The sequence below is a fragment of the Gorilla gorilla genome, chromosome 18, assembly GCF_029281585.2.
Source record: "Gorilla gorilla gorilla isolate KB3781 chromosome 18, NHGRI_mGorGor1-v2.1_pri, whole genome shotgun sequence".
Lineage (NCBI taxonomy): Eukaryota > Metazoa > Chordata > Mammalia > Primates > Hominidae > Gorilla > Gorilla gorilla.
In genome coordinates, this window is record NC_073242.2 from 29,476,309 (window position 1) to 29,619,051 (window position 142,743).

The 142,743-nt window shown below is 45.1% G+C and overlaps 4 protein-coding genes across 9 annotated transcripts; 1 reads left to right on the forward strand and 3 right to left on the reverse strand.

The window, feature by feature from the left end:
* Positions 1-8,275: 8,275 nt before the first annotated feature.
* Positions 8,276-60,859, forward strand: PDXDC1 (pyridoxal dependent decarboxylase domain containing 1). 3 transcript variants are annotated; one of them, XM_031003103.3, is made up of 23 exons: positions 8,276-8,785; positions 20,940-21,013; positions 21,527-21,592; positions 24,944-25,024; positions 27,355-27,501; positions 29,562-29,751; positions 31,942-32,010; positions 32,844-32,922; positions 39,273-39,357; positions 40,258-40,306; positions 40,459-40,560; positions 41,990-42,115; positions 45,875-45,925; positions 49,813-49,876; positions 52,040-52,128; positions 53,113-53,218; positions 54,878-55,049; positions 56,011-56,129; positions 56,443-56,564; positions 57,451-57,543; positions 57,622-57,718; positions 58,621-58,725; positions 59,188-60,859. In XM_031003103.3, the coding sequence occupies exons 1-23, from the start codon at positions 8,765-8,767 to the stop codon at positions 59,445-59,447; spliced, it is 2,367 nt and encodes a 788-aa protein (XP_030858963.1). In that variant the 5' UTR covers positions 8,276-8,764; the 3' UTR covers positions 59,448-60,859. The 3 variants fall into 3 exon arrangements, with proteins under 3 accessions (XP_030858963.1, XP_055221621.1, XP_055221622.1); XM_055365646.2 differs by having other exon boundaries at positions 8,278-8,370; XM_055365647.2 differs by lacking the exon at positions 8,276-8,785 and adding an exon at positions 8,863-9,197.
* LOC101126513 (uncharacterized protein KIAA2013-like) lies at positions 11,236-13,450 on the reverse strand. Its single transcript, XM_055365648.2, is given in 2 exon segments — positions 11,236-11,761; positions 11,764-13,450. Coding segments are annotated over 2 exon segments (1,902 nt in total). The 5' UTR covers positions 13,391-13,450; the 3' UTR covers positions 11,236-11,486.
* A 164-nt stretch (positions 60,860-61,023) lies between the features above and the next one.
* NTAN1 (N-terminal asparagine amidase) lies at positions 61,024-79,255 on the reverse strand. 4 transcript variants are annotated; one of them, XM_031003130.3, is made up of 10 exons: positions 79,071-79,255; positions 71,163-71,265; positions 71,021-71,086; positions 70,608-70,716; positions 67,514-67,587; positions 64,811-64,864; positions 64,256-64,309; positions 63,157-63,254; positions 61,756-61,869; positions 61,024-61,378 (listed from the first exon to the last, which is right to left on the reverse strand). In XM_031003130.3, exons 1-10 carry the CDS (start codon positions 79,149-79,151, stop codon positions 61,199-61,201), a joined length of 933 nt encoding a protein of 310 aa, XP_030858990.1. In that variant the 5' UTR covers positions 79,152-79,255; the 3' UTR covers positions 61,024-61,198. The 4 variants fall into 4 exon arrangements, with proteins under 4 accessions (XP_030858990.1, XP_063555650.1, XP_030858991.1 ...); XM_063699580.1 differs by lacking the exon at positions 79,071-79,255 and adding an exon at positions 78,901-78,974; XM_031003131.3 differs by lacking the exon at positions 71,163-71,265.
* A 3,956-nt stretch (positions 79,256-83,211) lies between these two features.
* On the reverse strand, positions 83,212-117,619 carry RRN3 (RRN3 homolog, RNA polymerase I transcription factor). Its single transcript, XM_031003122.3, has 18 exons — positions 117,337-117,619; positions 115,707-115,812; positions 114,517-114,573; positions 109,589-109,678; positions 109,353-109,482; positions 108,858-108,917; positions 107,861-107,924; positions 106,733-106,802; positions 103,215-103,313; positions 99,751-99,843; positions 97,916-98,054; positions 96,141-96,271; positions 94,325-94,455; positions 93,270-93,454; positions 91,361-91,469; positions 88,393-88,545; positions 86,371-86,458; positions 83,212-85,081 (listed from the first exon to the last, which is right to left on the reverse strand). Exons 1-18 carry the CDS (start codon positions 117,423-117,425, stop codon positions 84,920-84,922), a joined length of 1,956 nt encoding a protein of 651 aa, XP_030858982.1. The 5' UTR covers positions 117,426-117,619; the 3' UTR covers positions 83,212-84,919.
* Between the last annotated feature and the right edge of the window lie 25,124 nt (positions 117,620-142,743).

Genomic DNA, 142,743 nt, shown 5'->3' on the forward strand with positions numbered 1-142,743 from the left:
CAAATCATTGATGGTAGTGGCTGGTGTTGCTTTCTTCTATATCTAGCTAGTTATCACTGAACAAACATTTTCTAAAACATTTTCGATGTTTCAGAGCAGAGATTTCAAATTGACAGCCAAGGGACGGATTCATGCATAATTTACTCTCTTTTATTTTGCTTTATTTTTCTTATGGTATTTACAAGTAATTAACATACATTATATAGCTACTTATCTCTCTGTTACAATAGGATATAAGATCCACAAAAATAGCCAGACACAATGGCTCATGCCTGTAATCCCAGCACTTTGGGAGGCCAGGGCAGGAGGATCACTTGAACCCAGGTGCTCAAAGACCAGCCAGAGCAACATAGGGAGACCCCACCTCTTCAAAAATTAAAAAATTAGCTGGGCATGGTGGTGCATGCCTGTAGTCCCAGCAGTTTGGGAGGCTGAGGTAGAAGGATCACTTGAACCCAGGAGGTTGAGGCTGCAGTGAGCCAGGATCATGCCACTGCATTCCAGCCTGAGGGACAAAGTGAGACCTACCTACCTCAAGTTAAAAAAAAAAATCCGCAAAAGGCAAAGACTTAATCTCTTTTAATGATTATTGTATCTCCAATTTCTAAAATACTGTGTGGTATATAATGCACCTTCAGAAAATATTTGTTGAATTCATGCATTTAGTAATTATTTATTGAACTCCCACTGCATCCTAGGCACTGGATTAGCTAGACTTGGGAGGTAAATGCCTCTGCCTCCATGTAGTGTCTTTAAAATATGATTCTCAGCCGGGCATGGTGGCTCACACCTGTAATCCCAGAGCTTTCAGAGGCTGAGGCAGGCAGATCACCTGAGGTCACAAGATGGAGACCAGCCTGGCCAACATGGTCAAACCCAGTCTCTAATAAAACTCCAAAAATTAGCCAGGCATGGTGGTGGGCACCTCTAATCCCAGCTACTCAGGATGCTGAGGCAGGAGAATTGCTCAAACCCAGGAGGCAGAGGTTGCAGTGAGCTGAAATCAAGCCACTGCACTCCAGCCTGGGTGACAGAACAAGACTCTGTCTCAAAAAATAAATAAATAAAATAAAGTATGATGCTCATTAAAACCAGATTGAAAACAATAGAAATGTTTTGGAAATAAAATATACACACTGTGCCAGTATGTGGATTCATTGCTCATTAATTCTATGACTATTTTTTGAGAGCCTATTTGCAGTCACTTGGGGACACAATAATATTAAAGACAGATTCTGTCCCTGTGGATATGGCATTGATAATCTATCAAGGGAGGTAGACATTAAGCAACTAATTAATCGTGATTGTGCCAAGTACATAAAGGAGAAAGACAGGTGCCTATAAGCACTCATGAGATTTCCCTGAGAAAATGATACTTACACTTCTACCAAAGGGATTAGAAGTTACACAAGACAAAAGGGAAGGGAAAAAAAGAACAGTCTCATCGAAGAAAACAGCTTGTCAGGAAAGATCTTGCTGTACAGAAAGACCAAGGGGGTCACTGTGGCTCGCTCCTGTAATCCCAGCACTTTGGGAGGCCGAGGCAGGTGGATCATTTGCGCCCAGGAGTTGGAGACCAGCCTAGGCAACATGGTGAAACCCACAAAAATACAAAAAAATTAGCCAGGCATGATGGTGTACACCTGTGGTCCCAGCTACTCGGGAGGCTGAGGTGGGAGGATCACTTGAGCCTGGGAAGTGGAGGTTGAAGTGAGCTGTGTTCACACCACTGCACTCCAGACTGGGTAACCAAGTGAGACCCTGTCTCAAAACAAAAACAAAAAGAAACAACAACAACAACAAAAAGACCAAGAGAATAATAATCAAGGGAATAATGACAGCCAGAGACCAAAGAGGTAGGCAGGGGCCATATTATATACTCATGGGCCAAGTGAAGGATGCTCGCTTTATTCCATGGACAGCTGAAGGTTTGTAAGCAGATGATCTGATTTCTACATTAAACAGATGACTCTGGTTTCTGTATTGAGAATGGTTTGGCTACACAGACTGCTTAGATATGGCAGTAGTCAAGGCGGTAGCAACGGAAATAGAGATGCAGACAGCTTTGAGAGCTATTTAGGAGGTGGAAGTGGCAACACTGATTGGAAGGGGTTAGGGAAGGGAAAGTGTGAGAGAGAGGAAGACACCCTGGTTCCCGGCGTGAACAGTTGGGTGGATGATGGGGAGCTTTTATGGGATGTGGAGTGCGAGAATCCGTGGTTTAGAGTAGAAGAGGAGTTCAGTGCAATCAAGGCACAGCTATAAATGTGTACAACTGAGGCAGAAGTTTCAGAAGCAATGAGTACCCTTACTACCATAGAAAATGCTCTGATTTTTTTTCTTTTTTCTTTTTTTTTAAGAAATTTTTGGCTAGGCATGGTGGCTCACACCTGTAATCCCAGCACTCTGGGAGGCTGAGTTGGATCATTTGAGGTCAGGAGCTCGAGACCAGTTGGGCCAACAAGGTGAAACCCTGTCTCTACTAAAAACACAAAATTTAGTTGGGCATGGTGGCTCACACCTGTAGTCCCAGCTACTTGGGAGGCTGAGGCATAAGAATCGCTTGAACCTGGGAGGCAGACATTGCAGTGAGCTGAGATCACACCACTGCACTCCAGCCTGGGCAACAGAGTGAGACTCGGTCTCAAAAAAAAAAAGCAAAGAATTTTTTTACCCAATAGTAAAATAACCAACCAATGCGCTGATATTTTTTAATCAACTTTGTTGAAGTATGTTTTACGTAATAGATTTTCATATGTTTTACATAATATAATAAAATTCACCCGTATTACATGTACAGTTCAACAGGTTTTGACAAATGTATATACCTGTGTAACCACCATGATTAAAATACAGAGCTCTTCTGTCATTTCCAAAAATTCCCCAGCACCCCTTGGCAGTCAATTCCCCCTCCATCTCAGCCCCAGGCTTTCTGTCATTATAGTTTGCATTTTCTAGAATTCCATATAAATGAAACCATAGAGCATATATACAGTATACATATGAAATAGGTATTCACTTGTATCTGGCTTTTTTATTTCCTTGAAGACAGGGTCTTGCTGTGTCACCCAGGCTAGAGTGCAGTGGTGCAATCAGCTCACTGCAGCCTCAACCTCCCAGGCTTGAGAAATCCTCCATTCCCAGCTAATTTTTTTTTTTTTTTTGGTAGAGACTGGGTCTCTCTATGTTGCCTAGGCTGGCCTCAAATTCCTGGGCTCAAGCAAACCTCACACCTCGGCCTCCCAAAGTACTGGGATTACAGGCTCCAGGCCATGTATCTGGCTTCTTTCACTCAGCATAATGTTTTTAAGATTCATCTATGACAGGGACCAGCAAACTAGGGCCTGTGGGCCAAATCTGGCCCAGTACCTGATTATGCAAAGGCCTAAGAGCTCAGCATGACTTTATGTTTTTAAGTGACTGAAAAAAACTCGAAGAATATTTTGTGACACATGTAAATTAAATGAAATCCAAAATTCAATGTCTATAAATAAAGCTTTATTGGAACACAGCAACGCTCACTTGTTTACATACCGTCTGTGGCTGTTTCCATGCTACAGAATCAAATACTTGAGACCGAGATCGCAAGAACCTAAACTACAGCTTGCAAAGCCTGAAATATTTACAACCAGGCCCTTTACAGAAAAAGTCTGCCAACTCCTAATCTGTGGTGTCCCATGGATCAATAATGTACTCCCTTTACTTGCAGTACAGTACTCCATTCCATTGTAGGGATAGGCCACAAGTTGTTTATCTGTTTGTCTGTTGATGGACATTTGGGTTACTGCCCAATTATCCTTAATCCACGTGATATGCTCTGATGTTTTGCATCCTATTTCATTTTTTAAAAAATTGCTACTCATGACCCAATGGTTGATATCACAACCCACTGATGAAGTACTCTCAGTTTGATATAGATGTTAATTGAAATAATGGAGGATGAAATTATGTAGAAGAAGAAATCAAAAGGACTTTCCAGGCTGGGCACAGTGGCTCACGCCTGTAATCCCAGCACTTTGGGAGGCTGACGTGGGTAGATCACCTAAGGTCAGGAGTTTCAGACCAGCCTGACCAATATGATGAAACCCCGTCTCTACTAAAAATAAAAAATTAGCTGGGCATGGTGGCACATGTCTGTAATCCCAGCTACTCAGGAGTCTGAGGCAGGAAAATCGCTTGAACCTGGGAGGTGGAGGTTGCAGTGAGTCAAGATACGCCACTGCCCTCCAGCATGGGCAACAGAGCGAGACTCTGTCTCAAAAAAAAAAAAAAAAAAAAAAAAAAAGTCTTGCCAGCTGAGTGCTGAGGAAATCCAACAATTAAACATTGGGTGGAGGAGGAGGAAACTCCAAAAGACATTGAGAAGGAACAGGCAGAAAGGGAAGGTGACGATCCGGAGAATTTGATATTGTGGGAAGCATGGAAAGTCAGTTTCAAGAAGAAAGTGATCATCTGGTTCTAGGGCTGCTGAGAGGTCAGGTGTGATGGACTGAAATGGTTTTAGTGACACTGGTTTGGGTGGAGGGAATAAGGCCGAAGCTAGATTCAGATGAATTGGTGGTGCTTGTGTGATGAGAAAATTGAGACCATTAGGTGTAACCAGAAGGGGATGTGGATGAAGATAAGGAGTTTTTATTTGCTTGTTTTTTGAGCATAAGAATGTTTAACAAACACTAAAAGGCAAGCATAACCAGAATTTTACAGATGAGGAAACTAATATACCAAGAGGTTAAGTAACTTGCCCAAGTAGTTTTCACTTTTACAGCTTAAAAAAAAAAAAAAAAAAAAGAATCCAGTTCTACTTGTAGCCACAGTCTGAACTCTAACCAATGGGCTATACTATCCACAAGGGAAAAAACTGGCCCAGACATAATCCAATTTTTGTACCTTTGAGTTAAAAGTCTACAGTTGAGGCTGGGCCTGGTGTCCCACGCCTGTAATCCCAGCACTTTGGGAGGCCGAGGTGGGTGGACCACCTGAGGTCAGGAGTTGGAGACTAGCCTGTCCAACTAGTGAAACCCCGTCTCTACTAAAAATACAAAAATTAGCCAGGCTTGGTGGCACGCACCTGTAATCCCAGCTACTCAGGAGGCTGAGGCAGGAGAATTGCTTGAACCTGGGAGGCGGAGCTCGCAGTGAGCAGAGATGGTGCTACTGCACTCCAGCCTGGCGACAGAACGAGACTCCATCTCAAAAAAAAGAAAAAAAGAGAAGTGTTTGAGGCCAGGCACGGTGGCTCAGGCCTGTAATCCAAACACTTTGGGAGGCCGAGGCAGGAGGATCACTTGAGGTTGGGAGTTTGAGACCAGCCTGGCCAACACGGTAAGACCCTGTCTCTACTAAAAATACAGTGTGTGCGATGGCGCACGCCTCTAGTCGAAGCTACTCGGGGAGGCTGAGGCAGCAGAATCACTTGAACCGGGGAGGCAGAGGTTGCAGTGAGCCGAGACTGCGCTGTTACACTTCAGCCTGGACAACAGAGTGAGACTCGTCTGGAAAAAGAAAAAGAAAGAAAAAGACAGGTCTGTTAGCAGCACATAAAGCCATATGTCAGTAGAGATTAAACCTCCCCACAATTGATGGCTTCATGCTCCAAACTGTACAATATTCTGCTTATCTCTCTTCACTAGTCCATAGAATGTTGCATTATAATATATCAGTTTTCCTATCTGTGCATCCACAAGCCAAATGGTTTCAACTTTTTTTTTTTTTTTCGGGGATGGGGGAATCACAGACTTGAGTATATAATGAAGACAATGGATGTTTTCCCCAGAAAAATGCACTCACTCACACACAAAATGTTGAGTATAGTTTCAGAGACCTCCATCTGCATCCCAAAGTAAAAACTTCTACCCAAAATAGTTTTTCTTCAGGGCAGAGAGCTTGTCTTTGTTTTTTTTTTTTTTTTTTTTTTTTTGGGGGGGTGTGTGTGTGTGTGTGTGTGTGGAGACGGAGTCTTGCTCTTGTCGTCCAGGCTGGAATGCAGTGGTGCAATCTTGGCTCACTGCAACCTCCGCCTCCCAGGTTGAAGCGATTCTGCTGCCGCAGCTTCCCGAGTAGCTGGGATTACAGGCGCACACCACCACACCCACTAATTTTTCTATTTTTAGTACAGACGAGGGTTTCCCCATGTTGGCCACGCTGTTCTCCAACTCCTGACCTCAGGTGATCCGCCCACCTCGGCCTCTCAAAGTGCTGGGATTACAGGCATGAGCCACCGCGCCCAGCCTTTTTTAAATTTTTAAATTTTTTATTTTATTTTGTTTTTGAGACAGAGTCTCGCTTTGTCGCCCAGGCTGGAGTGCAGTGGTGCGATCTCTGCTCACTGCAAGCTCCGCCTCCCGGGTTCACGCCATTCTCCTGCCTCAGCCTCCAGAATAGCTGGGACTACAGGCGCCCACCACCATGCCCGGCTAATTTCTTTTTGTATTTTTGGTAGAGATGGGGTTTCACCGTGTTAGCCAGGATGGTCTCGATCTCCTGACCTCGTGATCCGCCCGCCTCAGCCTCCCAAAGTGCTGGGATTACAGGCGTGAGCCACCGCGCCCGGCCCAGCCTCTTATTTGTATTTTTATTGTTTTTTGAGATGGAGTCTCGTCTTATTGCCCAGGCTGGAGCGCAGTGGCACAATCTCGGCTCACTGCAACCTCTGCCCCCGGGGTTCAAGTGATTCCCCTGCCTCAGCCTCCCAGGTAGCTGGGATTACAGGTGTTTGCCACCACGCCCAGCTAATTTTTTGTATTTTTAGTAGAGACGGAGTTTCACTCTGTTGGCCAGGCTGGTCTTGAACCAGCCTCTTATTCTTTTACATACTATTTCCAGCACAACTGTCCAAGATGGCAGTCAATAAATGTTTGGCTAAATATAATAAATAATACGGTTGATTATTTCCACTTTTTCATGTTGGGTTTTCAAAGTCTAGTTTTAAAACAGTAAAGTTAACTTTTCTCTCTAGTATTTGTTTTGTAGAATCTATTATACTTTGTAATGTAATCCACAGAAACTTGGAGGTGACTTTAGTAAAATTTACTAGTTTTGAATGATACCCATGCTGAGGTGCTCAGAGGTGAAATGTACTAACATATATCGATGGATGGATATATGGATGCATACGTGATTAAAGCAAATATAGGGAAAATTAACTGTAGAATCTAGGTAGTGGGTATATGGTTGTTCACTGTACAACTGTTTAAACTTTTCTACGTTTGAAAAATTTCATAACACATTGGAAAAGTGACTTGTTTTGCTCAAGCAGGGGTACATTCAATCTTCAATTCTTGAAAGACATAAATCTATCTTTCCTTCTGTTTGGAAAGCTCTTTAGAGAGTCAGAATAATCCCCACAGTAGAGTCTAAACCAGCACACAAGGGTTTTTTGGTAGAAAATAATTTTATTAACATAACCAGGCAATTTACCAAATACAACGTAGATAGCTCAAAACATGGAGTTACTGCGCTGAAAATGTGACCCTGTTTACACAGATTTCGGGACGAAGAGTATAAAACAGGAGAGAAAAGGAGTAAGACTGTGGTTGTAGCGTCATCGCAGAGGTGAAGTGTTCCATTGATTGCCACTGTGGTAGTCTATATCAGTTTCCCACATTAAGGTGGGAGGAATCTACTAAGCAAATGTACGCCCTCCCCATTCGTTCGAAACACATTGCAGTAAAATTGCAAAAGTGGCCAGGCGTGGTAGCTCACGCCTGTAATCCCAGCACTTGGGGAAGCTGAGACGGGAAGATCGCCTGAGGCCAGGAGTTTGAAGCCAGCTTGGGTAACATAGTGAGACACCCCCACCTTCTCTATTAAAATGAGATTTTAATTTTTTTTCTCTTCAGTTCATCGGTTAACAAGATAAAAAAATTAATAAAAAATTAACTTTTTAAAACATTTAAAGTAGGAGTGGAAGCAGTATGTGGACTCATGGGGCTTGGGTCTGAATCCTACCTAGATCGGCACTGCGAAATGGGGATAATGATCTCCTAGAGCTGCTGAAATAGGAAAATGGAAGAACAGCAGCTGATGTATTAATATTATCATTATTACTACTACCCATTACCTGACAAGTCATAATTGTGACATGAAAGAGGCTGGACCGGTTGTTTCAACAATTTTTTCCGTCTAGAATTCGGCGGTAAGGTCTGAGACAACACCTCAGCTTAAATCAGTGCCTTCTCTGAACAGCGTTCACTAAGCAGCCCCCAACCCCAAAACCCCCAAGTCCCCGGGCGCCGAGGACGCTGCGAGTCCTGCGCATGCGCAAGGTTGCCCACTCGCTCACCGCCTCCTTGGCGAATGGCCTGTTCCATTCTCGAGGGATGCCGGCGGGAGGTGAGGCGGGAGACTTGGAAGCCTGGGCCCGGAAGTGAGGTGCGTCAGTAGTATTTCCAGCCTTTCACTCCATGAATAGTACTTTGTGATTTTATGCTTCTACCTTGATGATTGCAACAGGCTGCTGGAAAAAGTCTGGTGAACAATTCACCGGGCATCCTCCCCCCTTCACCTGCGCACGTTAGGGAGGGCCGGCGTGGCGCCCAGGTACGGAATCCCAGAGGGCTCCGCCAACCGCTACCAGGACCCGCCCCGCCGCCCCTCAACCGTCAGGTTCGCCAGCCGGCGGCGCCGCCTGGCAGCTCCTCCTCTTCTCCGCCCCGCCGGCCGCGGGCGCGGGGGACGTCAGCGCTGCCAGCGTGGAAAGAGCTGCCGTGCGCTGGAGGAGGAAGTAGAGCCCGGGACCGCCGGGCCACCACCGGCCGCCTCAGCCATGGACGCGTCCCTGGAAAAGGTCCGTGCCGGGAGGGGGCGATGGGGACGGTGCTGCCGCCCGGGGCTCCCGCTTCCGAGGCAACTGTTTCCCAGTCGCGAGCTGCCATTGTGACCCGGACAGGGGGACGCGGGCTGACAGGCCCCGCCTGAGGAGGCCTCGCCAGGAGGGCGGCTGGGGCCCGGGCGCGTCACGGGGCCGGGTGTCTCTTGGGTCCCCGTGGGCCGAAGAGGCTGGGCGGGGTTCCGTGGGGGCCGCGAGGGGCTCGGAGCCCAGGACTGGGACCGCGGGGCCGACCTTGGGCCCTGCCGAGGTTCCGCGAGTGGCCGGCCTGAGCTCGGCTGGCCCTTTCGGAGGACCGGGAGCTCTCCGTTTGCGGCCCCAGATGCTCCCGGAAAGAAGCCGCAGTTATTTCAGAGCCAGCTGCAAACCTGTAGGTTTTTCTTGGTCTCCGAGTTAGGAATGAAAATTGCTAAAGCAGTGGTTTTCCAACTTCAGCCTGAGTGGGAATCACCTGGGGCCTTTGGTAAAATGCGGAGGTTCAGTCCCGGGGTCAGAACCTCTGGGGGCGGGACCGGGAACTGCGTGTTTAACAGCCACCGCCCCCCTCCCACTCCGCCCCACGCAGGTGATTCTGATGCTGAGCCTGCGATCACTGGGCGAGAACCTCTGAGTTCCAGAAAGGGGTGGGTGTTGCGTAGATTGCGAATTGAGTTTCGGGGATCGCAGCTGCTCCACAACTTCCTGGCTCCCCCATTCCAGTGGCGAGGAGGGATCCCCGAGTCAACTCGAAATCCACTGGTAACAGAGCCTACCTCTGGTTTCCCCTTGGGGGAACAGCAGCGTGGTGTACCTGGCTGACTGCTCTACCATGTGAAACGGATTCTCATTGTCCCAGTGTTAGGGCTTGTAAATGGAAACCGGTTTGGGTTTCTTCACGGATTCCTGCTTTCGGTACCTGACATTCTGCCCTCCCTCAAAGCCCTTCTCTCTGTTCCAGCTTGGGAGTCTGCTTGTCCAATCCAGTGCATACCCGGTTTTTCATGCATGTGGCATTCAGGAGCAATGCTCGTGTTTTAAGACGGCTACATTTTAATTTTGAGCTGGTAGGAATAATATATTTTGTCTTTTTTCAAGGCAGCAGCTGCTGTAGATTTTGTTCACTTGTCACTGGAGAGTTGAAGGCAATAATTGTAAAGGTTGGGGAAGATGTCTTCATGCGCTCACAGTGGTATAGCCTACTCCTGGGTTGCTTAGCATAAATTGGGTGGAAGACAAGAAAAAGATAATATGGTTTTCTTGTGCCATCTCTGGGGTGAATGTTACGTGTTTTCCTGGCTGGGAATAAAGTCTTTCCAGTCGTCTGATTAGCAGGGTGTCTACCTTTTGGTACTTTGAGTTGGTCCATATGAGTGGTTCTTAAAGCAGGGGGCAATTTATTTCCCCAGGGGACATTTGGCTATCTCTGGACATAGTTTTGATTGTCACAATGGGGGCAGGGAGGTGCTGCCGGTACCTAGTGGGTAGAGGCCAGGGACGCCTCTAAACATCCTACGTTGCACAGGACAGCCCCCCACGCTGGAGAATTCTCTGGCCCAAAATGTCAGCAGTGTTGAGGCTGAGAAATCCTGGTCAAGATCATGTTTATAACACCAGCAGTTGAGTACAAAATGATGCAAAGTGGTGTTATCAATTTCCTAAGAAGGTGGGTGGGCTTCATGTGATTGTAATTGGAATCCTGAAGAACTGGGGTGATCTTTCCTCCAGGAATAATTAGCCTTTATAGGAAAATCTGCAGGGTGGGTCAGAATCCTGCTTTAAATATTACTTTTCTGGCATTTTATCAGTAGGTTACAGTAGTTGCTCCCTAAGTGTTAATTGATGATAAAAGATCTTAAACTCTCTCAATGAGGATCGCAAGAGGGACTGAAATTCCAGTGTGTTTAATATTGGAGCATTCACAAAAATTGTAGTGATCTTTTAGGAATTCAGAACATGTGGGCTGGAGGTTTCTGCCTTAGGTCAATGTGAAAATTCTGAGTGTAAGTTTTTCAGAGCTATGGGACTTACTTTTTTTTTTTTTTTTTTTTTGAGAGGGAGTCTCGGTCTCTTGCCCAGGCTGGAGTGGAGTGCAGTGAGGCGATCTCGGATCACTGCAGCCTCCGCCTCCCAGGTTCAAGCAGTTCTCCTGCCTCAGTCTCCCGAATAGCTGGGATTACAGGCACCCCCCACCACGCCTGGCTAATTTCTGTATTTTTAGTAGAGACGGGGTTTTGCTGTGTTGGCCAGGCTGGTCTCAAGCACCTGGCCTCAGGTGATCCACCAACCTTGGCCTCCCAAAGTGCTGGGATTACAGGTGTGAGCCACTGTGCCTGGCCTGTTTTTTTTTTCTGCCAACATTATCAAACAGTTTCCTATGTACTAACTAATAGACATCTTTATACATCTTTATACAATTTAATTCTTTTTTTTTTGCCATACAGTTTTCATTTTATTGAGTGGAAAGCTTACAAAAGGTCCACTGGCCCCTTCCCTCCCCACATGACACTCATTCCTTCCAATGCAAACTCTGGTGTATCCACACTCACTTCTGCGTCACTGGTTTCCCCCAACAAGGCACAAAGGGCGGGTGCTTCCAAAGGATCCCTTGCTCCTGGCAGCGGGACTTTCAGTGCTGGGTGTCTTGTGCAAATGGTGGCTGAAAGCAGGACTGTTAGTTCACTCAGACACTGGGATCTTCCTTACTCCTGAAGAGGGGCTTGGCTCCAGGCCCACAGTACTCGTTGTAGATGAGCTTGAAGAGGAAGAGGTGGAAGAGGGTGATGAGGGAGGCCAAGCTGAACCAGAAGAGGAAGGGCAGCCTGGGGTCCTGCTGGGCCATGTTCTCATCATGGGCCAGGATGGCCTTGAGGTGCAGCGTGTGCCGCAGGTCCTGCAGGTGTGTGAGGTCGGTGGAGATGTAGAGCAGTGGCGTGATGGGCTGTGTCACCATGACGAGAAGGTGTGGCCCGTGGGCGCCGAGGTCAGCTCCACTGGCTCGTCCAGGCAGCCTGCCTTGCAGGCATAGATCTTGACAGGCTGGCCACGGGACTCCACGGACTCGTGTAGGTAGGGCTTGCCCTCGGCATCCGCCAGCACGGCCAGGTTGATATGGTCGTTCTTGTAGCGGATGCCATGCAATGCATAGCTGTTCTGCCGCACGTCGGGGTCGGCCTGGAACTGGAGGTGGTTCTCTGTGAACTGCAGCCCCCCGAAGCTGAGCACCATGCCCTGCAGGATGCCTGGGGCACCCACCTTCACCAGCCCCTTGCAGCCACGCTACTGGAGGGTCAGCCTCCACAGGTCAGAGAGCTGCAAGATCTGCTGGATGGAGGACAGCCGCCCCGGCCACAGGTTCTCGGCGTGCATGGTGGCGTGCCCGCTGAAGCAGTGATCTTCATAGCTGAGCGTCGACTCCATCTGGTCTCGCCCCCTGTGGCTCAGGGAGGGGCTGAGCAGCGGGGCTGGCGAGCAGGAGAGCATGTAATAGAGCGTCAGGTTCACGGTGAGGCCAGACGGCGTGTGGGTGTCAGTGAACTTCTTCATTTCCACTCCTGGGCTGAAGAGCTGAGCCCAGAGGAGCTGGTGGTCTTGAAGCAGCTCCGCCGCTGGCATCTCCAAGAGCTCCAGCATTTCCTTCCGTGCCAAGTCCTGCGGCGCCTTGAGCTCCTTGGCTGCTTTGCTTTTGAGCACCTGGGGGTTAATGGGGCCAGAGACGGGCACCACCCACAGCACCGTCTCATCCAGCTGCGTCTTGGGAGCCACTTGGAGGCGGTTCACCAGCTTCTTGGCGGCCACCACCACCAGGTGCACCAACCCAGTGGGCGTAGGCGGGGACCGGCCTGAGTAGAGGAGGAACTGATGGTCTCCGACCTTCTCCAGGGTACTGGTGAAGGCCTTGGGGGCTGGGCCGGCAGTGGGCCCCACAGTCTGCAGCGCGGCCACGCGCTCCGTGGGGTTGTTGAGCTGGATGCGCTGCAGGTAGACGTGGGGTCGGCCCCTGTGCGCCAGAAAGTCCTCTTGCAGCAGCACGCAGTCGCGGCCGGACCCCGCGGCAAGGCCAGAGACGGAGGCGGGCCCGGGGCCGGCGGCCACGGGGCCAGGACCTGGGGATCCCAGCTGCAGGCAACGCACGCGGCGCAGCAGCCCCTCCCGCAGCAGCAGCACCGCCTCTCCAGCTTCAGCCAGCGCGCTCAGCGGGCGCAGCTGCACGAAGGGCACAAAGTCCGGCGCCATGGCGGGCTCCTGCTCCCCGGGAGTCACCCACAGCCGATTGGCAGCCACGTCCAGGGCCAGGAAGCCGTTGGCCACCAGGGCCGGCACTCCAGGGCCCAGCGGTACCGCCTCGCCGCGCTCCCGCAGGCCGCGCCAGGCGCGGGTGGCCGCCTCCAGGCAGGCAGACGGCTCAGTGGCGCCCGGCTCACCGCGGGACCAGGGCAGCAGGTGCAGGCCGCCCGCCGCCCGCCGCGCGCCGGACCCCCCAAACCACAGAAGCAGCAGTAGGAGGCCAAGCAGGCAGAGGAGGCGGCGGGCCCAGCTGCTCGACAGCAGTCCCGGCAGCCCCTTGAGCCCCTGCTGCAGCCACATCGGGCCGCCAGGCGCGGGCAAGGGCGCGAGGGCGGCCGCCGGGCCCGCCGCCCAGCCTACCGGCCCGGCCGCCCGCGCCTCACTGCCCGGCCCAGACCGCGGCGCCCACCCCGGCCCCCGCCGCAATCGCCGCAGCAGCCGCCATCGCTGCTTCCTCCTTCTTCTCCTACAATTTAATTCTTCATTTAGGTTTGTGTCTGGCTGTTGCCCTGGTGTTGTTTATTAATGTTGATCATATAGCTATTTTGGCATTGCCCACAGCTATTGAGGATAAGAAATGTGATGAAGAAAGTGGTAGCTGCCCTCAGTAGAAGCTTATGAAGACGCTGTTTTTAGTTTTAAGGGATCAGTTAATCTACAACTTTTCATAGAGCATTCATTGGTTTAGATCTTAATATTATCCTGAAACTGGATAATAATTTATATTTTGAATTATCCAATTAATGCAACAAACACGTGAGGGTCTATGGCATTGGAGTCATTGTTCACATTTATTCACCCAAACTTAACTATCAGTGCTGCTTTTCCTACCCACCCACTCCCCCCTGGGCTTACTCCCTGAAGAGCAAGAACGATTTATTTATTTTTATTTAATTTTTTGAGACAGTCTTGCTCTGGCGCCAAGGCTGAAGTGCAGTGTCGCAATTTCAGCTCACTGCAGCCTCCACCTCCTGGGTTCAAGCGATTCTCCTGCCTCAGCCTTCCGAGTACCTGGGACTACAGGCATACGTGACCATGCCCAGCTAATTTTTATATTTTTAGTAGAGACGGGATTTTGCCATGTTGGCCAAGCTGGTCTCGAACTCCTGGGCCTCAGGTGATCCGTCCACCTCGGCCTCCCAACGTGCTGGGATTATAGGCGTGAGCCACTGCGCCCGGCCAGCAAGAACAATTTAAACATAAGCCAGTTTACGTTTACGTAAACTGCATGTGCACTCCAGAGTCAGAGATTCACCTGGGGATTGTGAATCTGCATTTCCCTCCTGCGTTTCAGTTTAAGCATCTTGTCATTACACGGGATTTTAGTGTTTATAAATGCATGTTCACACAATGTGGCTTCTAAACTATTTTGTGTGTATGTATATGTATTATATATGTATATAGATATGTGTGTGTGTGTGTGTATTTGTTGTTGTCGAGACAGGTTCTCACTCTGTTGACCAGGCTGGAGTGCAGTGGTGTGATCATGGCTCACCACCAGAGCCTCAACCTCCCAGGCTCAAGTGATCATCCCACCTAAACCTCCCAAGTAGTTGGGACTACAAGCATGCACCACCACGCCTGGCTGATTTTTGTATTTTTTGCAGATATGGGGTTTTTTCATATTGCCTAAGCTGTATTTTGTCTATTTATTTTTTTTTTTGTGACAGGTTGTTGCTCTGTCACCCAGGCAGTGGCACAATCTTGTCTCACTGTAGCCTTGACCTCCTGGGCTCAAGCAATCCTCTTGCCTCAGCCTCCTGAGTAGCTGAGACCACAGGCATGCACTACCATGCCCGGCTTACTTTTTTTGTATTTTTTGTAGAGACGAGGTTTTGCCATGTTGCCCAGGCTCATCTCAAACTCCCGGACTCAATTGATCCTCCTGCCTTGACCTCTCAAAGTGCTGGGATTACAGGCATGAGCCACCACACCTGGCATATTTTATCTGTTCTTAACAGAAATATTATAATTCTATTGAAAGAAATAACTGTGTTGCACTTAGAGAACAGTATGTTGATATCCACTCTGGCATGCCTTCCTAAGGGATTTTCAGGTTAATATGACAATTGAGAATTGAGCCAACTTTATAGACCCGTGGTCTAAAGAGAAGTCAAAATTAGTAGGAGTCTGAATCCTTGCCTTCAAGAAGCTTGTAATCTAATTGGAGAGCACATTTATACTGGAAAGCACATCTATAAAACAATTCACAGTAAAGGGTGTAAGGAATCATGAGGATAAATGGCAGCCGTAACAACTGCAAGCATTCTGTCCCATTGTCCCCATAAATACAACCAACATTGTCAAGCAACAAGTCTAGATTTTTGGTTTAGGAAAAAAGGCATCAGTATCATTAGAGGGGATGGGAAAGAGCAAAAGTGGCTTTATCTGTAAAGGCTTCCTGGAATTATTGACTTGTAATTGAATAGGTGATAGGCGAGAGATAGATAAAAGTCATGAGGATGTTTCAGACACGATGGTCGTTGGGAGCATGAAGGTGCGAATCAAGCCAAACTGTTTATCTTATCATTTGGCTAGATGGTAGGGGACACACGGGAGTGTCACAGCAGTGAGGATCGTCAGGAGCATCACCAGCTGACTCGGGGGTGAAGATAAATTCTCTTGACCATCATATTCCTCATTCTCCTCACTGTCAGCACTGAGGCCTTTTTCGAGTGCTTTCTGAGCCTTCTCATAGTTAAAGTGGTGAATTTTATTGAAAACACTTGTTTTAAAATTTGTCTATTTTATCTAAAAATTTGGTCGTGGCTAAATGATTACCTTGTAAGCCCTTGTGGGACCAGTGTGATATAATAGAGGTCAGAAACAGGAGTCAGGGACCCCAGGTTTTGGCACCTCATTGTCGTTTATTAGCTCCATGACCATAGGCAAGTTGCTTAACCTCTCTGCATCTTAGTTTCCTCACCTCCAAAATGTTAGACCAGAATCAGACGTTTTTATGCTATACTTTTTTTTTTTTTTTTGAGACAGGGTTTTACTCTGTTCCAGGCTGGAGCGCAGTGACACAATCATAGCTTACTGTAGCCTCAAACTCCCAGGCTCAAGCGATCCTCCTACCTCTGCCTCTCAAGTAGCTAGGACTACAGGTGTGCACCACCACACCCAGCTAATTTATTTCTCACTATGTTGCCCAAGCTGATCTGAAACTCCTGGCCTCAAGTGATTCTTCTGCCTTGGCCTCCCAAAGAATTTTTTTTTCTTTTCAATGACACTTTAAAAAAATTTTTTTTTTTAATTTTTTAAAATTATACTTTAATTTTTAGGGTACGTGTGCACAACATGCAAGTTTGTTACATATGTATACATGTGCCATGTTGGTGTGCTGCACCCATTAACTCTTCATTTAACATTAGGTATATCTCCTAATGCTATCCCTCCTCCCTCCCCCCACCCCACAACAAGCAACAGTGTATGATGTTCCCCTTCCTGTGTCCATGTATTCTCATTGTTCAATTCCCACCTATGAGTGAGAACACGCGGTGTTTGGTGTTTTGTCCTTGAGATAGTTTGCTGAGAATGATGGTTTCAAGCTTCATCCATGTCCCTACAAAGGACATGAACTCACCATTTTTTATGGCTGCATAGTATTCCATGGTGTATATGTGCCACATTTTCTTAATCCAGTCTATCATTGATGGACATTTGGGTTGGTTCCAAGTCTTTGCTATTGTGAATAGTGCCACAATAAACATACGTGTGCATGCGTCTTTATAGCGGCATGATTTATAATCCTTTGGGTATATACCCGGTAATGGGATGGCTGGATCAAATGGTATTTCTAGTTCTAGATCCCTGAGGAATCGCCACACTGACTTCCACAATGGTTGAACTAGTTTAGAGTCCCGCCAACAGTGTAAAAGTGTTGCTATTTCTCCACATCCTCTCCAGCACCTGTTGTTTCCTGACTTTTTAATGATTGCCATTCTAACTGGTGTGAGATGGTATCTCATTGTGGTTTTGATTTGCATTTCTATGATGGCCAGTGATGATGAGCATTTTTTCATGTGTCTTTTGGCTGCATAAATGTCTTCTTTTGAGAAGTGTCTGTTCATATCCTTCGCCCACTTTTTGATGGGGTTGTTTGTTTTTTTCTTGTAAATTTGTTTGAGTTCATTGTAGATTCTGGATATTAGCCCTTTGTCAGGTGAGTAGACTGCAAAAATTTTCTCCCATTCTGTAGGTTGCCTGTTCACTCTGATGGTAGTTTCTTTTGCTTTGCAGAAGCTCTTTAGTTTAATTAGATCCCATTTGTCAGTTTTGGCTTTTGTTGCCGTTGCTTTTGGTGGTTTAGACATGAAGTCCTTGCCCATGCCTGTGTCCTGAATGGTATTGCCTAGGTTTTCTTCTAGGTTTTTATGGTTTTAGGTCTAACATTTAAGTCTTTAATCCATCTTGAATTAATTTTTGTATAAGATGTAAGGAAGGGATCCAGTTTCAGCTTTCTACATATGGCTAGCCAGTTTTCCCAGCACCATTTATTAAATAGGGAATCCTTTCCCCATTTCTTGTTTTTGTCAGGTTTGCCAAAGATCAGATAGTTGTAGATATGTGGCATTATTTCTGAGGGCTCTATTCTGTTCCATTGGTCTGTATCTCTGTATTGGTACCAGTACCATGCTGTTTTGGTTACTGTAGCCTTGTAGTATAGTTTGAAGTCAGGTAGCGTGATGCCTCCAGCTTTGTTTTTCTGGCTTAGGAGTGACTTGGTGATGCGGGCTCTTTTTTGGTTCCATATGAACTTTAAAGTAGTTTTTTCCAATTCTGTGAAGAAAGTCATTGGTAGCTTGATGGGGATGGCATTGAATCTGTAAATTACCTTGGGCAGTGTGGCCGTTTTCACGATATTGATTCTTCCTACCCATGAGCATGGAATGTTCTTCCATTTGTTTGTATCCTCTTTTATTTCATTGAGCAGTGGTTTGTAGTTTTCCTTGAAGAGGTCCTTCACATCCCTTGTAAGTTGGATTCCTAGGTATTTTATTCTCTTTGAAGCAGTTGTGAATGGGAGTTCACTCATGATTTGGCTGTCTGTCTGTTATTGGTGTATAAGAATGCTTGTGATTTTTGCACATTGATTCTGTATCCTGAGACTTTGCTGAAGTTGCCTATCAGTTTAAGGAGATTTTGGGCTGAGACCATGGGGTTTTCTAGGCATACAATCATGTCATCTGCAAACAGGGAGAATTTGACTTCCTCTTTTCCTAATTGAATACCCTTTATTTCCTTCTCCTGCCTCATTGCCCTGGCCAGAACTTCCCACACTGTGTTGAATAGGAGTGGTGAGAGAGGGCATCCCTGTCTTGTGCCAGTTTTCAAAGGGAATGCTTCCAGTTTTTGCCCATTCAGTATGGTATTGGCTGTGGGTTTGTCATAGATAGCTCTTATTATTTTGAGATACGGTCCATCAATACCCAATTTATTGAGAGTTTTTAGCATGAAGGGTTGTTGAATTTTGTCAAAGGCCGTTCTGCATGTATTGAGATAATCGTATGGTTTTTGTTGGTTCTGTTTATATGCTGAATTACATTTATTGATTTGCGTATGTTGAACCAGCCTTGCATCCCAGGGATGAAGCCCACTTGATCATGCTGGATAAGCTTTTTCATGTGCTGCTGGATTCGGTTTGCCAGTGTTTTATTGAGGATTTTTGCATCGATGTTCATCAGGGATATTGGTCTAAAATTCTCTTTTTTTGTTGTGTCTCTGCCAGGCTTTGGTATCAGAATAATGCTGGCCTCATAAAATGAGTTAGGGAGGATTTCCTCTTTTTCTATTGATTGGAATAGTTTCAGAAGGAATGGTACCAGCTCCTCCTTTTACCTCTGGTAGAATTCGGCTGTGAATCCATCTGGTCCCGGACTTTTTTTGGTTGGTAAGCTCTTAATTATTGCCACAATTTCAGAGCCTGTTATTGGTCTATTCAAAGATTCAACTTCTTCCTGGTTTAGTCTTGGGAGGGTGTATGTGTCGAGGAATGTATCCATTTCTTCTAGATTTTCTAGTTTATTTGCGTAGAGGTGTTTATAGTATTCTGTGATGGTAGTTTGTATTTCTGTGGGATCGGTGGTGATATCCCGTTTATCATTCAATGAAACTTTTTACAAATAAAAACTTTACTACTTTACTCAAAACCCTGTTATACAAAACAGAGCTGATCTGCTAGGGAGTTAGAAGCCCCAACTGCTTACCTAACCCTTCCTTCTCAGAGTCCTCCCAGGGACCTTAAGGCTCAGGAGAACACAGCTGGAAAATCCCTGGACTAGATCCCTTAGGTCCCTTCTAGAATGTAACAATTTCTGAATCTTATATTGATAAATGGAGTGGAATTTCTTAAAAACAATTTTGAGGAGGCAATGCAGCTTTAAATACGTACGTATTGTATGCCATGCTGTAAGATATTGCTAGATACAGTGAGCAACAGGAAAAGGTAAACACAGCTCTTCCTTTAAGCAGCACACTTAGAAGAGTAAGAGGGGAACAAAAGAGCTATAACTTATATATGATATTATATGTATTATATGTAATATAATATATAATTTATTGTTATAACACAACTCATACTACATAGAGATTGAAGTCAACAAGAATTTTCTCCCTAAAAATAACTACAGAGATTAAGAATAGAGAAAGGAAAATGAATGTGTATGTTTTAATTCTGCAAAAAGTTCGGGCACAGTGGCTCAGCCTGTAATCCCAGCAGAAGGATAACTTGAGCTCAGGAGTTTGAGACCAGCCTGTGCAGCATAATGAGACCTTGTATCTACAAAAAAATTTTGAAAATTAGCCAGGCATGGTGGCGAGCACTTGTATTCCCAGGTACTCAGGAGGCTGAGGTGGGAGGATCACTTGATCCCTGGAGGTCAAGGCTGCAGTGAGCCACGATCAAACCACTGTACCCCAGCCTGTGTAACAGAGCGACTGCCTCAAAAATAATATTTGTCAAAATAGCTTGTCTTTGTATCACTGCCACATTGCTTGTCTGAAGTGAAGCTGACTCACTTTGTTATCATAAGTGATCTTACCAAAGACCAAGTTGTCCAGTTGCCTTGGAGTGTAGGTCATGCGTTGCCGGTACCCTGGGGCTGTGTACAATGGCCAGGCTGAGGGGACCTTGTGGTTACCCCCATGGGACTTGTAACTTGTCAAGTGGGAAGGTGGTACCAAGTGAAGAAGGGTAGGGTCCTTGGTTTTGGCCTCACGTGGTTCTTCCCAGAATGAATGGTGAAAAAATTATAATTCTGCAGAAAAATTTAAATTCTATTTTGTTTACTTTTTGGATGGGAGATAGGTGTACACATGGCACTAAAATTCAAAAGGAACTTAAGGAGGCCAGGCACGGTGGCTCACACCTGCAGTCCCAGCACTTTGGGAAGCCAAGGCGGGCAGATCACTTGAGGTCAAGAGTTCGAGACTAGCATGGCCAACATGGTGAAACCCCCCCCCCCATCTCTACTAAAAATACAAAAATTAGCTGGGCATGGTGGTGTGTGCCTGTAATCCCAGCTACTTGGGAGGCTGAGGCAAGAGAATCACTTGAGCCCAGGAGGCAGAGGTTGCAGTGAGCAAGGTCATGCCATTGCACTCTAGTCTGGGCAACAGAGTAAGACTCCATCTCAAAAAATAAAAATAAAAACAGCGGCTTCCTCTAGGAAGTGGGGCTGGAAGACTTTTACTTTTTCTGTTATACTTTTGTACTATTGCAAGTTTTAAAATCATGTATTTCACAGTAAATCCAGAAGAAATTATGCACTTAATTTTTCTGGGTGAATTGTGTTATAGAGGTAATAGAGGATTATTAAAATTTCTTTCTTTTTTTTTTGTTTCCCAGATAGCAGACCCCATGTTAGCTGAAATGGGAAAAAACTTGAAGGAGGCAGTGAAGATGCTGGAGGACAGTCAGAGGTGAGTAGGACAGAGGTGACCCTGTTCAACGAGTTTAGCCTGCTGTGAAGCCAGTGGCTCTGGGTCCTTTCTGTTAAAGGTGCCTCTTGGCTTCACAGTGTCACACACAGCTTTGGCTGACTTGAAAATTGGTATTTGTCTTGGGTAAAAGGTGCCTTGTAATTAAAGGATTTTGAAATTGAGAGGAAAGACTTATACTATTTAATTCTGTCTATTAAGAGTTTCATTTACTTAATATATTGATTTGACTCTATAAATACTTATTATATATTCAGGTCATATAGAGCACCAAGTAAACAAGAAGTGGGTGGAACTTTTTTGTTGCATATTCTTGTCTTTTCCAGAAATTCAAACGATACCTGAAACTGGAGGCAGGGAGATGTGATAAATGTGTTTGAAATCCTGCCTCAGTCACTGGGAGGTTATAGGCAACATGGTCATGTTTGCATGTTCAGGAGTTAGAAATTTGGTATGATGAAACAAATGAACAGCTTTTTCTTTTCTTTAAATTAGAAGAACAGAAGAGGAAAATGGAAAGAAGCTCATATCCGGAGATATTCCAGGCCCACTCCAGGGCAGGTAGGTGGCACTGAGGATCCATACCTTTAGTTAAGGTGTAAATTTTTGTTTGTTTCTGAGATGGAGTCGTGCTCTGTTGCCCAGGATGGAGTGCGGTGGCGCAATCTGGGCTCACTGCAACCTCCGCCTCCCGGGTTCAAGCAGTTCTTTCTTGTGCCTCAGCCTCCCGAGTAGCTGGGATTACAGGCGTGCACCACCATATCTGGCTAATTTTTGTATTTTCAGTAGAGATGGGATTTTGCCATGTTGACCAGGCTGGTTTCTAACTCCTGACCTTGACCTCAGGTGATCTGCCCACCTCGGCCTCCCAAAGTGCTGGGATTACAGGTGTGAGCCACTGTGCCCGGCCTACATTTTTCTTAAACCAGTGTCTTATCATCATTGATTTATGGTTTTAGTTTTAATGAACACATAGCAAATTTAAATAGACTTATGTGCAGTATAACATTAGAAAACTGAAGTGTCGTTGGCCCGTTGGTGGTATTGCTGCACCTGCTGGCTTCTCTCCCTCTCCCATTTGGAATTTAATAGATGCTGAGTACAGTGGGTCACACCTGTAATCCCAGCACTTTGGGAGGCCAAGGACAGAGGATCACTTGAGCCCAGGAGTTCAAGGTTACAGCGATCTGTGATTGTACCACTGCACTCCAGCCTGAGTGATAGAGAGACTCTCTAATTTTGAGACAGAGTCTCGCTCTGTCGCCAGGCTGAAGTGCAGTGGTGTGATCTCGGCTCACTGCAACCTCTGCCTCCCAGGTTCAAGTGATTCTGCTGCCTCAGCCTCCCGAGTGGCTGGGATTATAGGCACCCACCACCACGCCCAGCTAATTTTTGTATTTTTAGTAGAGATGGGGTTTCACCATGTTGGCCAGGACGGTCTCCATCTCCTGACCTCAGGTGATCCGCCTGCCTTAGCCTCTCAAAGTGCTGGGACTACAGGCATAAGCCACTGCACCTGGCCAAAAATTTTTTAGAAAACCAACAATTTAATACAACCTCATGACTCAAAAGTGATACATGGAGCTAGGCACCGTGGTGCACACCTGTAGTCCCAGCTGCTTGGGAGCCTGAGGCAGGAGGATGGCTTGAGTCAAGGAGTTCGAGGCCACCCTGAACAACATGGCGAGACCCTATCAAATAAAAGTGATATACAAATTCATCATTATAACTGGTGTGTCATACTTAGTTCACTCTTGAAACCTGTCATCTATTTGGTAGACTGAGTTTTATTCTAAGAGGTATTTTAATTTGATAAGATTTATTGTTTTCATAATGTAAATGAAAGGAAAATGTCAAATTACTTATTTTTTGGCAACTGAAGCAAATCTGTCATGTTTGAGTAGCAGGAAAAATAGCAAAAAAGTAAGTAGCTGACTAAAATTTTCACAAGACATTAGCAGTTAATCTGGGATTAGTATCCCAGCCCAGCTTCCCTGAGACAAACTTATTTTTTTTTCATGTTATAACCAGGAAACTGCACATAAGTAAACAGTACAACTCCCTTAAATATCCTTTGACCTGAATATAAATTGAACCAGGTTGCAAAAGAAAAGTATGGAGGAAGGATCACAGTGTGCCAATAACACGCTGAGATACTAATACTTTAAAAGTCACTCCTATTCGTAGCATGAATAATGCTGATGTGAAGCTAGGTGTGAAGTGCATTCTCAGCTCAGAACAGGAGGCAGGTCCTATAAAATCTCCTCATTCCAGGCCTACTGATGGAAACCAAAGGTTTTAAGGTTTAGTCTCCTAATTCCACGGAAGTTTTCCCAGGAGAGATACTCCCAGCAGCATCTGTAATTCTCAGCCTTAAGCCACTGACTAGGAGGATTCACACTTAGGAGTGCTACCACCCAGCATTCAAGACTAGTAACATGCCAGGCACAGCTAAGTGCCATACCTTCACTGTCTGAAGCCTCCCAAATCCATAACGTCCGGCTTGGCAAGTTGGAATAGCTTGCTCAAGGTCATGTGGCAGGCAGCCAGTGTGCCTCAAGGGCCCCTGCCTGCTCTGATCTCTACAGTGTCCAAGGCCCAGAGCCCCTCTCACTTGAAGGGCAGCACCTTGGGGACAATTGGTTTGGGGACACTGTTTTGATGGCGCTTCCTTTTTTGAAAGAGGAAACATCTTTTTAGTCTATTCTCATTAACAGAGGAATAGCTTTACGTTATTCCTGTTGCAAGTTGCCTTGCCATTGCTTGCTACTTCAACCATTCGAATTCTTTTCATAACTTTCCATCTCCTCATGTAATGAGCATTTCATAGCAACATATCTTGGATAGAAGTAAAATGTTTTTATACTCTAAGCAGATCTCAAGGTTCCCAGCTTGGGGAAGAGCTGGTAATAAATGAAGCTTGCATTGTTAGAGGCTGTTAGTCCAAACGGACAAGATCCCTATGGAGGAAAATTAGATATACCAGTGGCATTGGAGTGTTCTGTGACTGTCTAGCATTATACTATACTAAGGATGATTATATATTTTATATAATATATTTTATATAATGTATAGTATATAATACGCATATATTATAAGTACATATTATAAGGACTTTTGGCTCTTATTACATGCTTATTAAATATTCTCTGTCTTATACTCCAAGATTCAAATGAAATGTATAGAAATGTTGCTAGAGCAAGACTGGTGGCTGGGCAAGGTGGCTCAGGCCTGTAATCCCAGCACTATTGGAGGCTGAGGCAGGAGGATTGCTTGAGCTTGGTGGTTTGAGACCAGGCTGGGCAACATGGCAAAACCCTGTTTCTACCAAAAATAAAAAAACGGCTGGGCGTGGTGGCTCATGCCTGTAATCCCAGCACTTTGGGAGGCCAAGGAGGGTGGATCACTTGAAGCCAGGAGTTGAAGACCAGTCTGGCCAACATGGTGAAACCCCATCTCTACTAAAAATACAAAAATTAGCCGAGTGTGGTGGCGCACGCTTGTAATCTCAGCTACTCAGGAGGCTGAGGCAGGAGGATCGCTTAAACCCGGGAGGCAGAGGTTGCAGTGAGCCCAGATTATGCCACTTCCCTCCAGCTTGGGTGACAAAGTGAGACCCTGTCTCAAAATAAATAAATAAAAATAAAAAGACTGGTGACATTTATTAAAATGAAACTCATAATTAGGTAGAAGATTTATTTAACCACAAGTAAGTTTATATCAGAATTCAGTTTATAATTTGAGCTTTGTTTTTTAAAAAGCATAAACTATATACCACGTTCTTTCTCTTATAGTTGCTTAAGAAAGAAAAAAAAAACTTGAAGCAACGCTAGTTGAATGAGGGAAGTAGCGGGAGAGTGGCAGGGGATGTGTGCTGTTCCCATCAGCCCATCAACTCTTTTTATTCTGCAGTGGACAAGATATGGTGAGCATCCTCCAGTTAGTTCAGAATCTAATGCATGGAGATGAAGATGAGGAGCCCCAGAGCCCCAGGTAATGAACCCGGCAGCTTCTCTTTTCAAGTGTATGTGTTCTTGATTTCAGTAGTGATTGCACTCTGACAGGTTGCTCAAATAAGAAGCTATATTTCATTGAGTTACATATGATATTAAAATAATCCTTTTTATTTTCAGAAAGACATTTATATTAATATATATTTTGTGAAATGAAGGCATTTATTGAAATTAGATCCCATAGTTTTTATGGTATCATGCCTTAGAGAGGCGCTGGCAGAAGGACTGAAGAGTGAGCGTCGGATGTCTTTCTGCTGCTGTGCTTCTGCTTCCTAAGAATTGCTGTAGTTGTATTCATTAGGTATTTAGTTAGTTTTCTCTTTAATTATTTTAAATTTAATGTTTTGAAATAAGTAAATTTGTTCTCTTGGTTCAAAATTCAGACAATAAAAAACGATATACAAAGGGAATTTTCCTTCCTACCTCTAGCTCCCTGCCATGTTTTCTTCTCTAGAGACAGACATTACCAGTTTCTTGTGTATTCTTCCAGAGAGATTTTATATGTATTATACACCAGCAAAATGTCTATGCCCACCCTCTCTAATACATAATTACTATGCATATGCTGTGCATCTTGCATTTTTTCACTTATGTCTTGGAGTTCACTGCATATTAATGCACAGGAACTTTCTCCTTTGTCAGAGCTATGTGTTTTACTTTGAACAGATGAACCATATTTTATTTTGTTGGTCCCCTGTCATGTTGCACTGTTACAAACATTGCTGCAGCAAACAACTTTTGACATGTGTCACTTCTCATAGAAGCAGGTGTCTGGAGGACAAAGTCCTGAAAGTGGAGTTGCTGTCTCAGACAGTGTGTGCTTTTGTAATTTTGATAGATCCTGCCAAATTTCCCTCCATGGAGTTGCGGCATTTAGCAGTCCCACCAGCAATGTATGAGAGTACTTTATTTCCACACTTTTCACCTGCAAAGGCGTTATCAGACTGAAGGATCATTGATAAGTGATATTCTGATGAGAAATCTGATAAGTGAGAAATGGTGTTTCAGCATAATTCGAATTTGCAGGTTTTTTAAATTATGAACCAAGTGACGTGTCTTTTTGTATGTTTTAAGACCCATTTATATTTCTAGGAACTGTCTGTTGCCCATGATCCTATTAGGTTATTTGTCTTTTTCTTATTATTCACAGTTAACAATTGTAAACTTTTTCCTTCTTTTTTACAGTTATTCTTTATAAGGAAAATTAGTTTTAATTCTATATAAAACATTTTATATAATCAATTTTAATTATATATAAAATAATACCTAGTCCCCCATGAATTTGCTGTATTATTGCAATAAATAATTCTTATTTGATGCATAGACCTGAGATTTAATTCTTTTTGTTTTTTTTTTTTGAGATGGAGTCTTACTCTGTTGCCCAGGCTGGAGTGCAGTGGTGCCATTTCGGCTCACTTCAAGCTCCGCCTCCCGGGTTCACTCCATTCTCCTGCCTCAGCCTCCTGAGTAGCTGGGATTACAGGTGCCCACCACCAAGCCTGGCTAATTTTTTGTATTTTTAGTAGAGATGGGGTTTCACCATGTTAGCCAGGATGGTCTCAATCTCCTGACCTCGTGATACACCCGCCTTGGCCTCCCAAAGTGCTGGGATTACAGGCATGAGCCACTGCGCCTGGCCAGGATTTAGTTCTTTAAAAAATGCTTTCAGCTCATTTTACCTTAGCTCTACCCTCCACAATTCTTAAGGCTGGTATTTAATTTTTAAAATACTTTAATAGGAAATTATTTTAAAACAGTTTGTAGGTACTCAATTTGAAAAGGGCTATTTATCTCCTGGAACTCAAATTATAAAAATATTTTTCTGGCCAGGAGTGGTGGCTCATGCCTGTAATCCCAGCACTTTGGGAGGCTGAGGCAGGTGAATCACCTGAAGTCAGGAGTTCAAGAGCAGCCTGGCCAACATGGTGAAACCCCGTCTCTACTAAAAATACAAAAAATTAGCCGAGCTTGGTCGTGGGCGCCTGTAATTCCAGTTACTCGGGAGGCTGAGACAGGAGAATCACGTGAACCCAGGAGGTGGAGGTTGTAGTGAGCTGAGATCGCACCACTGCACCCCAGCCTGGGCATCAAGAGGGAGACTCCATCTCAGAAAAAAATATATATTTTTTTCTCCGTCTCAAAAAATAGAAAAAATTCTCACCAAACTATCACTACTGTTTATGCATTGATTTGCCTTCTGGGCCATTAAGTAGATTTCGAGTCTGACAGATATTTCTGTGGAATTCTGTGTCTCTAAGTTCTATGTCCTTTTTTATGGTTTGACTCTAATACTTTAATTTTGCTTAACAGAATCCAAAATATTGGAGAACAAGGTCATATGGCTTTGTTGGGACATAGTCTGGGAGCTTATATTTCAACTCTGGACAAAGAGAAGCTGAGAAAACTTACAACTAGGATACTTTCAGATACCACCTTATGGCTATGCAGAATTTTCAGGTAAAGACATGATGAGTTTCCAGTGAAGACTTTTATGAGTCGGGTGTAGACTGAAAGATCTTTTTTCTGGAGCTGTATGTACTACTTGGGTTCAGATTTCCTTCTCCTTGAAAGGGGTGTTTAACCTCTCAATGCCTGTTTCATCATCTGTTAGATGGGGATAGTATTAATACCTATTTCATAGAAGCGTTGTGAGGATTAAATGAGCTAATGGACTAATACATGTGAAGGGTGGAGAATAGAAGCACATATGTGTTTGATAGGGTCAGCAGTTATTTATTTGTGGGGTACCTAATTGGCACATGTCAGTAGAAGATAGAGCAATGATCTAGATTCAAATACAGTTGTCCCTTATCCTTGGGTGTCCTTGGGGGATTGGTTCTTGACCTCCCATCCTCACCCTATGGATAAAAAAATTCATGGATGCTCAAATCCCTTATATAAAATAGCACAGTATTTTCATGTAACTGAGGCATATCTTCCCATATACTTTAATCTCTTGATTACATATAATACATAATACGATGTAAATGCTGTGTAAATAGTTGTTACACTGTATTGTTTAGGGAATAATGACAAGAAAAAAAAGTCTGTAGATATTCAGTACAGAGGCACCCATCTTTTTAAATTTCTGAAGATTTTTTACTCATGCTTGGTTGAATCCACAGATGCAGAACCCACAGGTTCAGAGGGCCAGCTGTGCTTTGAAAATATTAGCTTGTGTTTTTATTAGAAAGAAAACTCTGAGGCCAGGCACGGTGGCTCACGCCTGTAATCCCAGCACTTTGGGAGGCTGAGGTGGGCGGATCACAAGGTGAGGAGATCGAGACCATTCTGGCTAACATGGTGAAACCCTGTCTCTACTAAAAATACAAAAAAATTAGCCGGGCGTGGTAGTGAGCACCTGTAGTCCCACCTCCTCTGGAGGCTGAAGCACTGCACTCCAGCCTGGGCGACAGAGTGAGACTCTGTCTCAAAAAAAAAAAAAAAAAAAAAAAAACAAAACTCTGTCATAAGGAAGATGAATATGTGCTATGAACCTGACATTTGTTTTATTCTGTGATAATCCTGGCAGTACTAAGGAATTACAACAGATGAAGGATTCAGTATTGGCATTGGATTTATGCTGTTACTTTTATGGAGAAGGAATGTTTGCCTAACTTGAGACATTTATCTTGAGAGACCCTGACTTTCAGTGTTGGGAAAGAACTTGGCCAAGCAGGAGTATAAGTTTGCCCAACTTTATTAAAGGAGCAGTGTTCTGTTGTTCTAGTAAAAATCTACTGCCTGTAATTGAAATTGTCCCTCCTCCTCTAGGAGATGGAGCCTCAGCAGATTATAGTAAAACCAAAAGCTAGCCTGACTAGCTTTTTTATTTTTTTGAGATGGAGTCTTACTCTGTCGCCCAGGCTGGAGTGCAGTGGCACAATCTCGGCTCACTGCAACCTCCACCTCCTGGGTTCAAGCGATTCTCCTGCCTCAGTCTCCCGAGTAGCTGGGACTACAGGCACTCACCACCACACCTGGCAATTAGTAGAGACAGTTGTTTCACCATGTTAGCTAGGCTAGTCTCAAAACTCCTGACGTCAGGTGATCCACCCGCCTTGGCCTCCCAAAGTGCTGAGATTACAGGCGTGAGCCACCACACCCAGCCTCTAACTAGCATTTTTGACAGTTTTATTTACTTCGGATGTTTTAGGGCTGAAACTCTGCTATGAACTATGCCTGTGTTATCCAGTGCTGGCCTTAGTTCATAATAAGCCAGAACCATGATCTTCAGGCTTTTTATATCTGAGAATTCCTGGTCTCTACTTGTTTTCATAGTTTCTGCTCTTTATGGAATTGGGTATGGATGGAGGGTTATTGTCTCGCTGCTTGGTAACCTCAGCTGTAATGAGGTGTCAGCCATCTATGATGAGGAAGTTTCACATTCCTGTCCTCTCTGCCTGATAAAAGTGACAATTCCTAGCTTGAGAAAAGAATTGTCTCCATGATTATAAGGTTGACTTATACAATCCTTAACTAGAAATAAGAGCATATTAATATGTATCTCTTAACAGATATGAAAATGGGTGTGCTTATTTCCACGAAGAAGAAAGAGAAGGACTTGCAAAGATATGTAGGCTTGCCATTCATTCTCGATATGAAGACTTTGTAGTGGACGGCTTCAATGTGTTATATAACAAGAAGCCTGTCATATATCTTAGTGCTGCTGCTAGACCTGGCCTGGGCCAATACCTTTGTAATCAGGTAATGTGGTATCAGGTGGCTATTTTAAAGAAATAATGTCTTATTTTGTTCTGAAAGTTTTAAAGTTGACCCGTTTGTCTAGTTGCTGTTCTTGTTGAGTGAAAAGAAAGATGGTCTTATATGCTTTTGTCATATTTGTAAAAATTACTGAATTTAGAAATAAGGAATATGGGATAGATTACCCAAGGGCATCCACAGTCAACATTTTCTCTTTTTTCCCAGACTTTAATCGAAGGGGGTGTGTTTGTGTTTATATGGTTGTATCTGGCTCTTTTCACTTATTGTTAAAACACGAATATATCATTTTAATCATAATTTTTCAAAGTATAGTTTATTTTTAATGTCTTCATGGTATTCCTTCAAGTGAATATATAGTAATTAACTGTTGCCTTTTTGGACAACTAAGAGTGTTTGCATTCTCTTGCTTTCTGTGACCATTTTCAGGTAATGTTCTTTGTGTAGTGCTGTTAAGGACTTCTCTGTGCATAAAGCTCTTCCCGTATTTTATTTAGGGTTATGGTCCTCAGATGGATTTTCAGAGTCAGTCTAGAATTGCTGGATCAAAGAGCATGACTTTTTTTTTTTTTTTTTTTTTTTTTGAGACAGAGTCTTGCTCTGTCGCCCAGGCTGGAGTGCAGTGGCGTGATCTCGGCTCACTGCAAGCTCCGCCTCCCGGATTCATGCCATTCTCCTGCCTCAGCCTCCCAAGTAGCTGGGACTACAGGTGCCCGCCACCACGCCCAGCTAATTTTTTTGTATTTTTTTTAGTAGAGATGGGGTTTCACCGTGTTAGCCAGGATGGTGTCGATCTCCTGACCTCGTGATCTGCCCACCTCAGCCTCCCAAAGTGCTGGGATTACAGGCGTGAGCCACCGCGCCCAGCTGAGCATGACTATTTTTAAAGTTCATGGTGCTTCTAGCCCAACTGGGAGGACTACATTGAGATAAGACACTGTTAACCGTCTTTGCCAAGAACGTTTGAAAGCAAAACCGTAGGGTTGGAGGGTTCCTCTTTTGTAAGCTGTAGGAGTCCCAGGGGGATGTATGGAAGACACTTAGTGACTTTTAAATTGATTCTGAGCTGTGATCACTGGTGTTAAGAAATTATGTCCTCTTCTTGAGGGGTGTACAAAATGGGGAGTTTAATAATAATCCTCTGAAACATGAAATGAATTACTTAGTGTCTACTGCAAGCCAGGCTCTTGCGGACACAAGGCTGTTTGGGGACAACAGTCTAACCTTCAAAAGATGTGTAAGAGTGTTCTGTTGGGAATGGCAGCTGGCAGAGCAGCATATATAAGATGGTTATGTTCACGTTTTTTAAAGTGTGTGTATCCTTTATGCCTATGTTTTTGTACCTAGAAAAATACGTACATTTATACCTAGAAAATATCTGAAAGGTTATGTATTAAACTGTTAACGGGGTGGATTGGTGGCTTATAGGGTAGGGGGCTAGGCATTTTCACTTTTAATACCTGTATTTTTTTTTTGAGGATTTGTTTTACTTGGGTGTCACATTCATAATTTTTAATCCTTTAAGGAGAAAAATGTGCTTATTAAATTTTTGGTCTCTGAATGCTACCAAGTCTTAGTCATACAGAACAATATGCTGCAACTGTTTACAATTCCTAAAACTGTAAACTCCTCAAGGACTTGGAGGCTAAACATGAAGAATATAAAATTAAGTTGACAATCACTGTCTCTGCATAACACTGACTTCACTTCTCTTGAGAAATGTGCATCTGCTAATCCATATTTATTACTTTTTAGGGGTGGGTGAACCCATAAATAAGATACTGTTCTTTGAATGCCTTTAGCTGGTGTTATTTACCAGTAATGCTTGGAGAAAGAATCCAAAATTACCCCCACTAAAATTCTCACGACCCAGTTGTTTCTGTGTTTGTCAAAGTGTTTCTGGTATATTCTAGAATATACCAAAGATAATTACTTGAATCATTTAGAAAATTTTACATTATATCCTCTTATAAGGCACTTGGAAATTCACCCTTTTTTTTTTTTCGGCTTGGTTTTCTAAATGTACTTTAACATCAATTTATAATATTAAGAGTTCCTAAGGAGAGAGATTTCTTAGAAGAATAATCGTGGCTTGTCTTAGAGCCACAGCCTTTCACAATCTGAAGTGAATGGTGCAGAGAGCTTTCTTGTCAAGTTGTATGTTTCTTCCTGCAGCTCGGCTTGCCCTTCCCCTGCTTGTGCCGTGTACCCTGTAACACTATGTTTGGATCCCAGCATCAGATGGTGAGTTCTACTTTTGGTTTGTAAAATCATGTGGGATTGTGTTTTGAAACTGCCTTTCAAATGAAGTTCTTTTTGCTGGCCTCCAGATAATTAGTAACTTACTCATGTATTGCTTGGATCCTTACATTGTGTAATATATGCTTCTGTTAATATGTGAATGTCCATGAAGGTTGGTTGGTATATAGGTCAGGAGCACCTGGCTTTTAAGGAGTCTTGTAATTACTGTATCACCTGCTTTAAGTAGAAACATGGCAGCTCAGTTAAGCACCAGAAATTTCTTCTGAAGCTTCTACTTTTAATGAGTTAGCACTGTTGCCTGGATTTATGAATGGGCAGATTTTGAAAATGAGGTTCTTCATTGTCATCGTGGAATTGAGTTCTGCTTATTTTCAGACATGCAGGTGATAAATCTCTCCTTAATGATTCCGGAAGGAAAAGGAAGGGATGGATTTTAGAGTTTGTTATTTCTTTTGTCAAGGTAGTTTTATTTTCTAGTTCAGGTACATCAGTGAGTAATAGTAGAGATACATTCTTGGCTGTTTTAGGAGAGTTAAGAGAACATTTCATTTAAATGTAAATGTTTAAAATCAAAGAAATGTTCCTGCATATGTACAGTTTTTACCTTTAATTTTGTTTAACTGATTTTTCTAGTCTTCAAGGAAAACTATTTGATTTTCACATCTATGATGAGAGAAAACAGAAAAATTGTCAAGAGTAAGAATTGATTTGACATTACTTTTGAGAGTTATCTGCTTCTTTTGCAAGTCATAATTTTTCATTTTATAGCTTTTATACTGGGCACCTCATTTTTTAATGATTTGTTTTGGTTCCAGGATGTTGCCTTCCTGGAGAAACTGATTAAAGATGATATAGAGCGAGGAAGACTGCCCCTGTTGCTTGTCGCAAATGCAGGTAGGTAGCATGATGCTGAATCTACCATTTTGAATATATAGGAGCGAGGCTACGTCCTCAGCCTATAAAAGATAAAGTCTTAAGAAATGTGTGTGTACCACATGTTTAAGATAGTCCATATCCACATTGTAGCAAAAACTGTAATAGTAAGGTTGGCTCGTTAGATTTTTCTTTAATTGTTGGTTTGTTTTGGAAGTTATTTTATGTGTGTGTATACTTTTTCATTTAGATTGTAAATGCTTCTCTATCTTCTCCTTCATGTACTTCTTTTCCCTGTTCTAAACTGAATTTTATTTTATTTTTTTGAGACAGAGTCTCACTCTGTTGCCCAGGCTGGAGTGCAGTAGCACAATCTCACCTCACTGCAATCTCTGCCTCCCGGGTTCAAGTGTTTCTCCTGCCTCAACCTCCTGAATTGCTGGGATTACAGGTGCATGCCACCACATCTGGCTAATTTCTTGTATTTTTAGTAGAGACAGGGTTTGACTATGTTGGCCAGGCTGGTCTCGAACTCCTGACCTGCATGAGCCACTGACAGGCATGAGCTCCTGACAGGCATGAGCCACTGTGCCTGGCCTGAATTTTTAAATGACACATTTAAGCCAGGTGTGGTGGCACATGCCTATAGTCCCCCTACTCAGGAGACAAGGAAGATGTTGGCTTAAGCTCAGAAGTTCAATACCAGTCTGGGTAACATAGCAAGACCCCATCTCAATAAATAAATAAAAATAATTGTACTGACATTGTAAGATTGTTGTAAAAATTAAACAAGAAAATTCATAAGATGTCACACTTAAATATCTACCTTATAGGCAGCAGAGCAACTACCACTTGCTGCTCCATTTATCTCATTCAGCATCATACTTGAAGTCTAAGACAGTGCAATAAGGCAAAAAAAATAACTGACAGATTAGAAAGGAAGAAATAAAACTTTGTTTGCAGGCATGATTGTATAGATAGAAAACTAAAGAAAAGCCACTGGAACTAATGATCAAATCTAAACCATTTTCTGGATTTTTACATACTAGCAAAGAAGAATTGGAAATTGAATTTTAAATGTCATTTATAATAGGATCAAAAAAGATGAAAAATTTATGGATAAATTTAACAAAATATATGCAAGATCTGTACATTGAGAACTAAGAATGTTACTGAGAGAAATTCAAGAAGACCCAAGAACGATATGCCATACACACGGGTTGGAAGACTAAGTATTAAGTCAGTTCTTCCCAAACTAATCTGTAGATTCAACTTGATCCATCTTAAAATCTCAACAGGCTACAATTTCTTATAGAACGTGATGAGCTAATTCTAAAGTTTATATAGAAATACAAGGGATCAGGAACAGCCCAAGGGATTTTGAAAAAGAACAAAATTGGAAGACTTACCTTGTCATACTTCAAGACTTCTGTAAAGCAGCAAGTAAGACTGTGTGAGATTAACCAAAGAAAATAGAGAATTCAGAAATAGACTCATGTGAAGTATATGGACACTTCAGGTTTTTACAGATGCCTGAGTAATTCGAGGGAGAAAGGACAATCTTTTTCCATCAGTGGTCTTAGAGCTTGGATATCCATATGGAAAAAAACTGAATCTTAACCCTTATCTTATTCTCTGTATATATAAATATTAACTATAAATGGTTCATCAACCTAAGCATAGATGTAAGACAATAAAATGTCTCGAAGAAAATGCAGGAGATCTTTGTGACCTTAGGTTACATTTCTTAGGATACAAAATATGTGAACCATAAATTGTACTTTATCAAAAATTAAAAGCATTAGCTGTTTGAAAGCCCCTATTAAGAAGATGAAAGGCAAGTTACAGACTGGGAGAAATATTTGCAAAACATTTTTTTCTTTTTTTTTTTTTTTTTGTCTTTTTCTATTTTTATTTTTTATGTTTTTGAGATGGAGTTTTGCTGTGCTGCCCAGGCTGGAGTGCAGTGGTGAGACCTTGGCTCACTGCAACCTCCACCTCCCAGGTTCAAGCGATTCGCCTGCCTCCGCCTCCCGAGTAGCTGGGATTACAGGCGCACGCCACCATGCCGGGCTAATTTTTGTATTTTTAGTAGAGACGAGATTTCGCCATGTTGGCCAGGCTGGTCTCAAACTCCTGACCTCAGGTGGTCCACCTGCCTTGGCCTCCCAAAGTGATGGGATTACAGGCGTGAGCCACCACACCCAGCCAGCCACTGTCCCAGGCCTGTCTTCTTTTAAAATTTCTTTTTCATTCTTTTCCCCAGAAGCTACAAAACATTTGTTTGACAAAGAACTTGTATCTAAAATATATAAAGAACTGTTACAACTCAATAAGGACACAAGCAATACAATTTTTTTTTTTTTTTTTGAGATGGAGTCTCATTCTGTTGCCCAGACTAGAGTGCAGTGGTGCGATCTTGGCTCACTGCAACCTCTGCCTCCCGGGTTCCAGTGATTCTTCTGCCTTAGCCTCCCGAGTACCTGGGATTACAGGCATGCACCACCACACCTAGCTAGTTTTTTTGTATTTTTAGTAGAGATGGGGTTTCACCGTGTTGGCCAGGCTGGTCTTGAACTCCTGACCTTAGGTGATCTGCCTGCCTTGGCCTCCCAAAGTGCCGGGATTACAGGTGTGAGCCACTGTGCCCGGCCCACAATACAATTTTTTAAATGAACAACAGATTTGAGCAGATAGTTCATCAAAGAAAATGAAAATGTATAGCACTTGAAAAGATGTTTAACATCATTAGTCATTAGTGAAATGCAAATTAAGATCACCATGAGACATTACTACATGTCTGTTAGAATGGAGAAATTACAGGTGGCTCACACTTGTAATCCCAACACTTGGGAAGGCTGAGACGGCGAGATCAGTTGCCCTCAGGTGTTCGAGACCAGCCTGGGCAACATGGCGAAACCCCTAGGAAATCTCTACAAAAAATACTAAACATTAGCCAGGTGTGGTGGTGTGTACCCGTAGTCCCAGCTACTCCAGAGGCTTTGGTGGGAGGTTGGCTTGAACCCAGGAGAGAGAGGTTGCAGTGAGCCAAGATTGTGCTACCATACCCCAGCCTGGGTGACAGAGCGAGATCCTTTCTTAGAAAAAAAAAAAAAAAAAAAAAAAATTCTTTAAAATATAATGTCAGGCCAGGCACAGTGACTCAAGCCTGTAATCCCAGCACTTTGGGAGGCCGAGGCAGGCAGATTACGAGGTCAGGAGATCAAGACATCCTGGCTAACATGGTGAAACCCTGTTTCCACTAAAAATACAAAAAAATAGCTGGGTGTGGTGGTGGGCACCTGTAGTCCCAGCTACTTGGGAGGCTGAGGCAGGAGAATGGCGTGAACTCGGGAGGCAGAGGTTGCAGTGAGGTGAGATCGCACCACTGCACTCCAGCCTTGGTGACAGAGTGAGACTCTGTCTCTGTAAAAAATAAATAAGTAAATAAATAAAATTTGCCTGGCGTGGTGGTGGGCACCTGTAGTCCCAGCTACTTGGGAGGCTGAGGCAGGAGAATGGCTTGAACCCGGGAGGCGGAGCTTGCAATGAGCCGAGATTGTGCCACTGCACTTCAGCCTGGGCGACAGAGTGAGACCCTATCTCAAAAAAAAAAAAAAAAGGCAAAAAACTACAGTGACAGAAGCAGATCAGGATTTTCCAGGGCCAGTGAGGAGTCAGGGAAAGGGTAATTATATTGGGGTTGATGGGATTTGGGGGTTGATGGAAGTATTCTGAATCTTGATTGTGTTGATGGTTACATGCTCTATATATTTGTCAAGACTCATTGGACCGTATACTTACATGAGTGAGTTTTGTTGCATGTAAATCATACTACAATAGGCCGAGCATGGCAGCTCATGCCTGTAGTCCCAGCTCTTTGGGAGGCTGAGGCAGGCAGATCACAAGGTCAGGAGTTCAAGACCAGCCTGACCAATGTGGTAAAACCCCATCTCTACTAAAAATGCCAAAATTAGCCAGGTGTGGTGGTGTGCACCTGTAGTCCCAGCTACTTGGGAGGCTGAGGCAGGAGAATCGCTTGAACCTGGGAGGTGGAGGTTGCAGTGAGCCAAGATCGCACCACCGCACTGTAGCCTGGGCGACAGAAAGGGACTCTGTCTCAAAAAAAAAAAAAAAATTATACTACAATAAAACTGCCTATTTAGGCCGGGTGCGGTGGCTCATGCCTGTAATTCCAGCACTTTGAGAGGCCAAGGTGGGAAGATCACCTGAGGTCAGGAGTTCAAGACCAGCCTGGCCAAAATGGCGAAACCCTGTCTCTACTAAAAATATAAAAATTAGCTGGTTGTGGTGGCAGGCACCTGTAATCCCAGCTACTTAGGAGGCCGAGGCAGGAGAATAGCTTGAACCCAGGAGGCTGAGATTGCAGTGAGCCGAGATTGCGCTGCTGCACTCCGGCCTGGGCAACAGGGTGAGACTCTGTCTCAAAAAAAAAAAAAAAAAGACAAAACAGAAAAACCACATAAATACTCACTTTATTGCCAACAGGAAAACCATCACTTCCTGCCTTATTGTTTAAAAACACAAATTCACCCATATTCAATCACATGATAAACTGGAGGGGCTGCAGTTTGCATGTGACTGAGTGACTTGCCAGTGTGATTATGTTGCAGATGTCAGCAGACACATGTCAAGGGTTAGTCACCAGACGTTGCCAAGAAATACGAAAAGAGAATCTGCATGCGGTCCAGGCACTAACACAGCAGTACGCTTTTATTTTGCTGGAAGAGCCTGTGGCACAGCCCATGCATTGACATTTGCTCTTGTTTCAGCTAAACTAAATGTGTCTGTTAAGATTTTTTTTTTTTTTAATTTGAGGTAGATTTAGGTATGAGGGGAAAAAGTTTTCAGCCCTTTTCCTGGCATAGACCTTACAAAAGAACTACTTTCTTTAGCTGTGTTTGTTGAGGCCGTTGGTGAGGGTTTGAAATCTTTTTAGTTGGCTTGCTGCTAACTGGAAATTTAGGACGGTTGGGGGAATGCCTGATTCAACGTTTTAACTAAGCTCTCTCTGAAAAGGGATCTCCCCAGCAAAATCTGTAGTGCAATCAATTACCAAGGGAGCGGCTGAAAGTGCTTAATATGCTTAAGCTGGCTTCAGAATGCATGTTCTGTATTACAAGGAACCTGGGTGGAAACAAAACAAATTCATCTATATGTTTTGTTTGTTTGTTTTTTGAGCTGGAGTCTCGCTTTGTTGCCCAGGCTGGAGTGCAATGGCACGATCTCGGCTCACTACAAGCTCTGCCTCCCGGGTTCACGCCATTCTCCCGCCTCAGCCCCGGGAGTACCTGGGACTATAGGCGCCCACCACTACACCCGGCTAATTTTGTTTTTGTATTTTTAGTAGAGACGGGATTTCACCGTGTTAGCCAGGATGGTCTCGATCTCCTGACCTGGTGATCCACCCGCCTGGGCCTCCCAGAGTGCTGGGATTACAGATGTGAGCCACTGTGCCCAGCCCACCTATATGATTTTTATAAAGGGCATATCTAAATCAAAATAATCCAGGAAGTGACAATAAAATAAAAAGGTGGAAAAGTTTATCTTGGACAAATGCTGACAAAATGAAAGTACCATAGCCATATTAGTGTGGGATAAAATAGACTTCATATTGATGAAAGATGTAATCTCCTAAAAGAAATAACAGTTATACCTGCTGGGCACGGTGGCTCATGCTTATAATCCCAGCACTTTGGAAGGCCGAGGCAGGTGGATCACGAGGTCAGGAGTTCGAGACCAGCCTGGCCAATGTAGTGAAACCCCGTCTCTACTAAAAATACAAAAAAATTAGCCGGGCGTGGTGGCCGGCGCCTGTAATCCCACCTACTTGGGAGGCTGAGGCAAGGAGAATTGCTTGAACCTGGGAGGTGGAGGTTGCAGAGTTGAGATCATGCCACTGCACTCTAGCCTGGGCGACAGTGTGAGACTCCGTCTCAAAAAAAAAAAAAACAGTTATGAATGCTTGTGAACATAACTTTAAAATACATAAAGGAAAGCTAAAGGAAAAGTCTGATGTAGCACAAGTATATATTGACAAACCACAATCTTGGTGGGAGATTTGAATATATTTCTCATGAGTCAGCAGATCAAGTAGATAGAAAATAAGTATATAAAAGAATTCAATGACACAATTAGATACATGTAATAGAGATTACATACTCTTCAAAGCTTGTAATAAGTCAGCTCACAAACACTGATTTTAAGTCCTTCCACAAAGAAAATCTCAATAAAATAGGGATATAATAAGTCACTTCCCTCCTAGGGCGATAATGTGTATAAAAGTGTTTAAGGTATAAAGCCTTAGAAAACATTTGTTCCTTTTAATGCCCTGATGTGTTTTATCCTAGGAACGGCAGCAGTAGGACACACAGACAAGATTGGGAGATTGAAAGAACTCTGTGAGCAGTATGGCATATGGCTTCATGTGGAGGGGTAAGCCGGCGGTGAGGCTGGTGGCTCCATTCGGGCCTGCACAGAGTCCTTATGAGGACTGGACATCCAGGCTCTCACTTTGGTGACATTTATCATGAAGGGCTCTTTGGGTCACAGATCACAAAATAACCCAAATTGGCTTAAGCCCAAAGAGATCTTACTGGCTCACATAACTACAAAGAGCAGTGTTATGACTGCCTCAGGCACGACATCAACCAGGATCCAGTGTGTTACTCCCACCTCTGCTCCCCCAGTCACAGGCACTGGGCTTGGTTTCCTCTATCTGTGGACAGATCTTCCTGTTACAGTGCAAAGTAGCTGCAGAAACTCCAGCCTTCTTTCCAGCTTGGTGGTCAGCTGGAAGTCCTAACAGAAGTCTCGTATTGAACCAGCCACTGTGGCCAGGGAGAAGTAATCCTCTGATAGTTCAGGTTCTTTGCTCTCCTCTGGAGCAGATAGTGGTGTCTCCTCCCCACAAAGCTCATGTTCTGCTGGAAGAAATGGAGATGGCGCCCTGGAAGGCTATTGTAGGGCCATTAAGAGAAGCAGGGGGAACGGACGTGGGCAGCCAGAGTAGCCCATATCCACCACATCATACAGGGAGGTTTCTTTTTGATCCCTAAGTAAAGAATGATAACTGGAAAATAAGATCCATGAAATAATACTCCCATTATATTAAATGAGTGGGGATAGTTCCTGAGACACATTTTTATTAAAGTGCATTTTCAGGATTTTCCTTCATATGTATAAAGCACATCTTCTGTTGCTGTTATGAAAGCTAATAACATTAAAAATATACTTAAGTGTCAACTTGCAACAGCACAGCCTTTATTTTTTTAAGTACATGGTGAGTAAGCAACATTAAATAATTAGTTGTTGGACTGGTGTTTTTTCTTCCAGTGTGAATCTGGCAACATTGGCTCTGGGTTATGTCTCCTCATCAGTGCTGGTATGTTGTTGATTTACTGAATATTGGTGTTTTTAAGAATGAATTTAAAATCACTCAATCCCTCATGGCTCTTCACAGTTTTTATGAATGGAGGAGGGTGTTAGGTTTGTGTATTCTGATAATCTAACAAAGAGTTGTTCTTGTTTTGGTAGGCTGCAGCCAAATGTGATAGCATGACGATGACTCCTGGCCCGTGGCTGGGTTTGCCAGCTGTTCCTGCGGTGACACTGTATAAACACGATGACCCTGCCTTGGTAAGTTTCCACTCACTGGGGAGGGAGTGGGTGTGGCTAATACACATTATTGGCTTTGGGGGCAAAATCCAGAAAAATACAGGAAAAAGTGAAAAATACCCATAATTTCACTTCTATTTCATTTTTTTAAAGAGAAACTTGTAAGGTGAGACTTTTTTTAATGACATTTTATGATTGTATGATATTCTGTCACAATTTAATTATTCTCCATTTATGAACTTACAGGATGTTTTCAGAGTTTTGTTACTGAAATAATGAAGCAGTGAACGTCTTTCTGTGTTTCTAATTATTTCCTTAGAATAGGTTCCCAGATGTGGAATGACTGAGTGGGGGAGTTTTAAGCCTCCTGATCCACATTGCCCAATAGGTTGTAACTTTTTTTTTTTTTTTTTTTTTTTGATATGGAGTCTCGCTCTGTCACCCAGGCTGGAGTGCAGTGGTGAGATGATCTTGGCTCACTGCAACCTCCACCTCCTGGGTTCAAGTGATTCTCTTGCCTCAGCCTCCCAAGTAGCTGGGATTACAGGCATGCGCCACCACGCCCGGCTTATTTTGTATTTTTAGTAGAGGCAGTGTTTCACCACGTTGGTCATGTTGAACTCGCGATCTCAGGTGATCTGCCTGCCTCGGCCTCCCAAAGTGCTGGGATTACAGGCATGAGCCATCGCACCTGGCCACATTTTTTTTTTTTTTTAATCGTAGTTGTGGGCCAGGCGTGGTGGCTCATGCCTGTAATCCCAGCACTTTGGAAGGTTGAGGCAGGCAGATCGCTTGAGCCTAGGAGTTTGAGACCAGCCTGGGCAACATGGTGAAACCTCATCTCTATAAAAAAACAACAACAACAAAGAATTAGCTGGGCATGGTGGTGTGAGCCTGCAGTCCCAGCTACTCATGAGGCTAATGTGGGAGGGCTGATTGAGCCCTGGAGATCAAGGCTGCAGTGAGCTATGATCACACCACTGCACTGCAGCCTGGGCGACAGAATGAAAACGAAACCTGTCACAAAAAATAATAATAATAATGTGGTACTTGATAATATAGGTCAGCGTGCAAAATAAGGTTTAAGTGATTTCTGCTAAAACACTGCTGTCTTGCTCAGCTAATAATGGCCAGGTGTTTGAGGATGCTCAGAGCTACCTTCGAAGTGGGGAGTCTCCTAGGTTCTGGGATGTGACCCATCTGGGTTTTCCACTGGCTTTTCCTGGCTTTGCCACTCCTGAGCTGTGAACCCTTGGACAAACCGAGGTCTCTGAGTGAAGTTACCTAGAATACTTAGCTCACAGAGTTGTTGGAAGATCACATGGATAATGCAAGCCTAGTGACTAGTATGGCATCTAGCCCACACTGAGTGGGTAGCAAATGGTAGCTGGTTAGTTCTATTGTGAGATTGCAATGGCTTTGATTAATAAACCTCTTTTGGCTTTTTTAGACTTTAGTTGCTGGTCTTACATCAAATAAGCCCACAGACAAACTCCGTGCCCTGCCTCTGTGGTTATCTTTACAATACTTGGGACTTGATGGGTTTGTGGAGAGGATCAAGCATGCCTGTCAACTGGTGAGTAGAAGCCTGACATTTAAATGAAAGACTCCTTGGCCACAGCAGAGACAGAAAAACATCTCATTTCTGTACCTTCCATCCAGAGTGGTGTTGTCTGGATTGACTGTCTCGTGAGCCAGAGACTAATCGCCCTGCATGTAAATATTTCTTGTTCAAAGTTCTGGGAGAAAGTGCTGGGTTGTCTGTCCCAGCATTTGTGTGCAGATGAAATCAGATGAAAAGGAACACCACTGTCAGCATGGGATCAGAAAAGAAGTCACAGATGACTTCCAAGGAGTGGAGAAGGGTGCAAAAGGTGGAGGGGTGGGGAGCGAGTGTTCCCGTTGATTGACTGACTATGGTGAGGGAATAGGAAGGTTACAGGGTGGTTATGGAGGGCATGGATATTTTAAAAACCAGCTGGCTTGGGTTTCCAAATTGCAGGGCTCTTGGGGACATTTCTAATTCTCTCTCCATTTTAGGTGTGTTCTAATTGTGAAAAATATATAATTATGCTATATTTCAGTGTTTTAGAGTATTCAGGCTTCTATAACAAAATACCTTAGAGTGGGTAATTTGTAAACAACAGACATTTATTGCTTACAGTTCTGGACGTGAGAAGTCTCAGATCAAGGTGCCAGGAGATTCCATGTCTGGTGAGGTCCCGTTCCTCATAGATAGTGCCTTGCATGTGGCCTCACATGGCAGAAGGGGTGAGCAGAGTCCCTTGAGCCTCTTTCAGAAGGTCACTAATCCTGTTTGTGAGGGTTCCATCCTCATGCCCTAATCACCTCCCAAAGGCCTCAACTCATTTGGGATTAGGTTTCCACATAGGAATTTTGTGGGGACATAAATATTCAGATCATAGCATTTAGAAAGCAAAAAAACAGGCTGGGCACGGTGGCTCACGCCTGTAATTCCAGCACTTTGGGAGGCTGAAGCAGGTGGAACACAAGGTCATGAGATCAAGACCATCCTGGCTAACACGGTGAAACCCCGTCTCTACCAAAAAGACAAAAAATTAGCTGGGCGTGGTGGCGGGCGCCTGTAGTCCCAGCTGCTCAGGAGGCTGAGGCCGGAGAATGGTGTGAACCCAGGAGGCAGAGCTTGCAGTGAGCCGAGATCGCGCCACTGCACTCCAGCCTGGGTGACAGAGCGAGGCTCCATCTCAAAAAAAAAAAAAAAAAAAAAAAAAAAAAAAGCCAAAAAACAGGGTCATGTTTACTCAGGGTTAGAGCTGAGCCCTCCCTGAGCTCAGAAGTGCGTCACCTCCATTTTCTTACCTGTGAAATATAAATTATATGACAAGGATTGCCAGGATGGCTCGAGGAACGAATACAGGTAGAGCTCTTGCAGTAGTGTCTGTTCATATAGTAAGTTATGCACGTGGGTTGAAATCTTTGTTTTAAATATATTCTTGGGGAGTTAGCACTTCCTCAAGTATCATTTCTATATTTAAGAAACATAGGTGGCCGGGTGCAGTGGCTCACGCCTGTAATCCCAGCACTTTGGGAGGCCGAGGTGGGCAGATCATGAGGTCAGGAGATCAAGACCATCCTGGCTAACACGGTGAAACCCTGTCTCTAATAAAAATACAAAAATTAGCCAGGCATGGTGGCGGGTGCCTGTAGTCCCAGCTACTTGGGAGGCTGAGGCAGGAGAATGGCGTGAACCCAGAAGGCGGAGCTTGCAGTGAGCCGAGATTGTGCCACTGCACTCCAGCCAGAGCGAAACTCAGTCTTTTAAAAAAAGAAAGAAAAATAGGCCGGGCGTGGTGGCTCATGCCTGTAATCCCAGCACTTTGGGAGGCCGAGGCGGGCGGATCACCTGCGGTCAGGAGTTTGAGACCGGCCTGGCCAACATGGTGAGACTCCGTCTCTACTAAATATACAAAAATTAGCCAGGTATGGTGGCAGGCGCCTGTAGTCCCAGCTACTCAGGAGGCTGAGGCAGGGAGAATTGCTTGAACTTGGGAGGCGGAGGTTGCAGTAAGCCAAGATCGTGCCACTGCACTCCAGCCTGGGTGACACCATCTAAAAACACACACACACTCACACACACACACACACACACACACACACACACACACGAAAAGTATTTGCGTAGTGCTCTAGCAGTAGTCCCTTCGTTCATCATATGTTAGGATAGTTCAACAGTTTTAAGTATTCTCTGGGCTGCGTGCAGTGGCTCATGCCTGTAATCCCAGCACTTTCGGAGGCCAAGGCAGGTGGATCACTTAAACCCCAGAGTTCAACACCAGCCTGGGCAATGTGGTGAAACCCTGTCTCTACAAAAAATACAAAAATTAGCCAGGTGTAGTGGCACACACCTGTGATCCCAGCTACTCAGGAGGCTGAGGTGGGAAGATCACTTGAGCCCAGGAGGTCAAGGTTGCCGTGAGCCCAAATAGCGCTACTGCACTACTCCACTCCAGCCTGGGCGACAGAGTAGGACCCTGTCTCAAAAAAAAAAAAAAAAAAAAGATTGATGCTCATTATGTTTACAAAAGCACTGCATTTTTTGAAAAGTGTCTTACTGTGCTATTAGCTCACTTCTTGAGATGCGGTTCTTAGGAAAGAGAAGCCTTAGTAACTTAGAGACGGCTTGGGCACTCGGGAGATTTTTTTCAATTTCCCGTGGCTATGGAGTGCGGGAGAATGATGCCATTATCTACCAGACCCTTGAGGTCAGCACAGCTCTGGCATCTTCCTGCAGGCAGAACCATATACTCCTGAGGATTTGAATGCTGTCCTGCTTGCTGACTCACAGGCTAATAAATGCATGTGTTAAATGCATGGACATTTAGCAGACATGGTGATCTGTATATAGCCATGCCTTATAGTCCACAGTGGAGCATACATTTCCTGAGAGCGTAAATCAGCATTCGCCTCCTCATCCTCCTCTTCCTTCTCTTCTCCCTCTTTTCTTTCTCGTCTTCAGTAGTTATTGAGCATTCACCTCAGTGTCAAGCACCATGAAGTACTTTCATGCATCATCTCATTTGATCCCTGCAGCTTCACTAGAATGTCAGTTCCACTGATGACAGTGTATTCAGAATTAATTTTCTTTAAGAAAACAAAAAGGAATTTCTTGAGGGGCTTTCTACTGTCCAGTACTCAGTGAATATCTGTTGAATTAACATACTCCAATCCCATGAGTTAGATATGATTAGTGATGAGGGACCTGGGATTGAGACATTAGTCTAATGACACTACATTCTAGACCCTGTTTCTAAGCACTTCCTGTATTGCATATCAACTCATTTAATCCTCACAGCAATGTGAGATACATACTATCCTCCCCATTTTATAATTGAGGGAACTGAAGCATAGACAGGTTACATAGCTGGTGACTGGCAGATGAAGTGACTTATCCGTGGTCCTGCAGGTGATGAGTGGCAGCACTGTGCTCTTATCACCAGCTCTTGAGCGTGCTGCATCCTCTCATTTGTCATTGGTTTCCCCTAGTGTTCAGTACTATGCCTTGCACGTGTTTATACTCAGTAGCTTTTGAATGACAGACTTACATTGCAAATACAACAGATTTCCATGTCTTATTAGAAACTGCTTTTCTTGAATTATTACATGTAACTTGAAAGATTGGTGAATATTTACAGATGTTGAAATACAAAAACAGGTGGCTGAACTTAGAAACCACCAAGTGGCAGGTGACTTTGCCTGACATCCGTGTTCACAGACCTCCACAGCCCCTGGTGAAAACCACTTCTTCATGTCCCATGTCCGTCTAATTACATGTGTTATTTTTTGTCATTTGCAGAGTCAACAGTTGCAGGAAAGTTTGAAGAAAGTGAATTACATCAAAATCTTGGTATAGTATATAATTTCATCTGTTTTCAAAATATAACTTTTTTTGAACCTCAGCAACTTAGAATGATTTTAGAACTTTAGAATGATTTTCTCCACATTTCAGTGGAATTGTGGCAGCTCCAGTAAAAAAACAAAACAAAAAAATGAAACAAAAAACAAAAACAAAAAAAACCTGCCTGTATTTATACAGTGAGTCTGAAGCGAAGAAATTTGAACCATACAATGTTTAATTCCTATGGTGCTTTTCATGTACTTCATTTATTGTGTTAAAGTTCAGAATTGCACAAAGATAAACACCATTGACTTCAGCTGCCCAAGGCCTTGGGCACACTCCTCTTCCCAAAATGAAAACTCACTTTGTGCCTCAGAATGCTTTGGGCTTCTCTTTCTGCAACCTTCTGCCATCAGTTTTCATTTGCATGAAGTGGGAGAAAGAGAAAAGCAAATGGCCCTGCTCTTGTCTTCTGATATCTTCCTGAAGTGAATCCAACAGATTGTTCCCTAGGCATAACTAGACAAGGAAATAAGGACTTAGGAGAGAATGAGGATCAGTTCAGGTTTGAAAGTTTTTGTGTTTTGCTTCATGGTATTTTAGAACTTCAGGAAATATATGTCAAATTCTGATTTAAATAGGTTCATTGAGTGTTTCTTTGACAATTCTGCAAGGTATGCTTAAGTTTAAAACTAACATTTGAGTGTATTTGGGGTTCAAGTCAGTAGGTTTATTTTTCTTTTAGAACATGGTTTGGTTTAAATACAAAAAGTAGCCGCGCATGGTGGCACACGCCTGTAGTCCCAGCTACTGGGGAGGCTGAAGTGAAAGAATTGCTTGAACCCGGGAGGCGGAGGTTGCAGTGAGCCGAGATTGCGCCTCTGCACTCCAGCCTGGGTGACAGAGACCCTGTCTCAAGGAAGAAAAAAAAATACATGGTTTGGTTGAAGGGGGTGTGGCTACTCTGCCTTCTGAGTGGGTGTCTGGAGCCAGTTGACCCGAGTTCTAGCTCAGTGGGGGTTCTATCCTTGGATGAGGAAGTGGACCACTGGAGAAGCAGAAGGGATGAATCTAAGTTCAGAGGTCTGGGCTCTGCTCTGAGCAGTGCCACAGGGTGGCCCTGTGACATTGAGTCATTTTCTTTCCAAGCCTGACTGTCAAATGAAAGTATGCTGGTTGGTCTCCTCTGATTGCAAACAGAGAAGCAAATTATGGCCTAGATTGAGCAGGCTGTTAAGAATCCAGGCGGTGCTGGGCCCATCTGCTTTCCTGCCCCTGCCATGTTGAGCGCACTTGGATTTTCCTCAGTCATTGCTGCTCCCTTATTCTCAAATTGGGGGACCCAGTGGTGCTAGTTAATCACCAGTTGTTTTGGAGCATCTCTGTAGGCCACACTGGCCCAGGCAGAAAGCCTGCTCTGTCCCTTCTTCCAATGGCTGTTTTTTCAGTAGAGGATACAATAATTGGCTAATACCATGAGGCATTATGGCCTGTGAGTCCTGATCATCACCATCACCACCATCCCAGCTGCTGCTTGTGAAATTCACGTGTGGTACTAAGTACCTTACATGAATTATTTCATTTAACCCTCCCAACAGTCTCCTTTGTACGTGCTGTTCTCTCTGCCTGGAAACACTGTTTCCCACCCCCCACCCCCAATTCTTCTGTTTATTTTTTTTGAGACAGAGTCTCACTATGTAGCCCAGACTGGAGTGCAGTGGTGCGATCTTGGCTCACTCTAACCTCCGCCTCCTGGGTCCCTGTTCAAGCAGTTCTCCTGCCTCAGCCTCCCAAGTAGCTGGGGTTACAGGCACATGCCACCATGTCCAGCTAATTTCTGTATTTTTAGTAGAGATGGGGTTTCACCATGTTGGCCAGGCTGGTCTTGAACTCTTGACCTCGTGATCCGCCCGCCTCAGCCTCCCAAAGTGCTGGGATTACAGGCATGAGCCAAAGCGCCCAGCCTCCCCAGTCCCAATTCTTCTCATGACTGGTTTCTTATCTTTCAGATCTTAATTCAAATCTCACCTCTTCAGAAAGGCCTTTCCTGGCCACCCTAAGATCATCTCCCACCGTCAGACATCACTCCATCCCCCTGGGTCGTCTTCATCACTCTTACTACTATCTGAAATCAAATCTGTTTGTTTTTTCCTATAGAAGGTTTGTAAAGGCCTTATACAGACTCACCACTGTGCCTCACCTGGGCATTAACACCCAAGACCCTAGCCCTGAAAGCCCAGTGCCAGGCCCCAGACATGCTCCCATCCCCTGCCACTCAGCTTACAGTCATCTTTCTGTTTCCTCTTCTTTGTGGATTCACCTTTTTTTTTGGGTGTGAGCCCAGCCATGGTTTAACCTTTTTTTGGTTCTTGGTTATATTTAATCCAGTATTTCAGATATTCAGAATTGACAACTTCAGTGTTCACTCAGTCTATCACGTTACTAGAACCAGAAGTGTCTCTAACCCTGTATACTATTTCTTACACACATTGACATTTGAGACCACTGAGTTCAAAGAAAGAAAAGATGATCATAATATTCATAGCAGTCTTGGCACTCACCTCATTCTGCCATCTCCTAGCTGAGGATGGGAGAATGGGCGGATTATTTTGTTGCCTTTTTGTTCCTCCTTGCTTTTTGGGCGTGCTCCCCTATTTAAATATTAAGCACCGCCCCCTGCCGCCCGCCGCCGTACCTTTAAAAGTATCACGTTTTATTTGTCTCTGTGAAAGTTAAAGATGATAGATGTGAAGGCACTTAGCACAGGACTGGCCCCCTAAATAATTGGCAGATTTGAATTCACATCCTGCTTGGTATGAATACTGTCCACACGGTCCTTTGAAAAGTTAGTAGAAAGATCTTGGGCCACTGCTTCTTGTCTTTCCAAGTTAGCATTTCCTGTTGCGGCCCTATCAGTGAGTCATCACACTCAGAGCCTTGGAACATAAGTTTTATTACTAGAGCTATAGTACTGGGATTATTGGATGCTTAGAGATCTTCCCCCCCAGGGCCACCCACATGCCCCTACAGTACCACAGAGCCTGCCAAGGACATGGATGCTTACGGTACCCTGACCCCATGGCTTGACCAAGTCAGGGTATACTGTTTGATGCAAAACAGGAACTCGCTGCTGGATTATCATAATACATAACGCAGTGGATGTTTTCAACTGTTAGGAAACCCACTAATGAAGTTAGTCGTCTTCGGCCTGTCTTTAATAATAATTAAATATATTAGAAAATACACAGATCCAGTTCTCAGCTGTGCTTGTCTACATCACCAGCAGGACTTGCATCTTGTTCCGAAAGTTTTGCAAAGGGGAGGAAAGTACTTGTTGCCCCCTCTTTTTTTCTATGAGTATGAAAAATTCTAGTTGGCCAGGCACGGTGTCTCACGTCTGTAATCCCAACACTTGGAAAGCCAAAGTAGGAGGATTAATTGAGGCCAAGAGTTCAAGGCCAGCCTGGACAACATAGCAAGACGCCATCTCTAAAAAAAACGTTTAAGTTTCAATAAATCCTGCATAATTTCTGGGATTCTTGAAAGCATGGGCTCTCTCCGCACTGAGTCTAGTTTCACTGCTTCTTACTGGTTTTAATCTTTAATATTAGACCTATGTTTATCCCTTATTAAAATTTCCCCCTGCTTTAATTTCAATGTACCAGTGTCAAACATCTTATAATTCACAGTGTACTCTCAAGGCTGGCTCATAGTTATTTTTTAAAATTTTACTAAACATTTGATTTTTCTCTAGCAACTGAAATTAACCTCTGAACTTTTTAGTGTGTTTGTTTACAAATAGAGCATCTCTAAGCGAGTTTTTGAACTCAGCATTTCATTTTGAAGGCGTCTGGAGTTTAATGTTACTTGGTGATATGAGACTTCCATTCTTCCAGGTGGAAGATGAGCTCAGCTCCCCAGTGGTGGTGTTCAGATTTTTCCAGGAATTACCAGGCTCAGGTCGGTGAATTTTAAAAGAGGGTTATTTTCATATCTGTGTTAAAGGCTTTGAATTTGATACCATTTCAAGTTAAATAGTTCAAAATATTTTTATTGCTGACAATCTTCAGTCAGCATTTCAGAAAAATGTAATAATTTTCATGAAAACTACAGTCGGAAACGCCTTAGCAATTTGCTGATAGTTTGCGGTGATTAAACCAGGGGTTCCCAAATGCCAGTCCCTGGACCAGTGCTGGAATGGCTAAGAAAGAGTTGCTTGAACATAAAGATTTGTGGGTCTTACTTCCCACGTATTTTGAGTCAATAGGTTGTGCCCAGGCATCTGTATCTTTAAAGAATGACCCAAGTGCCGCCAGTCTAGTCCAGGGCACCACTCTTTTTTTACCTGGATGGCCATTGTCCCCTCTCAACTGACCTCTGACTTTCATACATTCTACACAGCCCATTCCAGACCATTCTCCACCTGGCAGAGTGAGGGTTATAAGTGGAAGTCACATGGTGTTGAAACTGGAAAGGTTCCCTTGTCCCCCTCGCAGGGCATGTGATGGGGGTGTGGCTCGCTTCTTCAGTGCCCCGCTGCTGCTCAGACCTCTAGGAGAGCATACAGATGGGCAGGCTGTGGGGCTCCGACCCCATGGCAGCATCTAGGGGTGAATGTTTTACAGCTCCTAAGGCTCCAGTGGGCATGTGTTACAGTGTGCTCTTTTAATTTAGCCGTCTGTAGGCAGCTTGTTTTAGCTCACTTAGACCCCCTTCCTTATCACAAGGACAGAGGGATTAATGTATCCCAGGTTCTTGTCCTTGGTGTACCGGAAGAATGGGATCACATGTGGGCTTGGAGAATGAGTGCAAGGTTTTATTGAATGAAAGTAGCTCTCCGCTGATGGGGGAGCCAGAAGGGAGACAGATTTCCCTTGGAGTTGGGCCGCTCAGCGGCCCTGGCCAAACTCCGCCTCGTCCCCATGGTTGATGGCCTGCTGGCTTGCCAGTGCCTGTCGGGGTGCTCTTCTGCCGGCCTGCTCTCCATGACCAGCCGCTTGTGTCTTTTTCCACCAATGTGTTCCTCTTGCCATCCAGCCACTTCTGTCTGCCCACTAGGGTCTCAGGTTTTTATAGGCCCAGGATGCTGGTGTGGTGGGCCAGCGTGGTCTTGGGAAATGCAACATTTGGGGGAAGGCAGGAGTGCTTGTCCTCACCTAGGTCCGTGGGGGTAGGGACCCGCCTTTCTCTCCCCAGCACTTCCCTTCCCCGCTTCTGTGTCATTTAAAGGGACCACGCTCTTCCTTTCCCAGCACTCCCGTATCAGTGTCACTTCCCTGCCCAGAGCCCCTGGGTATCTTACCATTTCGGTCGAACAAAGGCCAGGCTCTCCCATGCCCCATGAGGCCTGCGCACTCTGCCCCGAATTCGCCTCTGCCTTCCCCTCTTCCACTCTCCCTCTTGTTCATTGTGCCTCAGTCAGACCGGTCTTCTCCGCGCTCCAGAACACTCTGCCCTTTCCTACCGCAAGGGCTTAACACTCAGTGTTCCCTCTGTCTTACACACATTTCTCTCTTCTGGTGCCAGCTCCTCCTCACCATTTCGGTCTCCACTAAGTATCCACATCCTCAGCCTTCCCTGCCTATCCTGCCTGAGGGGACTCCATCATTTTCTATCAGAGCCCCCAGCTTCACTTGTGACACTAACAACCACATGGAGTGATTTTCTTTCTTTATGGTCTGTTTCCTCAACTAAAATGTAAGCTCCAAGATGACAGAAACCTTACCTGCCTTCTGTCCCAAGTGTCGGGCTCTGTGCCTGGCACGGGTTGGCACCCACTGTGAGGCCTAGTTGGATGATCGTGGCACTCACAGACCTCGCACGGTGCTTGGTAAACTAGTTAGTAACTTAAAACAATTGCTGTTTCCCCTTGAAATCCCTTGAAAGCAAACCTTTTCAAAAATGAAATTAATAATTCTGTCTTATGTGAATGTATTCAAGTGTTACATAGATCACGAGGAAAAAGAAATGTAGCCCTTCTGTCAGATAATACCTGAGAATTCAGTAATATGAGTCAGTGCCCTGGGGCTAATATTGGGATGGGAATGATGTGGGGTTTGGAGGGTGTTTTTTTTGGTCAGCTGTGTTTCTGGGAGTGACTCCCTTTCTGTGTTTTGGTGTCAGATCCGGTGTTTAAAGCTGTCCCAGTGCCCAACATGACACCTTCAGCAGTCGGCTGGGAGAGGCACTCGTGTGACGCGCTGAATCGCTGGGTGAGAATGGCAGTCGCCCGCCTTTCCTTTCAGGTCCCCGTCCATCACCATCCGACCTGCTGGTGAGGGTGACGCGTGCTCATGTATGGGAACTGAGGCCCACAGGAGGAGCCGCCCTGCCAGTGCTGGGCCTGCTCTGGAGTTCTGTTCCCCATTGCGTTACCACCTCACGAGCTGGGTCACCTCTGGCAAGTCCTTCTGGCATTGCTCCCTCACTTTCCTTGCTGCTGTATAAGGCTGTGAGACAACAGGCAAAAGGTGGGCTGCAGGGCAGCTGCGGTGGGTTCTGGTGAGCCTGGGCAGCACAGCCGGGAGCCCCAGGCAGAGTCTGCCGAGCATCTGCAGCTGGCAGTGTGGAGCCAGGCCTGCACTTTGATAGCGTTTTGGGCACTGAATAGCAGCTCTAGGATTTGAGTCTGAAGGGTCTTGTGAACAGTGTGGGATGGCGGCAGCAGCAGTTCTAGCCAATGCTGGACACGCCCAGCCTAGCAGGGTTGGCGGGTAAGTCCTGGTACATCCGTGCTGGGGCTCAGCACAGCTGTGAGAGACCACAGAGCTGAGTGTCTCAAGCAGAAAGGAACTGGTCATAAACGAAATGAATCAATGCAGGTTACTAAGCAGTGTCAAGTAGCATGTTTTATGACAACAACTACAACTCCCTGCCCGCCACTAGGAGAAAAGACGCTGGGGGCAGACCACATGTCAGCAGTGGGTGTTGCTTAGTAATGTATTGTGGGTCATTGTTATTTTCTTCTTTTTGTTTACTTGTATTTCCTAAATTTTTCTACAATGAACTTGTATTAATAAGAAAAACCCATAAAATTTACTGTTTTTAAAAAGCTGCTCTAAGTAATCAGACAGTCAAAAGAGCAGGAACCAGCTCTCCAGGAGGCTCTTTGGTCTGGGGCCGAGGGGATGAGGGTGGGTCCTGAAGATGTCTGAGTCCCTTGTTACAGGAGGGTGTTCATTGTGTCCTCCTCACAGCTGGGAGAACAGCTGAAGCAGCTGGTGCCTGCAAGCGGCCTCACAGTCATGGATCTGGAAGCTGAGGGCACGTGTTTGCGGTTCAGCCCTTTGATGACCGCAGCAGGTAACCAGGCTTGGTGGACATCCCTTGCTTTTGTTCTGGGGCTGCTGGGTAGATTAGCTTGCCCTTATGATACTCCATTCTCCTAGAGTTATTAGCAGCTCTTTTTGGAGGGGCATTTTCTTTTCTTTTGGGCTAAATTTAGATAGATTAGCATTCCCATGTAACTTACCAGAATCAGAATGAGAATTCAGAAGTCACCTGAATTGGCCGGGCATGGTGGCTCACACCTGTAATCCCAGCACCTTGGGAGGCCAAGGCAGGCAGATCATCTGAGGTCAGGAGTTCGCGACCAGCCTGGCCAACATAGTGAAATCCCGCCCCTACTAAAAATACAAAAAATTAGCCGGGCATGGTGGTACACACCTGCAGTCCCAGCTACTTGGGAGGCTGAGGCAGGAGAATCACTTGAACCCGGGAGGCCGAGGTTGCAGTGAGCTGAGATTACACCACTGCACTCCAGCCTAGGGGACAGAGGAGACTCCATCTCAAAAAAAAAAAAAAAAAAAGTCATCACCTGAATTCCTTTTTTGTTGTTGTTGAGACAGGGTCTTGCTCTGTCACCCAGGCTGGAGTGCAGTGGTGCGATCATGGCTCACTGCAGCCTTGACCTCCTGGGCTCAAGTGATCTTCCCACCTCAGCCCCCGAGGAGTTGGGACCACAGGCATGAGCCACCACACTGGACTAATTTTTGCATTTTTTGTAGAAATGGGGTTTTGCCACGTTGGCCAGGCTGGAATTCCTATATTTTGATGTCTTGTGACTCTTGGTTTTCCACTACAAGGGTTCTCACTCCCCACTGCACATTAGAGTCATCCGGGAGCTTTACACACAACCAGTGGCCGCCAACCCCCAGAGATTCTAGAATGGAGCCTGGGGATCTGTGTTTTGATTTTTTTTTTAGAAACAGGGTCTCATTTGTCACCCAGGCTGGAATGCAGTGTCTTCACCATAGCTCATTGCAACCTCGACCTCCTGGGCTCAAGCAATCCCCTGCCTCAGCCTCCCAAGGAGCTGGGACTACAGGCAAGCACCACCACATCTTTTTTTTTTTTTTTTTTTTTTCATAGAGACGTGGTCTCACTCTGTCACCCAGGCTGCTCTTGAACTCCTGGCCTTAAGTGATCCTCCTGGCTCAGATTCCCAAAGCACTGGCCACTATAAGGATTGCCTGGCCACAGCTCTAGAGACTTAGTCTCTAAAACTGCAAAAGTAAGCCAGTGAGCCCTGAGGCCCGGCGCTGTCACCATCTCCCTGTCCTTCCTGTGTGGGGACAGCAGCCCACCACAGTACTTCCCTTTCTCTCAGTCATAGGAATGTACAGAATCTGTGGTTGCCTTTTTGTGCTGAACCTATGGTGTGATGTCTCCAGCCTGCCTGAAGTAGGCTTGCTGTGGGAAGAGTGATTTCTAACACTGGAGTATGTCATTGTGGGCCACATCTGTGAGAGAAACACTCCACACCTGCTACAGCCAGCTGTGTCCGTTTCTAACCCTAATTCTTCCATATCTGGGTTGAGGGCCTTTTTTTTTAAATCTCCATGGCTCCCGGTAACTGGAGTACCTCGAGCTTTTGACCTTCCCAGTAGTGGAAGAGGGAGCCCTGCCCTCTTGTCATTGGCCATCTCGTGAGCATTTCTCTGACATTGTGAACATCTTCAGTTTTAGGAACTCGGGGAGAGGATGTGGATCAGCTCGTAGCCTGCATAGAAAGCAAACTGCCAGTGCTGTGCTGTACGCTCCAGTTGCGTGAAGAGTTCAAGCAGGAAGTGGAAGCAACAGCAGGTCTCCTATATGTTGATGACCCTAACTGGCCTGGAATAGGGGTTGTCAGGTAAAGTCTTGGCCTGCCGCTTGATGTTGGAGACTTTTCTGTATAAAGAACACGGGTGGGTCATTTTCTGAACCACCTTAGAAATCCAAGATGAATGTGTAGTCACAATATGCTTAATGAAAATGCAACTCGGTATTCTGGGCATTTACAAAAGCACAGTGCAAGCAGGCAATTTGGCCAGCATGGCGCTCAGGGAGGGGAGTTGCTGAATGTTTTGTCTGTAGGTGCCGACTCTCAGTTACCTAGGAGAAGATGCCAACAGGTATATATCACTCACTGAGAATGGTTACTATCCAGGGCATATAGAGAATTGCAAATCAGTAAGAAAAAGAACCCAGCTCTCGGGGAGAGAACTGGGTGCAGTCGTATGGCTGCTTTCTCGCCTTCAGAGGTGAGGCAAACCTCTTTTTGTATTGCCCATGAGACTTCCAGACTTTGTATGGAACTAAAGACTTAGGCTTTCGGCTGGGCACGGTGGCTCATGCCTGTAATCCCAGCACTTTGGGAGGCCAACAGGAGCACAGATGACTTGAGGCCAGGAGCTTGAGTCCAGCCTGGACAACATGGCAAAACCCCATCTCTAGAAAAAATACAAAAATTAGCCAGAGGTGGTGGTGCACACCTGTAGTCCCAGCTACTCGGGAAGCTTAGATGGAAGGATCAACTGAGCCCAGGAGGTGGAGGTTGCAGTGAGCCAAGATCATGCCACTGCACTCCAGCCTGGGCCACCGAGTGAGACCCTGCTTTAAGAAAAAAAAAGGCTTTCCTGTGACTTTCTCTTTACTCCTGGCAAACTTCCAGAAAGTTTGTGGTCTGGAGACACTCGCAGTAGCTCTTTTGCCCATTGGTTCCCCTGCATTGTCTTACTAATATTCAGAGGTTTCTACTCCACCTCTAATCCTGTATCAGAAGAGACATTTGATCTTTTAAGCTGAAATGCTGTGGTTTGATGTTGTTTTAGGTATGAACATGCTAATGATGATAAGAGCAGTTTGAAATCAGATCCCGAAGGGGAAAAAATCCATGCTGGACTCCTGAAAAAGTTAAATGAACTGGAATCTGACCTAACCTTTAAAATAGGTAATTACTTACTTTTATAAGTCAACTGTGAGGTTTGGAAGGACACTTGCTAACTGGCTTTAAAGAAGATGGCTTATCTCTTAGAGGGTTAGCGTCTCTCTGGCTGAGTTCCAGGCGAAGGTGCGGTTCTGAGACCTCTGTTCTGAGACCTCCCTCCCCTTCTGCAGCCTTGCCAGGCCTTTCTCTCCGCCCTTAGAATCTCCATGGAGGAGACCCCTTTGTGTGTGGTCAGGACACTGAACAGGAGAGTAGGTCCACGTCTCACCCATGACAGAGGACTTAGAAACTCAAGTTTGTCTCGTTTCCTTTGCAGGCCCTGAGTATAAGAGCATGAAGAGCTGTCTTTATGTCGGCATGGCGAGCGACGACGTCGATGCTGCTGAGCTCGTGGAGACCATTGCGGCCACAGCCCGGGAGATAGAGGAGAACTCGAGGGTCGGTAGCACCCATCAGTGTTCATTCCTTTTCTGAGTTTTGTCCCACCAAACAGCAGGGGACACGAGGAAAGGAGCTGCCCTTGGGATGTCTGTTCGTTGTCTCTCAAAGTCTGTCAATGTTTCCTGTAAGCTGGGCCTTGTACCAGGTGTCAGGGATGCCAAGTAGGTTTGACACAGCCCATGCCCCAGTGATCTCACAAGCTCAGGGGGAAAGATCCACATAGCCACGCTGTGTAGTAACCCTGCCTTAGAGAAGAGGGCGGGTAGCTGGACACACAGGCAGACACATTCACCCCTGCCACCAAGGTCAGGGAGGACTTCTGCTCTGGAGCTGTGTCCTGAGGGTGAATGAAATGGGCTGTTTTATGTGTGGTTCCCGCTACACCCCTTCCCTATAGCACTTCCCACCAGGAATAGACCTACTGCTGTGGGTCCCTTAGCATGGAGGACCAGGATACAAGGCTGATAAGGTATCCTCCAAACAGATGATTACTTCCCTAAAAATCACTCAAAAGGAGAGAAGAGGGACCAAGGTAAGACTGCTCTAAAAGGAGAGAGACACGTGCCATTGGACATGCGGCCGAGAAGCCAGCTTCATTCCTTTCTGGGTGGACTCCTTAAGGATTCTTTCCAGCCTGACTTTATGACTTCTCTGTTTTCAAGAATACGTAACAAATGAGGCTGGTCACCAAGGTGTGTCTGCCTAGGCCTCTATGAGCATGTTATCCGCTTGTCTTTGAGTTTCTGTTCTTTTTATGCCGGCTTTTCAATGCAGGATTTCATTGACCTGCTTTTGAAAAATTCCCTCAGTGCTGTGTTACTAGCTCTTCTGGGCCCCAGGTGAGAAGCTTAAACAAGTAATGTCTTTCTTGGTCTTGCCACAGCTTCTGGAAAACATGACAGAAGTGGTTCGGAAAGGCATTCAGAAAGCTCAAGTGGAGCTGCAGAAGGCAAGTGAAGAACGGCTTCTGGAAGAGGTGAGGCCCCCGATGGGCAGCAGGCTGGGGTAGCCGCCGTGAGGCCAGGTGGCCCTGAACTCTGGTCCTGTCTTGCAGGGGGTGTTGCGGCAGATCCCTGTAGTGGGCTCCGTGCTGAATTGGTTTTCTCCAGTCCAGGCTTTACAGAAGGGAAGAACTTTTAACTTGACAGCAGGTGGGACGGCATAGCCTCTTCCCGGGTCTTGCTGACCTTGGGAGGTTTCACCAAATGCCCTTGGGTCCCAACACTCTTTCCACTGAGAAGCCCGCCCTGGTTCCCGTTCTTCGTCACTGGGTGTGGGCCAGACATCTGAGGAGACAAGTTCTGGTGTGCCCTGTCCTCCTCCCCACCGCACCCTGGCGGCTGAAACAGCAAGGAAGCAGCTACCCACTCTCCACAGCTGTCACCACCGCAAGGCCATGAGGACGCGCCCACTCAGCCGTGCAGACTCTCAGGGTGCTGTGTCTTGGGCATTTTGGTTCAGGGTTAATACTTCTTGTCTTCATGTGTGTTCTGCCCCAGCAGAGGACAGCTTTTGCAAGTGGCAATGCAGAGAAGCATGTGAAGCATGGAGTGCTGGCACGGTTTATTTTGAACCAGGCAGCCAGCAAGCGTTTCAGCCGCTGGAATGTGGGGAGGGTGTTAACAGTCCGTGACTCCTTTCCTGTTCTACCAAGGAAATAATTTCCTACACTCGAGCCTTTTCCTTCATTCTTTCCCAGGAAACGATGACTCCATTGTCATGAAAGCAAAAGATAATCTGATTTCTAATCTGCCAAGCCTTAGCCTTCAGCAAAAAGGCACCCACTTCTTGTGGCTACAGTACGTTTCCCTGTTGGGCCTGGCTCCCTGGGTGCGCTTATGCCATACTGCTGGCGGATGCTGGCGGTACTGGCCCTGTGAGGTGGCTTTCTCTAGCTCACGGCACATTCATAAGTGCCCTTCTCTCCACCAGTCTGTGGCAGGCTCAATGGCTGGAAGGAGGTTATTGGGGAGCAAGGCTGTGTGAGGGCAGGTGGTGTCTTCAAGGGCAGCCTGTGCCTGTAGCTTCTACCCAGCCCTCTCCTCTCCCGCAGGCTCTCTCGAGTCCACAGAACCCATATATGTCTACAAAGCACAAGGTGCAGGAGTCACGCTGCCTCTAACGCCCTCCGGCAGTCGCACCAAGCAGAGGCTTCCAGGTAAGTGACGCCTCCGCACCGAGTTCAGGTAACAGGTTTCCCCTGTTCGCTGTTACTTGCGTTTGTTTTCTGGGTTCTTGAACTCCAGAGGTCTATTTCTCTTAAGACCAACTACTACCATCTCTTTAACCATTTTGGTAGCCGTGGGATTCAGCCTTGAAGAAATCCCACGGTAGCGCACTAAGGGGAAGTTGGGGTCTTGAAAGATGACATGGTCACTGTGGTGTTTACCCTCCTGGGCGTTTCCTAATGAAGATGACCTTAGAGTTCCCCGGCCTGGGGAGCATGTTGGTGTCACGCTAGCAGCTCTCGGTTTTCTCATCTCCTAAAACACCTCAGAGCCAGTAAAGGTTTCTGCTGAAGCTGTGCTGTGAAATAAAGCAATTATCTGTTGCAGAGACAGCCTGTGTTGCAGAAGTATCCTCACTGAGTTTCAGCGCAGTCTGTCTGCCCTTTCTGTAGGCCAGAAGCCTTTTAAAAGGTCCCTGCGAGGTTCAGATGCTTTGAGTGAGACCAGCTCAGTCAGTCACATTGAAGACTTAGAAAAGGTGGAGCGCCTGTCCGGTGGGCTGGAGCAGATCACCCTCGAGGCCAGCAGCACTGAGGGACACCCAGGGGCTCCCAGCCCTCAGCACACCGACCAGACCGAGGCCTTCCAGAAAGGGGTCCCACACCCAGAAGATGACCACCCACAGGTAGAAGGACCGGAGAGCTTAAGATAAGACTCATTGTGTGGTTTGAGACTGTACTGAGTATTGTTTCAGGGAAGATGAAGTTCTATTGGAAATGTGAACTGTGCCACATACTAATATAAATTACTGTTGTTTGTGCTTCACTGGGATTTTGGCACAAATATGTGCCTGAAAGGTAGGCTTTCTAGGAGGGGAGTCAGCTTGTCTAACTTCATGTACATGTAGAACCACCAGGAACTGTTTGTTTGGTGTCCTACTACCACTTTTCCCTAAGTTACCATAAACACATTTTATTCACAAAAAACACTTTGAATTTCAAGTGTCTACCAGTAGCACCCTTGCTCTTTCTAAACATAAGCCTAAGTATATGAGGTTGCCCGTGGCAACTTTTTGGTAAAACAGCTTTTCATTAGCACTCTCCAGGTTCTCTGCAACACTTCACAGAGGCGAGACTGGCTGTATCCTTTGCTGTCGGTCTTTAGTACGATCAAGTTGCAATATACAATGGGACTGCTAGACTTGAAGGAGAGCAGTGATTGTGGGATTGTGAATAAGAGCATCAGAAGCCCTCCCCAGCTACTGCTCTTCGTGGAGAGTTAGTAAGGACTGTGTCTACTTGAGCTGTGGCAAGGCTGCTGTCTGGGACTGTCCTCTGCCACAAGGCCGTTTCTCCCATTATATACTGTTTGTAAAGTCTCCTCCTGACCATATATTTTTAAATACTGGTAAAGCTTTTAAAATTGGCACACAAGTACAGACTGTGCTCATTTCTGTTTAGTATCTGAAAACCCGACAGATGCTACCCTTAAGAGCTTGCTTCTTCCGTGTGCTACGTAGCACCCACCTGGTTAAAATCTGAAAACAAGTACCCCTTTGACCTGTCTCCCACTGAAGCTTCTACTGCCCTGGCAGCTCACCTGGTCCCAACTCAGAAACAGGAGCCAGCAGAGCACTCTCTCACGCTGATCCAGCCAGGCGCCCTGCTTAAGTCAGTAGAAGCTCGCTGGCACTGCCTGTTCCTACTTTTCCGAAGTACTGCGTCACTTTGTCGTAAGTAATGGCCCCTGTGCCTTCTTAGTCCAGCAGTCAAGCTTTTGGGAGACCTGAAAATGGGGAAATTCACACTGGGTTTCTGGACTGTAGTATTGGAAGCCTTAGTTATATCATATTAAGCCTATAATTATACTCTGATTTGATGGGATTTTTGACATTTACACTTGTCAAAATGCAGGGGGGTTTTTTTGGTGCAGATGATTAAACAGTCTTCCCTATTTGGTGCAATGAAGTATAGCAGATAAAATGGGGGAGGGGTAAATTATCACCTTTAACAAAATTACATGTTTTTATATATATTTGGAATTGTTAAATTGGTTTTGCTGAAACATTTCACCCTTGAGATATTATTTGAATGTTGGTTTCAATAAAGGTTCTTGAAATTGTTACCAGTGAATTCAGTTTATAAATCTTATTACAAAAGACTTACCCACGTACCTGAAATAGCTGCCGATAGACCAGTGAGAGGTAGGTTCTCCTCTGCCCCTTATTACTGACCAAAAAAAAACTGGACATCAATTTTTTAGTAAACCAAAAAATAAGTCTCAACAAATGCCTTTGCCAAAATAAGGTTTTATTTTGAAAGTATTTTGAAAGTCATTTGAAAGACACTGAGGAGGGAAGGAGGCCTAAGACCCAACGGACGTAGGATCCAGATCTGGATTCGTGCCAGCCCCACCAATGGTCTGTCAGGCCAAGAAGGTGCTTTCTTTGGTAATTCATGTTTTTTAACTTCCTGGAGAAGAGATCTTTTCCCACAAGCCATCTTCATTTTTTTTGTAGAGTAGGGCTTTATTTCCAGGAAACAGTGTGTTAGCTGGAGATGGGTGTTTTTTTAAAAACATCAAGGTAGATCTAATATGTTCAACAAAGTGGGGTGGCTCAGCCAGAGGCGAAGTGGAAAGATTCTGAAAACACAAGATGGTGGGCATTAGAGAAGCCAACCTTACTGTCCCCTGCTGTGATAACTGCTGTGATAAAGATGTCAAAGTATCTCTTTGTTCTTGGACACAAATATATATAATAAAATACGTTAAGAAATGAGGTGGCCTGAATTAGTAAGAAAAAAGTTGATTGCTTACTGCTTTACCCACACACATTTCCATCCAGGACTTGACATATCCCCATTTGATATACAAGTTAAATGGGGTCTGTCAATGGCATCCAAAAAGTTACTACCCGCCGAAGGGAAAGCAGCTATGACCTGGTCTAAACCCTTTTTTTCTTACAGATGGGGAAACCAGGGTGCAGAGATTTAAGACTTACCCAGCCTGTAAACTCTCACCTCTAGTATTTGCTTGTCATCTTGGTGCAACCAGAAATCCACATGTGGAAATGGTGTCCAGGAGTACGGTCCTATACGAAGTTGTTCTGTCTCTGCATCGTAAATGCTAATCATCTAAAAAAGAACGTGTCAAGGATAGAATTTCAGGAATGTCACCCACTTTTCAAACCCTCCCAGTAACGCAAGCTCCAGTGTAGTCCTTTCATGCATTTATCTGCCTAAGCTTCTTAAAACCTGTCTCAAATAACAAAAGCTGCTAGCTACTGAACACGTCCAGTGTGTCTGCTGCTGCACACTGTGGGGCACACACGACTGCTGAGCGCCAACAGCAGTCCCACAGGACGAGAGTGTTTTTTCCCATTTGGGGTGAAAACTTGAGGCTCAGAGAAACAGGGCCCATTTCCCAGGTCATGTGTCCAGTAAGCCTCAGAGCTGGGCCTCAAACCCAGGCGCTTCTGACTAAAGTCTGTGTTCCTCATTGCCTCATTATTTATACCCCAAACAACTGATCACCTTGCAATTTAAAAGCATACAGTGCCTGCTGCCCCATCAAAAGAAGAAGCTAATTTGCCAAACGATCCAGTCCCTGAATTCCCAAATTTGCCAATGGCAGCCTCAGCTTACCTAGCAATATTCACTTTGGTAACTGACACTGAAATATATTCTGAATATCAACTAAACTAGGCCTGTTACACTCCTTGAGAAGTCCTAAAAATGTTAAAAGGGTTGGCTCCGAATCCAAACACATTTTCCAGTGAAAACATCAGCATTTCATAAATGAGAAGATTTCTTTGGGGTGGCCTGAATGTGATTTCCGTTTTTTCACACTTTGAGCATTTTTAAAGAATTCTTTCACCCATTCCTCAAATGGCATATAAACCTTGGGTTTTCAGTTTTCTAACTTTTAAAATTACAGTGTAATTTAATTAAGCACCCTAAGGGAATCAGACTTTAAATTAATTTGATCATTATTTTGGGTTAATTAAATTGTTCCAGCAAATTGCTCTTCAGTGACCCGGTCCAAAAGAATGCATAGTCCTGAGTGCAGAGGGGAGAAACCTCTCTCCTGCGTCCCAGTTCTCCTCTCTTTGTAGAACTTTATAGGAAAAGCTCTTAAAAAGTAACAGAAGTTTGTTCTTTGAATTCGGATGCTGGGGTTCACACTTACCTCCCACACCTTTTAGGCAGAGAACTGGAGCTGATGACCTAAAGATGTTCATTACTATTTTGAGACAGCAAGTGTGGGGAGGGGTATATGTATGTGCTGGTCCCTGATAATGTACGGCTATAAAGCAGCTGACAGCATAAACTTTTCTAAGATCCCAAAAACTTAAGGCCTTGACATTTGATGCCTTTTTTTTTTTTTTTTTAACTCCTTAACAAAGATGATTTGAAACTCACTGGTCCTCCTGCTAAAGTTCGCGCAGCACGAAGCTGCTCCTCTGGACCCCGATCTTGAAAGGAGGCTCTGTAAATCTCGGCAGTCTTAATGTTGACAGCTGTGAGGGACAACAGGATGACTCTGAATTGACAAAAGACCAAAGCGGAAAGTCTGCACAGTCTTACATTTCTACCACCACTCCTAAGAGAAAGATAGGAAAGTGAACAGAATGGCTCCTAAGTATCTGGACTTCCCCCTCCCTGGAGGGGGAAAATGCAACCTTTACCCCAAGCATCTCGGTGAAAATCGCTGAGGCTCGAGCTGGACTCGGTGAGATTTTGTTCTAAACCAAGAGCTGCTTTCCACATGGGAGGCAGCCATTCCTTCAGTCGGACATGTAGCAAAACCTCTGGTCATCCCTACTGGTGTACGGCCAGGGGTGGGTGGGTGAACTGTGATCGTTCTGTTTGAATCTTCACAATTTAGTATTTTATACATACACGAAGTTACAGAGAATAGAACAGTGAACACTGTGTACCTACTACCCAGCTAAATCAATCAAGTATCACCGCTACAGCAGAAGCCCTCGGAAATAGAGCTGATTCCATGATGCCTTTTCTGCGGGAGGCCTGGGGCTGCCAAGCAGGGAGGATGGTTCTAGGTTTTCTCTAGCCTAAGAGTTTTACACTTTGGAGGATTTCTGTTCTCAAGCAAAACCTTCCTCAGTTCCTGATGTATAAAAGGATTCCAGTGCCTGCCTTCCTCCCCCAGAGCACTGGCAGGAGAAAAGCACGCCAGGCCTGGGGTGCTAGGGGGAGAGGGAAACAAAACCAGGCACTTTCCCAGCTCCTGGGAAGGGTGGGCATGGCCTGTGCTTTCTATTTGCTACCACGTTGCTTCTTCAAAGTCTTAAGAAGTGAATGTTATCTCAGTTTTATAGGTAAAGCTTAGAGAAGTTAAGCTACTTGCCCAAGGCCTCACAGCAGATGTTCGGAGTAGCTGGGATCTGAACCCAAGGCTGTCCCATCCTGACAGCAGTGGGGTCATTGGTTTGGTGAATTAGACTTTAACTGCACATGTGACCAAGACTCCAACCCACAAAAGATGCACACTACTTACCAATGCCATATATTACTGGAAAGTGGTTTTCGTTTTCTTCCCGGTCATTTAATTCTACAAAATAAAAATGTTTAAGATACACTTTTTAAAGAAATACCAAATGATTATTTTTACTTTGTATAATAAAGGCGAAGGAGGAGCTCCTCAATGCAGAAAGGGAGGAAAATTCCAGAAAATGAAAGGGATTGTGGCCCTGTTTCCCTACCCTGTCCCAAGGCAGGGGGGTTTATACTGAACAAACTGGCAGCTGCAGAATCGGTCCCCACTCCCACCCCACCTTCTCTGTGCACCCTGTCTGCCACACGGGTGGCAGCTCCTCTGAGATCCAGTGCCCTCCTTCCTGGGAGACGAGGGGGCTGCACTGGAACTGAGGCTGGGCAGATGGTGGACGAGGGCAAGGGGAAGGGGAAGGCCATCCCACCACAGGAAGAGCCGGAACAGATGGTGGCCAAGCAGTGACAGCAGTGTGTGCCGGTGCTTGGGCCCACTGCAAGACTGGGGACAAAACGGTCCTGAGACCCACATCTTTGCTTTGGGGCAAATGGCAGAACTTACCTGTCACACATAATGTCACTAAGTGAATGTCATCTTCTTGTCTGTCAAATTCACCTATGATGAGAATTTTAAGACCAGAAGTCAGAAAAGTTCCTCTAGTTACCAGAACAAACTGCTGAGCAAGCCAAGGACAGGGAGGGACGGCAGCCAACTGAGTGTGCTCCGCCCTACAGCCCGCGCCCACACTGCCACAGCCTGGCCTATGGGGCCAGACACTAGGGAGCTGACACCACAGAACCCTGACCACCAGGAGATGGCCACATTCTCAGCCTCAGGCCCGAAGGAGCCTGGGCTGAGCCTTCCCATTTTTCTCTTCATTCTGAGAGTTTTGTGGGGACCCATGGATTTATAAGATTTTTACTTTTCTCCTAACTAAACTGTTTTCCTGATTATCAGAATTACAAAAACAAAAATCTGGCCACTGTAACAGATCTGAAAAATACAAGAGAACATAACGAAGTCAGTTTTTAATGTCCATAATCCTAACACTGTTAATAATTAGTGTATTTTCTTCCATATTTTTCTAAGCTCAGCAGAGCTGACTATAAAGACAATTTTATATCTTTTTTTTTTTTTTTTGAGATGGAGTCTTGCTCTGTCACCCAGGCTGGAGTGCAGTGGAGCGATCTCTGCTCATCGCAGTCTCCACCTCCCAGGTTCAAGCGATTTTCCTGCCTCAGCCTCCCGAGTAGCTGGGATTACAGACTTGCGCCACCATGCCTGGCTAATTTTTGTATTTTCAGTAGAGACAGATGGGGTTTCACCATGTTGGCCAGGCTGGTCTCGAACTCCTGACCTCAAGTGATCCACCTGCCTCGGCTGCCCAAAGTTCTGGGATTACGGGAATGAGCCACTGCGCCCAGTCGACAATTTTATATCCTGATTTGCTTGTGCATAGGTATTTTCCCATGTAATTCTCACCCTTATATGTGTTATTTTTTAGCGACTACATAATTATTATTCCGATGACACCAGATTTCCTGTTATAAGTAATGTTCTACCGCTCATCTTCAGGTTCAAATCTCTATGCACATTTCAGATTATTTTCTTAGCATATATTTCCACAAGGGGAATTACTGGGTCAAAGGATATGAACTATTTATTTATTTATTTATTTATTGAGACGAAGTCTCACTCTGTCACCCAGGCTGGAGTGCAGTGGTGTGATCTCAGCTCACTGCAACCTCCACCTCCTAGGTTCAAGCGATTCTCCGGCCTCAGCCTCCTGAATAGCTGGGATTACAGGCGTGTGCCACCATGCCCAGCTAATTTTTTTTTTTTTTTTTTTGAGATGGAGTTCAGCTCTTGATGCCCATGCTGGAGTGCAATGGTGTGATCTCAGCTCACCACAACCTACACCTCCCGGGTTCAAGTGGTTCTCCTGCCTCAGCCTCCCAAGTAGCTGGGATTACAGGCATGCACCACCATGCCTGGCTAATTTTGCATTTTTAGTAGAGACGGGGTTTCTCCATGTTGGGCAGGCTGGTCTTGAACTTCTGACCTCAAGTGATCGGCCTGCCTTGAACTCCCAAAGTGCTGGGATTACAGGCATGAGCCACCGCACCCAGCCTAATTTTTGTAATTTTAGTAGAGACAGAGTTTCACCATGTTGCCCAGGCTGGTGTCGAACTCCTGACCTTAGGTGATCCACCTGCCTTGGCCTCCCAAAGTGCTGGGATTACAGGCATGAGCCACCGTGCCCGGCCAGATATGAACCTTTTTTAAGAGTTATGGCGAGACCCTGTCTCCACAAAAAATTTAAAAATCAGATGGGCATGGTGGCATGCACCTAGTCACAGCTACTTGGGAGGCTGAGTAGAGAGGATCACTTGAGCCCAGTAGGTTGAGGCTGCAGTGAGCCATGATGGCGCCACTGCACTACAGCCTGGGTGGCAGAGTGAGGCCTTCAGTCATGATGCCAAATTGCTTCCCAGACAGGCTGTACCATCATATGAGTAAGCTTACCTCATGGCCTGGTGGTTAGTCAACACACAACAATGTTTTCTTTCTTTTTTGAAAATATTTGCTAATTTAGGCCAGGTGTGGTGACTCACACCTGTAATCCCAGCACTTTGAGAGGCCGAGGCAGGTGCATCACCAGGTCGGGAGTTCACAACCAGCCTGGCCAACATGGTGAAACCCCATTTCTACCAAAAATACAAAAATTAGGTGGGTGTGGTGGTGCACGCCTGTGATCCCAGCTACTCAGGAGGGTGAGGCAAGAGAATTGCTTGAACCCAGGAGGCAGAGCTTGCAGTGAGCCGAGATCATGCTACTGCACTCCAACTTGGGCAACAGAGCAAGACTACATCTCAAAAAAAGAAAAAAAAAAGAAAAAATTTGCTAATAGGGAAAAAATGGTATCATCAGTGTTTTAATTTTCTGCAGATTAAAATGGACATTTTTGCCAGGAGGGAGGGTGGCTCTGCTTTCACACAATTCAGAGCACTTACTATTTTGGAATGTGTTCACTGCTGTTTTAGTAGAAAATCTTGTCCCCAGCCCTGCTACCCCTCCCTACACATGAGCTCCACGCATTCAGTCTTTCTGTGAAATTCCAAGCTGGGCAGTCTGTTTCTCTGTGCTGCTCCAAGTGGGTGTGCCCTTCTTGGGTTTTGTACCAGTTGGGATTTTTAACCCAAGCAAGTATGGGTACATATTTATGTCCAATTTGGGGGAAAGAAAAAAAAACAATGAACTTACTAAGAAGTTGATGAGTGAGTTTTTGTGACAACTGCCTGTCGTCACTGAAGCCTCCAACGAGGTGTACTTCCAGCCTGGCAAAGAGATGAGATGGGTCAGAGGCCAGAAGACACCGGTGCGTGCGCTGGTCTCACTTTGAACTTTCATTCTCAGTTTCCATGAACACTTGCTCTACAGCAGAGCTTCAGGTCATCTTCGTGCCACCACAAAAGAAAGTATCGGCAGCACACTGCCAAGGCCAGTGGCGAGCTTCTGGGGACCCTGCCCAGGGGCCCTGATGACTGAGGGGATCCGTATCTGAACACAAATGTGATGCCGCCTCCATGCACCAGTGGGGAACTTTGCTCTGGAAGAGCACAGGCACAGGACAGGCGCAGTGGCTCACATCTGTAATCCTAGCACTTTGGGAGGCTGAGGTGGGCGGATCACTTGAGGTTAGGAGTCTTGAGACCAGCCTGGCCAACATGGTAAAACCCCATCTCTACTAAAAATACAAAAATTAGGCTGGGCGCAGTGGCTCACGCCTGTAATCCCAGCACTTTGGGAGGCTGAGGCGGGCAGACTGCTTGAGCTCAGGAGTTTGCAACCAGCCTGGGCAACAAGGTAAAACTCCATCTCTACTAAAATACAAAAAAAAATTAGCTGGGCATTATGGCATGCGCCTGTAGTCCCAGCTACTTGGGAGGCTGAGGCAGGAGAACTGCTTGACCCTGGGAGGCAGAGGTTGCAGTGAGTCAAGATCGTGCCACTGCACTCCAGCTTGGGCTACAGAGTAAGACTCTATCTCAAAAAAAAAAAAAAAAAAAAAATTAGCCGGGCATGGTGGCACACCTGTAATCCCAGCTACTCAGGAGGCTGAGGCAGGAGAATTGCTTGAACCTGGGAGGCAGAGGTTGCAGTGAGCTGAGATTGCACCACTGCACTCCAGCTCTGGGCAATCAAGCAAGACTCCGTCTCAGGGGGAAAAAATAAATAAGTAAGTTGGGCGTGGTGGTGGGCATCTGTAATCCCAGCTACTCGGGAGGCTGAGGCAGGAGAATCACTTGAACCCAGGAGGCAGAGGTTGCAGTGAGCCAAGATTGCATCACTGCATGCCAGCCTGGGTGACAGAGCCAGACTCTGTCTCAAAAAAAAAAAAAAAAAAGGTTTGGGGCCAGGTGTGCTGGCATATACCTCTATTCCCAGCTACTCGGGAGGCAGAGGTGGAAGGAATGCTTCAGCCCAGAAGTTTGAGACTAGCCTGGGTGACAGGGTGAAACCCTGGCTCTAAAACAAACAAACAAAAAAAAGACTGGGCAACTGCCTGTTGGAGCCCTCCTTAGGAGTCACACTGCGCATTAGCACAGTGAAGCTCTTGAGAAGTCCTGCGATTGAAAAATCCAACTAACTTTCTTGAACCCAGTGTTTCCCACACTCATCTACTAACCCCCTTTTCCACAGCCCGTCAACTGGGCGAATTCACGCTCGGCAAAGTGTTGCCAGACTTTACGCTGCCTTCTCAGACACAAAATCTTCCTAAGGGATGAACCAGAACCTTGGATGTACCCAACATAGGGCACAGCCTCAGGGGGCCTCATAATAAACTCCAAGTAGTAGTAGTAAGGAGAGCTGTGACCACCATGGCTTTGCTTGCCACTGGGCCACCAGGTTTGCCTCTGACTCCCTGAGCGATCACAGTTCTACAACAGATCAGGAAGAGCTGACAAGCACGTTCTGAGAACCATGGAGCAGAGTGTGTGGCAACATAATGGCATTGATTACGTCCCCCTGCGGGGGCCAAGATGATAAGAAAATGAAAATACCATTTTGGGCCTGCATGGGTCACGTGTCCATGAAGCCAGCCCAGCCTTGGCACAGACCGCAGAGGGAGAATTTAGAATTGATCAGTATTGACTAGCAAATCTCTCCCAGAGAACTCTCTCTTTCTTTTTTTGACTCCTAGGATTGTTAAGCCTTCGTATATGATGGGAATAGTTCACTCAATGGCTGCCTTAGACTTCCAATAAAATGAGAGCAATGCCTGCCGGGTCTCCACAAAGAGCAAGGAGAGGGGACAGGTGTGTGAACAGTGGTCTTGACAGCAGGACTGTGTCATCGGCCTCCACCTAGCTCCTGTGTGCTCCAGCACATCGAGCCTCAGTGCCCGTCTCTGTCAAATGGAGGCAGCGGCTACTTCACTGCAGTGAGAGAGGATGAGGTGCTGTGGGGGCACCCAGGCTAGAGGCCGCTTCTTATCCAGCAATCCTTGGGGAAACTACCAATCTGCTGGAATTTAAAACTATACTCCTCAGCTGGGAGGATCACTTGAGCCCAAGAGTTTAAGACCAGCCTGGGCAACTTGGCAAAACCCTGTCTCTACCAAAAAAAAAAAAAAAAAGCTAGCTGGGTATGGTGGTGTACACCTGTGGTCCCAGCTACTCGGGAGGCTGAGGTCGGAGAATCGCCTGAGTCCGCAAAGTCAAGGCTGCAGTAAGCTGAGATCACACAACTGTGCTCCAGACAGGGCGACACAGCAAGACCCTATCTCAACAACAAAAAGAGAACAAGAAAAAAAACTACATGCCTCGCCCCCTAGTGGTCCCCACATCTTCCTGGCCTCGTTTTCTCCACAGCCCCGCCTCACCACCCAACACCCCATCTTGTGTACAGTCTCTCGGCTTCGGAATACAAACACCTTGGGCCAGGCTTTCTGTCTACTCTTCACTGCTGTGTCCCTAGAAACTACAAGGTGTAGGTGAGAGGAAGCATTTAACAAGCAACTGCGGGAGGAATGACTGCATGGAGAGCTACCACACCCGGGGGAGAGCAAAACGATGTGAAAATCGCAACCTCGACGTTCCTGAGACGACATCAAGTTCAAAGTCAAGCCTTCCATCTCAAATCCAGCACAGACTCCTTGCCTGTGCCCAGCACCCACTCATTCACTCAACCACTGCTGACGCAGTGCCCACGTCGTGCCAGGTTCTGTTCCAGGGGAACGAGGCAGACACTGCAGCGGTGGCATCCTGTGTTCCCCTAACAGCTTCCACAGCCACGTCCTGTATGCGACGGTTCCAAGATCTCAATTCACCTATGAGAGCAGCGTAGATCTCACCTTCCACATTGAGCGTGGTCAGAAAAGGATTTTATGGAGTTCATGATCAAGGGGACCTCAGCTTTGGTGTCGGTTCCGTCACAATGTGTCAAGCAGGTGGCCCCATTACCTGAAGAACAAGGGTGAAAGGACTCAAGTTATTCCCTGATGCGAGTGCAGTGCGCAGGCCGAGACTCCGCCTGTCCCTCCGGACCGCCTCATCTTTGAATATCCTGTAGGGGAAAAACGGACAGGTCTGTGCTGCCCAGCCAACCCATTCTGACCAGGACACCAGGGAGACACCATGCAGACCAGAAAAAAGGTAAGCGGAATCCGCTTCCAACAAGACACCAGGAAACTCAACGCGAGAAATTCAATGGTCCCAAAGGTTGGGTCAGTTTAAGTAATGGTTTCCTTCACCTCTCTCATCATACCTGTGTGCCTCAGGACCACAATGTGACAAGTAGTGGCATCATCAGAACCCAGAATGGAGATGGAGCCTGTTTAAAAAAGAAATAAAATAAAATATCCAATAGCCTTTTGGGATAACGCCCAATTCACTGCTTCCTAACCTACCATCCTTTGGGGAGGTCACTGCAAGCTCTCTTTGCTGAACATACAGAAGGCCCTGGGGTCCCACTTGTTGAACAGACTGACCTCTGAGAAGTCTGGCTCTTTCCTGTTTAATTAAAAAAAAATAAAATAGTGATGTAAATTAGTGAGGATGGAAAAACTAAAGATGTGGAGAGAGCCAAAGCGGGCTCTGCGTGGGCAGCACGCTAGTGTGTGGGGAGTGTGTTAGCGGACAGAGAGGCTCAAAGAAAAAGGCAGCAGCCACGGTCATTCAGAACAATGCAGAGAAAACGATGCGGTTCTGCGCAGTGGTTTTTTTAACCTATGGAATCAGATGTCATAGTAACCTATGAAATGAGATGGAAAAATCCTTTATTATAGTTTTTTGTTTGTTTGTTTGTTTTTTAAAGAGACAGGGCCTCACTATGTTGCCCAGGCTGGTCTTGAACTCCTGGGCTCAAGCAATCTTCCTGCCTTGGCCTCCCAAAGTGCTGGGATTACAGGCATGACCCACCACACCCAGCTATCACAGTTCTTTACTAAAGAGTGTGAGACTCTTAACAATTTTACCATTGTAAAGAGAATCAGATTACACAGGAATAGTGGATGGATGGCTCTGAAATCACATCACCTCTTTTTTATTTTTTGAGACAGTCTCTCACTCTGTCACCCAAGCTGGAGTATAGTGGTACAATTTCAACTCACTGCAGCCTCCACCTCCCAGGCTCAAGCGATCCTACCACCTTAGCCTCCCAAATAGCTGGGACTACAGGCTTGCGCCACCACACCTGGCTGAGTTTTATACTTTTTGTAGCGACGGGGTCTCCCTATGCTCCCCAGGCTGGTCTCAAACTCCTGGGCTCAGGCAATCCACCCACCCTGGCCTCCCAAAGTGCTGGGAGTACAGGCACACACCACCACACCTGGCTGATTTTTATACTTTTTGTAGAGACGAGGCCTCCCTATGCTGCCCAGGCTGGTCTCAAACTCCTGGGCTCAAGCAATCCACCCACCCTGGCCTCCCAAAGTGCTGGGAGTACAGGCACACACCGCCACACCTGGCTGAGTTTTATACTTTTTGTAGCGACGGGGTCTCCCTATGCTCCCCAGGCTGGTCTCAAACTCCTGGGCTCAAGCAATCCACCCACCCTGGCCTCCCAAAGTGCTGGGAGTACAGGCACACACCGCCACACCTGGCTGATTTTTATACTTTTTGTAGAGATGGGGCCTCCCTATGCTGCCCAGGCTGGTCTCAAACTCTTGGACTCAAGTGATCCACCCACCTTGGCCTCCTACAGTGCTGGGATTACATGCATAAGCCACCATACCTGGCCTCCACTTTTTTACCTTAGTCCCTAACCTAGTAATTTCACTTCTGGAAATCTGTCCTAAGGAAATAACTCAAAATATGTTCATCCCTGTGTTATTTCTTTTATCTTATTTTTTTTTTTTGAGACAGAGTCTCGCTCTGTTGCCCAGGCTGGAGTGCAGTGGCGTGATCTCAGTTCACTGCAATCTCCACCTCCCAGGTTCAAGCGATTCTCGTGCCTCAGCCTCCCCAGTAGCTGGTATTACAGGCGTGCGCCACCATGCCCAGCTTTTCGTATTTTTAGTAGAAACTGGGTTTCGCCATGTTGGCCACACTGGTATCAAACTCCTGGCCTCAAGTGATCCACCTGCCTTGGCCTCCCAAGGTGCTGGGATTATAGCATGAGCCACCATGCCCAGCCCCCTGTGTAATTTGTAATGGCAAAAAGCTGGGAGCAACAATGGAAAAGGTAAGTAAATTAGGCACAGAACCAAGTCACAACCACTAACTGCACAGTCATGAGAAATGAAAACTATGGGAAAAAGAGTTTTGAAATGCTAATTGAAAAGCAAGATACAAAAGTATAAAAAATGTTTTAAAGAGCTATAAATGTGCCATAATACAACAATGATTAAATGCTTATACCCATAGAGAAAAATACTGGAAGGAAATTTCACCAGTACAACCATGGCTGTGCCAAAAAAGCAAACATGAGTGATTTCCTGTTGCTGTTGTCCTCTCTTCTCTCAATGTTCTATCACGTAGTTATTGTTAGAATACAAAAACAAAATGGATAAGGCAAATTTACGAAAGGTATGTTAATACTAAGTGTCAATAATCTGAGTGTTTGTACACACTTATTTAGTAAGCTTGTAAAAAAAATTCAGTGGTTAAAAATTCAGTGGTTATTTAACAAAAACTTCTTCAAAATATTAAATTGATACAACACTACAATGTATCATAATTTCCTTCTCACTTGCAACAAACTCCTGGATGAACAAAATCTTCCTCAAATGTCTAGACAATGTATGTATGTATTGCCTACACAGGAAGACAGTTTTGCAGTCTTAGTCTTCTATCAGCTTCTTGCCATTTCGCATGACTGGTGCTAATTTAGGTTAGCGCTCACTTAATAAAACATAAGAGCAGCTGAGTGTGATGGCTCCCAACTGTAATTCCAGCATGGGAGGCTGAGGAGGGAGGACTGCTTGAGCCTAAGAGTTCAAAACCAGCCTGGGCAACAAGGAAGATCCTGTCTCTACAAAAATTACAAAAATTAGCTGGGTGTGGTGGCATGTGCCTGTAGTCCCAGCTACTCTGGAGGCTCAGGTAGGAGGATCACTTGCAGCCAGGAGGTGGAGGCTGCAGTGAGCCATGATTGCACCACTGTACTCCAGCCTGGGTGACAGACCAAGACCCTGCCTCAAAAAAAAAAAAAAAAATTAAGATTAAACTAAAAGAAGAGATGTAATAAACATAATTATCAGCTTGATTACTTACATGGTGTTTTCTTCTGTTTATAAACTTCCATTAACTGGAAGCAAGGTATCAATGAAAATGAGACAAGCCCCTTAAGAAACAAACTAAAGATTAAATGAACTGCAGTGTAAAATTAGATGGGCAAGACAGCCTTGCTTGCTCCAGAAGTCAATGAGAAACAGGTGTGACTGCTCTAAAACTCAGAACACCTGTACAGGTGAAAGCCTCTCATTTTCTCATTCCACTTCTTGCCTCACCTTAGTTCAGAATAACGGGAGAATTCAGAATTCCCTCTTGATTACTCCTGAGATACTTACCTTCTGCTTTGTTCTTTGAGGGAAGGGAAGAGAAGGGAGGGCGCAAAGGCGAATTTTTAACACTCATGTTCACAATTGGGTCACCACTCAAAAGCAAAGCTATTTGTGAGAAATTAATTACTGCTTTCACAAAGACCAAAAATCATGTCTCTCTTCAACACAGCTCCTACAATTTCCCAAAGAAATAAAAGCAAAAATTATCAGAAGAGAGAATGCCAGAAAACTAAAACAGTAGACTGCTTTGCTCTATTTTTTAATTTCTTTTTTTAGACAGGGTCTTACTGTCTCCCAGGCTGGAGTGCAGCGGCGAGATCGTGGCTCACTGCAGCCTCTGGCCTCAAGCAATCCTCCCACCTCAGCCTCCCAAGGAGCTGGGAACTACAGGCATGAGCCAACACACCTGGCTAGTTTTTGTACTGTTTGTAGAGATGGGGTCTCCCTGTGTTGCCCAGGCTGGCCTCGAACTCCTGGCCTCAGGTGATCCTCCTGCTTCAGCCTCCTTTGCAGTAGCTGGAACCACAGGCGCACGCCACCACACTTGTGCTAGGATTATAGGCATGAGCCACTGTGCCCAGCCTCTACTTTATTTTTAATTTTTTTTTTTTTTTTTTTAGAGACAAGGCCTCACTCTGTTGCCTAGGCTGAAGTGCTGTGGCCAGATCATAGCTCACTGCAACCTCAAACTCCTGGGCTCAAGCAATCCTCCCACCTCAGCCTCCTTTGCAGTAGCTGGAACCACAGGTGCACGCCACCACACTTGGCTAATTTTTGCTCTTTTAAGTAGTAAAAAGAGTTTAGCCAAACTTCCCTTCTTTGGAAAACCACACAGTCCTACTTTATAAATTCATATGCAAGTAGTCCCAGTTTTCTTAACCTCTAATATTCTCTAGATACTAATATTTGCTTAAAAAAAAAAAGCTTTTCCCTCAGTCCCTCATCCCTATTTCCCAATTCCTATTCAATGGCAGTATTCTCTTAACCCAGTGACCAGCAGATTTTCTGAAAAAGGCCAGACAGTAAATATTTGGGGTTCTGCAAGGCCGCAGTCTCTGTCACAATTGCTCAACTCTGCTGTTATTATGAAGTGAAAGCAGCCATAGACAATACAGATGTGGCTGTGTTCCAATAAAACTTTATTTATAGGTGACACCGAAGTTTTAATTTCAATACCATTTCCCATGTTACAAAATATTATTTTGATTTTTCTCAACCTTTGAGAAATATAAAGACCATTCTTGGCCTATAGGCTATACATAAGCAGGGTCCGGCCCATGAGCTGTGGCTTGTTGACCTGTGTCGTAGCCAATGACCTAGCTGTGACCTGGGGGATGATCATGTGACCCTCACCCCTGCTGTCCTGTTTATCAATTCTTCCTTTATAAACAGGAGAGGGGCATGAAGGTGATCTGTGAACTGTAAAGCACAATGCTATATAAGAAATTATGAGGCCCAACACAGTGGCTCACGCCTGTAATCCCAGCACTTTGGAGGCCGAGGCGGGAGGATCGCTTGAGGTCAGGAGTTTCAGACCAGCCTGGCCAACATGTTGAAGCCCCATCTCTACTAAAAATACAAAAATTAGCCGGGCATGGTGGCAGATGTCTGATACTCAGGAGGCTGAGGCAGGAGAATCACTTGAACCTGGGAGGCAGAGGTTGCAGTGAGCCAAGATCGCGCCATTGCACTCCAGCCTGGGTGACAGAGCAAGGCTCTGTCTCTCAAAAAATAAATAAATAAATAAATAATGAAAGCAGGAACTAAGCTACGCTGTGAGCATCTTGTAGACTCTGTGGAACTATATTACCCAAGATGTTGCAGGACTGGTTACCGAGTACCCAGTGACTGGTTGAGAGTGACTAAGGGAGGGCTCTAAACAGCTCTGGCCAAAGGAACTTCATGCTGGGATGGCCACCGTCTATATTCACACTGTCTCATTAGTAGCCATGCTGTCTGCTCGGCACTTGAAATGTGGCTACTGCAACTGAGGAACTGAGTGTTCAATTTTATCTAATTTTAATTGATTTTTAAGTTAAATCCTAAGTAACCACATGGCTCGTGGCTACTGTACTGAATAGCGCAGCTCCAGAGTCAAGGGCAGGCTGCCAGGGTTCCAATCCTGGCTTCACCACTCCCAGGATGTGGGGCCTGGAGCCAGTTTCCCAGCCTCTCTGTGCCTCACAGTCCTCATCTGTAAAATGGGAATAGCAGTAACTCTTGCTGTGGTGCTTGGCAGCTTCCACTGTATGACTGTTATTGTTGTTATTTGCTAGTCATAGCTACACACAGGCTTCTAACTGTTGGTACTCCATACTCAGAACACATCGTTACATGAAAAAGACACATTATAAAACAACATATAGTAAGCTATCATTTTTTTAAAAAAAGTAAATTATATACAAAGAAAAACCTTCATTAGGACTTTCACCAAACTAAAGAATGGTTGTAGTCATACATTTTTTTTTCTGTATTATTATATTTTGCTTTCCTACAAAGAGGACACCCTGTTTTATTATATAAAAATAATCCAGGCCGGGTGGAGTGGCTCACACCGGTAATCCCAGCACTTTGGGAGGCCGAGACGGACAGATCACTTGAGGTCAGGAGTTCAAGACCAGCCTGGCCAACATGGTGAAACCCCGTCTCTACCAAAAATAAAAAAATTAGCTGGGTGTGGTGGCATGCACCTGTAATCCCAGCTACTTGGGAGGCTGAGGCATGAGAATCGCTCGAACCTTGGGAGACGGAGGTTGCAGTGAGCCGAGACTGCGCCACAGCACTCCAGCCTGGGCCACAGAACAAAACTAAGTCTCAAAAAAACCAACCAACCGAACAAACAAAAAACCCAACCTTTAATGTCTCCCTGTTGCTAAGTAGGTGAAAGGTCCATCTAAGCCCCTTGGTCATTTGGTCATCTGGGTACAATCCACCCCTGTAAGGTTACTTTCCATGCTTCCCCTCCTCACCCGGGCTGCTCCGGAGAAACTGGCCAGGCCACCCACCCACTGGGCCCTTCCCCTCCTGCCCGCCGCGCCCCAGGCGGCTTGCCCAGCTGCGATGCCCTCACCCTTCTTCTCCTTTTCAAATCTCTCTCGTGCCTGCATCCTTCTTCACTTACACTGCCGCAAATCAAAGTGATCGCCCCCTTCCAAAGTTCCTGTAACACAAACTGGTCCCCAGTACACAGCCTTTCTAGGACATGTCTTCTTAAATAGGCCAAAACCTTCCTTCGAGAGAAGCAGCCCCGGTATGTCACCAAATCCCCCTCCACACTTAAGCGTGCAGCCCGGAACACCCATCTAACTTTCTATCACGGACATTTTCAAACAGACATAAAAGTAGAGCATCCCCTAAATTCTTCAGGCGGCTGAAATTATTTTTCCTTGGTGAGTCCTACTCTTGACTTCGCTAGCTAACAGGACAGTAACACAACGCAAGGATAAAGTGACACGCCACCACGCCTAGCTCGGTGCATGTTGGCTAACAGACGATGGTCGGTCCTGAAATGCAAGCTGAGAATCACACAGAGCTGACTGCCTTCTCCCCGTCAGTAAGTCCTTGTCACCCTTCAGAACACGTTCAGGAGTCATTTTGTGACCTCATTTATGCAGCATATCTTTACTGAGCGCCAATTCTATGCCAGGGACCGTCCTACACTCTGAGGATACAAAAGTGAGGACACTACTCTTATCTGCCTTCAGGAGGCTTACATTCTGGGGACAGACCAATAGAGAACAAACAAGCAAACAAAATAATCACAAACTGTACAGCTGTGACAAATGAAACCTCTAAATGCCTTCCCCAACCCAACACACTTGGTCAGGTTCCTGTGCTTCCCATCTCAGAGTGAAAGGGGACGCTTTTTCTTTATGGCCCTTAACAGTTTATAGTATCTGAGCCTTCTTCATCAGAAACCATTCTCCCTTCTAGACTATAAACACTCCGAGGGCAGGGACAGTGATCAGTACGTTGCCCAACAGATATTAGGGGCTCGATATTTGACTCTCAAATCAACGAACTGATTGATTCCCCTTTAACAGGATCTATGGCAAGTAGGACGTCTGCCCCCGCCGCCACGCCCCGCTCTTTTTAAAATCTGAGAACCCCCTTGCCAACTAGTCCCTGCATAAGCGTGAACAAGAGTTCAGAGATCTATTTGAGCACAAAAGCAGAAAAAACAAAAACAAAACCCGTGCATCAGGGCGTGGTCCTACGGCCCAGCTGCGGAAAGCAGGGCTCTCTCTCCCGGCTAAAAATAACTCGGCGCCCTACGCCCCGGGGGTAGGGGAGAGAGAGGAGGAAGGACTGGGGGTCCCCGCCAAGATCCCCCAGGCCAAACGCTCTCCGAAGCCCACCCTGGAATAACCTCCTGCTTCACAGGGACGCAAGGACGAAGCAACGTTCACCGCAGGCTGCTGGTCCCCGAAGGCGGGCGGCCGGATTTGCCTAAACGGACCCAGCCCTATGGGGGCTGCAGCCGCCCCGTCGAGGAATGGGGGTCCCGGCGTGTCCCCGAGCCGCAGTGCTGTACGACCTTGGGCAAGTCACCTAACCTCTCTGGGCCCCCGTCCCCTCCCTTGTCAGAGAGTGGCCTCCGGGGCAGCCCGCTGAAGTCTAAAGAAAGCAAAAACTCCCCGACCCCTCAAGGGGAAGACGCGAGCCGACGGCCGGGGCTCCGGATGTGCCAACAGCGCCAAGTTTCAAGTCTGTGTCGCGTGAGGCGGGCGGCGGTGGGGTGAGGAGGGCGCTCGCCCGCCCTGCAGCTTCCCCTCGGGCCCGCCCCGAAGCCCCGCGCCGCGCCCCACTCACCTCCAAAGGCGGGTGGGCTCGGACGAGGTCCCCGGCTGACTGCGGCAGCCGCACTCGCCGCCCCTCGACGAGCAGCGGCATCGCGGAGGCGGCCGCCCAGGCAGGCCCAGGGAGGCGGCGGCCCCCCACTCTGCAGCCCCGGGCCGCCCGTCGCCCCCGCCCCTCGGGCCGCGCGTCCCGCCTCGTCCTGCCCCGCCCCACCGCGGGCGCTGCCGGGAAGTGGAGTCCAGGCGGAGGCGGTGCCGGCCGAAGAGACTGGAGAAATCCAGGACATGGCCGCAAGGCCTCACGGGAAATGTAGTCCAAAGCCAGGAAGTGGCCCTGGAAGCAGCGCGCGGCCCGCCTCCTCCGCAAGGGGCGCTGGGAAGTGTAGTCCCAAAAGCGTGGGAGTCAAGGAGCGGGGAAAGGGGAGCTGCCAGGGAGCAGCTGCACCAGCCAAGAGAGCCTCCGGGCGAGTTCCTGGGGCGGGTTCTGGCTCCGACTGCTGCGCTTTAGGTCATTGCTCCACGCTTCCCAGGTGTGTGAACTTCCACAAGCTTGAGTTTGAGACCCTGCTGTGCAGCTCCGTAGGATTGCATTCGATGAGTAATAATAAACCTAATCAGGCGGGCACGGTGGCTCACGCCTGTAATCCCAGCACTTTGGGGGGCCGAGGCAGGAGGATCGCTTGAGGCCAGGAGTTCCAGACCAGCCTGGGCAACATAGTGAGACCCACCCTCCCCCATACCCTCGTCTCTGCCAAAAATTTAAAAATTAACTGGGCACGGTGGCATGCACCTGTGATCCCAGCCACTCTGTAGGCTGAGGCGGGAGGATCTCTTGACCCCAGGAGTGGGAGGCTGCAATGAGCTATGTTTGGGCACTGCAGAGGGACACTCTGTTTCTAAAAATAATAAAAATAAATGTAAACGGTCTTAAACTGAGAAAATATATCCTGAACTGTGCTAGCCCCACGTACTAAAGAGATCATCGATTAACACGTCGTGATTGGAATGCAATAGGCCACTCACAGGTGGGCTGGGAACCGTGGGGGAAGGATTTGCGGATACTGACTGCAGAGCCCCTAATCTGAGGACAGGTCCCCAAGGTGAGAGGCGTCTCACCGTGGAGCTCTCTTCTAAAACTTGGAAATATTGCTCAAATTCATCCAACTCTGCAGCACATTAATAAAAAGTAATTTTACAAAAGATACAGAGGAGCCACATGATACAGCAGAAATTTTATTAGAATTTTATCATCTGTATTCATCGTCTTCTTTCATAAATCTCCCCCTCAGCTTACACACCCCGTTCAACAAAAATACCAGGAAATTTACTACAGTAAAGAAGTGACTGTAGAAGATGGTGTTCCCATCGCCAGGTTACCCAGCTTTTCACCCAAAATAACTCTATTTCTAGCTACCAGGAAATTATTTCTCTGTATTATTACACCTACATTTCTCATTTGTCCTTACAAATGTAGGAGCTACTATCAACACCTCATTTGTCATTTGTCCTCACAAATGTAGGAGCTATCAACACCTCCGTTATAACAGATACAGTAACTTGCTCAAAGTGGTAGAAATAAGTAGTAGAACGAAGACTGAACCTAGCTTTGCATGATTCCAAAGTCAGTGCTCTCCATCACTATAAGATGCTCCTAGACTGTACTGTAAACAACTCATTCTAACGCAGGTGACATTAAGTAAGTCCCAACTAGGAAGCTCGGAGCTAAAAACAGGGTTTGAAACCAGGGTGATCAATGACCAGCAGGCTGGCCTGGAGCAAGTTACTTAACTTCCCTGAACTGGTTTTGTAGAATAGCATGTTTGTTTCACCTGGTACATACTAAACACTAAAGACAGCTATTATTGGAATTGCAGAGCAAAGAGTAGTCAATCAAAGTGAGGCATTTGGAAGTGCAAAGGTGAAGAACAAGGTTCTGTGGGTTCTGCCTGGGGCTGGTGCAGTTTGCCTAACTGGTTTTTCACTTTTGGGTGATCTTTTTTCGAGTAATCTCAGGTTATCAATCTCCTAGGCTGAGTACTGTGTTAAAGGACTAAATGAGCCAGATAACAAGCAGGAAACCACTGCCCTACCTCTTTTCCCACCCAGCTCCACAAATTTTGGTCTACAGGCAATGAGGAAGCAATAGCAGGTGTGTGGCCAGCACTGCGGCTCATGCCTGTAACCCCAGCACTTTGAAAGGCCGAAGGAGGACTCACTTGAGCCCAGAAGTTCGAGACGAGCCTGGACAACACAGGGATCCCTGCTTCTCCAACAAATACAAAAATTAGCTGGGCATGGTGGCAGGCCTGTAGTCCCAGCTACTCGGGAGGATCAATCAAGCCCTAGAGGTCAAGGCTGCAATGAGGCACGACTGCGCCACTGCACTCCTGCCTGGGTGATTACAGCAAGACCGTCTCAAAAAAAAAAGAAAAAGAAAAAGAAAGCACTAATTACAATGTTGGAAAGCCTGTTTCTTTAAGATAGGAAACCAACCTGCCTCACAAGATGGCTGATGGCAAGGTTCAAAGAATATATACAGGGAAATATTTTTTAAATTACACTTTTTTGAGGCCAGACATGGTGGCTCACGCCTGTAATCCCAGCACTTTGGGAGGCCGAGGCGGACAGATTGCTTGAGGTTAGGAGTTCAAGACCAGCCTGGCCAACATAGTGAAACTCCATCTCTACTAAAAATACAACAATTAGCCAGGCATGGTGGTGCATACCTGTAGTCCCAGCTACTCAGGAGGCTGAGGTGGGCGGATCACTTGAGCCCAGGAGGCGGAGGTTGCAGTTGTTGAGCCGTGATTGCACCACTGCACTCCAGCCTGGGTGACAGAGTGAGACTCTTGTCTCAAAAAAAAGAATGATGAACATTATACAGAACCTTAGTAAATATTTAGTGAAAGGATCCCAATTTGTGTTTCAAATTTTTTAATGTAGAGATGGGGGTCTCACTATGTTGCCCCAGCTGATCTCAAACTCCTGGCTTCAAGAGATCCTTTTGCTGGCCTCCCCAAGTGCTCAGATTACAGGCATGAGCTACCACACCTGGCCCCAAATTATTAGATACATTATAAATCCTACTCAACCATCCAGAGTCAGACTGAAACACACAAAAGCATTTGATGGAAGAAAACATGGTGGAGCTTTGGATGTTCAATTAGTTGAAACAAGAAAAGTATGCAGTTGTAAACCAATGAACAGTTCTCAAGGCAGCCTGCACCTTCGAATCACCAGGGGGCTTTAAAAACCATCCATGTCCAGACCCCTCTTCTGGAGACTGATTCAATCAGAGGTTGAGTTGGTGTGTGATGTGAGCCTGGGCATCCTTAGTTTCTCAGCACTCCGAGGGACTGATTCTAGGGCACAGCCAGGGTTAAGAACCACCATCGTAAGCACTGCCCGGCAAGGGAAACACACTGGTTCCTCCTCTCCAGTTCAGATCTAAGTTGGTACCAGGGAGGTAGGTATTATGGAAGAAATGGAAGTTATCTTTAACCAAAAAAAACTTCCCATGGAAGTGCTTCCTTTCTTGCAAGAAAACAACGGCCATTAACTTGTACATGCATCGAATCCTTAAAGCCTTACACTAGTATCTTATTCCCGTTTTACAGTTTAATTAGCGCTCAGAGAGGTTAGGTAACTTGCTCAACGTCAAACAGCTAGCTAGGAAAGGAAGCCCGTGGCACTTGGTAAGTTGACTTGTAAAAATTCAGCCACTTCTCATCAAGGAAGACCAAACCAGAGCACACAGACAAAAGCACAGACCCTGGAGACTCCTACAACCGACAGCTTTTTAGTGAAAGGAAAAATTCCCATTGTTGGCATGTAATTTATAAGGAGATTTCACAGTATTTTTCCCCATAGATGTCCCTTCAAAGCATGTAACTTTTTGAAAGAAGTGTCTGCTTCCCTTGGACCTGCTCAAGCCTCAATCACTCTTTGCTGGGTGTGATTAAGGAGAGTCGCGGATACTTCATACAGTGCACACGGAAACCATCCTCACCCCGGCATGCAATGAATTCCATCAAGCTCCCCGCCACACCAGCACTATTTCTCCCTCTTCAACAGCAATGCCTCAGGAGTTTTCCACTGCAAAATGCTTTAATACATTAAATTAAAAAAAAAAAAAAACAGAAATTGAAAGAACATGTATTGAGGTACCTTTTATTGGTATAAGAACGTAAGTTCCAGATTTACCATGTCATTGTTTTATTTTCACCATGGATTTTTTTTCACAAACTCCTTTGAAATTAAACAGACTTATATGTAAATATCTTTCTACATTAAAACTACTTCCCAACCCACAAAGACCCCACTTACTACTAATTTCTGGGGAATTTCGTTTACTCATTTTATCTAATATTAAAAAATCAACATTTTGCCAGCAGTTAAAAAGACAACCTTAAAGTTCTCAAATTACTTTCCACCAAGCCCCGAAAAGAAAACCACCCATATCCAAAACTTTAAAGCAATAAAAATTTCTATTTTCCAAAAAAGTATTTACAGACTGAAATTCAAACTCTACATTGCCATCAATGTAATTATACAAGTGCATACAAAGCCCTGGAAAAGAGGAAGTATTTCATTACAAAATATTTATGATCAAGAAAATATTGCTTGCCTTTAAATAAAGTGGCAGAAAATAAATATGCTTAAAGATGGCCATTTTCACAAGTAAACAAAAAAGTACACATGTAAGAAACAAAGTGAAAATGCTTGAGCTTCAAAATGACTCTAGCAGTGTTTGCACAAATTTGTTTTAAAGCGAGGTCTTCTGAAGACTTCCTCTGTTTAGTTATAAAAATACAAAAAGAGGCTTTAGAGAAGGATTTCACCAAGCCGAATGTGCGATGCACACAGCCATCAGACCAAGACTGCACTAGCAACTTCCATCTATTGTTGTGAGCAAAACCGTACACCAAATAATCTAAAAAAATTTTCCTGTTTGAACAAAGAAATTCCCAATAACTAACTGATGCAGATCAAAACTGACTTGATCTAATGGCCACCAAGGAGCAGTTCTAGATCTAAGGGGACACTTGAGAGCCAAGGGGTCAAATCCAATCTCATCTGTTTTACACAAGCCCGGACTCACTTTCAGTCTGTGTGAATTACATCTACCTGGACCTCCATTTTCGTCTTTTAAATCCATTTTTTCGCTGTGCCAAGTATATTACACATCTGATTCTGTTTCCCTATATCCTCTCTCTCTTCCCTATGGGCTTTTATTGGTCTCTGAAGTCCCTGGAGATCTTCAGTGCCAGCTTCAACTCTGTGTCCCAGACCACGTCAGGCCAGCTCTCGGCTTTCCTTCTCTTCTCTACACTCCCTTGAAATCCCAACAGACAAATACCAATACAGCAGAAGGTGAACAATGTAGCCAAAATAAACACTTTCTAGTTAAAGTCTTTAAATAGAAGTTTTATCTTAGAGGATTCTTCACTGAAAGCTCATCAGTCAAGTCCTAAGACCATGGATCTGACAAAAACCCATGTTAAAACAGCAACCCATAAAACAGTCTGCTGCCTATATTAGAAATTACCCAGTAATTGTGTCAAAAAGCTGTTAACACAAAAAATGTACATATTAAACAAGCAAATCCTTCCAAATGTATCATCAACCCCACTGTAAAAGATTGCACATGATAGTCTTTGTTTTGTCTGTAAGGGGAACAACAACAACAAAAAAACCCAGTCTTCAGATGCTTGATTCAGTCGAACCTGGAAGTGCCACAGCCGAGGCAGGCACTCGCTCTAGTTCAATGCCATCAATGCCCAATGGCACGAGCTGGGTGCTGAGGGCATGACAAGTGATGGGGAATCCCAAATGTCACATCTCAGTCACAAATTTCTGCCGTCAGAGGGGACTGGGTTGCATGTACAACACGGGTGGGGAGCCCACACTACTTGAAGGACTTCGGAAATGCGTGTCAAAGGAGCTTGGTGTGATCCCAAGCACGGTATCATTCTGGGGCACTTCGCCTTTCAGAAAGTCATCATCTTCATCTTCCACTATGTCCTGCAGAAACATCAGAAATCATCAGTAACATCACCAGTGCTGACTGAAAAGCTTTCAACAATTCCTTCCTCAGGAAGGTGTTAACGTTTGTAAAGATGGTGAAGAAAATATCTTAATTTCAAAAGAAAGCCAGTGTAGTGGCACACGCCTGTAGCCCCAGCTACTCGGGAGGTGGAGGTGGGAGGACTGCTTGAGCTCAAGAGTTCCGAATCCAGCCTGGGCAACATAGCGAGACCATGTCTCTAAAAAAACAGAACAGAACAAAAGCTCCCTCTGATAAGCACTTCCTTCTTACCAACATACCCACATAACTGCTCATCACACATTGTAATCATTTGTTTCAAGTCTGACTTGCAAACAGATTTGAAGCTCAATGGGGACAGGAAACATGACGAGTCATTCTTGCCCAGTGTTAGAGCTCTTGTACCTAACACAATGTGAATGAATTACACGCCCCTCAACAAATGAAACATAAAGAAAAAGATGAAAGGGGCTTTCCAATGATTACTTATTAAAAACAACAACAAAAAAGCCATCTTGAAGCTGCTTTTAATGAGAAAACAAATGTGCTCCCAAGCAACAGAGCAGCGAAATTCTTTATTACTGGATTCTAACTTCCCTCTCTAACTGTAACTGTCTCAGCTCCACCTCATGTGACCTGGAGGGTATGTTGCAACCTGCATCTTCACCACCCATTCATGAAGATCTATAAAACTAATGTAAACTGCTGGGGCAATTTCAACATGAGTCAACTGGAGATTGTTACTTGGTGAGAATGCGCAAGTGGCAAAGATCTAAATTCGTTCAGCTAATTTGTAATTAACCTTCGCTTCTCACATGTCAGTATGTGAAGTGTCTGGTTTAAGCAGTTTATCCAAAAAAGCCATAGACTCTTTAAATAACAACAAAACCTGGGCCTGGAATTTTATAAAGGCAGAATGAGTAAGACACGGTTTTGGTGTGCTTTTTTAAAGAAAACAGGGTCTTGCTCTGTTGCCCAGGATGAAGTGCCATGCTGCATTTACAGCTCACTGCAGCCTTGACCTCCCACCTCAGCTTCCAGAGGAGCTAGGATTACAGGTGTGCACCACCACGCCCAGCTAATTAAAAAAATTTTTGTAGAAACAGGGTGTCACTGTGTTGCCCAGGCTGGTCTCCAGCAATCCTCTGGCCTTGACCCCCTAAAGTGCAGGGATTACATGCATGAGCGACTTGCCACTTACTATCTCACTGTGACCTGGAACCAGAAAGGAGATTCTGAGAGTGTGCTCAATCAATCACAAACTGACCTTTTTCATGGGTTTCTTGAACTCCTGTAGCTCTTCAGCACTCATGTCTTCCCATACCTGATAAATAGGATCAATGAATTTCTTTGACCTGTCAACAAAGATCACATTTCAAAGTCAAGTTAAATACTTCAGCAGAAGTCAAAATTGGTTTGGAACTTTTCTCACAAGATCTATTACCCAAAACCAAGAAGTGAAAACTACAGCTTAATTACATTTTAAAAAAACCTGGCTGGGCGCAGTGGCTCACGCCTGTAATCCCAGCACTTTGGGAGGCTGAGGTGGGCAGATCATGAGGTCAGGAGATCGAGACCATCCTGGCTAACACGGTGAAACCCCATCTCTACTAAAAATACAAAAAATTAGCCGGGTGTGGTGGCAGACACCTGTAGTCCCAGCTACTTGGGAGGCTGAGGCAGAATGGCCTGAACCTGGGAGACGGAGCTTGCAGCGAGCCGAGATCGCGCCACTGCACTCCAGCCTGGGAGACAGAGCAAGACTCTGTCTCAAAAAAAAAAAAAAAGAAAAAAGAAAAAAACCAAAACAAAAAAACAACCCTCTATGTAAATGCTGTAACTAACGTGGCTCTTTCTGTATAAGAGTTCATTCATTCATGTCGATGGAGTATTGAACTACCGTTTTCCATCTTTCCATTTTCATGTGAAATTGTTTCTAAACTTTACAAAGACTGACAAGTCAGTTAAATACAGTATATCCAAATGGAAATGAAACCGTAATATTCTGGAACTCTCTTTTTTATATTTCTGTAGTAATTTGCTGAAAAGTAAGTCTAGGAAAAACAACTAATCTGGTTTCAGTCAACCAAGACTTCAGGGACCAGACAATCCCAGATGGTCAAGATGCTGCTAGTTATTTTAGAGACCATAATAAGCAAAAATCCTGCTTCCTTATACAAGTGCCAAGTTAAGGCTGGCCCAGTGGTTTTCTAGAATAACTCATCTAGATAAATCGCTTTTTGTTTTTTTTTTTTTTGTTTTTCTGAGACAGAGTCTCACTCTCTCGCCCAGGCTGGAGTGCAGTGGTGCAATCTCGGCTCACTGCAACCTCCACCTCCCGGGTTCAAGAGATTCTCCTGCCTCAGCCTCCCGAGTAGCTGGAATTATAGGCGCCCACCACCACACCCAGCTAATTTTTGTATTTTTAGTAGAGACAGGGTTTCACCATCTTGGCTAGGCTGGTCTTGAACTCCTGACTTCAAGTGATCCGCCCGCCTCAGCCTCCCAAAGTGCTGGGATTACAGGCATGAGCCATTACGCCCAGCCAATCGTTTGTTTTTTGTTTATCCTGTGCAACAGAATGGTATGTGGTCTCTAGAGGAAGGAACAAGACACTTGGCAGAAAATTATGAAGCAAAAAAAGACAGCACCCTCCCCTATCCTGGCACCATTATCCCCATAACCTTACATGTTTAAATAACAGTTTAAAGAAAAACAAAAAACAAAAAACCCTTGATGTCAGTCTGGCTCCTAGTGAGGCAAAGATCTACCCACTCTGGGGTGCCTGCGCCACTCGGCAAGTCCTGCTAGGCATCCTCTACTTTGCATCTGTGAAATATACGCAGGGAGACCACGAGATGCTCATCAACAGCGAGGAAGGGCCACTTCTGGTGAAGAGCCCTAAATCCCAATTTTGGGAAAAGCAAACATGTATCACGTTTAAATCCACCTCCTGGCCGGGTGCGGTGGCTCACGCCTGTAATCCCAGCACTTTGGGAGGCCGAGGAGGGCGGATCACGAGGTCAGGAGATCGAGACCATCCTGGCTAACACGGTCAAACCCCGTCTCTACTAAAAATACAAAAAAATTAGCCAGGCGTGGCAGTGGGTGCCTGTAGTCCCAGCTACTCGGGAGGCTGAGGCAGGAGAATGGCGTGAACCTGGGAGGCGGAGCTTGCGGCAAGCCGAGATCACACCACCGCACTCCAGCCTGGGCGACAGAGTGAGACTCCGTCTCAAAAAGAAAAAAAAATCCACCTCCTCCAGCGTCAATGTTTAAAAGTACCTACCTCTTCAGCACACAGGGATCAAAGGGGAAGAAGGTGTCCAGTGGGTTTGTGCAGGTCTGCACTGAGTCTCCTCCAGCGGTACTCCTAATGACTGGCAGCATCTGGCGATTGTTCCTCTCAATGATGGTGTAGCAGAAGACGAGCTGGTACTTACTGTGGAACAAAAAAACAACACAGACAGAGGCATTAACATGCTGGAGTGACTCGGTGCAGATGTGAGCTGCGTGTGACAACTGTACCTACCACAGAGAAATTGCTGAATATAACAAGTGCTAGTAAAAATAACAATATAAAGCAGAAAGTAACACTTTTAGGGTACCGTTCTATGGGTCTTCTATTTGCAAGTTTGCTAAGGAGAAAGAAAACGTGGCTATCACTCAGAATGTGAAACTGGGCTTATATTTTAATGAGTAATAGATATTATTCATTATATTTTAATGAGTAATAGATATTATTCATTAAAAATAAATGTTTGCAAGGCAAAACTCTTAGATTACATAACTATAGGTGTCTTTATTTTTACTGTTTGCAAAAGAATTAGAAGGTTGGTGGAAAAGGGATTCAGGAGTTACTCAGGAGGAAATAGTGGTTGGTGAAGAGACTTGCTGAAGAAGCACTGAAAAAGAAATAACCCTTTACTGAAGGAGGGACACGGGGTTGACTAAGTCATGACCTCAAAAACAGGCACAGAAAGGACTAGGCATGCTGAGTGAGAACAGTTAAATGCACAGAAGAAAACATAAAATAAAAAAAGACAATTATGTTTTTAATTTTTCCAGTAGTTGTCTCTAAATGATTGAGCAACTTGAAAAATTATCTATTGGACAGCTTCTCCAAGATGAGGACTTAGATCTCACTTCTGTCACTCTCCATCTCAGGTTCTCAGGTCACCATGGCAACTTCAAGCCACATACTTTGATTTCTGTCCTGTTAGCCAAGGCTCACAGCACTTGACCCCTCCTCCTGGTGGAGGACACATCAGCAAAACCACACTGGAGGGTGGTTTGCACCATCAGGTAAAGTTGAAGATCTGCATCTCCTACAACCCCGCAGCTGACCGCACTTCCGGGTGCGTGACAAGGAAGCGTGTGCCCACACACGAGAATGTTCCTGAGCACTAAAACACTAACACAGCCAGCTGGGCATGGTGGCTCACACCTGTAATCCCAGCACTTTGGGAGGCTGAGGCAGGTGGTTCACTTGAGCTCAGGAGTTTGAGACCAGCCTGGTCAACATGATGAAACCCCGTCTCTACTAAAAATACAAAAATTAGCTGGGTGTGGTGGCAGGCGCCTGTAGTCCCAGCTATTCGGGAGGCTGAGGCAGGAGAACTGCATGAGCCTGGGAGGTGGTGGTTGTAGTGAGCTAAGATCACGCCACTGCACTCCAGCCTGGGTGACAGAGCAAGACCTTGTCTCAAAAAAAAAAAAAAAAAAAAGACAAAAACTAACAGATGAAATCCCAACAAAGACTCAATAAAAAAGATTCCCAGAACATAACACAGCAGTTAAAATCAAAATAAAGCTTTGTGTCAATATGGTTCAATCTCAAAAGCATCAAGCAGGCAAAAGCAACAGCTACAGAATGGTACACGCCTTTATTTACCATATCTGTACCTAGGCAGAGACTTTTATTTCAATCCCCTGCTCTTAGCCTCACATCGCATCACACTCTGTCCCTCCAACGCGCATGCCAACCCCGAATCGAGAGCCCCTGGACCAGATGGTTCACAAATGCAGTCCTCTGTCCCCACCCCGAGAACATACCAGGGGCAGCGGCCTCTGCTTTGCTTCATCCATCCTCACTCTTCGAGCTGCTCACCATCTTAACCAACGTGCTGAAGCCTCCACCCACTCACCGCCGTTGCTTATTGGTCTCTTTATGCCTTTTCCTAATCCTTTACTATCACTGAGACTCAGAAGAGAGGACACCTTGAACCAGACGCCTAGCAAAGGAGAACTAAAGAGGCTGACAGAGCTCAGCAAGCTGCTGGCTCTTATCTGTTGAAGACTTTAAGCTATGATCCGGCCTAAATATCCTCATTGAATATTCAATTCTCCAATTCGCTTTCTCCATAAAGCAGAATAACTTAGTGAAAGCTTACAAAGGAGCCAGACTACATTTAAATCTGTGCTGCCAGTCTAGCTCTATGACTTTAGGCAAGTGATTTCACCTCTCTGTACCTCCACCTCCCTGTTGATAAACAGGGTTTCATCCTAGAGAGTTGTTTGAGGATCAAATGAGTTCTATGTAAAGTGCTTAGAACTGCCTGGCACAGAGGAAAGGCTATGGATTAGCCATAGCTACCAGACCTGAGAGAACAGAACTCTCTAAACCAATCTCTTACAGGTCAACATTTGCCTCATGTCCAGTTTATTTCTATTACTATTACAGGAGTCACTCTAATAAGCATCTATGGCTTTGCCCCTCTCAGCTTACTGGTTGCCATACTTATTTCAAAGTGCTGCCCTTTGGATAAGAAGTAGTAGTAATTTCCAATGCCATCAAAGTATAAAAACAATAGCTGTATCACAGTATTTCCTGCAAGGACTGGGTTGTTTTTGTTTGTTTAAAAGACAAGGTCTCATTCTGGAGCCCAGACTGGAATGCAGTGGTACAATCAGGGCTCACTGCATCCTTGACCTCCTGGGCTCAAGTGATCCTCCTACCTCAGCCTCCTGAGTAGTTGAGACTACAGGCACAGGCAACCACACCCAGCTAATTTTTTAAATTTTTTTGTAGAGATAGGGTCTCACTATGTTGCTCAGGCTGGTCTTTTAACTCCTGGCCTCAAGCAATCCTCCCACCTCAGCCTCCCAAAATGCTGAGATTACAGGCGTCAGCCACCACGCCTGGCCTTTTATAATGTTACTAATTTCATAGAAATTTAACAGACTCTTACAATACTAGATAAACATAAATAAAAATATTTTAAATAACTCCCATCAAGAAAGCGTAAATAACTTACTTTGTGATTGCAGCAAAAAAGTTAACCACTGAGGGCAGGCAAATCTTCAGGGGATTTAGCTGGCTCATCACTATCCGCTCAAAATTCAGACTCTGAAGATACTGCAAACCTTTGGTTTAAAAAAAAAAAAAAAGATTTTTTTAAAGGTACAAATAAGTGAAAAGTGTAAGATATCTTTAAAAGCACAAATTATCACACATTTAAAAAAAACTTAAAAAAATTATTTGCAGAAATGCTTTAAATAAAGGTCCATGCAGATAGTCACACAGTATATGGCCCAGAAGAGTATCACTAGGCTAACCACATTCATTGGTCACCAAGGCAGCTTCTCTAAAGAAAACTTAGGAAGTAGCAGGTTGTAAGATTCCACGACAACGTGAAGTTCATACGTTTGTAAGCTCAGTGTATGCTGAGATAGTACAGAGGGAGAAAAAGACCTTGTGATTTGGTTTCAGCTAACAATCACGACAGGCAAAAAAAAAAACAAAACAGCAATTTGATTCTAGCTTGCATGTCTTGTTAGTGAAGCTGAGTGCTGTTTTCAGGTGCACAGTAGTCATCTGTAGTTTTTTTTCTAAACAAGAAAACTCCAAATTTGCCTTCTACCTCAACGGACAGCAAATTTAGACAGAAACCACTTTCTTAGACTTAATGAATATAATTCTTTTCTACATGAGTAAAATAAAGACATCACATTTATTTTAAGAGGCAAGCTGACCAACTTGTACTTAAGTATATTTTCTTAGGCGTTTCTTTGATACATATTTCAATAAAAATTACCTAAATGGGATGTCACAGCTTACAAAAACAAGATATTTAATCCAGATTCCTGGCATTAATTTATACAAAGAAAAGCAGAGCTTGTATTTACTTACCTTGTGATAAAACCTCATCCTACTAGTTCATACAACATCTTTTAGAAGCATGTAGGATGTAGGTAAACATATATAATGCAACACGTACAACTTTCAGTTTAGAGCTGTGGCTGTTAACCCAAGGAGACTGCGACCCCCGCAGAGGACACCTGGCAGTATCTGGAGACACTTTTAGTTGTCACAGCTGGGGGTGGTCGGGGACTGCTGTTGGCAGCTAGTAGGTGGAGGCTGTTAAACATCCTACAGTGCAGAGGACAGCCCCCTACGATGAAGGATGATGCAGCCCAAATGGCAATCGTGCAGGGTTGACAGACCCTGGTTTAGAGGAAGTGACCCACAAAACCATATGAATTATTCATAAACATAAACAGAACAATTTACAATGACTTATAAACACTGTTCTTGGAGACTCTCTTCAACTAAAATACACTAATCTAATAAGTTTCAACTGACAGATTTGAATTATAAGTAACTCTTAGAAATTAGCAAAACAATACTGGTCAATTAAGTCTCAAGGCTTCAGGCAGAGTTTAATCTATATAAACTCAAACTTTAGGGTCAGCCAAACCTGGCTTCAGTTTTCTAATCCTGACACTAACCATGTGATCTTGGGAAAATGACTTTCCTGTGCTTTAGTGCTGTCTGTAAAGGGAGAATACCTGCCATTTACTGGGCTGTTACAAGGACAACAAAGAGAAGGTGCATCCAACTGAAGCTTTGTACAGGGCGCTGGCACAGCCCAGGGCTCAGCCTCACCTCTGGAGACATCTTCACATTTCAAACTTTCAAAGGCAGAAACCTCTTTCTTAACCTCAAATCCATCTTAAGGGGTTTGTAGGGTTCTCAAGCTCAAATCTATCTTAAGGGGTTTGTAGGGGCCTATGAGCTGCTTGAAATTATTATTAAAAGTTTGAGTGCACATGCAGTTTTCTGAATCCAGTTTTTATAAAAATCTCAAAAAAGTAATGAATCACCATTCTGAAGGGTGACAAGAACACAAGGAAAATCCAGTCCAGCACTCCCACAACACTGACCTTCTTTCAGGTTTCCGCTCAAAAGCTGCTTGTGTCTAAAAACAAAGGTGTAGAACACAGCTTGGCAGGCTGAGTAAAATGGTCCATGGAGAGCAACATCGCAGAATGCCTTTGTTCCCGAATCCTGGTTATTAAGGTATATGTGCAGCCAGTTAACCAAAAGATCTAGGCATGATTTTACAGTACTAGAGAAAAGAAAAATTCAAGTCAACTTTACACTTCATAAAAAAACCAGAATAACATAAAAACACACAACTGCCTTTCATTACAAACCATGCTAAGTAAGTTCATAGGTTTCTTTAAATAATACCCATGGGTACAGAGGAAAAGCAAAGAAAGGAAGGATAAGGATGGGTGCGTAGGAAGACAACCTTCCAATTACAAGGCAGAGTAGCTCTGACCTTCTAGGAACAGGTGAGCCCCTAAGAACGTCCCAAGGGATGGAAAGCAGGTTCTCCTAACCATCTCAAAGGCACCCCTCTTAGGGTGATTGGCCAAACAGGACATGTTCACCAACACCTCTCAAGAGAAAGACAGTCTGGTGGACTTCAGTATTCCCTGATGCATCCTAGTCAAGTCCTATGGTGAATAATTTTGTTCCTGGGGAAGGGTTTCAACAGCATCCTTGTCCAAAGATATCTTTATGGGCCACTGGAAGAAACTGGCCTCCTAGATAGGTCTATTACCTTTAAAAGGGTTTGTCTTCAGCTTTAACAGATACAATAGATTTGGAATGCAAATGAAAAAATGACAAACCTACAAAAAGAATCAAAACAGTATACAACACTGTCCTCTATCCACAAAACAAATGGATCTTTAAGTGCAACCACACAAAAGAGATGACAAAAGCCTTACACACAGGGTTTTATATATAAAAAAGGAGACACTTTATTCTAAAATCACCACTTAGAAATATAAACTTCTTGCACAGAGTAGGGATTTTATTCACTTTAAAAACATGCCAAAAAAAATGGGAGATATTTCTGACTTGAGACAATGCTATACTCTTTTTAAAGCATGATATTAAAAAGTATTCGGAAAATTAGGCTACTTACATAAGAGGAACAAATTTAGCTCTTGCCAAAAAGCTTCCAATATAATTTCCAGCAGCCTGCCTGATGATGGCAGGATTACTTGGGTCCTGCAATTTTTTCCAGAGATGTTCCAAAAATGCCTCTGCGAATCCCTATAAAAAGAGAGGGCGTCGGTGTGATCTTTTTTAATGCCTAAGATAATCTGGCTATCAAAATCCCAAGATTTTTACTTCGCCAATGTAGGGAAAAGTTCTACTATCTCATAACTATCTCATGGGCTTCATTTCTAAAACACATTGAGAGAATATCATTAAAAACAAAAGGCACCTCGGGTGTTAAATAATCCAGTGGATCCCAAACCTAGCTAAGCATCACAATCAACCCGGGGCCAGGCACAGTGGCTCACGCCTGTAATCCCAGCACTTTGGGAGGCCGAGGTGGGTGGATCACCCAAGGTCAGGAACTCGAGACCAGCCTGGCCAACATGAAGAAACCCTGTCTCTACTAAAAATACAAAAATTAGCCAGGCATGGTGGCAGGTGCCTGTAATCCCAGCTACTTGGGAGGCTGAGGCAGGAGAATCGCTTGAACCCAGGAGGCAGAGGTTGCAGTGAGCTGAGATCACGCCACTACACTCCAGCCTGGGTGACAGAGTGAGACTCCATCTCAAAAAACAAACAAACAAAAAACAACAAAAAATTCAACCTGGGAGGTACAAATTCAATAGGTTTGTGACAGGGCTTTGGAATCCACATATTACAAAAACTCTTCAAGTGATTCCAATGTCAGCCAGAACTGGTGACCAACAATAATTCACATCCCATGGAGCTCCACATGGGCACTCCTGTGAGTGCAAAGCACCTTCTGGTCTCTGGACACACTGAACTCAACCATGAACAGAAATACGGACTAACGCACAGCTGGTATTTGAGTTAATTACGCCAATCATGGAAAAAAACAGACACAGCTTCTCACCAAAGGGTGTAACTTCCAATAGCGCTGTTCTAAAGCTAGGCACGCCCATGTGGGCAGACTGAATTCAACCTTCTTTCCCATGACCAACACTCTCCTGACCTCTAGGAAGCCACAAAATCGTTGCAGAGAAGGAAAAGCCTTCTATATTCTTTCCCCCACCAAAAAAAAAAAAAAAAAAAAAAAGAAGAAAAGACAAAGCCTAAAGTTTTTAAAATTCTAGATTAATAAGTTGGTTTGGGCTAGTTACAACTCAACCCTTGGAAAGAATAAAGGAAATACAGTTAATTACCCCATATGAGATTTTAATAGAGAAAGGCTTAAGGGAAGAGCACCACCTAGTGACCAAAAGGCAAGATGACATTTTCGGAGCACCTAGCTGGGCTGGCAGGCAGCAATCTGTTTTCTCTCCAAGTGTACTAAGAAGGGAATGTGGGCCAGGCACAGTTGTTCACACCTGTAATCCCAATGCTTTGCGGGGCAGGAGGCGGGCAGATCACTTGCGGTCAGGAGTTCAAGACCAGTATGGCCAACGTGGCGAAACCCCGCCTCTTCTAAAAACACAAAAATTAGCCAGGCATGGTAACCTGTGGTCCCAGCTATCGAGAGGGTAAGGACTGAGAGTCCATTGAGCCCAAGAGGTGGAGGTTGCAGCAGTGGGCAGCAGAGCGAGACTGTGTCTCAAAAAAGAAAGGAAAAGAAAACAAAAAAAGAAACGAGAATGCGATTTTATTAAGCAGACTAGCAAGTAAGCTCAAAGAAAAGAATTATTTACTTCATGGTCTCCGTCCACCCCAGTTTTTAGGGAAAATTTTTGGGCAAAAACAAAATAAGCTAAGATAATGTTAATCACATTCTTACTCACCAATTTGAAACTACAGAGGTAAAACATGAAAAACTGTACATGGCAGGAGGCATGGGTGGGCAACAGGAGTTTGTCAAAGATGTTTATCAGGTCGCGATATAGATCCTTTGTTTTGCCGTTATCAACCTTACCTATGGAGAAAATCTGGCATCTCAGTTTTTATAAAGACATATTTTCAAGTTTCATCTGCCATATTTTTTATAAACACAACACCATTAAAAAACAACATTATCCAGCCAGGCACAGTGGCTCCTGCCTGCAATCCCAGCACTTTGGGAGGCCAAAGTGGGAGGGAGCCCGGGAGTTCAAGGGCAGCCTGGGCAACACAGGGAAGCTCTGTCTCTACAAAAAATCAAAAAATTAGCCAGGCATGGTGGCACGCCTGTGATCCCAGCTACATGGGAGGCTGAGGCAGATGAACCGCTTGAGCCCAGGAGGTCAAGGCTGCAGTAAGCCATGTTTGTGCGACTGCATTCCAGCCTGGGTTACAGAGTAAGACCGTGGCTATTTAAAAAAAAAAGAAAGAAAGACATTATCCATTAAAATGCGATTAAAACAAAATGCTACTTTTAGTTTACACAGATTTTCCTCTGAATATAATAATCTAACACCTGCAAGGAAGCAGGCCCTCACTTCACACACTGTGGCAAGGTCAGAAATGCAAACCCTTCTGAAGGGCAATTCTATCATTCGTGTAGCAAAAGACCTCTAATCCGATCATTTTACTGTTAGTAAACAGCTGAATATATAGGCACAAGTATGTTCATTATAACTGTTACTTATCATGGTGAAAACAGTAAAAGACAGTTAAACCCATGTGACCAATAACATTTATTATTACGACTTTTTTTTTTAGAGATGGGGTCTTGTTATGTTGCCCAGGATAGTTAGTCTTGAACTCCTGGCCTCAGTGATCCTCCCACCTTGGCCTAAGTGCTGGGATTCAATAACAATTATTTTAAAACAGGCAATGATATGAGAAAATGTTTATCTTCAGCATCCATGTAAAGGGCAGATTATGAAACACTTGTGTTCAGTGTGACACCCAAATTCACTAAAAAATACTCTCCTACATATACAGACGCTAACAGAAAAGGGAAAAAAGTCAAACTTCAAAATGCTCACAATGGTTCTCTGAAGAGTAGAAATGTGGCCATTTAAATTGTTTTTATCCTTTCCTGTAGTTTCCAAATTCTCTAATCAACATGTATTATTTTTATAACAGCAAGACCGTTAAAACAGTAATGCAGTCAACTCAGATTCCAGTTCTATTATTCTGACTCACTGAGCTCATCTTAAATCTTAGCAATGTGAATGGAAAAAAATTCTGTTTTCGCCTGGCAAAGCCTTTAAAGTTCCATGAAGGCAAGAAGCACATATAGTACTAACACTGGCACAACAATGGTGCCAGGCAAAGACCCTCTAAACTCAATACATAATGGAGCACCATATATTAGTGCCCCCTACATCATTCTTCAGTGCATTCAGCAACTTGAGCGTAATTTGATCTAAAACTGGCCAAACTCCATATATAATCTTTCGATACAACAATCAGTGAAAAGACAGAAGACAAATATAACTCAGCCAGAATCCCAGTCCCATTTTCAAGCTATGTGACTGGCAAGTAACTTGACCTCTTTAAATCATCTTAAACTCATATTCAATAGATATTTTTACAGGATTTTTAGTATTACTAGAGATAATGGATGGAAAATGCCCAGCACAAAGCCAGGTACACTGCAGGTGTTCAATAAACAGTAGCTACTGTGATTTACCATCTACAAAGCAGACATCCTTCATGTAGGACAAAACCAAAGACATCAGGATGTCCAGGCGCTCGGCTACAGGATGCACCATCTGGTCGAGCCGTTCAGGACCAGCCTTTGTTTCATGTTCAGTTTCTTCATCTTCATCCTTTGAAGACAAAAAGTAAATACTAACATTAAAAAATTCAATGTGAAAGTGGTTTAGTAGGAAAACCGTCATAAGTGATTATTTCCCTTAAAAGATAAAACAAAGAGGCTGGGGAAAGCGGCTCACATCTATAATCCCAGCACTTTGGGAAGCAGAGGTGGGGGGATCACTTGAGGTCAGGAGTACGAGACCAGCCTGGCCAACATGGTAAAACTCTGTCTCTACTAAAAACACAAGAATTAGCCAGGTATGGTGGTGCACGCCTGTAATTCCAGTTACTCAGGAGGCAGAGGCAGGAAAATAGCTTGAACTGGGAGGTGGAGGAGGCTACAGTGAGCCGAGTTCGTGTGCTCCAGCCTGGGCAACAGAGGAAGACTCTGTGCCCCACCAAAAAAAAAAAAAAAAAAACTAAAACAAAGAAACGGACCATGCACAGTGGCTCACGCCTATAATTACCAACACTTTGGGAGGCCAAGGCAGGAGGATCACTTGAGCTCAGGAACTTGAGACCAGCCTGGGCAACACAGTGAGACCTGTCTCTACAAAAATAGAAAAAAAGTAGCTGGGTGCGGTGGTACACTGTAGTCCCAGCTACTCGGGGAGGCTGAGGTAGGCAGATCACTTGGGCCCAGGAGGTCGAGGCTGGAGTGGGCCAAGATCACACACTGCCACACTCCAGCCTGGGCAACAGAGTGAGACCCTGTCTCAAATTAAAAAAGAAAGAAAAGAAAGAAAGAAATGCAGACACCTTTCCAGGCAGGGGTCTCATTCAGGGATGTGAATCAGAACCACCAGTGAAATTTAAAATAAAAGCCAAAACTCACAGCACCAGCTTCTGATTCTCATTGAGAAGACCCAATGAGACCTATCCATGCAAAAATCACAGATGCCCCCTACCTCTGCTCCTGGTGCCCACCATGGCGGGTGCTTTTGGTGCCAGGCCCCCTTTTGCAGGTCGGGATATCCACTTCCCCACTGCTGTGAATACTGGCGGCCAACAGCTCAGAGCTGCCTACTTTCTCCAGAGCTGCCCTGAGCAGAAAGGAGCCAGGACCACCCTTGCACTCTTTCCAGCCCCTCCCCCTTAGAACCAATGACTGATTGACAAGGCATCAGAAAAGGACATCTGCTTGGTCTCAAGCTGGGAGCAAACTCTGTAGACCAATCCATGCCCCAGAATGCCTGGTGGGAGCAGGCTGTAGCGACCTCCCAAGTGAGACCCAGCCCCCGTTTAGCTCCCCGGCCCTCTTCTGCTCCCTGACACCCTCTGTCCCAAGGGCACCTGAATCCCTGTCTCAGACTCTCCTTCCACTGAACCCAACTTCAGATACCACCCAAAAGAAGTAATGCTATAAAGTGTACAAGTGGTAAAACGCAGAAATTAAACAGGTATGCTTTTCTATTAACCACACCCTCACAGACAGCATCTGGCTTACAAAAACAAACACTGAAAGTTACAAGAACAAAAGTGAAACATACTTCACCAAACCCAAATTCAAAGCCTTGGAAATAGACCAATTATGCTAAGTGCTAAATGACATGGCAGCAAATTACTCATATAAGGAATCGTTTTCAAGTTTGCTAAACTATTTTAATTCTTTCAATCTAAAGCCTTAACAAAGATGAGCAGCACTAGCTATTTCTACCCTTTGATTATGATAAACTTCATCTCCACTTTCATTAATAAACTGCTAACCATATTAAACAATCCTTCCGTGGAATCTGTCCCACCACAAGTTTGAGTTGCTGTTTCTTCAGCATCTTCAATACCCTGCCGGGATGCATTCACCTATAACAAAGGGAAAAAAAAAAGAATAAAAGGATTTAAAAAATACAACTATGTTATTTTGGGATGGAAATTCATCTGATATACACACGTTCAAGGTGTCCAGATTAGTGCCTTATATCACACCCCAACACAATACACAATTATGGTGCAAGCCTGTAAACTGACCTAGGTCATGAAGGAATTTAAATATAATAAACCAAGCCCCTTTTACTACATACTTATATAAAATCGACAACTATCACATGATGCTCTATGCCAGGCAGCCTCAACAAATTCAACATTTATTCTAGCTCTGATATGGTCTGGCTCTGTGTCCCCACCCAAATCTCATTTTTTTTTTTTTTTTGAGGCAGAGTTTTGCTCTTGTTGCCCAGGCTGGAATACAATGGCAAGATCTCGGCTCACCGCAAACTCCGCCCCCCAGGTTCAAGAGATTCTCCTGCCTCAGCCTCCTGAGTAGCTGGGATTACAGGCATGTGCCACTGTGCCCAGCTAATTTTGTATTTTTAGTAGAGATGGGGTTACTCCATGTTAGTCAGGCTGGTCTCGAACTCCTGACCTCAGGTGATCCACCGGCCTCAGCTTCCCAAAGTGCTGGAATCACAGGCATGAGCCACTGCGCCTGGCCCCAAATCTCATCTTGAATCGTACTCCTGTAAGTCCCACATATTGCTGGGGGGGGACTGGTGGGAGATAATTTGAATCATAGGGTAGGTTTCCCCCATACTGTTCTCGTGATAGTGAATAAGTCTCACGAGATCTGATGGTTTTATCAGGGGTTTCCACTTTTACATCTTCCTCATTTTCTCTTGCCGCCACCATGTAAGAAGTGCCTTTCACCTCCTGCCATGATTCTGAGGCCTCCCCAGCCATGTGGAACTGTAAGTCCAATTAAACCTCTTTTTTGGCCAGGTGCAGTGGCTCACGCCTGTAATCCCAGCACTTTGGGAGGCCGAGGTGGACGGATCATGAGGTCAGGAGATTGAGACCATCCTGGCTAACACGGTGAAACCCCATCTCTACTAAAAATACAAAAAATTAGCCGGGCATGGTGGCATGTGCCTGTAATCCCAGCTAATCAGGAGGCTGAGGCAGGAGAACTGCTTGAACCCCGGAGGTGGAGGTTGCAGTGAGCCGAGATCGCACCACTGCACTCCAGCCTGGGCAAGAGAGCGAGACACCATCTCAAACAAACAAACAAAAACATCTCTTTTTCTTCCCAGGCTCAGCTATGTCTTTATCAGCAGTGTGAAAATGGACTAATACAATCTCTATGCACACGACACTCACAGACACATTGTGTAATAAACATATCGTCAATCAACTGAGCAGAAAAATGATGAACTGCAAGCCAAATGTGCATGATGCAATATTTATTTTGGTATATCACCATTCAAATATCTTAACATACCACTCAAACCATGCCATTTTTTATTATCTATGCTTGACCTTCTTTGTAAACATTCTAAAATGTTCCTTAAGTATATACCAGAGAAAGACTATAAAGAGTACATATACAGTTGGCCAGAGAGGTGCAACTCCAAGTGAGCACTGCACCAGTGAGCCCAAGCTCCAGCTCTTCTGAGACCTTGTTCCATCTTCCTGCTTTCCTATAGCATCAATGTTTTCCTCCACCAAAGCTCCTCTCCCCTCAGTCCACAAACCTGCTCACGTCTCCCCACCCCTAAACCACGCCTCTTAGCCCTGCTCCATCCCCTCCTTCCACCACAACCCTGCACCAAGGTCTCTAACAGCCCCAATTCTGCTTCCTCACCATCCACATCCTCTCCCGAAATGCAGTTTCTGCGTCTTCACTGACATGGTCCTCCAGAAAGCAACAAAGACTACCTTCTAACCACTAAATCCAAGGACTGTTGCTCTTTTCATCTTTCTAAAAAATGACAGCAGTATCTGATGCTGCTGACCAAACTCCTCCTTCCGGCGGATCCTTCCTGAGCATCCAGGCTCTTGGTTTTCCCCATACTTCTGATCACCCTTCTCCTCCCCTGTCCTAAACTGCATCTTTCCAAAGGTTTATGCTCAGGTCCCCATCTGCAGCCACGACTGCCTGTGAGTATTCTCTGGTAGGCTGCCCACCAGCAACTGAACCTGGCCAAGATGGAACTACTCTTCCAACTGCCTCCTCTTCATATTTTTTTTCTTTTTTTTTTTTTTTTTGAGACAGAGTCTTGCTCTGTCACCCAGGCTGGAGCGGAGTGGCGCAATCTCGGCTCACTGCAAGCTCCACCTCCTGGATTCACACCATTCTCCTGCCTCAGCCTCCCGAGTAGCTGGGACTATAGGTGCCCGCCACCATACCCGGCCAATTTTTTGTATTTTTAGTGAGACAGAGTTTCACCATATTAGCCAGGATGGTCTCGATCTCCTGACCTCGTGATCCGCCCGCCTCGGCCTCCCAAAGTGCTGGGATTACATGCGTGAGCCACCACGCCCGGCCTCCTCTTCATATTTCTAACTACCATTAATGGCAACACCAAGATTCGATTCCACAGGGAGCAACCGTTGAAGGATTCCTTTCCCTTACTGTCTGCCTCCCCTCCTCCAAACCAGTCTCAAGGACCAGTTCACCTTTCCTCACAATGTCACTAGAATCTACTACTTCCTTTCATTCCCACTGCACCTTAGTGTGGGCCTCCTTAAACAAAGTTTTAACTGTTTATAATTATAATCTGCCCTTAAGAAAGGCCAAACAGGAAAAATCACTTCCGTAGGAATCCCTTCCTGACCCCACTGTGATTCTATCAGGTTCTCTAACTCATAATGTATGTTTCATTCATAGCATTTTCCACAACCATACTTTTACATTTGGATAACTATGTATTTAACGTCTTGTTCGCCAATCATGAGAAGGAACTGTCTACAACTCCCAGCACATGCACAGATGGAGTTCAAGACACATTCAAAGAAAGGAAGCAAAGAATGGTGCTAGTGGTTTCTTTTCTTTTCATTTTTTTTTTTTTTTTGAGACGGAGTCTCGCTCTGTCGCCCAGGCTGGAGTGCAGTCGCACGATCTCAGCTCGCTGCAAGATCCGCCTCCCGGATTCAAGCAATTCTCCCACCTCAGCCTCCTGAGTAGCTGGGATTACAGGCACCCACCATCATGCCTGGCTAATTTTTTATTTGTATTTTTATAGAGACGGGGTTTCGCCATGTTGGCCAGGCTGGTCTCGAACTCCTGACCTCAGCTGATCTGCCTGCCTCGGCCTCCCAAAGTGCTGGGAATACAGGCGTGAGTCACCACGCCTGGCCAAGTGGATTCTTTTCTATCACTGACTATTGTTTCCACATACTGTGATTATAACAAATTCAAGTCAGTAAATGAAAATAAAAATAGATTACTCAATACTTACATCCAACTTGAGTAGTTTTTCAATAATAAGCTCCAGAATTTCATGCCTCAAGGTTGGAAAATATACACTAATCCTTAGTAAGTTATGAACGTAACATTCCTAAAGGAGAAAATGTAAGATAAAACATTTCAACAGAGAATAAATGTTTCACAGTTATGTAAGCAAAACATCAATTACATGACCTTTAGTTTCAAATATTTAAAAAGAAAAAAACAGACTATCCAGCAATACAAAAACTATACTGTTTCTACATGTATTATGTTCGGTATAATCATTTCAATTATTCCCAGTAAATGAAATTTTTAATTTGCATAACTATAGGTTTTTAAGTAGCTGTATTGATAAAACTCATATATCATACAATCACCAACTTAAAGTATACAATTTAAGTTTTTAATATATTCAGTTATGTGACCATCAACGTAATCAATTTCAGAACATTTATTTTTCTTTTAGAGACAGGGTCTTGCTCTCTCTCTCAGGATGGGGTACAGTGGTGCAATCATAGCTCACTGCAACCCTGAATTCCCGGGATAAGCAATCCTTCCTCCTCAGCCTCCCTAGTAGCTAGAACTACAGGTGCACACCACCACATGAGGTTAATTCTTCCTTTTAGAGAGACATTTTCTCACTATGTTGCCCAGGCTGGTCTTCAACTCCTGGATTTTCCCACTTCAGCCTCCCGAAGTGCTGTGATTATGGGCATAAGCCACTGCGCCCAGCCAGCAATTTTGTAACATTTTAATCACTCTAAAAAGAAATCCTACATCCATTAGTGCACCCCTAAAAAATGAAGACCTTGGCATCCACTAGTCTTTCTATGAATCTGCCTCTTTGAGACATTTCATATAAATGGAGTCATATAATACATGTTTTTAGGGTTCAATCATGTTGTAACATGTAAACCATTCCGCTCATATCAATGGAGCCATACACAGTTTGTGGCATGTTTTTAGGGTTCAATCATGTTGTAACATGTAAACCATTCCTTTCATATCAATGGAGTCATATAATACACAGTCTTTTGGCATGTTTTTAGGGTCCAATCATGTTGTAACATATAAAGCATTCCTTTTCATTGCTGAGTAATATTCCATTGTACCATGTTTTGTCTGTTCATCAGTTGACAGACATTTGAGTTGCTTCTACTTGAGGCTATTATGGATGATGCTGCTATGACCATCCATGTACAAGCTTTTCTGTGGACATATATTTTCATTTATCTTGGGTATAAACCCAGAAATGGAACTGCTGAGTCACGTGTTAATTCTACATTTAACCTTGAAGAAATGCCAGGCTATTTTCCAAAACGGCTGCACCATTTTACATTCTCACAGCAACATATGACAGTTCCAACGTTCCCATTTCTCCATATCCTTGTGAACACTTGTTACTGTCTTCTCGTTCTGATTATAGCCATCCTTGTGGGCATGAAGTGAAATCATTTCCCTGATGGCTAATGATGTTGAGCTTCTTTTCATGTGCTTTTTTTGCAGAAATGCCTATTCGGATCCTTTGCCCACTTCAGTTGGGCTATTTGCCCTTTTATTATTCAATCATAAGAGTTCTTTACATATACAAGTCCATTACCAGACATAAAATTTAGAAATATTTCCTCCCATTATTTGGGGATTCTTTTCATCTTCTTGAAGATGTCCTATGAAGCATAACAACGTTTAATTTTGAAGTACAATTGATGCATTTTTTCTTTGGTTGCTTGTGCTTAGGCATCAAATCTGGAAATTACTGCCTAATCCAACATCATGAAAATGTACTCGTTTTCTTCTCAGAGTTTTACAGTTTTTACTCTTCATGTAGGGCTTTTATTGAGTTCATTTTTGTATATGGATATCCATATGCTTCATTCTTTTGCATGTTCATATACACTTCTGCCAGCAGCATTTGTTGAAATGACTATTCTCCCCTATTCAATTGTCTTGAACAACTGGTTAGTGTATGTTAGTCTTCTGTCCCGTAACCATGCTGAACTCATTTATTATCTCTAAAATTTCTTGTGTGTGTGTAAACTCCTTAGAATGACATATAAAATCACCTTGCAAAAGAGAGTTTACGCCTTCCTTTCCATCTGGATGCTTTTAATTCTTTTTCTTGCCTAACTGCCTTGGCTAGACAAGCAGCAAGAGCGAACATCCTTGTTTTGTTCTTTGTCTTAGGAAAAAACTTCTGGTCTTTCACCAATGAATATGATGTTAGCTGTGGGTTTTTCAGATGCCCTTTATCAGGTTGAGAAAATTTCCTTCTGTTTTTCTCATAAAAGGATATTGGTGTTTGTCACACACTTCTGCATCTACTGAGATGATTATGTGGTTTTTGTCCTTTGTTCTATTGCTACAAAATATTTTATTAATTCATTTTCAGGTACTAACTCAATCTCGGCCGGTCACGGTGGTTCACACCTCTAATCCCAACACTTTGCGAGGTGGAGACGGGTAGATCGCTTGAGGTCAGGAGTTCAAGACCAGTCTGGCCAACATGGCAAAATCCCATCTCTACCAAAAACACAAAAATTAGCGGGGTGTGGTGCCCCATGTCTATAGTCCCACCTACTCGGGAGGCTGAGGTGGGAGAGTCACTTGAACCCTGGAGGCAGAGGCTGCAGCGAGCTGAGATGGTGCCACTGCACTCCAGCCTGGGTGACAGACGGAGACTGTCCCCCCAACCCCGAAAAAAAAAAAAATCAATCTTGCATTCTTAACATCAGTCGCACTTGGTTATGGTACATAATTCTTTTTGTATGCTACTAGATTCAGTTTTCTACTAAGGCAACCACTATTAATTATTAAAAACTGCACAGATGATCTGAACATTGTACAAAAACTTAAGCAGAATTCTTCTATGAAAGGCTTTGTTTTCAGGTTAAAATAAGGCATGTTCACAATTAGTAATACATGAACTATTATCTTCTAGTAATTCTTGTCCATATGAGCATAAAGCCACTACAGATATTCCTGAAATGAACTCAGACCTTGACTTGCACATAGTAATAACAGAAAAAGGCACTGGGAATCCCCAATAGCCGCTTTATAAGAAAGGAATCTGAGTCAAATTCTTAGACATCAGTTTAAAGTCTAGAAGACAAAGTAACCTTTAAGAAAAAGACCTAACATCAGCTGGGCACGGTGGTTCACTAATCCCAGCACTTTGGGAGGCCGAGGCAGGCAGATCACAAGGTCAGGCGTTCGATACCAGTGTGGCCAATATGGTGAAACCTTGTCTCTACTAAAAATACAAAAATTAGCTGGGCATGGTGGTAGGCGCCTGCAGTCCCAGCTAATGGGGAGGCTGAGGCAGGAGAATTGCTTGAACCCGAGAGGCAGAGGTTGCAGTGAGCCAAGATGACGCCATTGCACTCCAGCTTGGGCGACAGAGTGAGACTCGGTCTCAAAAAAGAAAAAGAAAAATAAAGACAGAAAAAGAAAGAAAAAGACCTAATATCATCTAAAATGAAATCATACAAACAACTTTTCCATGATGTTCTCAATGAAAAGATTTCTTACCAGTGTTCTCTCTGATTTTCGAACAAATGGAAATTTTTCCACCAGTATTGGCATGAGAAACCACGGTGTCCTATTTTTAAAAAATTAAATCAATCCATGTTAACTTTACTTTCTAGAAAAGGAATAAAAAGGAAAACTACCATTCTAAAAGCAAATATCGATAGACATAGGAGGCAAACAGGAACCCCTACCTCAAAAAACTGGAACTTTTTTTGTTTTTTGAGACGGAGTTTCGCTCTTGTTGCCCAGGCTGGAGTGCAGTGGCGCAATCTCGGCTCACTGCAACCTCCGCCTCCCAGGTTCAAGCGATTCTCCTGCCTCAACCTCCCAAACAGCTGGGATTACAGGCATGCGCCACCATGCCCAGCTAATTTTGTATTTTTAGTAGAGACGGGGTTTCTCCATGTTGGTCAGGCTGGTCTCGAACTCCCGACCTCAGGTGATCCGCCCGCCTCAGCCTCCCAAAGTGCTGGGATTACAGGCGTGAGCCACTGCGCCCGGCCAGAACTGGAACTTACAATGTATAGCTTCTGAGAAAATCTATAACGACTTAGAGAAAATAAGCTTCTGTTAACTCTGATATCAACAGCAAATCAAAGAGGGAGCTTCTCTCCCACAGAAACATAACAGCACTTTTGCTGACATTTCCCACTACACATGTATATTATTTTTAAAAGAAGAAAAAATCATCAAGTTGGATTTTTTTAAGTTAACAAATAATCAACGGACAGAGGGAACTAGAAGTCCACCCCTCCAAAAGAAACCCACAAACCTGAAAAGCTTTTCTTAGAAGTGCAATTTTTATTCATATGGCATGACACAAACACACCCAGGGGTTTCTCACTGAAAAATTTTGGATAGCATATCTGTTGAAGATAAAAGCAAAATTCCAACCACCATACAAAATTGGGGGAGAATCTGCATACAAACTTTGAAAAACAATTAAAGAGAATAAATAGAAAATGGAAATGCCACTTTTTCTAGAATGTAATGTTTCCTCAAGTGGATACAAAAAAAACATGCAATGTAAGACTCAAGCTTTAATACTATTAACATTTTATAATTTTTACTAATTGATTACAATTTTCTTGAGAATTAAACATTCAAAATAAGGAAAAGTATACTCACGATGGTACATATCTTGCTATTATTTGCAAGGCTCTGTGACATGTGTCAAAATTTGCAGGAAGATCTGAAAGGAGAAAAGTTCAGAGTATGAGCATCAAAACAAAACTGAAGGGCGACACGCTTGAAGCTAAAAATAAATGCTGGTTGGGCACAGTGGCTCACGCCTGTAATCCCAGCACTTTGGGAGGCCGAGGTGGGTGGATCACCTGAGGTCAGGAGTTTGAGACCAGCCTGACCAATATGGTGAAACCCCATCTCTACTAAAAATACAAAAATTAGCCAGGCATGGTGGCAAATGCCTGTAGTCCCATCTACTCAGGAGGCTGAAGCAGGAGAACCACTTGAACCTGGGAGGTGAAGGCTGCAGCGAACCGAGATCACACCACTATACTCCAGCCTGGGCAACAGAGCGAGACTCTGTCTCAAAAAACAAACAAACAAAAAGTGACATACTTGAAGCTAAAAACACATGCTAACCAAAACGGAATAATTTATCAGAGAAATAATAATTTCAAGATTTTTCTCCACCAGCATCAATGAAAATTAAATGGACTAATTATATAAATAATGCATTCAGGACAACTGACTGCATATCAATGGTAAATATAACAAAAAGATTACATCAAAGGTTGTCATTTGTTGCAGTCTACTTATTAGAATAGGTGCCAGGTATTCTGTGCTTTACTTTTTTTTTTAAAGAAGACAGTGTCTTGCCACCAAGCAGGGCTTGAACTCCTGGGCTCAAGCAATCCACCCACTTAAGCCTCCCAGGTAGCTGTGACTAAAGACACACACTACCCTGCCTAGTTCTACTTTAAGCCTTTTTTAAGAAAATATTTGAAAAAAAATGTTTTTTTGCAGAGACAAGGTCTCACTGTGTTGCCCAGGCTGGTCTCAAACTCTTGGCCTCAAGTGATCCTCCCGTCTTGGCCTCCCAAAGTGCTGGGATTATGGGTGTAAGCTACTGTGCCCAGGCTTTAAACCTTTTTATACTTACTATCATCTTCATCATCAGAATCTGAAACATCTACATCGCCTTCCTTAATGATCACTCGGGCTTTTGAGGGAAAAAGAAAATATGTTATTCTGTCATTGATCTAGACAATGAATGGCTATACAAAAAAAGTTACTGACCTAGACAATGAACAGCTATAAAAAAAGTTATTTTTCCATAATCCAAAGTTAGCCCAATGATTAATTAAACGCACAATCTGAAAAAAAGTAAAGCAACTTTAAAGTTTTTAAACGGGTAAAAATTCCTAGATTTCACCAGGAGTTCAATAAAGCAAATAAATTCATAAAACTCACAGCAACAAATGAATCTAGACACCTCCATAGGAGTCATTACGGGGAATATATGTCTACCAGACCTGGTGCCAATATGCATCTGGAATCTTCCATGGTAGCAGTCTCTCATATATAAGGGGAAGGTGGTATTTTAATAAAGAAGTATTAAAAAGAAAAGAAAAGAAAATTCCAAGCAATGACTTACGAGGCACAAAATGGGAAGCAATCATGCTGAGACACGGTCTGAGGAAAACAGTCTGTGCTGATACAAGATTACCAAGAAAAGCCAAATACTCTTCCACTACTGTTTGACTTCTATTCAACCAAGGCAATCTCTAGAGTGGGGGAAGAAAGATAAAAGCAGCATGTTATTAATATAACATATACTATTACCAAAGTTCTGAATTACATACTTTACAGTAAAATAAATGGTGAACTTACCAATATAATACTGATAAGTTGCTCAAAGTCTTTTGTCAAGTACATGATAGAAGAACGGAATTCTAGCAGCCAGTTGATGATCTGGTCATCCTTAAGTTAAACAAAGAGTACTTTCAAAATCACAAATCCTCTAAGATAACAGAAATTTACAGCTATCTTATATCAATCATTTATCAAGAATAGGTTGGGGGGAAAAGGTCACAAACTTGGAAGGAACTCAAAACTGGGTATTAAAACAGAAAAAGATGTCACAATAAATTACTTAACTGTTTTAAGAAAGTAATCTAGTAACTCTAATACACAGGAGAAAGACTTAAATGCAATACTTCAGCCTGATCACTTTTGTTTGCCCTGAAAAAGCGAAATCACCTCAAATGTTGACACCTGGGACTTTTAAAAACTGCAGAATTCTAGCAGACTGAAATATTAGAAGATCACAAAGGAACAATAGCTACCTCTATTTCCTCTATATTCAAGCTGACCAGGAAGCATGCTGATAAAACTCAGTCGAGGCTGATCAATTGGGGTCATGAATAAACATAACTTTTCTAAACCAAATCTGTGGCTGAGTTTAAATATATTATGATGTGTTTGTTCTGTATAAATGATAGCCCCATTCCTCCATGAAATATTTTTCAGGCAATCAAATTACTGTTCATAGTAATTGTTAGTGACATGAGAAGAACTGCTAAATTTGAAACGCAATGTATAAAATACAGTGTCAATTATGTAAAATATTACTATATTAATCATATTCATGCATATATACTGCACAGGAAAAAAACCATTAAGAAAAAGCCCCTAATTTGTGGAAGGCTTAGACATATAAATAAAAGCAACACAAGGTCATACCTACAGGGATATTCATATGGAGTTATCATTTAGTGAGAATACACCATATGCCAGGCATGGTGCCTGACACTCCACATATATATCTTCTTCTAATCCTAAAAACTCTGCAAGATGTTTAGTTATTCCCATTTTGCTGTTCAGGAAGCTGAGGCTAAGAACGATTAATAAGCAATCTGCCCAACCAAGAGGCCAGTAAAGAAGCAGGTCCAAACCCGTCTGTCTCGGTCAAGGCTATCCTCTGTCCACCGTCCCACACGCCTCCCTATATGCGGAGAAGAAGCTGTCCCCTTTTCCCCACCTTAATTCAGCTACTGAGTGCTTACTATGCCATATCCATGTGTCAAACTCCCACAGATCAACCATTTTCTGATGAAATCCCAAGTAGCCTGGCAGTAAAATAAAGTAAAACCACAACTCATTTGTACTATGGTAATTTCATATGTCCACAACTGTTAAGGATAACATTAACGGTAGCTCACTAAGGCCAAAGGCATGTAGAAAACAAGCTAAGTTAGTGTGCAAATAAAATAAACTATCCTATCTCTTTTCCACTAAAAAGACTGCAACAAAACTATAAGGATAACATTTAAACTGTACCATTTTTAAAAGTAAATCAGGCTGGGCGTGGTGGCTCATGTCTGTAATCCCAACACTTTGGGAGGCCAAGGTGGGTGGATCACCTGAGGTTGGGAGTTCGAGATGAGCCTAACCAACATGGAGAAACCCCGTCTCTACTAAAAATACAAAATTAGCTGGGCGTGGTGGTGCATGCCCGTAATCCCAGCTACTCGGGAGGCTGAGGCAGGAGAATTGCTTAAAAAACTCGGAGGCAGAGGTTGCAGTGAGCCAAGATCATGCCACTGCACTCCAGCCTGGGCAACAAGAGCAAAACTCCGTCTCAAAAAGAAAAAAAAAAAGTAAATCAGTTGCAGACTTTGATGCTTTAGTACTGAACTATTATTATTTCTACTAGCAGGCAGGAACAGTGGCTCATGCCTGTAATCCCAGCACTTTTGGGAGGCCAAGGCAGGAGGAGACTGCTTGAGCCCAGGAATTTGAGACCAGCCTGGGCAACATAGGGAGACCTCGTCTCCAGAAAAATTAGCCAGGCATGGTAGCACATGCTTGTGGTCCCAGACGCTCGGGAGCCTGAGGTGGGAAGATTGCTTGAGCCTGGGAGGTTGAGGCTGCAGTGAGCCATGATCGGGCCCATTACACTCCAGCCTGGGTGACACAGCGAGACCCTGTCTCAAGACGGAAAAAAGTTCTACTTGCAACACTGCACACAACTAGTGCAATTCTTGGTATGTCAAAATACCAAGAATGAGAACTGCTGATACAAAATACAGTGGAACACAAAGAAAATGTCCCTTTGTATCTGGGAAAGAAGGCAGGGGTCAGGAAAAGCTTTAAAGAGAAAGTGATGCTTCAGCTGTCTTTAAACAGTAACACAGTTGAGTCTTTTCTGGAAGTTCTGCTTCTTACAGAAGGAAAAGTATGTTTTCAGAAAACTGAAAAACGTTCAGTATGGCACGCATGTATAGTGAGCAAGCCAACAGATAATAAATCTGGGGAACAAAGAAGCACCAAATAGACCATGGAGGGCCTTGTAAACCAGATCTGTAACTAGAGAGATCTGGAAGTGTGGGAAATGGACTCAATGAAGGAACAACCATGTGCTTAGAGAGAACCAGGGAAAGCTCCATGAAAGATGGAGCCCAGCCAAGAGTGGACATGCTAAGTTTGGAGCATCTATGATGATTCTGGGTAAATGCATCTAACAGACAGTTAAGAAAGAAGTCTAGGCCGGGTGGAGTGGCTCGCGTCTATAATCCCAGCACTTTGGGAGGCTGAGGCGGGTGGATCACTTGAGGTCAGGAGTTCGAGACCAGCCTGGCCAGCATGGTGAAACCCCAAATCTACTGAAAATACAAAAAAATTAGCTGGGCATGGTGGCACAGCTACTCGGGAGGCTGAGGTGGGAGGATGGCTTGAACCCAGGAGGCAGAGGTTGCAGTGAGCCAAGATCATCCCACTACACTACAGCCTAGGTGACAGAGCAAGACTCTGTTCTGCCCGTCCCCAAAAACGAAAATGAAATAAGTCTGGAGCCCACAAGAGCAGTCTTGGCTACAGACACAAATATATTAGGACACAGGTAGATTTCAAAGCCATGAAGGGAGATGAGGAGATCACACAGAAGAATCAACAGAGTGAGAAAAGAGTCAAGTTTTGAAGCCCAATCAACACCAAATTTAAGATCAAGAACCTATCGAGAGATACTAGAGATTAAAGGATCACTGGCCGGGCGTGGTGGCTCACGCCTCTAATCCCAGCACTTTGGGAGGCCAAGGTGGGCGGATCACGAGGTCAGAAGATCGAGACCATCCTGGCTAACATGGTGAAACCCCATCTCTACTAAAAATACAAAAAATTAGCCGGGGGTGGTGGCGGGTGCGTGTAGTCTCAGCTACTCGGGAGGCTGAGGCAGGAGAATCGCTTGAACCCGGGAGGCGGAGCTTGCAGTGAGCCAAGATTGCGCCATTGCACTCCAGCCTGGGCGACAGAGCAAAAAAAAAAAAAAACAGATTAAAGGATCAGGAGACAGGAGGATCAGAAACGCTGAAGTTTTAAGAAGTGGGTGGCCAACAGTGTCGGCTGATACAAGGAATACAAGGCTTAAAAAAGTAAGTCCACTGAGGCTGGGCTCAGTGGCTCACACTTGTAATCCCAGCACTTTGGGAGGCCAAGGCGGGCAGGTCACCTGAGGTCAGGAGTTCAAGACCAGCCTGGCCAACATGGTGAAACCCCGTTTCTACTAAAAATAAAAAAATTAACCAGGCATGGTGGCGGGTGCCTGTAATCCCAGCTATCTGGGAGGCTGAGGCAGGAGAATTGCTTGAAGCCAGGAGGCAAAGGTTGCAGTGAGCCCAGATCACACCACTGCACTCCAGCCTTCGTGACAAGGAGACTTTGTCTTAAAAAAAAGTCCACTGAAATCAGCATGTAAAAAAAAAACATGGGTAACCTGTCAGGGTAATTACTACAGTGATAAGAACAGTGGACTTAAATGTGAGTGAGAAATGATACAGCGCAGTCAGCTGGAACAAAAACAACAGATGACAATTATTGTCCTTACTTTGAGTCAGAGACTGTTCTAAGTGCTTCTTGCATATTAGCTCATTGAATCCTTGTTAAGTATTTCCATGTTTAAAGCCAGGCACAGTGGCATGCACCTATAGTCCCAGCTTTTTAGAAGGCTGAAGAGAAAGGATCATTTGAGGCCAGGAGTTCAAGGCTGTAGTGCACTATGATCACACCTGTGAATAGCCAGAGCAACACAGCAAGACCACATCTCTTAAAAACAAAACACTCCATATTTTTAAAATCTCTATTGTTTTCTTGGTTTCACACAGTGGAAAATAGAGGCAGAGAGGTTAAAACAATTTGCTCAAGATCACACACTGGATAATAAAATTGGAATTTCATTCCAGGCAATCTAACTACCACTGCCATGGTAATAAACCATTCTCTTCAAAACTGGGCAGTAAAGGAAGAATGGTGAAACAAAATGTATTAAGGTTTTACCACATGATAGGTGTATCTCGAACCTGGAAATGCTGAATCAGTGGTTTTTTTTTTTTTTTTTTTGGTTTGTTTTAGCTTTAAAGAGACAAGAGAGTTGCATGCAGCATGGAGGAAAGAGGTAGTAATCTAATAGAAAGGAAGCATTAGAGCAGGGTTTCCCAGCCTCAACACTGTTGTCATTTGGGGCTGGATCACTCTTGGTTATAGGAGGCTGCCCTGTGCACTGTGAGATGTTTAGCAGCATCTCTGTCATTCACCCACTAGATGCCAGTAGCACTCTTTCCTCCTAATTGTGACAAAAATATCTGCAGCCATCACCAAATGTCTTCTAGGGGGTAAAACTGTCCCTGGTTGAGAACCACCAGATTAAAATAAGGGAGGACCATGGAGACAGCAAGTTCTGGAGGACAGAATGGGACCCAAAGTGCAAACTATGTCTGTATAAAGTGGCAATAATTTTGCTAATGATCAAACACAAAATTAATTACCTTTATGTCTGGATCTAACAGCTGGTTCTTCAACAACTCAAAGTCATTTGTTTCACCCTTAACAAGAAGGGGAAAGAATTAAGTTATGCTTTTGTTTCCTGTTTAGTATCAACAGCAAGACTTTTAACCGTACTTTAACATCAGATGAAATTATAAAAGGAACACTAACTTTCACATGTCAATTGCGGATTATAAAATCATGACTACAAAAATTTAAACACTCATGTTAGTGCAGCCAGAGGGCTTGGAAAAAGGAAAATGATAAACTACATTTAGCTATACTTCTGTATTGACATTTGAATATAATAGTTGATACTCCTGCGAATTCTCAAAAAGCATGAGGGAAAAAAACAGCCAGCTATAATGATCTAATTCAGGAGGATCTAAAAAAGTATTCACTCAAATATGGATACAAATGGATATTACATATAAACATATGGTTACTTAACATTTTCCCTCTACTGCTGAGATACAGTAGAAATGCTTCTAAACTACCACAAAAACAAAAATCTCTATTCAGAGAACTGGTTTACTGTCCCAAAGTAATGCTTAGGTAAGTTCCTCAAAAAATAAAATGCTGTAGGCCAGGCATGGTGGCTCACGTCTGTAATCCCAGCACTTTGGGAGGCCAAGGCGGGTGGATCACAAGGTCAGGAGTTCGAGACCAGCCTGGCCAACATGGTGAAACCCTGCCTCTACTAAAAAAATAAAAAAATTAGCCAGGTGTGGTGGTGCGTGCCTGTAACCCCAGCTATTCAGAAGACTGAGGCAGGAGAATTGCTTGAACCTGGGAGGTGGAGGATGCAGTGAGCCGAGGTCACGCCATTGCACTCCAGCCTGGGTGACAGAGGAAGACTCTGGCACAAATAAATAAATAAATAAAATGCTGTAATTGTTTTTAATTCTGGCACTTGCTAAAGTTAAAAGATGCTTTGTAAATAAAGCATTTGAAGAGGTGAAACCTCAGTAAAGACATTATTACTCTCTCATTATTACCTGTGAAATGGGCCAAGGTGGGGGGAAAAAAGGACACTATTACTCTAATTTTGCACTGACGGCATCATGCTATTATTAAATATTTGATTTCAACTGGTATCTTAATCTTGCTATTTCTGTTGGTCTTTAGTATAACAGCAACAGTTGTATTCTGACCTGACCAAAAGCAAACCTCACACATTATCTCCTCTTACCTTTTTGTACTTCAGCAAGACTTCTGTCACAGTTCCACCAAACCGAACAGTTTTTCTTGGGGGAGAATTGAAAAAGTCATTCTCTAATGCACGCATATTTGAAATCCTGTGGAACCAAGATTAACAAGCTATTAAGTTCATGAAAATAATAAAAATTATAATAGCCAACATTTATTGAACCAACATAATTCAGTGGGACTATTGTTAAGGCCTCTTTACTGGTCTTCCTGCTTCCACTCTTAACCAACAATCCCTCCTTTGCTCAGCAACCAATAACTGTCTTCCCACTGCACTTACAGTAAAAATCCAAATCTCTCAGCGTGGTCTTTAAGATCCTACATTAATCTGGCCCCTGCCTACCTCTCTCACCTCATCTCCAACAACTTGTTTTACTACAGCCATCATGTCTTTTCTGCTCTTCAAACAAGCCAAGCTGTTTCTCATTTCACTTACTGTTCACTCTATTGGAAATACTCTTTTCCCAAATCTCTACGTGGCTGGATTTTTTTTTTTGAGATGGAGTCTTGCTCTGCTGCCCAGGCTGGAGTGCAGTGGTGTGATCTTGGCTTAACTGCAACCTCCATCTCCCGGGTTCAAGCAATTCTCCTGCCTCAGCCTCCTGAGTAGCTGGGATTACAGGCACCTGCCACCACGCCCGGCTAATTTTTGTATTTTCAGTAGAGACGAGGTTTCGCATGTTGGCCAGGCTGGTCTCGAACTCCTGACTTCAGGTGATCCGCCCACCTCGACCTCCCAAAGTGCTGGGATTACAGGCGTGAGCAACCGCGCCCGGCCTAGATTTTTGTCTTCATTCAAGTAGAAGCTCAAATGACAGATGTCTTCCCAATGAGAAATCTCAAACGCTCCTTCTCTCCCTTCTCCCTCCCCCTTGTTGTATAACTGAAATCATCGTGTTCGTTTATTTATTGGCCTATGTACTGCCTTTCCCCCCTATGCTGTAAGCTCTGTAGAAAGCAGGGACATCAGTGTCTTTGGATAAACCACTGTCCCCAGTGTTTAACACAGTAAGCAGGAGCTCGATAAATATTATGAATCATATTACGCTAATTGTTTTACAAGGTTTGCTTCACTTACACGTAGTAAATTAATGAAAAAACATAGCATCCTAATGACTCTGAAAGTTAAACGCCAAGAGTGCTATGGGGGTTAGGGATTTTAAAAGTGGAGCAAAATAAAGACTGCTAAACAAATACGTGTGTCGAAACAAATTTCAAACAAAAAAGATTTAATATTCAATTTGCCGTGAGTGACAACGTTCGGCTGATAACCCACATAGCCCAGGGAAATCCCTTCCAAATTTGGACGAAGAAGAGGGAAGGAAGAGGGGTCAAGGCGCAGAAGGCAGTACCCAGGCCTGGGAAATCACGAAGAGACACAGTCGGGAAAGGGGGCCTCCAGAACAGAGAACATACTCACTTTTCCAGGCCCCACCCATGTCTATTACCCAGTTAGGAGGAATGAGCTCATTTCTGTGAACGTGAGATGACCCTCGACCCCGTGCTCCTATTACACGCCATTAGCTTTGTCCCACATCCTTTCAATCCGCTCCTCTAAGCGCGGTCCTGAGCTTTGGTCCCAGACGCGCAGAAGGAAAAGGCCTGAATCTTACCCAGTCCTCGACGCGCCCAGCATCTTGACTGCAGAGGACGAAGCGGCCGCATCTCCCGGCAAACGCGTGTGAAGCAGCGGTGCCGCCATTGGGCCGAACTAACGCGACCGCTGCGCCTCAGGCCGGATGCCCAGCTCCTTCCAGCCACAGCCTCCGTCCCGGAAGTTGCGCGTGCCAGCGCAACCTTCAGCCAATCAGGGGCCCCGCGTGGGGAGGGCGTATGCTCTCGGCGGGCTAGAGCGCCGCTAAAACCCGCTCCTCGTTCTACTTGGAGGACTTGTTCCAGCCAGCGCGAGTGCGTGAGTATAAGGAGAGATGGGAAGGACCGGCTCCATCCAGCCCTGAGGATCCCAAAGAAAGGGTGGAAACACCCTGGATGTGCTAAGCTGTGGCCGGGTACACTCAAGTGTTAATTTTTTGGAGTCAAAGACTCCCTCAGTCAAATCGAAGAAACTGAAGCACTTGTGACTGACCCAGATCTTCACAGAGGAAAGGGGATTCGAACCCGGCTGACCCAGGAGCCTGGGCTCTGTACTCAGTGCAGCATTCTCACAGACACCCAAGATAACGTTATCCTCATGGAAACGAACTCGACGAAGTGACCTACCCCAGAGCCTCAAGGCTGTGATGATGCTGGCATGAGAAACAACAGGAGAGCTACCAAGAGGTGTTACCCCCTTGACTTTATTTATTTATTTATTTATTTATTTATTTATTTATTTTCTTTTGAGGCCGAGTCTTGCCCTGTTGCCCAGGTGGAGTGCAGTGGCGTGATCTCAGCTCACTGCAACCTCCGCCTCCCCAGTTCAAGCAATTCTCGTGCCTCAGCCCCCCAAGTATCTGGGATTACAGGCGCATGCCACCACACCCGGCTAATTTTCGTATTTTTAGTGGAGACGGGGTTGCACTGTGTTGGCCAGGCTGGTCTCGAGCTCATGACCTCAGGTCATCCACCCGCCTCGGCCTCCCAAAGTGCTGGGATTACAAGCGTGAGCCACCGCGCCTGGCCAAACTTAAATTTTTAAAAGAGGAACAGAAGTCAGCCAGACCAACAAAAGAGCGACTGGTGTTCCAAGCATAGGAAACGGAGGAAACAGAGGCCAAAACCTCGGGACTGTGGAGGATGTAGAGGGAGAGCAGGGGCTGCCCCTACTCTCAGGGAGGGGGAAAGGTTGCAACTTTGGAAACTGTACAGGCCTATCAAAAATACAAAAATATCCAGCCTGGGTGACACGGTGAAACTCCATCTCTACAAAAAATTTTAAAAATAAAAATAATAAAAATTATCTGGGTGTGGTGGCACACACCTGTAGTCCCAGCTACTCGGGAGGCTGAGGATTGCTTGAGCCTGGGAGATAGCACCACTGCACTCCTGCTTGGGCAACAGAGTGAGACCCTGTCTCGAAATAAATAAATAAATTTTTTAAAATGCCTATGTATGGGCCCGGCGCAGTGGCTCACGCCTGTTATCCCAACACTTTGGGAGGCCGAGGCAAGTGGATCACCTGAGGCCAGAAGTTTGAGACCAGCCTGGCCAACATGACAAAACCCTGTCTGTACTAAAAGTACAAAATTAGCCAGGCATGGTGGCAGTGCCTGTAATCCCAGCTACTTGGGAGGCCGAGGCAGGAGAATAGCTTGAACCCAGGAGGCAGAGGTTGCAATGAGCCAAGATTGTGCCATTGCACTCCAGCCTGGGTGACGAGCGAAACTGTGTCTCAAAAAAAAAAAAAAAAAAAAGGGTGTGTGTGTGTGTGTGTGTGTGTGTGTTTATATGTATCTCTCTCCAGGAGTTCAAGACCAGCCTGGGCAACATATGGTGGTGCATACCTGTAGTCCCAGCTACTTGAAAACTGAGGAGGGAGGATCGCTTCAGCCCTGGAGGTCAAGGCTGCAGTGAGCTGTGATTGCACCCCTGCACTCCAGCCTGGACAACAGAGCTAGACCCTATTTCACAAAATAAAATACAGCAATTTGGTTTTTTTGTTTTTTGTGTTTTTTTTGAGACAGAGTCTCGCTCTGTCACCCAGGCTGGAGTACAGTGTCGTGATCTCGGCTCACTGCATCCTCTGATTCCCAGGTTCAAGCGATTCTTGTGCTTCACCCTCCCCAGTAGCTAGGATTACAGGCATGCGCCACCGTGCCCTGCTAATTTTTGTATTTTTAGTAGAGACAGGGTTTCACCATGTTGGCCAGGCTGGTCTCGAACTCTTGACCTCAAGTGATCCGCCCACCTTGGCATCCCAAAGTGCTGGGATTACAGGAATGAGCCACCACGCCCCGCCAGCAGTTTGTTAAACATAAACCATAGCTCTGTTTTGCAACAGTGTAAAATCAGTAACTGTCTTTCCTGAGTCTCTATTTGGTCCTTACTGAGTTCCTTGGGAATGTTGGACAGGAATCATCTGTGTCTCAAGGACAGAGGAAATAATTGCACCCTAGCTCACAAAGATACTTCAAGATAACTGTTTAAATGAGAATCTCTTCTTCACTTCCAAGGCAAAGCAAAGCAAAAACAAAAAGCAACAATAGCAAAACAGCAATTTGACAATTATCTGTTTTGTTTTGTTTTGGCTTGAGACAGGATCTCATTGTCTAGCCCAAGTTAGAGCGCAATGGCGTGATCACGGCTCGTTGCAGCCTCGGGCTCCTACAGCTTATGCAATCCTCTCACCTCAGCCTCCCAAACCCACACCACCAAGCCCAGCTAATTTTTTGTATTTTTGGTAAATACGAGGTCTCACTTTGTTGCCCAGGCTGGTCTTGAACCCCCGGCCCAAGTGATCCTCCCACCTTGGCCTCCCAAAGTGTGTCTCCCCACCTACACTCCCATTCTTTCCCTTAAAAAAAGTCTGAGTCTGGGTGCAGTGGCTCACACCTGTAATGCCAGAGCTTTGGGAGGCTGAGGCAGGAGGATAACTTGAAGCCAGGTGTTTGAGACCAGCCCAGGCAACACAGCCAGACTCCGTCTCTACAAATAACACTTTTAAAAAACTTACCCAGGATACCCAAAGGACTATAAATCATGCTGTTTTAAAGACACATGCACACGTATGTTTATTGCGGCACTATTCACAATAGCAAAGACTTGGAACCAACCCAAATGTCCAACAATGATAGACTGGATTAAGAAAATGTGGCACATATATGCCATGGAATACTATGCAGCCATAAAAAATGATGAGTTCACGTCCTTTGTAGGGACATGGATGAAATTGGAAATCATCATTCTCAGTAAACTATCACAAGAACAAAAAACCAAACACTGCATATTCTCACTCATAGGTGGGAATTGAACAATGAGAACACATGGACACAGGAAGGGGAACATCACACTCTGGGGACTGTTGTGGGGTGGGGGGAGGGGGGAGGGATAGCATTGGGAGATATACCTAATGCTAGATGGAGTTAGTGGGTGCAGCGCACCAGCATGGCACATGTATACATATGTAACTAACCTGCACATTGTGCACATGTACCCTAAAACTTAAAGTATAATAATAATAAATAAATAATTAAGAAAAAAAACTTACCCAGGCATGGTGGCACATGCCTGTAGTTCCAATTATTTGGCAGACAGAGGTGGGAGAATCACTTGAACCCAGGAGTTGGAGGCTGCAGTGAGCTATGACTGCACCACGACACTCTCTGGCCTGGGTGACAAAGCAAAATCTCATCTCTTAAAAAAAAAAAAGGGAAAAAAAGCTTGACATGTACAAAATAATATGTTAATGTAAGTTATAAGAACATAATGGGCCGGGCGCAGCGGCTCCCGCCTGTAACCCCAGCACTTTGGGAGGCCGAGGCAGGTGGATCACGAGGTCAGGAGATCGAGACCACCCTGGCTAACACGGTGAAACTCCGTCTCTACTAAAAATACAAAAAAAAAAAAAAAAAAAAAATTAGCCGGGCGTGGTGGCGGGCACCTGTAGTCCCAGCTACTTGGGAAGCTGAGGCAGGAGAATGGCATGAACCTGAGAGGTGGAGCTTGCAGTGAGCCGAGATCACACCACTGCACCCCAGCCTGGGTGACAGAGTCAGACTCCGTCTCAAAAAAAAAAAAAAAAAGAACATAATGAACACCTGTGAACATATCACCCAATTTAAGAAGCCGAACATTAACTAGGACAATTGACACTTACTGTGTGCTGCTCTTGGATCCCACCTTCTACCTGCTTTCCTCCCAAAAATAGTCACCATCATGATTTTTAAAAGTCATTTTAGTTTTCTTTGCATAATTACCATATTTATACTCCTAAACAATGCACTATATTTACTTTTATTTGTCTTTGCATTTTATAAAGTTATCTCCATGCTGTATTATACTGCTGTTTGTTTTCAACATTATGCTTTTTTTTTTTTTTTTTTTTGAGACGGAGTCTCCCTCTGTTGCCCAGGCTGGAGCGCAGTGGCATGATCTCCCGCCGTCCTCCCACCTCGGCCTCCCAAAATGCTGAGATTATAGGCATGAGCCACCGCGACCAGCCTGAATATTCTTGTATCGTGTCCTGATGTATGTGTACAAGTGTTTTTCTAGGGTGGAACTGTTGGGTTGGAGGGGGCACAAAAAGCTTTTAGGAAAGGAGAAAGGAACAAATGGGATATCTACGTTTTTTTTTTTTTTTTTGAGACAGAGTCTCGCTCTGTTGCCCAGGCTGGAGTACAGTGGCACAAGCTCAGCTCACTGCAACCTCTGCCTCCCGGGTTCAAGCGATTCTCCTGCCTCAGCCTCCTGAGTAGCTGGGACTACACGTGCCCGCCACCACATCTGGCTAATTTTTGTATTTTTAGTAGACATGGGGTTTCTCCATGTTGCCCAGGCTGGTCTCAAATGCCTGACCTCAGGTGATCTGCCTACCTCGACCTCCTAAAATGCTGGGATTACAGGTGTGAGCCATCGTGTCTGGCTACTATTAGTTTTCCTATTTAGAAATTGTTCATCTGGATCCTCCCTACCTTTCAACCATTTGCAATACATTTGTTGAGCATAAAGAGTGACCTTCTTGGCTGGGCGTGGTGGCTCACGCCTGTAATCCCAGCACTTTTGGAGGCCAACATGGGTGGATCACCTGAGGTCGGGAGTTCGAGACCAGCCTGACCAACATGGAAAAACCCTGTCTCTACTAAAAATACAAAATTAGCCTGGCATGGTGGCACATACCTGTAATCCCAGCTACTCGGGAGTCTGAAGCAGGAGAATCACTTGAACCTGGGAGGCAGAGGTTGCAGTGAGCCGACATCACTGCCATTGCACTCCAGCCTAGGCATCAAAACTCCCTCTCAAAGAAAAAGAGCAACTTTCTTTCCACAGCAAAGAATCACTGGAAGCCATTTGATGCAATATGACCTCATCTCTCTAGCCAGTGTCGATCGGGTTACAGGAGGGCACCAAGAAGCTTTTCGAAGGCTGTGCCAATGTACACTTCCAGCAATATCTTCTTAAGCTTGAGTGCAGCTCCTTATTTTCCCAAAGCACAGCTAAGACTAAGGCTGCCAAGTTTTTAAAAAGATTTAAAGGAAACTCTGAGCATTATACAAGAAAAATACAGGCCGGGCCCTGTGGCTCATGCCTGTAATCCCTGTACTTTGGGGGGCTGAGGCAGGTGGATCACTTGAGATCAGGAGTTCAAGACCAGCTGGGCCAACATGGTGAAACCCCATCTCTACTAAAAATACGAATTAGCCAGGTGTGGTGGCAGGTGCCTGTAATCCCAGCTACTTGGGAGGCTGAGGCTGGAGAATCGCTTGAACCCAGGAGGCAGAGGTTGCAGTGAGCCGAGATCGCGACACTGCACTCCAGCCTGGGCAACAGAGCAAGACTCAGTCTCAAAAAAAAAAAAAAAGGAGAAAAAGGAAACCTTGAAACTAAATGCATAATTTCCTGTTGTAATTCTTTGGCCATGTCCATTCTTTGTGGAGCCTCTATTCAGTCAAATTGTCCTGTGGGCCAACTCATCTTGGCAGGATAAAAGCCTCCTTATCCAGTCTTGCCTTCCCCAGAGAAAATAAAGGGGGTGGAGGAGGGACAAAGAAAATTAAGACCCTCCCCCTCCAAAAAGAGAAACAACAAAAAGCATGCAAGGATTAACATGCTATCTGCAAAGTCACCACCCTGCCCACAGTGTGGCCTTTCACTTCACTGAGTAATATATTGTTTGTAATACAACAATGTAATCAGCTTCTTCATTCCAGAACAAAATTTTGCTTTACTATCATCATATACCCAGAAGACCCATTAAACTGTGTTTTCAAAAGAGCAGCCTTTCCTTAGAGATAAATTTTACAGCTACCCCTAGAGTAGTTCTGTTGGCCAAAGCCTCTTAGCTTGCTAGTGAAAGAAACGAAGTCAAGCCAGCTTAAGCAGAAAAGGAGAATTTGTTCTGAGGATACAAATATATAGTAAGGTACCAAAAAAGAATTTATCATTGGCCAATTTGGATAAGGTGCCCTCCTGTAACCCTCCTGTAATCTAATCAACACTGGTAGAGAGATGAGGTGACAGTATACCAAATGGCTTTTGATGAATCTTTGCTGTGAACTAGAAGGGATTAAGTTATGCTCAACTAATGGTTTGCAAATGGCTGAATGGTAGGGAGGATCCACATGGACAATTTCTAAATAACAAAACCAATAGCATGTATCTCATTTGTCCTTTTTCCTTTCCAAAGAGTCAACAATTACTGTATGAGTCAATTATCTTTATAAAAACTACATTCATTAACACAAATGCAAGATCTCAACTATATATCTTTAGTTATATACATGTATACACATATATGTGTATGTATACATACATTATCCTCAAAGACAACTAATTTAGAGCGTTCCTCATCCCAGTATCTCAGAGAAATACAAAGCAGTTTCTTAGACTTGGCATCATTGAGACTTTGGGCCAACCAGATACTTCTCTGTTGGGTGGGGAGGAGGCTGTTCTGTGCATTGTGGGATGTTCAGCAGCATCCCTGGCCTCTACCCAGTAGATGACAGTAGCACTCCCCTCCTCCCCACAGTAACATTCAAAAATATCTCCAGATGTTGCCAAATGTCCCTGGGGTACAAAACTCTTCCAATTAAGAACCACTGGTATAAACAAGTCAGCTGGGAGTGGTGGCACACACCTGCGGTCCCAGCTATATGGGAGGGTGAGGCAGGAGAATTGCTTGAGCCCAGGAGTTTGAGACCAGCCTAGCCAGAATCTCTGCCTAGCCTAGGCAGATCTCTACAGAAAAATACAAAAATTAGCCATAGTGTTGGTGTGCACCTGTAGTCCCAGCTACTCAGGAGGCTGAGACGTGAGGATCAATTGAGCCCAGGAGGTTGAGACTGCAGTGAGCTATGATCTCCCCACTGCATCCCGCAACAGGGACCCTATCTCAAATAATTAATTAATTAATGGAAGAAAGAAAGAAATCCTAGCTTTGTCATTTACTCTATTACTTTGGGCAACTGCCTTATGTTTCCAGAACTTCAATTTTCTTATGTACAAAATGGGAATAACTTTTTGAGCTATTTTAGAGCTATCGTAAGGATCAGAGCACATAATCACAAACCACAAAATATGTCACAGTGTACAGGACAGGGCAGGTTCTCTGTAAATGACAGTATTTGCCCATTTATTTTTCTGTAAATATGAAATATACTAGGATACTTGATGTGGTTACAGTCAGGTGGAAACTGACCTATGAGGGAGACAGACAGGCACGGTCTTTTTTGTTTGTTTGTTTGTTTGTTTTTTGAGACGGAGTCTCGCTCTTTCGCCCAGGACGGACTGCAGTGGCACGATCTCGGCTCACTGCAAGCTCCGCCTCCCGGGTTCATGCCATTCTCGTGCCTCAGCCTCCTGAGTAGCTGGGACTACAGGCGCCCGCCACCACGGCCAGCTAAATTTTTTGTATTTTTAGTAGAGACGGGGTTTCACCATGTTAGCCAGGATGGTCTCGATCTCCTGACCTCATGATCCGCCTGTCTAAGCCTCCCAAAGTGCTGGGATTACAGACGTGAGCCACTGCGCCCAGCCAACAGATAGGTACAGTCTTTATCTGTTCATGAGGCTATAAGAAAGTACCAGAGACTGGGTTATTTATAAAAAACGGAAATTTTGGCCAGGCACAGTGGCTCACGCCTTTAATCCCAGCATGCTGGGAGGCCAGGGCAGGTGGATCGTGTGACCTTAGGAGTTCGAGATCAGCCTGGGCAACGTGATGAAACCCTATCTGTACAACACTATGAAAAAAAAAAAAAAGCTGGGTGTGGTTGTGCATACCTGTAATCCCAGCTACTCAGGAGGCTGAGGTGGGAGAATCACTTGAACCCAGGAGGCAGAGGTTGCAGTGAGCCGAGATCATGCCACTGCACTCCAGCCTAGGTGACAGAGACCCTGTCTCATACAAACAAACAAACAAAACCCAGAAATTTCTTTCTCACAGTTCTGGAGGCTAGAAAGGCCAAGATTAAGTTACCAGCAGGTTGGTATCTGGTGAGGGCATGGTGGCCATTTCCAATACGGCACCTTGCTGCTATGTCCTCCCGGGGGGACCAGTGCTGTGTCTTCAAGTGACAGAGGGATGTAAGGGCAGTGAAAGGGCCTAGCTCATTCCCGCCAACCTTTTTGTGAGGTTACTAATCCCATGCCCTCATGACTTAATGATGCCCCACCTCTTAATACTACCAGACTGGTGGTTAAGTTTTAACATATGAATCTTGGGGAACACATTCAGACCACAGCAGATATATTGTAGAAAAGAATAGTCCGTAAATTCCCCAGCAGTAACACTTCGCATATTTTGCCTCTTATTACTTGGAGTATACTGTGTTTCATATGGCTTTTTAAACTTTGTAAAAACTGCAGCAAGTGCCTGATTACTTAGGGCTTGTTTATCTAGTGACAGACTATTTAGTCCATTAATTTTGTGCTGTACAACAGGAAAGAGAGAGAAAGAAAATGACTTCTGCAGAGACTGAATCATCTTTATGTCCTCTATGGTAGTTGGCACTTAGTAGATGTTAAATAAACAACAGGCTGGGCAAGATGGCTCATGCCTGTAATCCCAGTACTTTGGGAGGCTGAAGCAGGTGGATCACTTGAGCTCAGGAGTTCAAGACCAGCCTGGGCAACATGGTAAAATCTTATCTCTACAAAAACTATAAAAAGTAGTGGGATGTGGTGGCATGTGCCCATAGACCCAGCTACTTGGAAGGCTGAAGTGGGAGGATTGCTTGAGCCCGGGGGGTGGAAGTTGGACAGAGCCAAGGTCCAGCTCCAGCCTGGGCCACAGAGGGAGACCCTGTCTCAAAACAAACAAACAAACAAATCTCTTTAACTCCCAAAATGGAAAGTTCTCCAAGATATATGTTAAGTGATTAAAAAAAAAAAAAAGGGGCCAGCCTGGCATGCTGGCTCATGCCTGTAATCCCAGCACTTTGGGAGGCCGAGGAAGGCAGATCACCTGATGTCAGGAGTTCGAGACTAGCCTGACCAACATGGGGAAACCCCGTCTCTACTAAAAGTACAAAATTAGCCAGGTGCGGTGGCGCATGCCTGTAATCCCAGCTACTCGGGAGGCTGAGGAGGAGAATCGCTTGAACCCAGGAGGCGGAGGCTGTGGTGAACCGAGATTGCACCACTGCACTCCAGCCTAGGCAACAAGAGTGAAACTGCATCTCAAAAAAAAAAAAAAAAAAAAAAAAAGGAAACCGCATCTCTACTAACAATACAAAAATTAGCTGGGCAAGGAGCTAGGTGACTATAGTACCAGCTACTCAAGAGGCTGATGCAGGAGAATCACTTGAACCCGGGAGGCGGAGTTTGCAGTGAGTTGAGATTGCACCACTGCATTCCAACCTGGGCAACAGTGCGAGACCCTGTCTCAAAAGAAAAAAATAATATAAAGTGACCAGGTGTGGTGACTCACACCTGTTATCCCACCACTTTGGGTGGAAGCAGGAGGATCACTGGAGCCCAGGAGTTTGAAACCAGCCTAGGCAACATAGTGAGACCCTGTCTCCATATTAAACACACACACACATGCACACACACACACACACACACACACAAAGGCAGCTAGACTATGCACTAGGAACTGCACTGGGAATCCCTTTGCATTCTCACAACAATCCCATTTCACAGATGAAGAAACCAAGGCACAGAAATATTAAGTAACGTGTCCAGGTGCGGTGGCTCACGCCTATAATCCCAGTACTTTGGGAGGCTGAGGCAGGCAGATCACTTGAGGTCAGGAGTTCAAGACCAGACTGGTCAGCATGGTAAGACCCTGTCTCTATTAAAAATACAAAAATTAGCCAGGTGCGGTGGCACACACCTGTATTCCCAGCTACTCGGGAGGCTGAGGCAGAAGAATCGCTTGAACCTGGGAGGCAGAGGTTGCAGTGAACCAAGATCATGCCACTGCACTTTAGCCTGGGTGGCAGGGCAAGACTCCACCTCTATAAATAAATAAATAAATACATACATAAATAAATAAATGGAGTATCTTCTGAGACCTTGCAAAAAAATTTTTTTTGTTGAATCTTATCAGACTCATTTCTAAAATGCCCACTGGGGTTTGCATTTTCACCAGCAATATATGACTGTGCTTCCCCTGAAACTCCATTAGCTCTTTAATTTTTGCTTACCTGATGGGTATAAAGTGCTACCTCATTGGTCCTTCAATTTGTGTTTCCCTGGTTACTAATGAGGCTGAACATTTTTTGCTTATTTATTTGCTATTTAAATTTGCTCCTCTGTGAATTGCCTGCGCTTCCTCCTCTTGGCCGTTTTTCTTTCATACTGTTTGTCTTTTTGCTGACAGTCTGCAAGGCCTGTCTATGCACCACAGATACAGGCTGTTCATTTGCCATATTGGCAAATCCAAGTCACCCTTTAACTTTGCTTAGAATATTTTCCCATAATTTTTTCCTCCAATTTTAACAAAGATTCATCTAAAAGATTCTTGGTGACTTCTGGGCTTCTTTTATTGGTTTAAAAATTTCCCGGCTGGGCATGGTGGCTCACGCCAGTAATCCCAGCACTCTGGGAGGCCGAGGTGGGCAGACTGCCTGAGGTCAGGAGTTCAAGACCAGCCTGGCCAACATGGTAAAACCCTGTCTCTACTAAAAATACAAAAATTAGCCAGGCATGGTGGTGCATGCCTGTAATCCCAGCTACTCTGGAGGCTGAGGCTAGAGAAGCACTTGAACCCAGGAGGTAGAGGTTGCAGCAAGCCAAGATCACACCACTGCACTCCAGCCTGGGCAACAGGGTAAGACTCTGTCTCAAAAACAAAAATAACAAATATTTTCCACAATTTCCACATTATATATATATAGTTTCCTAAATTTTCTTCTGAGAATTTTTTTTTTTTAAGACAGAATCTCGCTCTCATGCCCAGGCCGGAGTGCAGTGGCACAGTCTCGGCTCACTGCAGCCTCCACCTCCCAGGATCAAGTGATTCTCCTGCCTCAGCCTCCCTAGTAGATTACAGGAGCCCGCCACCACGTCTGGCTACTTTTTGTATTTTTAGCAGAGACAGGATTTCACCATGTTGTCCAGGCTGGTCTCGAATTCCTGACCTCAGGTGATCCACCCTACTTAGCTTCCCAAAGTGCTGGGATTACAGGTGTGAGCTACTACTACGCCCGGCAAATCTCCCATTTTCTTATGTTAGCCTCTAACTCTTTGTTCTTGACGTGTTTTTCTTCATAGAGGCCCTGCACCTTCCCTCTTCAAAGCATCCCCTAAGCAATATGTGAATGAAATAGGTTCCTTTTTCTACTTCTAGCCAATGAATTCTTACAATATCAAATTATCTCTTTTCAGTCAGGTGCAGTGGCTCATGCCTGTAATCGCAGCACTTTGGGAGGCCGAGGCGGACAGATAACTTGAGGTCAGGAGTTTGAGACCAGCCTGGCCAACACGGTGAAACCTCATCTCTACTAAAAATACAAAAATTAGCCAGCCGTGGTGGGGCATGCCTGTAATCCCAGCTACTTGGGAAGCTGAGGCAGGAGAATCACTTGAACCTAGGAGGTGGAGGCTGCAATGAAACGAAATTGCACCACTGCACTCCAGCCTGGGGGACAGAGTGAGACTCCATCTCAAAACACACACACACATACACAGACACACACACAAATTCTCTCTTTTATTTCAGTAGTATTTCTTTTTGTTCTTGTTCTGGCATATGTAATAGAGCCTCCAAAACACCATTTTGTTGTGATTTTAAAGGAAATGGCTTTAGTATGTAAGAGTGATTTTTTCTGTTAAGTTTCAGCAAAGAAACTTCATGATATTTAGGTAGTTTATGTTTTTATTTTTATTTTATTTTAAGACAGGATCTTGCTCTGTCACCCAGGCTGGAGTGGTACAGTGGCACGATCACAGCTTGCTGCAGCCCCAACCACCCAGGCTCAAGTGATCCTCCCACCTCAGCCTCCTGAGTAGCTGAGACCACAGGCATGCACCACCTGCCAAGCTAATTTTTTTTTTTTGTAGTGACGGAGACTCATTATGTTGCCCAGGCTGGTCTCAAACTCTTGGGCTCAAACGATCATCCCAAAATGCTGGGATTACAGGCATGAGCTCCCTCACCCAGGCTTGGTAGTTAATTTTTATTCCCTTTTTTGAGTTTTTGGGGTTTTGTTTTTCTTTTTATTTTATTTTATTTTATTTTTTTGAGACAGAGTCTCGTTCTGTCGCCCAGGCTGGAGTGCAGTAGCGCTATCTTGGCTCACTGCAAGCTCCACCTCCTGGGTTCACACCATTCTCCTGCCTCAGCCTCCCGAGTAGCTGGGACTACAGGCACCCGCCACCACGCCCAGCTAATTTTTTGCGTCTTTAGTAGAGATGGGGTTTCACTGTGCTAGCCAGATTGAGGTCTCAATCTCCTGACCTCGTGATCCACCCGCCTTGGATTCCCAAAGTGCTGGGATTACAGGCATGAGCCACTGCGGCTGGCCTTGTTTTTCTTTTTTTAGAAAAAGCTGTTGAATTTTCCAGCTGACTTCTCAACACCAATTGATGTGATCACGTTGTACTTTCCCTATGCAATTATATTGATCAATTACCATACTTGATCATTCCTGAAGTAAACTGCTCAAGATATGTTACTCTTTGGATATATAATTGTATTTTATTAACATTTTATTTAGAATTTTTACACCCAAATAATTAATCTTCAACCTCCTCTTCTTGGCTTGTTTTTGGTTTTTTGTTCTTGTTGTAATTTGCTTGTTGGTTTACTATGTTTGTGAGATTTTCCTTTTTTTTTTTTTTTTTTGAGAGGGAGTCTCACTCTCTCACCCAGGCTGGAGTGCAATGGCGTGATCTTGGCTCACTGCAACCTCCACCTCCCGGGTTCAAACGATTCTCCTGCCTCAGCCTCCTGAATAGCAAGTAGCTGCTATTACAGGCACCCGCCACCATGCCCGGCTAATTTTTGTATTTTTAGTAGAGACAGGGTTTTACCATGTTGGCCACCTGACCTCGGGTGATCCATCCTCCTCGGCCTTCCATAGGCTAGGATTACAAGCATGAGCCACCGTGCCTGGCCTACTATGTTTATGAGATTGTTCTAGGAAGGTCATGCTGCCTTCATAAAAAAAATCCAATAGTTTCTATCTTTTTCTATAACCTAGAATAGTTTAGCTAACATTGGAATTCCCATTATTCGTTTCACTTTATCTGATGATCCGCTGGACTCATCTTTGAAACCGTCAGGGGTTGGTGCCTTTTACAAACAATTTTGTGCCCACAAAATGGCATGTAACATACATGTAAGTTAGGAGGCACAGAATGAAGACCCCAGAGCCGAGTTAAGGTACGTTTATAACTTACTCATAGTGTCACCAAGGTTCAGCTTGGCTAAAAGGGCAAGGGGGAGGGGACACCCACCACCTCTTCTTAACAGCTGTCTTCTGGTGTCAGCACTCAGGAGTAGGCCAGACATTGTCACCATATGTTACCTGCGAGGAGGTGAGACCCGAAGAGCAATTGGTAGTTTTCTCTGCTTTTCTCTTTTATTCTTCTTTGTAATAAAAACATGCTCACATTTAAACTCCTGCCATTTTATTGACTGGATTTGAAGCTGTGTGGGCAGGAGAGAGATGGACTCTGGGGGATGGAGAGGGACGGACAAGGGTTTGAAGCCCAGCTTTGCCCCCAGAGTGGCCCTGGGTGACTTGGACACCTGCAGGGAGCTGGCTTTCTCAGCAGTAAAATAGGTTTGTGTGGGGTTCAAATAAGCCCAGGGCCAGGTGCAGTGGCCCACATCCGTAATCCCCTCCCTTGGGAGGCCGAGGTGTGTGGATCACTTGAGGTCAGGAGTTTGAGACCAGCCTGACCAACATGGTGAAACCCTGTCTCTACTAAAAATATAAAAATAAGCCAGGCATGATGGCAGGCACCTGTAATCCCAGCTACTCAGGAGGCTGAGGCAGGAGAATCACTTTAACCTGGGAGGTGGAGATTGCAGTGAGCTGAGATTGCACCATTCCACTCCAGCCTGGGCAACATAGCAAGACTCCACCCTAAAAAAATATAATAAAATAAATAAATAAGCCCAAGGCCCCAGAGCAGATATTCCATAAATGTGTTTCCTCCTTGGCCCTTCTCACCACCCCTAACAGAGAAGGGCTGCATTTCGTTGTTGGGTAATGTGGAGCCAGTGCAGGTTCTTGAGGAGGTGAGTGGCCAAGAGCCAATAAAGCACAATAGGATGCACTCAGTGCTGGGATGTGGATGTGAGATGAACCTGATGCTACAGATGGGCAAACTGAGGCACAGAGAAGGGAAGTTGCTTGCCCAAGGTCACAAAGCTAACAGGGCTGGAACTGGAACCCAGATCTTTCTGACTCCAGGCCTCCCAGTCACAGAGTCTATCCCTCCGCCCCCAGAATCTGGGAGACACCACCAGCCCTCCACAGCCCACTGCACCACCAGCTTCTTGGGAGGGATGCGCGTCACCCCTGTGTCCTGGCACCTTCCGTACCTGCCCCCGCATGAGTCACCCACCAGAGCAGAGTGAAAACCCACCTCCCTGGGGGAGGCCTCCATGTGAGTGCATTTCAGGTTCCCGTCTTAGTCACCACTTCTCTTGGTTCCCACCCCTCCCCCGGCTGCCGGGAGCTGCCTGCGACACCCCCAGTAGGCTCAGACCCAAGTGTGTGGTGGGGCTGGGCCCTAGGGAAGGGCCGAGGCCTGATCCCAAGGTGTTGCAGGGTGGCTGGGGGATACACTAGCCCTGCAACTGCCACGGGCTCCCCTCCCCCTAAGGAAAGCAGAGAACTTGCTGACGGTCGCTGTCTCAGTGCTAATAAGAGCTGACACCACAGATACTTACTTCCAGGCCCTGCTCTAAGCCCTCTGCATCTGCTAAGAAATCTGATCCTCACAAAAGCCCAGGAGCTGCTCTTGTCTGTTTTGTAGATGGGGCAACTGAGACTCAGAGAGGGAGAGTGACTTGCCCGAGGTCACAGAGCCAGCAAAGGACAGGGCAGGTGGCAAACTCAGGCAGCCTGTGCAGACTCATCATGCAATCCTGCCCCTCCATGACCGGTGCTCCTGCCTCAACGCTGTCCCAAGGGCCAAGCAAGGTGGGGTCCTGCCCTGGGTCTTTTTTTTTTTTAAGATGGGTTCTTGCTGTGTGACCCAGGCTGGAGTGCAATGGTGCCTTCATGGCTTCCCTGCAGCCTCGGACTCCTGCCTGCCCTGAGTCCTGTCCTGCCCCTTCCACCCAGCCCAGCCAGAGCCCCTGAGAATGGTAAGCAGGGACCACCCTCTGAGGAAGGAGTGGGTGGGCACCAGCTCTGCCCACCACCGAGGAGCCTAGACCAGGCACTGCACCAGCTCCAGCCCCACAACTACCTGCAACCCCTCCAGGGTGCCAGGCTGGTCACCTCCCGGACTTTATCGGCAGTTCCCTCTGCTTAGGACACCTTCCCCTTCTCTCAACTACCCCTTCTGTACTACTCCAGGGGGCAGTGTCACCTCCTCCAGGAAGCCCTCTGGGATGTGCCCCTATAGACCTACACTTAAAGCTCCCAGGTGTGAATCCCAAATTTGCCATTTGCTTGCTGTGACCATAGGCAAATGACTGAACTTGTCTGAGCCTCTGTTTACTCATCTTCAAAATGAGGCCAGTGATATCTCAGGGGGTTGCTGTGAGGACGAAGAAAGAGCAGGGCAACATGCTTATAACATGGCCTAGCCCATAGTAAACGCTCAGTAAACTCGGCTCTTTATACCATTGATCACGTTGGATCATAATTGTTAGTGTCCATCCAGCATCTCATTTCCATGCTTGTCCTCAGAGCCCAGCCACAGGGCCTGGCCCAGAGGCCATCTCAATATACATCCTATTCATTGAATGAAAGACCTGGGGCTGAGTGCAGTGGCTCATGCCTATAATCCCAGCTCTTTGGGAGGCTGAGGTGGGAGGATCCTTTGAAACCAGAAGTTCAAGACCAGCCTGGGCAACAGAGCAAGACCCCCATCTCTACAAAAGCTTTAAAAATGAGCCGAGCGTGTTGCCACACACTTGTGGTCCCAGCCTACTAAGGAGGCTGAAGCAGGAGGATGGCTTGAGCCTAGGAGCTTGAGGCTACAGTGAGCCATGATCGTGCCACTGCCCTCCAGCCTGGGTGACTGAGCAAGACTCCATCTCAAACAAACAAACACACAAACAAAAACTCCCGTGCTGATCAGTAGTGGGATTGCACCTGTGAATAGCAACTGCACTCCAGCCTGGGCAGCATAGCAAGAACTTGTCTCTAAAAAATAATTTTTTGCTGGGCACAGTGGCTCACACCTGTAATCCCAGCACTTTGGGACGCTGAGGTGGGCGGATCACAAGATCAGGAGTTCGAGACCAGCCTGGCCGATATGGTGAAACCGCATCTCTACTAAAAATACAAAAAAATTAGCCGAGCCTAGTGGAGCGTGCCTGTAATCTCAGCTACTCGGGAGGCTGAGGCAGGAGAATTGCTTGAAGCCGGGAGGCGGAGGTTGCAGTGAGCCAAGATCATGCCACTGCACTCCAGCCTGGGCCACAGAGCGAGACTCCATCTAAATAATAATAATAATAATAATAATAATTTTTTAATGAAAATAAAAGGGCCAGGAGCAGTAGCTCACACTTATAATTTTAGCACTTTGGGAGTCTGAGAAAGGAGGATCACTTGAGCCCAGGAGTTCAAGACGAGCCTTGGCAAGAAAGTGAGAGCCCATCTCTGCAAAACAATTTTTAAAATTAGCCAGGTGGACCAGGCGCAGTGCCTCAAGCCTGTAATCCTAGCACTTTGGGAGGCCAAGGCGAGCAGATCTGAGGTCAGGAGATTGAGACCATCCTTGCTAACACGGTGAGACCCCGTCCCTATTAAAAATACAGAAAATTAGCTGGGCGCGGTGGCACACACTTGTAGTCCCAGCTACTCGGGAGGCTGAGACAGGAGAATCACTTGAACCCAGGAGGCAGAGGTTGCAGTGAGCCGAGATCATGCCACTGCACTCCAGCCTGGGCAAGAGAGCGAGATTCTGTCTCAAAAAAAAAAAAAAAATTAGCCAGGTGTGGTGGTGCATGCCTGTAGTCCTAGCTACGCAGGAGGCTTAGGCAGGTGGATCCCTTGAGCCCAACAGTTCAAGACAGCAGTGAGCCATGATCACACCACTGCACTCCAGCCTGGGTGACGAAGTAAGACTGTGTCTCTTAAAAACAAATTTTAAAATAAAGGAAAAAAATAAATAAAGTGATATTTATAAAGCAGTTAAGACAGGGCAGGCCACAGTTAATGCTGGAGAAGTGTTGGGTAAATAGGAAAAAGTGACTGTGACCCCTTCGAGTGCCAGCACTTCTTTCCACGTTCAAGCAGCTCTCACCTCCCGCTGACAGTGACTTCAGAGTCTGCATTACAAGGAGCACTTCTCTGGGTGCCTGCCCTGGGTGTTCAGGTCCTCCTCAATGCCCTGCTCATGCCCCAGTGTCCGGGGACTGGGTGTCAGGAGTCATGCCAGGCACTCAACATGGAGCAAATAGGACAGGGCACAGGGTATCGGCATGGAAGAAAACAGCATAACCCTATTTTATATTTTATTTTATTATTTATTTATTTATTTATTTATTTTGAGATGGAGTTTCAATCTTGTTGCCCAGGCTGGAGTGCAGTGGCACAATCTCGGCTCACTGCAACCTCCACCTCCCGGGTTCAAGCGATTCTCCTGCCTCAGCCTCCTGAGTAGCTGGGACTACAGGGGCCCGCCACCACACCCAGCTAATTTTTGTATTTTTAGTAGAGACAGGGTTTCACCATGTTGGCCAGGCTGGTCTCAAACTCCTGACCTCAGGTGATCCGCCTGCCTTGGCCTCCCAAAGTGCTGAGATTACAGGCATGAACCACCATGCCAAGGCTTTTCTTTTCTTTTTTGAGATAGGGTCTCCCTCTGTCACCCAGGCTGGAGTTCTGTGATGCTATCATAGTTCACTATAGCCTCCTCAACCTCCTAGGCTCAAGCTATCCTCCACCTCAGCCCCCCGAGTAGCTGGGACTACAGGTGTGCACCACCACACCCGGCTAATTTCTGTATTTTTTGTAGAGATGGGGTCTCGCTATGCTGCCCAGGCTGGTCTTGAACCCCTGGGCTTAAGTGATCTTCCTGCCTTGACCTTCCAAAGTGCTGAGATTACAGCTGTGAGCTACTGCACCCAGCCCAAGTATAATTTTCTTGACTCCAACCTTCACCACCTCTGACAATATCATTGAGACATATTTGGGTAAATTCAGTCCAAATTGGTGATTTTTTTTTTTTTTTTTGTTCAGTTGCATTGAAGATTCTAAGCCCCAGCCATTCTCTGAGGACCGCCATGGTGTTCTTTCTTCTGCTTCACTTGCCCCTAGGAGAGCCTCAGCCCCCAGGCCACAGGGTGGGAGCCCGCGAATGTGGCTGGGTGATGGGGGGAGGGGAGAGAGTTTGGACAAAGCTGGGTGGCTGATGGGTTGCTCCCCCCACCTCCCACCTGCAGGAGCACTGCGGTTTCTCTTGCAGCTTGGAGGCTTTCCTCTTCGTTTTTGCTGTTGCTAAGGCTTCTCAAGCCTCCTGCTTGACGCCTGCTTGGGACCAGCCGTCAGCTACAAGGTCACGTCCTCCCAGCTACCTTCTGTATCCCTATCAGAGCCTGCAGAAACTCCTGGAGCACTTCTGCACCATACACAGGCCATGCAATACCTCATCAGCACCCTCCGGCCCTGTCTTCCTCAGGCCCCCTGGGTAGGTAAGACAGATAAAACACAGGGCATTCAGTTAAATTTGAATTTCAGATAACCAACAAATAGTGTTTTAGTGACTGGGCACGGTGGCTCATGCCTGTAACCCCAACACTTTGGGAGACCAAGATGGATGATCCCTTGAGGCCAGGTATTCAAGACCGGCCTGGGCAACATAGCGAGACCTCTGTCACCGTCCCTATAAAAATTTAAAAATTAACCGGGTGTGGTGGCGCACATCTGTAGTCCCAGCTACTTGAGAGGCTGAGGCAAGAAAATTGCTAAAGCCCAGGAGGTCAAGGCTGCAATGAGCCATGTTCGTGCCACTTCACTCCAGCCTGGACAACAGAGCAAGACCCCATCTCTAAAATAATAGTAATAATAATAATAATAATAATAATAATAATAACGTTTTAGTATAAGTATGTCCCAGCAATTGCATCCTGCATTTTTATCTGCCAGATCGGGCTGCCCAACCCATGGAGCTGGATTTGTCTGTAAAGACGCAACCCAGCAACTCCAGTTAGGGAGGAGGATGCCAATCTGCCTCTCCCTCAAATACCCCAAACTCCCCGGGGGCACCCTTCCTCTGTATTTCCTTCCTTTCCATCTACCCCTTCCCCCACCCCACCTTCTTTCCCCCTGGACTGGCCCCAAGGAGGGGTAGGGAGGAAAAGTTCCACCTGCCCCCACGACCAGACCCTCCCTCGGGTTCCCTTTCCAGCTCACTACATCTTCCCTCTCCCTAGCAGGAGAAACCTCATTCTCCCGCTTGGCCCCTCCTTGGTCCTCTCTGCCTCACACCTGGCACACAGGCCTTTCAACTGGCAGTTTGGGCCCTCTGTCTCCATACCCAGCTGCTTTTGTGGGGTGGGGACGGTAGTAAACAGAACACATTGTTTGCCATTTTAAATCACTAGCCCCCTGCAAATCTCCACACCAGCCCTCGAGGCACCCATCACCTTCTTTGAGCCCTGTTACAACCTGCCCATTTCACAGAGGACACTGACCCTCAGAAGGGCGAAGGCTTTTGCCCCAGGTCCCACCGCTGGTGAGGGATGGGCTGTGGGGGTCTCTTTCCAAGGCCCCAGGGCTCCCCAGGCAGGCCACCGCCTTCTCAGAGACTTGGGGTCCCTGTAGGCCTGGCAGGGAAAGGCTGAGCTGCTGAGGATCCGGCTGCCTGAACCCAGGACGTCTTTCAATACGCAAGCTGGAGCTGCAGCCGCCTGGTGAAGCCTCATCCCACCCTCAACTAGGGGGGCCTCGTGTGACATTTCCTCTTCGGGGATCAGCCACCGCGATGCTGGGGTGACAGAAAGGAAGGAAGAAAAGGCCCCATCTCCCCCACGAGAATTCAGAGAGATCTGACAGCTCAAAGTGGCCAGGCTTATGCACACAGGTCTCAAGAACAAGGGAAGCCTCTCTCCGAACCAGTGCCGCCACTCACCAAGTTCCTGGGCAACTCATCTCAGGGCCTCAAGCCCCAATTTCCTCATCCAAAGAATTGGGTCAACAGTCACAGGGCTGAAGGAAGTATTAAAAATGGCCTTACAGCCAGGTGTGATGGCCCACACCTGTAATCCCAGCACTTTGGGAGGCCAGAGCACTAGAACCATTTTAGGCCAGGAGTTCAAGACCAGCCTGGGCAACATAGCAAGACCTCCGTCTCTACAAAAAAAAAAAAAAAAAGGACCCTAAATAATAAAAATAAATGACTAACATTTATTTAGTGTATATTATATGCCAGACACTGCTATAGGCACTTTGCATAGTACATTAAATTCTTGAATCAGGGCTGGGCATGGTGACTCATGCCTGTAATCCCAGCACTTTGCGAGGCCAAAGGCGGGCGAGTCACTTTAAGCTAGGAGTTTGAGACCAGCTTGACCACCATGGCAAAAAATACAAAAATTAGCCAGGTGTGGTGGCGCATACTGTGGTCCCAGATTCTCAGGAGGCTGAGGCAGGAGAATTGCTTGAACCCAGGAGGTAGATGTTGCAGTGAGCTGAGACTGCACCACTGCACTCCAGCCTGGTTGATAGGGTGAGCAAGACTCTGTCAGGAAAAAAAATTTTACGCAATCTTTCCAACAAGCCTATGAGGTGGGCACTATTATCATTTCTACTTTATTGCTGAAGAAACTGAGGCAGAGGGATGAAGTCACTTGCTAAAGTTCACACGGCCACTGAGTCAGTATTTTAATTTTTTTTTTTTTTTTTTTTTTTTTTTGAGACAGAGTCTTGCTCTGTCACCCAGACTGGAGTGCAGTGGTGCAAACTCGGCTCATTGCAACCTCCGCATCCCGGCTCAAGCAATTCTCATGCCTCAGTTTCCCGAGTAGCTGGGGTTACAGGCACCCACCACCACGCCCGGCTGAGTTTTGTATTTTTAGTAGAGACGGGGTTTCTCCATGTTGGCCAGGCTGATCTTGAACTCCTGCCCGCTAGTGATCTGCCTGCCTCAGCCTCCCAAAGTGCTGGGATTACAGGCATGAGCCACGGAGCCCAGCCCAGTATTCTAATTGTGTTAACTACCGCAGCTTATATATAGAACACATAGCACAGAAGTGCTCAATGAATTTGTGGCGCCAACTAAAATGTCCCCATGAATAGACAGCAGTTAGCAGAATAGACCAGCAAATCCAGAAACAGCCCAAGAGAATTTAGCATAGGATAAGGCACTTTTTCAGGTGAGTGGGGAAAATACGGATTATGCAATAAATTGGCTTTGGGACAAAGTTTAGCCATCTGAAAAAAAAATAATAATGCAGATTCATAGTTCACACCTTACACCAGGATAAATTACATTCATGGTTTAAATGAGGCCAGGCATGGTGGCTCACGCCTGTAACCACAGCACTTTAGGAGGCTGAGGCAGGAGGATAGCTTGAGCCCAGGAGTTTGAGACCAGCCTGGGCAACATATCAAGACCCTATGTCTACAAAAAATAATTTAAATTAGCTGAGCATGGTGTCACTGCAGTCCCAGCTACTAGGGAGGCTGAGGTGAGAGGATCACTTGAGCCAGGGAGGTCAAGGCTACAGTGAGCTATGATAGTGCCACTGCACTCCAACCTGGGTGATAGAACAAGATCCTGTCTCAAAAAAAAAAAAAAAAAAAAGATTTAAACATTAGCAATAAAATAGCAACAATACTAAAATAAACCATGTCAGATTTTTTTTAAATCTCAGAATGGGAAAACCTAACACAAAACCAATATGTCATAAAACAAAAGATTGATCAACTCGGTCAGACGCAGTTGCTCATGCCTGTAATCCCAGCACTTTGGGAGACCAAGGTGGGCGGATCACCTGAGGTCAGGAGTTCCAGATCAGCCTGGCCAACATGGTGAAACCCCATCTCTACTAAAAATACAAAATTTAGCCGAGCGTGGTGGTGGGTGCTTGTAGTCCCAGCTACTCGGGAGGCTGAGGCAGGAGAATCGCTTGAACCCAGGAGGCAGAAGTTGTAGCGTGCCGAGATCACACCACTGCTGCACTCCAGCCTAGGCAACAGAGCGAAACTCTGTCTCAAAAAAAAAAGAGATTGATAAACTCATCTCTGTAATAAGAAACGTCTCGTGTCAAAAGCCTTGATGAGTATAAACGATATTAAATGCCAAGTGTCACAGGAAGCTCCACTTTTTGAAGATCCATCAAGCTGTACGCTTCTGATTTCACACTGTGTGGAGCATGTTATACTTCAGAAACATGTTTTTTAAAAAGATCAGTGACAAACGGGAAAAATATAGCTGCTTCTCATGAAATAAATAAGAAAAAGACTACTCAAAAAAATGTCAATGGACGTGAACAGATAGATCACAGAAGAGTAAATAAAAACAATGCAAACATATGAAAAGATGCTCCGCTATTTTTCATAATAAAAGAAATGCAAATTAAGACTACAATAAGACTCTAACCTTGGCTGGGTGCGGAGGCTCACGCCTGTAATACCAGCACTTTGGGAGGCCGAGGCAGGCAGATCACCTGACGTCAGGAGTTCAAGACCAGCCTGGCCAACAGGACAAAACCCCATCTCTACTAAAAATACAAAAATTAGCTGGGTGTGGAGGCACACACCTGTAATCCCAGCTACTTGGGAGGCTGAGGCAGGAGAATTGCTTGAACCCAGGAGATGGAGGTTGCAGTGAGCCGAGATCGTGCCACTGCACTCCAGCCTGGGCGACAGAGCAAGACTCTGTTTAAATAAAAAAAGACTCATCTTTACCTAACAGTTTGGCAAAAGATTAAGGAGTTTGATAGCACTCTGAGCTGGCAAGGGTGTGAGGAAACAGCTACTGTGGGCCACCTCTTGTGGGAGTGTCAACTAATCCCTTCCCCCGAAGGGGAATTTGGCAGTATCTAGCAAAATCACACATGCATATTCACTTTCACCAAACGACTCTTCTTCAAGGGATTCATTATACAGAAGTCCTCCCACGCGGGCTAAATGACTTACACATAAGATTATTCATTGCAGCTTCTGGGGGGTAAACTATTAAAACAATCTAAATGTCCATCACGAGGTAGCTATTTAAAGTCCATCCACACAACAGCATAACCATGCAGCTATTAAAAAAGAATGCACTGGGCCGGGCACGGTGGTCCTGCCTGTAATCCCAGCACTTTGGGAGGCCAAGGCAGGTGGATCACGAGGTCAGGAGTTCGAGACCAACCTGTCCAATATGGTGAAGTCCCATCTCTACTAAAAAATACAAAAATTAGCTGGGCATGGTGGCACGTGCCTGTCATCCCAGCTACTTGGGAGGCTGAGGCAAGAAAATCTCTTGAACCTGAGAGGCGGAGATAGCAGTGAGCCAAGATCACTGCCACTGCACTCCAGCCTGGGCAAAAGAGTGAGACTCCATCTCAAAAAATAAAAAAAGAATGCACTGGCCGGGTGTGATGTCTAACACCTGTAATCCCAGCACTTTGGAAGGCTGAGGCAGGAGGATGGCTTGAGCTCAGAGGTTCGAGACCAGCCTGAGAAACATGGCAAGACTCCTGCCTCTACAAACGATACAAAAATTAGCCAGGCATGGTGGCAGGCGCCTGTAATCCCAGCTACTCAAGAAGCTAAGGTGGGAGGATCACCTGAGCCCGCAGTGGAGGTTGTAGTGGGCCAAGATTGTGCCACTGCACTCCAGCCTGGGCAACAGAGTGAAACGGAGTTCGAGACCAGCCTGGCCAACATGGCAAAACTCCATCTCTACTAAAAATACAAAAATTAGCCGGGTGTGGTGGCAGGCACCTGTAATCCCAGTTACTCAGAAGGCTGAGGCAGGAGAATGGTTTGAACCCGGGAGGCAGAGGTTGCAGTGAGCCAAGATTGTGCCAATGCACTCCAGCCTGGGTGACAGAGCAAGACTCTGTCTCAAAAACAAACAAACAAAAAAACAATGCACAAGGTTGTAAGTTTTAGGGTAATGATGTCAAACAATCTCCAAGATACGGCATTACACGAAAAAGCAAAATACAAACAGTGCGTGGAATTATACCATTTATATAAAAACGAAGTGGCTGCAAATTTGCTTAAACGTGTATTTGCTTATAGACGTGTGGAAAATCTTTGGGTAACTGATAAGAATGACTGTGACTTTGGACAGGAACTTGGTGGTTAGGGAACAGGTGGGAGAGAGATTTTTCTGTTAAAATCTTTAGTACCTTTGGAATTTTGAACCACAGGAATATACTGCCTTTTCTTTTTTTTTAGGCTGGTCTCAAACTCCTGGGCTGAAGGGATCCTTCTGCCTTAGCCTACCAAGTAGCTGGGATTACAGAGTACTGCCTATTAAAAAATATATATCTATGTGTGTGTGTGTGTGTGTGTGTGTGTGTGTGTAGCTGGGCACAGTGGCTCATGCCTGTAATCCCAGCATTTTGAGAAGTGGAGCCGGGTGGATAACTTGAGGCCAGGAGTTTGAGACCAGCCTGGGTAACATAGCTAGATCTCATCTCTATAAAAAAAAAATTAAAAATCACCTTGTATCTCATAAATGTAAACAATTATGATTTGTCAATCACAATAATATTAATTAAAAATTTTTTTAATTCTAACTGATATCATACCAAATTTAAAAAAAAATTAAAAAGGCCGGGCACATTGGCTCACACCTGTAATCCCAGCACTTTGGGAAGCTGAGGAGGGTGGATCATC

Coding starts and splice junctions, on each gene's coding strand:
- PDXDC1 (XM_055365646.2), top strand. CDS start 8,296: ATGGCCTGTTCCATTCTCGAGGGATGCCGGCGGGAGGTGAGGCGGGAG. Junction 45,926..49,812: donor TGAATTACATCAAAATCTTG/GTATAGTATATA, acceptor CCATTCTTCCAG/GTGGAAGATGAGCTCAGCTC. Junction 55,050..56,010: donor CCTGGAATAGGGGTTGTCAG/GTAAAGTCTTGG, acceptor ATGTTGTTTTAG/GTATGAACATGCTAATGATG.
- NTAN1 (XM_031003130.3), bottom strand. CDS start 79,151: ATGCCGCTGCTCGTCGAGGGGCGGCGAGTGCGGCTGCCGCAGTCAGCC. Junction 71,266..79,070: donor GAGCCCACCCGCCTTTGGAG/GTGAGTGGGGCG, acceptor TTAATTAAACAG/GAAAGAGCCAGACTTCTCAG. Junction 67,588..70,607: donor GACCACGCTCAATGTGGAAG/GTGAGATCTACG, acceptor TCTCTTTGCCAG/GCTGGAAGTACACCTCGTTG.
- RRN3 (XM_031003122.3), bottom strand. CDS start 117,425: ATGGCGGCACCGCTGCTTCACACGCGTTTGCCGGGAGATGCGGCCGCT. Junction 114,574..115,706: donor TCTTGCTGAAGTACAAAAAG/GTAAGAGGAGAT, acceptor CTTCTTGTTAAG/GGTGAAACAAATGACTTTGA. Junction 107,925..108,857: donor TTCTGATGATGAAGATGATA/GTAAGTATAAAA, acceptor TTCTCCTTTCAG/ATCTTCCTGCAAATTTTGAC.